Source organism: Pteronotus mesoamericanus, unplaced genomic scaffold (assembly GCF_021234165.1).
Source record: "Pteronotus mesoamericanus isolate MK-2021 breed Mesoamerican mustached bat unplaced genomic scaffold, CSHL_Meso_final scaffold_167, whole genome shotgun sequence".
Lineage (NCBI taxonomy): Eukaryota > Metazoa > Chordata > Mammalia > Chiroptera > Mormoopidae > Pteronotus > Pteronotus mesoamericanus.
Window position 1 is genome coordinate 7,292,459 of NW_026555308.1, and position 144,179 is coordinate 7,436,637.

At 43.2% G+C, this 144,179-nt stretch overlaps 4 non-coding genes and 1 pseudogene across 4 annotated transcripts; 2 read left to right on the forward strand and 3 right to left on the reverse strand.

Moving 5' to 3' along the window:
- Positions 1-6,459: 6,459 nt before the first annotated feature.
- Positions 6,460-6,933, reverse strand: LOC129083392 (U1 small nuclear ribonucleoprotein C-like; annotated as a pseudogene).
- A 15,111-nt stretch (positions 6,934-22,044) lies between these two features.
- LOC129083996 (small nucleolar RNA SNORA57) lies at positions 22,045-22,194 on the forward strand. Its single transcript, XR_008530559.1, has one exon. It is a non-coding gene; the product is annotated as a small nucleolar RNA SNORA57 (small nucleolar RNA).
- Positions 22,195-40,172: 17,978 nt separating this feature from the next.
- LOC129083954 (small Cajal body-specific RNA 2) lies at positions 40,173-40,587 on the reverse strand. The gene has a single exon (XR_008530525.1). It is a non-coding gene; the product is annotated as a small Cajal body-specific RNA 2 (non-coding RNA).
- Positions 40,588-88,907: 48,320 nt separating this feature from the next.
- Positions 88,908-89,069, reverse strand: LOC129083958 (U1 spliceosomal RNA). Its single transcript, XR_008530529.1, has one exon. It is a non-coding gene; the product is annotated as a U1 spliceosomal RNA (small nuclear RNA).
- A 48,900-nt stretch (positions 89,070-137,969) lies between these two features.
- Positions 137,970-138,076, forward strand: LOC129083976 (U6 spliceosomal RNA). The gene has a single exon (XR_008530541.1). It is a non-coding gene; the product is annotated as a U6 spliceosomal RNA (small nuclear RNA).
- The last annotated feature ends 6,103 nt before the right edge of the window (positions 138,077-144,179 follow it).

The window sequence follows — 144,179 nt, forward strand, 5'->3', positions numbered from 1 at the left end:
GGTACCTGCTGGTTCCTGAGGATGAAAGGCATGCCCTGTGGTCTGTGCAGCCCTGTAGCGTGAAGCGCAGCTGCCCAGCCCCAGAGGGGTGCCAGTCACTTAGTGTTATGTGACTCTTGAAATGGCTTGTTTTGCACCGATAGCTGACAGATACAGACCTTCTTTTCTGTGCTCTCATCACCCATCTGTATTTACCCACAACCACATTTACTAAGAAAGATAATAATGACCTGTTTACTTCTCTAAAATCTTCACCAGGCTGTATGTTCAGAGTAGGCATAAATTATAATTATCATGTGTGCTTCACCTAAATTCTACCTGAAACCTGGCAGGAGCTCATCAAGAACTGATTGCATGATAGGTGAATGAATAAAAGAAACAATCAATTAGCGTGCATTGCCCCAGTTCCTTGGTTGCCCTTGGATCTCCTGAATGACATTTTCTTTCTTTCTTTTTGAAAAATTACTCTCATTTTAGCCAAAGTCAATTTTTATTATCTGTCAAGAATCAAATGTGTGAAAAACTCAAATCCTAATGAATACATACAAGTTCAGTGCTTTGTTTACTAAGCCCTTCTCCTCACCTTTAGTTTATTTCATATTTGCAACAATCTTGTGATGCATCATCTCTTTCCCTTTATCATGAGGACCTGAGGATCAGAAAGGACAAAGACTTGTTGTTGCCTTCTCAGCTAGCGGGTGGCCTGAAGGAGACTTGGATCTGTGTCTCCAGCTCCTGACTCAGGGTCCTCCTTGAGCCGCCTCCCTTCCCCTGAGTACTGTCCCTCACTGCGATGAGCTGGGGTCCTTTTTAGTGAAGGCATGTGTAGAGTTTGAGTCTGATCCACTCTCCAAGAATGTGTCTTTGTCCCCCGGGGTGCAGGAGAATGGAGTGTTACTTTTTTTTTTTTTTTACAACCAGGAAAACATTAATGAAAAATGAACCATCAGTGAAATTGATTTTAAAGATTTATGCATTCTCTGTGACTAACAAGACTGCACCTGTTCATTTGATGCCCTTTAACAGCTCCCCTCTCACCCCTCCCATCTTTTTAAAATTCTCCTCCTTCCCTAAAGGCACCTGGTTGGTGCATTGAGCAGTTAAATAAATGTACAGTGGGATAGAGACACAGCTTGTTATTTAAAAATGCTGTGATGCCACTTCACAGTTATGAAGAGATGAGCCAGGCTGAGTAAAAAGAGTTACTGTCGAGGAGACACTGGTTGGATTTTCAGGTGCCATATAGAGCGGCCGGGTGTCATGGGACAGCTCCTTCTGCCTGTTGTCCTCTTCTGTCCTCTCATCCCTCAGCCTCAGGATGGACATCCTTGCTGGATAAGTGCACTGTGAGAGGGTCACCTTTCCTCCTGCCTTCTTCCCCCATCAACCCATTGTCATTGGCTCTAGCACATTTCTCTCCACATCACTCACCCCAAATCTTGTCATTATTTCCTTGTGCACTTTAAGGGATGGATGTCTCCAAGGATTGACTCGGTGGGCCTTTCCTGGTTGGCAGCTCTCAGAGCTTGGAAGCTTGCCCATTGGACTTTGTAAAAAGCTACAGAGAAATCCAGAATTTGGATCTTTGAAGACTGGGTTTCTTTGGACATGACCCCCATTTACTGACCAGCCTCATGTCTGCATGCTTCACCCTCTGTCACCTTCTTTCAGCCACAAGAAAGTATTTCTAGATCTGAAAATGTACTAGACTGTTTCTCATCTTCTGCTCTTTGTATTAACCTTTTAGCCTGAGGCATATGACCCATACCCCCTCTTTAAAAAAAAACTTAAAAAAATTGAAGCATACACTGTATACGCATGGCATGTATGTTATGCTTCAATTTTTTTAAGTAGCTTGATGGATGTTAACTATGTATACACCTGTGTAACCACCACTGAATAAAGGATGTGGACAATTTCCAGTTACCCCAGAAAATTCTCTCAAGTTCCTTCTCAGCTAATACCCCCTACCCCGGAAAGAACCACTATTCCAACTTCTATCACCATCGATTAGTTTTTCTTGTTTTTGACCTTCGTAGAAATGAAAGCATACAACATGACTTCAGCTTTGCTCATCATTACATCTGTGAAATTAATCCATGCCATCTATGTTTGTTTTATTGCTATGTGGTGTTCCAGTGTAAGACTCGACCACATTTACTTATCATTTTCCTGTTGGTGGATATTTACAGTTTTTCCATTTTGGGGCTAAAACCAGTAAAGCTGCTGTAAACATTCTTGTGTATGTCTTTTGTGGGATTAAATAGATGCATTTCTATAGGACGTTAACGTAGGAGTGGCTTTTACAGGTGTGGGGTAAGTCTGTGTTTAATCTTGTAAGAAACGTATAGACAGTTTTCTGAAGTGCCTGTATCAATTTAAACTCCCACCAGCTGTGTATGAGAATTCCAGTTGCTCCACATTTTTGTTAACACTTGGAATTGTTAGTCTTTTTAATTCTAGCCATTCTGCTGGGAGGATAGTAGTCCTTCCTCCTTTTACTGGCTTATATATTATTCACCTTTCAGATGTCAGCTCAGAAGTTTTCTGTATTAGTCAGCTTGGGTTGCTATAACAAAATACCATAGACTGGGTGGTTCAGACAACAGACACTTATTTTCTTGGACTTCTGGAAGCTGAAATTCTGAGATCAGAGCCAGCATGGTCTGAGCCCTCTTCTTAGCTTGCAGATGGCCACCTTCTTGCTGTGTGCTCACATGGCCTTTCCTTGGAGCATGGGGGTGGAGAGAGATTCTCTACCTCCTTCCCCCTTATAAAGACATTAATCCTGTTACAGGACCCTTATGACCTCATTTAAACCTAATTGCTTCCCAAAGGCTCCACCTCCAAATACCATCACATTGAGGGTAATGCTTCAACATAGGAATTTTGGCAGGGACACAGAATTTCAGTGAATAACAACTTCCTTGACCCCTTAGCCTGTGTAGTTCCCCATTACCCACACCATCCCGTCTCTGAATGTACTGAAATATTACTGCTTATGGAAATCCTAAAAGGCAGGGGCTGTGTTTTTTTCATTAGTATACAGCCTGGCATGGGATGGGTGTTCGGTAGCCTAGTGACACTTGTGTCCATATTCTCTGCTTCCTAGTCTATGACAACGAGAGACATGTCCATACTCCTCTCTAAGGTTTTGGATCCTAGATTTCATCCTTTCTTGTCCTCTCAGAGAATTTTTCCTATAGCTATTCCTGTCATCCTACATTGATGAATTTCTCTTCTCTCCCAGATCGTTTTCATCAGCATCATGCTGTAATACGGCTCACCTAAAAGAACATAAATAGTGCTACCCCTACTCTAATGTCTATGATTCCACATCCACTTTCAGCTGGAATCCCATTTCTTCTTTTTTTCCCCAGCACATCTTCTCAAAAGAAATGCATATATTCATAGTCTCTACTTCCTCACCCTTTTCCCCTCTTTCTGTAACCCACTCGAGTCAAGCTTTGACCTTCCTGAAATGGGCCTTCACCTTGCCTTCACCTTGTTTTTAGTCTTGCTAAAGACTAAAGACAGTGGTCAATTTCCTGTCCTCATCTTACCAGGACAGCAGCAAGTGACACTTTGATCACCCTCCTATTCTAGACACTGCTTTTTCTCTAGGGCTCCAAGACATCACATTCTCCTGGTTTTCTGCCTTCAGTTTGGCCATTTTCCTCAATCTCTTTTTTGCTGACTCTTCTCTCCTATCAGATCTCTCAGCCTGTCCCGTGGCTTTAAATCTCATCTGCATACCCATGACTCCTAAATTTGCTTCCCATTCGAATTCAATTGCTTCCTGCACTTCAGAGTCTAATCGGCATCTCAAACTCAAAATGGCGCAAACAGGATTTTATTTATTTTACTTTTCTGAAAATACTTTATTTATTCAGAGGGGGGAAAGGATGGAGAAGAGAGGGAGAGAAACATCAATATGTGGTTGCCTCTTGCATGTCCCCTATGGGGAATCTGGCCCACAACCCAGGCATGTGCCCTAGACTGGGAATTGAACTGGTAACCCTTTGGTTTGCAGGCCGGCACTCAATCCACTGAACCACACCAGCCAGGGCCCAAACAGGATTTTAGATTCTCCATCTTGTCCTACTCTCTTGCCTTACAAGCCATGCCTGTATCTGAAAAAGATGCTACTCATGAAGCTGCATAGATCCCAAACCTAGAAGTCATCCTTGATTTCCCTCTTTTCTCATCCAAAGACAATCCATTAACAAATCCTTTTGGGTCTTCCTATAACAAAATATACCTGAGTTGTCACTACCTCATGGCACTGCCTTTACTGCTACCACAAGGAGGCCAGGTGATGATGGAGGTGGAGATCGAAATGATGCAGCTACAGGCCAAGGAATGCCAAGGGTTGCTGGTGATCACCACGGACTAGGAGAAGGCAAAGAATTCTTCCTGAGAGTCGTCAGAGGGAAGATGGACCTGCTAACACTTTGATGTTGGACTTCTAGTCTTCAGGTGAGACAATAAATTTCTGTTATTTTAAGCTACTCAGTTTGCACAATTTCCAATTCTAGCTCCACCACAGATTAGCTGTGCCACGGGAAAGGTACCCAATTTCTTTTTGCCTTATATTCTTCATCTGTAAAATAGGATGATGATGATAACAGGACCTGTCTCACAGGGTGGTTGTGGGGCTAAATAAGCTAACATGTGCCTGGCACATAGTAAGATTGCGTACATTTCTGCTACTGCTATTTCACTTTGGAACAACACAGACACACTGTCAATCCCAGGCCCAAAATTTATTAACTGTATGACTTCGGACAAGTCCCAGAGCTTCAGTTTCCTCTTCTGAAAAGAGGGAATAATCATATTAGCTTATAGGATTACAGTAACAATGAAAACAGATAATCATAATTAAGAAGGCATGGTGGGTACTCAAGAAATATTACTCCTTTCCAAACACATGAGTGGGCTGAATTCTAAAAATATATGTGAAATCACATGTTTGGAACTAGAGATTCCTTTTCCAATAGAAGCCAGGCTCAAGTGGACTGGTACTGCCCCAAGATAGCCCATTACATTCTGTTTTAAGGTTGAGAATATTTTCATTGTGAAATATTTCAAAATTTCAGAAAAGTACAGGAAATAATATGACACCCATGCACCCACCCTCTGAAGTTAACAGATGTTAACATTTTGTCACATTTGCTTCCTTTACAAGAGGAAGGAAATATTATAGTTACAGCTAAGACAAAGCTATTTAATCAAGAATGTAGTTGAATTCTGGCTCTGATGAGTGGTCCTGTGCCACTGGGGGTACTGGGGACACTGACATGAATAAGAAAGTTCTTGCCTTTCATGGGCTCATAGACCACTGGGGAGGCATCCTCATGAAGAAATAATTGTCCCACACTGGGACAAGTGCCATAGCAGTAGACAGCACAAGGGCAGTGACAGTGAGGAGCATGGGCAGTCAGAGAAGGTTTCCTGAAGGAAGTGACATCTTACTTGCACTTTGAAAAATTAAGTAGAATTTTGTTGGGTGGACTAAGGGACAAATAGGCGTTCCAGGTGGAGGGAACAGCTTATGTGAAGGCAGGGAGGCAGGAAAAGGTACTTGAACTGGGGTTATGATGTTCAGATTCTGATGTGCACCTTCTGCCTGACATTTTGAACTGTGAGATGTTGTTATCTGGCTATGGCTTCCGTAACAATTTACCACAAACCCAGTAGTTTAAAACGGCAGAAAGGTATTGTCTTGCAGTCCTGGAGGCTAGAAGTCAAAGTCAAGGTGTCAGAAGGGACATCCCCTTTTTGCAATCTGGAGGGGGAATCCTTCTTTGCTTTTTCCTAGCTTCTGAAGGTGGCCAGCAATCCTTGGGTTCCTGCTTGTAGGTGCATCATTCCAACCTCTGCCTCTACCATCACCAGGCTACATTTCCCCTGGGTGTCCTTGTATCTCTTCTTTTCTTCTGATGAGGACACTAGTCACAACAGATTAAGAGCCCACCACACTCCCGTATGACCTCATCTTACTTTAATTAATTACATATGCAACGACTCTAGGAGGTCAAGCATTTTTTTTCTCAAATTGTCCCTCTCCACCCTTGGGTACACAGAAACACTTGTATATGCACATGTATATACAGGTATGTAAATGTGTATTTTATAAGTTTGGCCTCTGCTCTGCTCTAAATGACACCATTCTAGTTTGTAGGCACAGTAAGACATCTGTTGTCATCCTAAGCTTCAAGAGTATGAATTCTTTTTTTTTTAAACAGAGTTTACAATTTTATTTTCACATTTCACACTATAATTTTTTTTTTCCTATGACTTCCTTCCAAAACTTTTCTCTCTTTGATAGGAAGAGGAAGCGAGTCTTCCTTGTCGTGCTGTTAGAAAACACTCAGAGTCACAGCACTGCAATCTCCTGGTGAGGTAGTACAAGTAATATAAAATTGATACAAAGAGGCTCCCTCTCTCCTTATCTGTTTGGTCAAGTCATTCTTGGCCAAATTGTCGCCATCATGGGATGGGCAGGTGGTCTCATCATTGGGGGCCCAGATATCATTGGCATGTGCCCTCCCATAGGTGGCCTCATCCCAGGAGCAGGTCCCACTGGCATCATCCCAGGAGGAGGAGAACCCATCCTTGGCATCACGGGTGACCCCCCCCCCCCATATGGCCTGCTGGCATCATACCAGAGCGAGGAGGACCCGGAAGACTGGGGGGAGGTGGAATCATTGTCCCTGCAGGAGGAGCAGAGAATGGAATAAGAGGTATCTTTCCTTGCTGAAATGCTGCAGTCGTTTCATCGGTCAGGTTCTGAGCCTGCTCTCTCCCATCCATTTCTGATAGTAGTCTTTCACATTCTCTTTGCTTCCTACCATGGCAGAGTGTCTTTCTCCCAGATGGAGAGTGATGGGTGAGGTATGCATTGCAATAGTCACAATAAAATTTGGGCATGTTGTTCTGCAGGCTGTTGGCCCCTTAGTTAAGAGTATAAATTCTTGCTTTGGTTTTGCATTGATTTTTTTAAAAAGAAATTCCCTCTGTGGGTTTTGCAAAGCCATGCTAAGGAATCTAATGGACTATTGGCTGTTTTGGGGAGTCAGACCAGTTAATCCAGTATTTCCTGGGCATCTGCTGGGTGCCACAGGATTAAGCTGTGGCTGATTCCTTTGTGCCATTTTTAGGTGGCTGTTTGGTGAGTATTCCAGTGTCAGGAAGACCTAATTCATAAAAACGGGCTTGAGATATGACCTGAAATTAAATGAGGGCTGAATGTGGGCAGTTGTCTTCTGAGCATGTATGGGTCTGGAAAAGTGCATAAAGGTAGGTGAATTTTGGGGTGTTGGATCAAGCATCCAGAACTGCCAGAACTTGAGTATCACCTGGGGAAAGCAGAGCAAGGCACTCACTACCCTCTCATTTGTACAGCACTTTGCAGTTGACAGAGACATTGATTTTGCATGTGTTACTCCCTTGAGCCCTGCAGCATCTCTGTGATATTAGCAGCGGCATAACTCTGTGGTTCACTTCAGGGACAAGAACACCAGGACCAAGCGAAGCTGGTTACCTTGTAGAATGTTAGGACTTCTCTAAGTGATTATAGCAGGTGTTTGTCCCAGAGCCAAGATTAAGCCCAGAGCGCCTCCTCCCCATGCCCTGACTGTGGGCCCTGGGGCTCCTTCTTCCTGTCTGGGAGGGGGTGTTGGCTGTGGTTCTCAGGCAGGGCTCACAGGGAGAACCCCTCCTTGTCACTGAAGCAAGGCTCCACAAGCAGGCAGGATGGGCAAAGGTCACTTCTCTGGGGTGGCTTCACCTCTCAGATGCCGCTTTTCTGCCAGTCGGTGCTCCTGTCTATGAGGCCATTCATTTCTTTCTCACTACCTTCATTTTTTTCTCCCATACCTCCTCACACCCCTTACTGCCACTGTTCCTTAGTGGGACTCTGGGGAATTACCAACCCCAACCACACCACTTTATATTCATTTTACCACATGGCCAACGGGAGGAGACCATTACTTCTCTTCTGAAGATGGGGAGATGGAGGCTTCTAACAAGCATCGTTGTTAGAAGATGCTTGTCCAAAGTCACTGACCTGGATTAGAACTAGTTTTGGGGAGGCAGTGTAAGCAGACTTAGGAGTGGCTAGTTGGAATAATTTCAGCGGACTCTGGGGCACCAGGGCTGCCTCTGGTTGCCCAGTACCTGGCCCTGGGGAGATTCGGGCAAGGGGATGGTGGCTGGAGGGAGTGCAGGAGCTTGATAAAGGAGGTGCTAAAGGGGTGGGCTCCAGATTGGTTGGTTTGCAGAGGAAATGTGTGCTCTGAGGTAAGCCATCTGCCACCCTCTGAAATCAGTTAACCCTGGGAGGGGCAGTCCCTACTTGGTTAGCAAGGCTCCTAGGTTTTAAAGCATCAAAAACATAGAATAAAAAAAAAAACCCAATATAGACACAATATAGAACCCAATTCTTTTGAGTACAAAACCATGTTTTTCCTACTGTACCCATCCATCCTTGTCAGAGACCAGGAGATACTTCTTTGAGACCCAGAAGAAGCACCACTATTTTTTTGTCTATGAAAAATTATTTCCTCTTTCTGGAGTGTGTGTACCTTTCTCTTTCTGCATCATTCTCTTGCAGTTGCCTTCTATATGTTATCCAACATGTTAACTCTCTGCTGGGCCAAGCCTGGGTAAATGTCAAGTCTCTGATTAAAAAACATAATACGCTGGCCAAATGCACCATAACAGTAGTAATGAACAGACAGAGGATATTAAAACCCTTGAGTTCTTTGCTGCATCTCTCTTTTCTAGGGCTGGAGCTGAGGCTGGAAATACTGCAATATTAACTCTTTCAGTTCTGCAGTCAGCAGGACTCTAGAAATCAGATCAGGGGACTTTCTTTTCCAGGGGCTTACAGGTGAACCCCAGAGACTCTATCTGTCCTGCTGTGAGTCCTGGGGGACTTTTTCATTCCCACCCAGGTTTGGCTGAGCAGCAGAGAAAGGGCAAAGAGATCTATGATGGAAACGACAGCCTGTGTTAGGAGCATCAGCACTTTTACATTAATTCTGTTCTATGTCTACGAGTTGGGTAGTAATAATGAGAATAATAGCTTACATTTATGGAGCTCTTATTACGTGCCAGGCTCTGTGCTAAGCACTTTCTGTGCATCGTTTATTTAATTCTCACAGTGATGCTATATAGTAGGCATGATTATTGTCTCTGTTGTATAGAGGTGGAAACCATGGTGTAGCGAGACCAAGGACACCCAAGTAGCTGTTGGTGGAGGCATGATTCAAATCCAGGCAGGCTGACTATGGGACCTGAGCTCTGAACATCATCTAACAGATGAAGAACCAAGACTAACAGATTAAGTGATTTATTTTCTTAAAGCTGTGGTTCTTAGCCAGGGGTGCTTTTGACCTGAGGAGGGACATTTGGCAATGTCAGGAGAAATTTTGGTTGTCACAATTGGGCAGAGGGTGGTGGATGCTGCTGACATCCTGTGTGTGAAGGCCAGGGATGAGTTAGGATCCTACAGGGTACAGGATAGTCTCCATCATACAGAATTATCTGACCCCAAATGTTGGCAAACCCTGCGTTAAAGCCGTGTGCCTAGAGCCAAGCCAGGACCTGAGTTCTGAGCTCCAGATGCCTGGCACAGTGCTCATCCCATCACTCCAAGCAAAGGTGGTCAGTTGTTAGCCTGTTTGTGCCAATGCAGGTTATTGACTCTCCATGAAACAGTGTTTCCTGTGCCTCTCCTGGTGATGATGATGATGATGGTGACAGTAGTGATGATGAAGTTGGTGGTTATGATGATGATGGCAACAGTCATATGATGATTCTTTCTGGAGGTTAGGGAGGGGAGGGCGTAAAATGCAGAGGACTCGACCGAGAAAAAGCATACCCTTTGGCTGTGGCTGATGAGCTTTCCCCAAGTGTGATCTGGGTCCTCCTCTCTGTGATCTTCCTCACCCAAACGCAGACACCACCTTTTCCTCTGGCTCAGGGCTTTGTAATATGTTTTAAGCCAGTGGCACCTGGTAGTCAGTGAGTTTCTTGCACATGTGCTCCTGTGCAAGCAGCATGGGGTTATGGGCTGGAAAGTGACATGTGCTTGCCTGGTTAAATTTTCACCCACATTTATATTACTAGTAGACAGTGGTCTCTGAGTGCAGTTGTGGTGGAGGTACCCAAGGAACAAAGTTTGATCACAGTTCAGAGAGTTGGGGTGGGTAAGGATCTTGGAGGGGGCTCTACTTTCTCACTCCAAGCTTAAATTTAATCCTCTATAAAAATGAAGGATTTGAATCAGTAATTCTGAAGATACTCTCCTGTTCTCTGCCTGTTCTGTACTGATATTTTATATCAGTCTGCTGCCCCCACCTCTATCATCCAGGTCTTGGGATGAGTAATCATTAGAATGTATCTTGGCCCTTTCTAGTGACAGGGAACTCACTATATCACAGCATACGTGTTCTCTTGTTGCACAGCTGTGAGCTTTCCTGTAGTTGATGATGGTGTTAGTCAGTACCTTTTATGGGAGGCTGAGCACTTTGTGAGTGTTCTTGGCTCCTGGCTACACAGCAGCACATTGCGGGACCTATTTGGGTCCCATTTAACAGATGATGGAGATGAGGCTGAGAAAGGTCCCAAAACCTACCCATGATTGCCCTATAAGGAAATAACAGAGCCAGGACCTTACCCCCAGCTTGTTCGACTAAAGCTCTGGTGTTTATTTAAGTGAATTAACTACAGGACACAGGTACTCAGGTGGGTAACTGATGGAGGATAAGGTAGGTCCCAGCATCCTTGTAGAATGACATTGTCTTTGGTGGGTGACAGCGGGAGGGTGGAGAAGGCAGGGTCTTGCTTCAAAAACTACTGAGTATCTCTGATTGAGCACCTGCTGGGTACCAGGCACCATGCTAAGCACTATGTGGGCTTAAATTTTATTTAATTTCCTCAACCTCACCATGAGGCAGCTACCATTGCTTGTATCCTTGTCAGCTTCCTATGGCTGTGGTGAACAAAAGCCACAAACTCAGTGGGTTAAAACAGGACAAACTTATTTTATAGTTCTGGAGGTCAGAATTCTGAAATGGTCTCACTTGGCTAAAATCAAGGTGTTGACAGGCCTGTGTTCCTCCTGGAGGCTCTAAGGGAGGATCTGTTCTTGGCCTTTGTAGCTCCCAGAGGCTGCCTGCATTTCTTGGCTCATGGCCCCGCCTCCATCCTCAAAGCCAGCCATGTAGCATCTTCAAATCTCTCTCCTCTCTGACCTCTGCTTCTTTCTCCTCTGACTTTGACCCTCCAGCCTCCCCCTTATAAGGACCCTTGTGATTCACCAGGCCATATAGATAATCCAGAATAATTTCTTCATCTCAAGATCCTTGAATTATTCACATTTGCAAAGTCTCTTTTGCTAGGTAAGGTAATATATCTTTGGGGGACATTATTCTGTCTACCACATCCATTTTACAGGCGAGGAGACTCAGGCCCAGAGCAGTTAGGTGACTTGCTCAGAGCTGCACAGATTGTAGGTGGGGATTGCAGGGTTCAGATCCCGTCAGTCTCATAACCACTATTTGTGTCACCTGGCTCCCAGGAAAGCTGTGTTCACAGAGCAATACTTTCACTTAATCTGCCAGTTGGGTGGGGACAAAGTGGGTACTTCTGATGGACACTCTCATACTTGGATAAAATCGTGGGACCCAAGGGCCAGTCATTCAATTCATTCAGAATGTATTCACTGAGGCTACGGCCCTGCGTGACAGATGGAGATGTCGGTAAGCAAAACAGACAAAGATCCCTGCCGCTGTGGAGTTTACAGTCTAGAGGGGACACCAGCCATTAACCAAATAAATAAGCAGATCATCGAATAAGGCAGAAGGCGATGGGTTCTGGGGTGAGTGCTTGGGGAATGGGGTGAACTCACCCGACTGGTGGGCTTTTGTAGAAGCCTGGGGTGGGCTATGCCTTCAGAAGTCGTCCAGCTGCCTGGCAGAGAATGGGAGCCATTGCCACATCTTGGCTGTCATGAGCCAGGTGGCTCTAGAGGGAGCAGGTGACTCTGAAAGGGTCCAAGACAGACACACCCATCTGTTTGGGGAGAGCTGGAAGCTGCCGGGGTGAATAGCTGTCAACCCTGCCGCTGCACAGAGCAGCTTCGCTGAGGCCACCCTTTCCCAGAAAAGGAGAAAAATGGTGACACTTCCAATAGCTGCCTCTCTGCCTTCATAGAGGCGAGGGCTGGATACCCAGAAACGACTAGAAGAGCTGGCACTTTACAACTTTGACTTTGCAAATGATGAGAGAGATAGGTACAAAGATATACTCTCTTGCTTGCAGGTGCTTTGGGTCTGACCTCATACAAAAATGTCTTGCCTTTTTTAAATGGACCCTTTGGAAAATTTTGGGCTTTGGAGTCAGGGAGATCTGAGTTTGAATCCTGACTCTGCCGTGGGTGCTGAGCAGCCTCCTTGCCCTCTCTGAGCCTCAGTCTCCTCATTTACAGTGCAGGGAAGAGATTGCTCCACTTTACAGGGTGCCTGGAGAGCTAGGTGGGGTGGTGGCCTCGGGAACTCTCTGAAGTGGTGGTTCTTAAGCTGAGTCTGTAGGAAGAGGAGTAGCCGGCCAGGGGAAACCTGAGGAGGAGTGGGGTATTTTATAGTGAAAAATCTCACCAGCAAGAACCACTCAGGGTGTTCTAGAAGGAGCAGAGAGGCCAGACTCGGGGAGTGGAGTGAGCAAGAGGGAGAGTAGAGATCGGTGGGGCCTTGTGGGCCAAGGCGAGGAATTCAGTTTACAGTATAAGTGCAAGGAGAAGATTTTGAGTCTGGAGAGTTTTAGGCAGAGGAGTGTTGTTGGCTGCCTTAGGAATTACAAGGTCACTCTAGGGGTGTGGTGTGAGAATGGAGGATTCCCATGAGGAGCTCTGGCAGGTGCCCAGGGGCACCCTAGAAGGTGAGGTTGGAGCTGGGAGGGGGAGTTTGGTCTTCGGGCAGTAGCGGGAACCCCACTGCAGCTTCCAGGAGGTACGAAGGCATCACCCGCTGACTCCAGAGCTGCTGGGAGGGCGAAGATTTCCCACCTGCAGGGAGTCAGAAGCTGAGGTTCAGACCCAGCCCAGGCACCTGGAGAGGACACCCGGGACCTCCCAGCAGCAAAGTCACATGGTCTCACCCACCATGGATACGTCCGCCTGCTGGAACCTTCCTCACTAATTCTATTTTTGCTCTTCTTGGCAGCCCTGTGGAAATTAAAAGGCTATTTGCAGTGACTAATGTTGCTAATTCTAATCAAACAATTTAAAATTCATCCTTCGCCATATCGGAGACTCGCTAGGGAACAGAATTAACACATCATTTGTGGCAATTTCTATGAGAGTTGGTGGAAAACAAAAAAAGACATTAAAATTGGTCTCAATTCAAATTGCTGCTCATTAAACTGCCTCTTTAAAATAGCCCATCTGATCTATACAGTAGGTCTCTGTCTTTTCCAGCTCATGAACCCAGAGGAAGAACCTGACAAACTGGCTGCTGCCTGCAAGGTGCTGGGAACCTGGGAGTAATCAGGAAGCGCATCCAACTGCCCTCTGCTGCCCCTGCACCTCTTCAAGCTCCAACCCCAGACCTAGCTGCCTTTGAGCCGTCCTGCCCCAAGAGCGGGGATGTGGTCCCATTTCAAAAAGTTACAGTTCAGGAGGCCAAATGTTAAAAAAAAGAATCAAGCTTCCCAGTGTTACCCAAACTTGAGTCATTCACCTATCCCTGTGTATTTTTGCCATATCCATAGTCATATTCTGTTATTTACTTACTATAAAGCCAGCTAACTTTATAACTTTGTAACATATATACTCTATATTAATTAAGTTAGTACTAATTATAATGGGAAACTTTATAACACATATATTAATATCACATACTATATTAACATACTATACAATATATTATATTAACATAATAAATAATATATTAATATATGTAATTCATACATTATATATTATATATAACATATTTGCATATTATATTATATATAATATAGGTAAAGTTTATAACATATAATATATTAATATATTATTAATACATATTATATAACATATTTATATGTTATATATTAATTAAATTAGTGTTTAGTTTTAAACAGGAAACTTTATAACACTATTGTAAGTGGAAAGCCAAAATCACAAACAATAAATAAATGCTAAGTGTAAAAGGATGATTTAAAAGCATTTGACAGAAACTAATACAAAATAAAATTGAATGTGAACTGTAATTGAAAATTAAAATTAAAGGACAAAACAAAACAGCAACAAAAAACCCATTTTCACCCCTTGGGCTTTGTTCTACATAAGGGTCTGTCTGTGTGTGCATGGTAAAATGCATGTGAAAAATGGGCAAACAATTAAAAGCAATTACTGTAGATACATATTTGTAAGCATTTGACCATTAGATAGATGTGAACAAATTAAAAAGTGACTTGCCAGTGGAAAAACAACAGCTTACATGTAACAACAACAAAAACAAAATAAATATAATGGAAAAGAAAACAACAGATCATATTCTAACTGGATACATTTGTGGGTTTAGCCAACTTATGGAGGCAGAGGGGCAGAACACGGCTTCCTCCAGAGGACCAGGGAAGGCTTCCCAGAGCGGGTGACATACCATCCCAGTGGCTGACTCCTGGGGTCCCAAGAGAGGCCTTTCAGCCAGCAGAACCTTAAAGAGTTTAGTTGAGTTTTTTGATTTCATACCCCCCAGTCCCTGCAGTACTGCCTGCCAGGTGCAAGGCCGTGTGTGTGTGTGTGTGTGTGTGTGTGTGTGTGTGTGTTTGAGAGAGAGAGAGAGAGAGAGAGAGAGAGCGCACGCGCAAGGGAGAGCACTTTGATGTAGATTGTATAAGCTCCATTATGATAACATCTCTAGTCTTCTCTTAAATCTACCCTTTCCATCACCATGGAAACTCACATGGAAACAAAAAGGGCAGAAGGAAAGGTTTTTGATCTTATCTTGCCTGGGGCTTTGTCACATCCTTTGATATTCCCTGAGACCCAGCATCTTAGTGAAATTCAGCATTCTGTGTTTGTGTGGAATATCTTGGGTTACCTGGCATTTATTCCATGTAGTATTGGTTTTTATCAGAGAGGTGTGGGAAATAACTAGAAATTCTAAAGCAATTACTGGAAATCCCAAGAAAACCATTATGCAAATTGTGGCAGATATTTTTCCAAGATGGCTGCTTGGATGGCTGCTCTTGTCCCTTATACTGTGCTAGACCCTTACCAGCCCCATCAAAAGTTGTAGTCTCTGTCCCTTCCTGGTAAACCTGGATGGGCTTTGGTGCCTGTCTTGACCAACTGAGTATGGCAGAAGTTATGGGATAAGATTTCTGAGGTCAGGTCTTAAAGATGCTATGCAATCCTCCTTGTGCTCACTTGGAAACCAGTCACCATGCAGTGAGGAAGCCCAAGCCTCCTGTGGAGAGGCCCAGGTGAAGAACAGAAGAAGTCCTGACCTCACAGTACTGGCTGAGGTCCCAGCTGGTAGTCAACTCCAACTTGCCAGTCATAGGACTCACGCCCAGCCCTCAATCTATTGTAGCTCCCCCAGTGGGTGCTGTATGGGGCAGAGAGGAGCTGTTCCCTCTGGGCTCTACCCAAGTTAAATACTTGTGATTGAGACAAATAATTGGTGTTGTTTTAAGTCGCTAAGTTTTGGAGTGGTTTGTTACTTAGCAATACATAACCCAAACAAATGATTGTCTCAATAAGATGATTTTTGCTTCGTGGAAGGAGCATGCCTACCAATTTTCTACTTCTTCATGTGCACTTCCAATTCTGTTTTAAAATTAGACCTCCTATGATCCTTAATAGCTTGCAACACTGACATCTAAGCAGAGACTTGAGAAATGAGTTCAGATGAAGAGAGGTGGGGGAGGCATTGAAGAGACAAGAGCTGCCTGGACAAGGCATTTAGTGGGCACAGGGAACAAGAGGCAGTTAGGTGCTTCTGAACTGTAAGGGGATGGAATAGAGAAGTAGGGGATGAGGAGGGACAGGTCAGTAGGGGCCACATCCTGGACAGCCTGTTGGGATTGGTGACTTGTTCCTAATCATATAGTAAACCCACGTGGGACTGGTTTTTACTTCTGGGCTCCCAGAATCTTATTCCCTGTTTCTAGTTGCAGTGTAAACTGCCCTTGCTGGCAGTTCTCTTTTAAGACCCTGAAGATTCTGAGTGAGATAAGTAGGGCCATCATACAGTGTAATAATTAAGACCACAAGCTCTAAAGTTCAAATGCCAGCGTCATGCTCGGTTGACCAGATGACATACAGCTTCTCTGGATCTCTGTTTTTCTCATTTCAAAAACAAGGGTGGTAAGAATAGTACGTACATTGTGAGACTGTTTTTCAGATTCAATAAATTAATTAACATAAAACATTTAGCATGTGGTAGTTGCCCAATAAACGTAGCTCTTACATTTGGAAATGGAAGGGGTTGAAGAAGTTAAGGAGGGTGGACACAGTGAATCCAATGAAGCTTATAGAAAACTGTGAATTGAGAAAGAGAATGGTTTTCTGATCTCACCTAGAAGATGTCTTTCCAGATTATCAGACATTTCTCAGGTGAGACGAGGTGAACAATAGACTAACAAGTAAGAAATACAGTATCACACTCCTTAGAAAAAGACTGCCCTGAGGAAGGAAGCTGGTGGAAGAATGTGCTTGATTATTTAGTTGAGGTTAGACGTGCTACCTGAGGCTAAAACATCCCTCCAGACCCCTGGGTTTCCCCAGGAGAGTGACCCCTGGGGAAATCTGTGTTTTTAGGTCACTCCTTCAAAGGCTCCTTATTGAACTGTTTAATGGGCTTCCATTGTTTGGAAAGTGGATGGAGTCTTTCTGCATAAAAGTGGAGGTGTGATGTCTAGTTCACACCCTGCACAGAAAGGGATGTCTGTTCCAGTGATAAGAATAGAAACAGGGACAGGAGACTTTCTTTAACCCTTCCATGGGTTCTGTAATCACTGAAGAAATGGGGGGAGGGATGAATGTGCGAGGGAATGAATGAATGAATGAATGAATGAATGAGTGGTCAGGTGAGCTAACGAATAGATGAGTTCGCGTGTGAGTGAGCAAGTAAACACCAGTGAACCCCTATTGTCACTCCACTTCAAGTCCTCCTTGGTATTCCCTGTTCTACCACAGCAGCCTGACTCTGTTTGGATATTTTCCAGAGTGAGGCTTGATCAGGTGTAGATTACAGAATAGAGGTATGGCACAGGTAGATTATTTGGGAAGTGATCCCAGGAAGCAGCAGTGAGGGCACTGGGAGAGTGAGATAGGGAAGGGAGAAAAGACTGCAAAGTGGGTAAGTGTTTTGAACTGGTCAAATGCTATGAGCATTAAAGCTGTGCCTTGCTGGGAGTTCTTGGAGGAACTGTGTAGCACGCACCTTAGAACTGACTCACCAAAGAATGGGAGGCAAGGGCGATCGCCCATCAATTCCCATCTCCCATTAGCTGAGGGTTGTCCCAGGTGCATTGACTCCACCTCACCTCCAGGATGCATGGCTCCCCTTGGGCAATAAGCAGAGTGACATCTCCATGCATCCTGAGGTGTGATGTTTACCTCTCACACCTTGGCTGAAATCAGGTGGGCCCACAGAAGGTGGTACAGTACAAGGCTCCATCAGCTCCTGCTTTCACTTCTCTATTGATTCCTCTCTTATCTACGCTCCAGGTAACTGGGTTCATTCCCAGCCCAGCAGCTCGATATTTGATCATGTAAATATCCACCCCAGTCCCTGATTTTGAATGTTTCAGTGGACTCCCTTTTCTCTTGGGATAAAGACAGAATTACTTAAAAGGACCTGCATGGTCCTTTGTGGTCCAGCACCTGTCCACTTCTCCAGCCTCATGTTGTACCCAACACCCTCCTTGCTCTCTGCACTCCAGCTATACTGGCCTTTTTTTAAAAAAAATCTGTTTATTTATTTTTAGAGAGGGGAAAGGAGGGAGAGAAACATTGATTGGTTGCCTCTCAACTGGGGACCTGGCCCGCAACCCAGGCATATGCCCTTATTGGGAAAAAAGTCAATGAGCTTTTAGTTCACAGAGTCCACTCAGTCCACAAAGCCACACCAGCCAGGGGTACACTGGCCTTTTTGCAAATCCTCACCCTTACCATGTGCTCATCCTGCTTCAGGACCTTTGCTTATGCCCCAGTCTTTGCACATGTCCCAATCTCTGGCCCAGTTAACTCCTCCTTGTCTTTGAGGTCTCATCTCAATGGTCACTTCCTCCAGGAAGCCTTCCTGTACCTTTTGCAATGGTTGCGATTTTAGGTTCATCTGTGACATCTTTTGATTAATGTGCATCCTCCACTGGGCCATAAGCTCCAGGAAGGTAGGGACTGTGTCTATTTCTGCTTATTCCTATTTCCCTAGTACAAATTTTACAAATCCTAGTGCCTGCCATACAATGGGTAGTCAATAAATCTTTGTTCAATGACTGTGTGAGGCCCTTCCTGACTTCTCCAGGTTTCCATCCTCCCCACCATCGCCTGCAGGGCTCAGATTTAGCCTTGCTGCTGGCCTTCCTTAGAGAGTCTCAATGGCAAGGCATGCTTCTTAAACTCCAAATTTGCTGTTAGTGCAACACAAGCTGCCTAGGTTATATAGGTACACAAACTTAAGTCCCAGTTTTGTCTTTCAGTGGCTGAGTGACATTGGCAGGGGCCCGCCCCTTTGCACACGGCTTCTTCAGCTATGAGACAGAGGTGGAACTCTGCTCCGGGGCTGTGTAAAGGCTCCGGAGGCCCATGGCTTCCACCCACTGCATGCCACTTCCCTTCCAGCCTCTTGCTCCATCTTCTGTGCCTAGGACTTCAGCTGCAGAGAGAAACACAGAGGGGTGGTAGGGCTTGGGGGATGTGCTTGGTGGTCCGAAGAGGCTGGGTTTTCACCATGCTCTCTTTTCATGCCCTCTCCATGGCTATTGATTGCTGCAAAAACCTGCAATTTTTGGCTTCTAAAAAAAAGTCAATACTCTATTAGCTTACACCTTTTGTCGGCCATCTAACACAGGCCACTGTGGGGGATGCTCGCTGGGGCCGTGGGACCAGAACCAAGCCTGGCTCTTGCGGAAGCTGCCAGTCCCTGGGTCATGACAGCTGATGAGTGCTGAGTCCTGAGATGCTTGTGAAGTTTTGTCTGGCTCCCCCTGGCCAAGAACTCTAGCCAACAACGAAGCGATAGCTATGGAAGGAAACCTTTGAAGGAATTTGGTTCATTCAACAAATACCGATAGATTTTCTACCCAGAAGGGGAGTGGCTTTGGTGTGAGACAAGTGCAGATTTGGATCCTGGATCATATCTGCTCTGCTGGGTACCTTTGTGTTCCTGCTCTGGGCCTGGCATGCACTAAGTAGGTGCCTGCTGAATACATGATGAAGATGGAATGTATTTTGCAGTGATTGGCAAGGAACATTGTTTCTCAACTTCAGCTCTTCATTTCAGAGATGGGCATAATAATAGCCTGTTTCCATGGGGTTATGAGGAGATGCTGCAAATACCACGCAGAGCTGGCGCACCACAGATCTTCTATAAGCGGTGGCTCTGCCGATGACAGGGATTTGAAAGCTGCCCTGCCTGGCAGCCGAAAAACTATTTCCATATGGAATTGTCTTATACCTGCACCTCACCCCTTCTGCAGCCAGTAATCCAAATCGTTATTTCTCTTCCCTAATTATATTCATTTGCTTTTCTTTTCTTTTTTTTTTTTTGTTACATAAGCTGAGATATTATTGTTGGCTTTGAAGGTTGAATTCTCTTCTAATTATAAGACAAATGCCTCTTTCTTTCTTCCATTAGTCCTAATGGAAATAAGCTGCATAAATCTCCCAGCCTTGGGGTAAATCCCTAGGCCTCCAGTGGCATTGCTGCATGCAGGCTTTGAAAGCAAGTGGGTGGGCGGCCCTCACTGGGTGGAGGTCAGTGTTGCGGTTTTGGAGATGGGGAGACCTGATTTTTTGAAAAAAATTTTATCGTCCAGTTACAGTTGTCCCCATTTCTCCCCCATTACTCTCCCCTGCCCTGCCCACCCCCTCTCCCACATTTGGGGAGACCTGATTTTGAATCCAATAATGAGCTGTATGACCTGGGGCAGCCACCTCACTTCCTGGTGTTAGTTTCTTCATCTGCAAAATGGGTCTAGTGATATTTACCTGGTGGTGTTAGCGTGTGGTTTCACACTGTTCTAAGATTATGGGTCATGAAGATGTATTCTCTTGATAGGACGGCACCTTCCCTTCTTAGCCCACCTGTCACAGGCTGCTTTCCTGTGATGTCACACACCTGGAGAGGGTGGCTCTTCTGGATGTTCAGTTGTGTCCTGTGCAGTCTGCTATTAGGACTGCGAGGAGGAGACAAACAATTGTATGACACTATTTTCCTAGATCCCCTTCCCCCAAGGTGTTTGGATGGATAGATACGGGTGGTGATTTCTGGATTGACTCGGATCTGTAGGCTTTCTCTATCACTTTCCCTAGGTGTCTCGCCAAGGACATCTTTTTTATGCCATAACAATTGTTCCAGAAGAGAAGCCAGCCCTTCAAAGACACAACTGAGAAATGGCTGCATGGGACCAAGAGCTCATTCCTCATCTTTGTCCTCCCAACAAAGCACAGAAAGGAGAGAAGGCTCAGCTCTGCAGCAGAGCAGAAGGAGAAGGAGGGGCGGTGGGCATGGCCGGCATGGTGGGCGTGGAGGAAGAGAGTGATCTGGTAATTCCTACCTTCTACAAGTTAACTGTAAGACCACAGGGGTGCTGAGTAATTTCTCCACACATAAGTTTTTCATCTGCAGCCCTCTGGAAGATATCAGGCCCTGACCACATCTCCAGATCTTGAAAGAGAGGCAGGGGGAGTGAGGAGATCTCAATCACCAGGCAGAGCCCAGGGGAGTTTTGACATCTTGGCTCTGTGGCCCCTCACCTGCAATGCCATGCCACAGTCTCTGTGGAGGGAATACTGGCTATTGCAGGATTCCAGCCACTGCCTTCTGAGTGTGACCTGCAAGTCCTCTCCATCATCCAGGCCTCCAGAATAGCCAGAGGACAGAGGTGGGCAGGAATGGGCAGAGGGGACTGGGGAGGAGGGTGCTTATCCCTCCAAAGTCTTGTCCTTAGTGCTTTACAGAGGTGCCCTCAGGGATGGAGGAGGCTGATGCCTCTGGAGGCCCACGGTGACCTGCTCCAGGCTCAGGCTCTAAGGTGTGCGCCTGCCATAGTCTCCACTTTGCAGCTCGATGTCCTGGTTGGTGCCTTATCCTGGGGTATGAAGATAGTGTGTGTATAAACAAAAAGGAGAGAGAGGAGGGAGAGAATGATCTACAGAGGTGTCAAGAGAGAATAAAGAACTCAATTAAAAGGTGAGCAGAAGATCAGAATAGATGCTTCTCCAAGGACATACAGGTGGCCAATAGACAAATGAAAAAATGCTCAAGGTCACTAATCATCAGAGAAATGCAAATCAAAATCACAATGAGATATAATCTCCCACCTGTCAGAATGCCTGTCATCAATAAATCAACCAAGAACTAGTGCTGGCGAGGATGTGGAGAAACGGGAACCCTGTGCACTGTTGGTGGGAATGTAGACTGGAGACACTACCGTGGAAAACAGTATGGAGGTACCTCAAAAAACTAAAAATGGAACTTCTTATGATCCAGTAATTTCACTTCTGGGAATATATCCAAAGAAGCCCAAAACACTAATTGAAAAGACTATATACGCCCCTGTGTTCCTTGCAGCATTATTTACAATAGCCAAGAGAGGGAAGCAATCCAAGTGCCCATCAATAGATGAGTGGATAGAAAAGCTGTGGTACATATACACAGTGGAATACTACTGGGCCATAAAAAAATAAATCTTATCTTTTGTGACAGCATGAATGGACCTAGAGGGTATTATGCTAAGTGAACTAAGCCAGATGGAGAAAGACAAATAACATATGATTTCACTTATGAGTATATGTGGAATCTTAATAAAATAAACAATCCTTCTTTTCCTGGGGGAGGCTGGGCATGAGGTACCGGTACCAGGAATGTACAGAGGCAGAAAGAAAGGGCTCCTGAGCCTCTCAGTATCATGTCTTTGGTGCTAATGGTTTCTAGTTCACCAGTTCTATTCCCAAACACTCAAAGAAAAAAAAAAGAACAAAATAAACAAACAAAATAGAATAGACTCATAGATACAGAGAACGGATGGAGAGTTGACAGAGGGGACGTGGTTAGGGGGCTGGGTGAAAAAGGTGAAGGGATTAAGCAGTATAAATTGGTAGTTACATAATAGTCACAGGGATGTAAACTACAGCATAAGGAATATAGTCAGTAATATCGTAATAACTATGTGTTGTGCCAGGTAGATATTAAAATTATTAGAGGGACCATTCTGTCAAGTACACGATTATCTAATCACTATACTGTACACTTGAAACTGTACAGTTACAGAATAATATTGAATGTAAACTATAATTGAAAAATAGTAATTTATAAAAAGAAAAAAAGAGTAGGAGTGAAGAAATGAGGAGAAAATGATAAAAGGAGGAAGGTGAAGGAAGGGAACTGAGAAAATAGAGAAAAAACATTCCTTTCTTTGCTGTGTTTCTCCCCTGCCTCTTACCAAAAAAGAGGAACCTTCACTGTGTCCCACACTCTGGACTATTTGTCGGCTACACACCTGGCCTTTCAGCTTGCACTGGAGGGAGTGTGGGTGATGGAACCTGGTCATTGCTCTTCTGTTCAGAAAGCTGGACACTGCAGGCTCATGTGGAAATGAATCCGCTGGGCTCAAAGCCATGCAATGAGCAGCCCAGCAACCTGGGCTAGGACGCTGGCTTAGGACCACAGCAGCCTCCTGGGCTTAGTTTTTGGGTCATAGAGCCAGGGGAGGAAAAGGCAGGGCTGAACAGCGGGCATCATTCTCAGTGGCTGCACCATTCAAGCCCCGCTGACCTTTCCTGCAGCCCCTGGGAGAGGAAGTAAAAATCTAATGATGCCAGAGTCTTGTTGGGGTTTGGGATATGAACCTTCCATATCCTGTTCCCGGGCTGCAGAAGCCTGTGCCAGATCAGAACATGGCCTTTAACTGGCCTGGTATGGAAGCCAGCAGCCCTGGAAGAAATACAGCTGCCTTCACCTCGAGCAGGCTTCGAGGCCGGGAGCCAGTCCAGTGCTGAGGGAAGAGCAGGATCTAGAGTCAGGCACAGTGGCGGCACTTTGTAGCTCTGTGTGTCCATTAACCTCTCCAAGTCCCTGTTTCCTCATTTGTCAGATGGATCATAGTAAAACTGCATTTGCCAACACTTATGGAGTACTTACTGTTCCAAATGCATTAGGGTGTAATCTCTAATTTATCCTCATAACAGAATATTCTGGTTTTCCATTTCTGGGAAACTTGGTGGTTTAAAAAGCCAATTGATCATTATCCCTCCCACTTCTGTGGCTTGGTTGGGCTCAGCTGGGCACTTCCGGCTTGGCATCGCCCATGCAGTGGTGGTTCAGGTGCAGAGGGGCTGGAATCATCCAAAGGCCAGACGGACTCCTCGGTGCTCCTGGCCTCTGTGGGGTCTCAGCCTTCAGGACCCCCTCCCCATGACTTGGGCTTCTCATAGTGTGTGGAGGTGTATTCGTTTTTGTTGTTGCTGTAAAAATGACAGCAAATTTAGCAGCTTAAAAAGTATCCTTTAATTATGTGGCAGTTCAGAAGGCCAGAAGTCCAGGTGTGGTGTGACTCAATGAGTATTTTGCTTAGAGTCTCACAAGGCCAAAATCGGATGTTCTCGGAGGAATGAATGAATGAGTGAGTGAATACATGAGTATTTAGTTCCAACTGCCTGCTGAGAATGGCTGTTCCTTGGCAAATAGGAGCATTAATTTGATGGCTATTTTGACCCCACGTGTCTTTGGTTTAGTTACCTAGGTTGCTGATTTATTAGCAGAGATCCACAATGTCTAATCTTTTTTTTTTTCCTACTTTGAACTAGCCTGGTGCTTTGAAACAACTTTGGCAGTATTTCTTTTTATATGTATTTTGGTTCCTTGGATACATTTTCCAAAATGTTGGTTGTTTCATTAATGTCTCAGTGGAGTAATCGTAATCATAAAGACAGATATCATTTATGGAGGTTCTGCTGTGTGCTAAGTGCTTCAGATTGATCATCTCATTTAATTTCTTTAACAGTCCTGTGCGGGAGCATAAGGATCCCAATAGTAATAATAATAATAATGACAACAACAATATTGGCAGTAACAACAATAGCTAATATTTATTGAGGGTAAGTGCTGGCTACTGTGCCCTATGCTGTATGCACTATGATTATCCTCTGCCTGCATACCTTTAAGGGTGTTTGGGTTGAATCCCTGAAACTTCTCAGTGCTCTTGCCCTCCCAAAGGGAAGGGCGGTGTTTTGCGGAAAGAGAGCAGGCCCATCCTCCTTTCCTTTTCCCGGAGGGCTGGAGAAGGCCCGTCGCCCCTGTGCCTGAGACTGAAAGGTGAAAAGAAGGCCCAGCCAGTCCTGGAGGGCAGCCCCTGGGTAGTGCCCACGCTGATCAGAGGTTGCCCAGGCTCAGGAGTAGATTGCTCAGAATTTCTAATACAAGCCAAATGGTCTTGACACAGTGATTATTGTGCTCTCCTGTCTTAGGACTGGAGGCAATGTGGGGGCTTTTGGGAAAGATGCTTTTTTTGGTTTCCTTCATTCACAGATCCTGCCATGCCCTGCCCCCAGTTCTGCTGTCCCCCAAGAAAACAGCAGGTCGAAGACTGCCTTCTACCCCTTCCAATCCTAAGGTGATACTTGGGCATAGTTTTGGGGTGGGGGAAGGGTTATTTCCTCCCTCCTTTCCCCATTCCATTCCATTTAACGACAAAGTACTCTTGCTTCAACACTAACTTTTGAACAATAAAAGACAGAGAGAAACTGCTAATGTCTCTATCCTATGATGATTTTTACGATTATTCTTTCTATTTCTCTGCCTTACCTCCCAATCTTAGCTCAGGTAATAAGAAAACCCAACTTGTGTTGAGCACATCCTGTTTACCCCCAGAAAGGCAGACAGATCCTGGAGCCTGGCTGAGTGTGGATCCTGGCTCTGTTGCTTAGTAGCTGTGGGACTCTTGGCAAGTTACTGGTCCTTTCTGTGCCTCAGTTTCCTCATAAGTAATGCGAAGTAACAACATCACCAACCTAATGGTTGTTATGAAGATGAAATGAGATGAGAAAGCAAAGCTTGAGCCTGGCAGCTGGGAGGGAGCCAATGTTCATGGATGGTGGCTCATGGTACTTGGTAGCTCTTGTCCTCTCACTTAAGCCTCTCCTCACTTCCACAGGGTTGCCCTGCCCCACTGAGTCAGCTCCACCTTGTCCTTCGACTCTCACTTCAAAGAGGACTTCTCGTGGAAGCCCTCCCTGTCCCTCTAGTCTCGGCTGCCCTCTTTGTTAGGGCCCCTCATTCATCTTCTCTCTCTTCTGCACATGCCATTTTGCAAGGTTACACTCTTTGGTGCAACTATCTAATTAATACCTGTCTTCTCTTTTGGACTGTAAGCTTCAGGAGCAGGGCTTGTATCCTCTTTTGTTCCCACTGTAGCCTCAGAGCCTAGCTCAGCCTCTACCTGGAGTTGTGTCCCTCCTTGAACTTCCATGAGCATGGTGGCCATGAACTCTTAATGAACCCACTGGTTCTTTCTGAGCTTAGAGAATTATCACTGGGTGTATCTGCTGTCTCTGAAAACAGTGACTCCCCTAACCCACCTCTCACTGCTGGTTCTATTTCCTCTGGGTAAGGGATCTCCCCAGGTAGGAGGGGATGCTGACTTTGCTGGGACTGCATTGGATGGCAATCAGGCTTCATTGTCTGGGCTTCTGCAGCATGCACATCTGGGAAGATGGGTTGAAGTTGATGACTTGTTGCAGCTGACTGCAGAGGGTATGAAGTGAGCCTGCTCTCCATTCTGAGATGGGGAGCATAATCTCAGGCCCAGTTAGAGACCAAAGGCAGAATCTCAGATACTTGGGGAAAAGAGAGGGAGAAGAGATGCATTTCCCTTGCTACTGATGCCAGCTTCTTGTCAATTGCAGGACAGAGTCTCAAATGATGAAAGACTCCTGGGTGGGCTTACTCCTTTCCTCCAGTCCTGGGAGATTGGGATAATTGGCGAAGGTTCCGTAGATTCTATGATACCCCTGAGACAGACTTGCCAGGGATCATCTCTGCTTAATGACTGACAATAAAGATGTCAGTTGGAACCAAATGTATATTACCCCTTTGGTCAATTTCATTTGCAAGATCTAGTTCTGCAGTCCCCTTGGTATCACAACACTTCAGTCTTTTAAGGCATTATTAGCTAAATTTTGCAAACTTGGCCTTGGCTGGAGCTCAACAAACCAGAGCTATCCAGGTTTCAGGGGACACATTCATCTTGGCTCCTTTTGGCTAGCCTGAGAGAGAGTCAAGGACCAAGGGTGTGGCCTTGGGAAGAAGACAACTGGGTTTGAATCTTGGCTCTTCCATTTCCGAGCTATGTGGCCTTGGACAGTTGATGTCATCTCTCTGAGCCTCATCTTGCTCACTTGTAAAATGGGGACAATAACATTAAAAGGAGGGGGAAGTGTGGCCAACTGCAACTCTTGATTGAAGGTCACAACTCCTGTCTGACAGCCCTTTTCTTGAAATTCTGTCTCTGGATTCTGGTAATTGCTTCCTCCTTCTCACTCCAGGATTATCTTTCAACAAACTAAGTTCATCTTTACCATCCTCTTGCCCTCCTTGTCCCTTAAGCTCTGGTTTTCTCCTACCTCCCTAACTCTCCTTCAACTTATTGGTATTTTTCTCTGCAGGGCCTCAATTATTGCCATGGTGAGACAATCTCTTTCTCTCAACTCATTGCCCAAGTTATCAGGTGGTAACAGATTTAAATTTGTTCTTTCTCTGTATCCAAGAGTTGTGTAGGATTTTGCATCTGTCTGCATTTTTCTAAGAAAAGGATCCATAGCCTTCTTCCCCCCTCCAACTTCCTCAAACCAAAATATTAAGAATTAGTTAATATTAGATCTCCGTCACTTCCCCCAGAATCTTCTGATCTTACAGATGACTTTTGAATGGCCAAAAGAATGAATCTCTAATGGTGGAATTATTAAAGGGGACTGTACAGACAACCGGGCCTAGAGCAGCCTGTAGCTTGCTCAAATAGCCATATACACACTATGCTTGCCTGACAGCTGTGCTAATGCAGCTTAATGTATAGCAACTGATTTTATTACCCCAAAGTGGGAAAACAAAGCTGAGAGATTCATGTAGGATTATAAAGAGGCTAGATTTACTCTTCTCTAAAACTTTTTCAGAACAAAGGAGAAAGAAAACACTAAAAAAAAACAAACAAAAACCAAAAAAAGACATGCTAAATTACATGGACCAAAGAACAGATAACAAAATAAATCTCGTAACCAAGAAGTTTGGCTGACTGATGTAGGCTGGGGAATAAATGGATAAAGGAAAAGAAAAGGGACATTTCCTCCTTTTTTCTCAGGGTGATCTCATCACTATCTTTAGGAATTGGAGAGCAGAGTGTGCCTGCCTTGTTTCTTAGCAACATCAGGTGGTCCAACATCTGGGGTAGAGTACTTTTTGGGCATGGAATTCTTCCTTTTCCCCTTTTTCTTTCTACCTTTCCCTTCGATTTTATCAACATCATCTCAGATTTACCACTATCCAGCTATGTGACCTTGGGCAAGTGACATAGCCTGCTGACATTTTTTTTCTTTTCTTTTCTTGTTGTTCTATTATATTTGTCTCAATTTTCCCCCCTTTGTTCTCTGCCCAGCCCACTCCCCTTGTCCCGCTCCCACAGTCAATCCTTACCCTGTTGTCCATGTCCATGTGTCATTCATGTATGTTTCTTGACTAGCCCCTTCCCCTCTTTCCACCCTTATCCCCCTCCATCGTCCCCTCTGTTCACTGTCAGTCTGTTCCTTGTTTCTGTGCCTCTAGTTCTATTTTGCTCATGTTTGTTTTGTTCATTAGATTCTTCTTATAGATGAGATCATATGGTATTTGTCTTTCACTGCCTGGGTTATTTCACTTAGCATAATATTCTCCAGTTCCATTCATTCTGTTTCATAGTATTCCACTGTGTAAATGTACCAGTTTTATTATCCACTCATTTACTGATGGGCACTTAGGCTGTTTACAGCCACTTGACTATTGTAAATAGTGCTGCTATGAATATAGGAGTGCATAGGTTCTTTTGAATTGGTGTTTCAGGATTCTTAGGGTATAATTCCACCAGTGGGATCATTGGGTCAAAAGGTAGTTCCACTTTTAGTTTTTTGAGGAAATTCCATACAGTTTTGCACAGTGGCTGCACCAGTCTGCATTCCCACAAACAGTATACTAGGGTTCTCTTTTCTCCACATCCTGGCCAGCACTTGTTTGTTGATTTGTTAATAATGGCCATTCTGACTGGTGTGAGGTGGTATCTCATTGTTGTTTTAATATGCATCTCTCTGATGGCTAGTGATATTGAACATCTTCTCATATGTCTAGGAGTGATCTGTATGTCTTCCTTGGAGAAGGCTCTTTCAGGTCCTTGGCCCATTTTATAACTGGGTTGTTTGTCTTCCTGGTGTTGGGTTGTATGAGTTCTTTATATATTTTGGAGATCAAACCTTTGCCCAATGTATCATTGGCAAATATGTTTTCCCATACAGTTGGTTCCCTTTTCATTTTGATTATGGTTTCTTTAGCTGTACAGAAGCTTTTCAGTTTGATGTAGTCCCATTTGTTTATTTTTTCACTTTATTTCCCCTGCCCTCGGAGATATATCAGCAAAAATGTTGCTATATAAGATATCTGAAATTTTACTGCCTATGTTTTCCTCTAAGACTTTTATGATTTCATAACTTATATTCAAGTCTTTTATCCATCTTGAGTTTCTTCTGGTATATGGTATAAGTTGGTGGTCTAGTTTCATTTTTTTGCATGTACCAGTCTAGATCTCCCAACACCATTTATTGAAGAGGCTATTTTTACTCCATTCTATGCTCCTGCCCCCTTTGTCAAATACTACATGGTTTTACTTCTGGGCTCTCTATTCTGTTCCATTGATCTATGTGTCTGTTATTATACCAGTATGACTGTTTTGATTACAGTGGCCTTGTAGTATAGTTTGATATCAGGTCTTCTGATTGTTCTACTTTGTTCTTCTTTCTCAAGATTGCTGCAGCTCTTTGGGGTCATTTCTAGTTTCATATAAATTTTTGAAATATTTATTCAAGCTCTGTGAAATATGTCATTGGTAGTTTAATAGGAAATGCATTGAATGTATAGATTGCTTTGGGTAGTATGGGCATTTTGATGATGTTAATTTTTCCAGTCCAAGAACACAATATATGCTTCCATTTGTTTGTTTCTTCCTTAATGTCTTTATTCAGTGTTCTGTAGTTTTCCCAAGTACAGGTTAAGTTTATTCCTAAGTACTTTATTTTTCTTGTTGCTATAGTAAATGGGATTTTTTCCTAGTTTCTGATATTACATTGATGGTGTACAAAAATGCCTTCAATATCTGAATTTTGACTTTGTATCCTGCTATTTTGCCAAATGTACTTATTAGGTGAATGGTTTTTTGATGGTGTTTTTAGGGCTTTCTATGTGCACTATCATGTCATCCGCAATTAATGACAAATTTACTTCCTCCTTTCCAATTTGGACGTCTTTTATTTCTTTTTTCTTGTCTGACTGCTGTGGCTAGAGATGTCAATACTATATTGAATAAAAGTGTGAAAATGGACATCCTTGTTTTATTCCTGCTCTTAAGGGGAAAGCTTTTAGTTTTTTTCTCATTGAGTATGATGTTGGCTATAGGTTTATCTATATGGCCTTTATTATGTTGAGGTATGCTCCCTCTATTCCCACTTTGCTGAGTGTTTTTATTATAAATGGGTGCTGGACTTTATCAAATACTTTTCCAGTATCTATTGACATGATCATGTGATTTTTGTCTTTTATTTTGTTTATTTGGTGTAAACCATTTATTGATTTGCAAATATTGTACCTTCCTTGCATCCTTGGGATGAATCCCACTTGATCATGGTGTATGATCTTTTTAATATATTGCTGGATCCAGATTGCTAATATTTCATTGAGGATTTTAGCATCTATGTTCATCAGTGATGTTGATCTGTAGTTTTCTTTCTTTGTTGTGTCTTTACTTGGTTTTGGAATGAGGATAATACTGGCCTTAGAAAGAGCTTGGGAGTCTTGCTACTTCTTGAATTTTTTTCAGACTAGTTTAGGAAGGATAGGAGTTAGTTCTTCTTTAAATATTTGGTAAAATTTGCCTGTGAAGGCATCTGGTCCAGGTTTTTTGTATGCCCGGAGTTTTTTTTATTTTTGCTTCAGCCTCACTAGTTGTGATCAGTCTGTTCAGGTGTGCTGCTTTTTCTTGATTCAATTTTGGAAGATTTATATTTCTAGGAATTTATCCATTTCACCCAGGTTGTCCAATTTCTTGGCATATAGTTGTTCATAGTAATTTCTTATAATCCTTTGTATTTCTGTGGTATTGGTTGTTTCTTTTCCTCTTTCACTTGTGATTTTATTTATTTGGGTCCTCTCTCTATTTGTCTTGATGAGTCTGTTTAAAGGCTTGTCAATTTTGTTTGTCTTTTCAGAGAACCAGCTCCTGAATTTATTGATCCTTTTAAGTTTTTTTTTTAGTCTCTATGTCATTTAATTTTGCTCTAATCTTGATTATTTCCTTCCTTCTACTCACTCTGTGCTTTGTTTGTTGTTGCTTTTCTAGTTCTTATAGATGTAGAGTTAGATTGTTTATTTGAGATTTTTCTATCTTTTTTAGGTAGGCCTGTATTGCTATGAACTTCTATCTCAGGAATGCCTTTGCTGTGTCCCATAGGTTTTGGGCTGTTTTGTGTTCATTTTCATTTGTTTCCAGATTTTTAAAATTTATTCCTTGATCTCACTGTCAACCAATTCATTATTTAACAACATGTTATTCAATCTTCATGTATTTGAATGTTTTTAAGTTTTTTTCTTGAGGTCTGTTAATAGTATCAAGCCATTGTGATCCAAGAAGATGCCTGTATGATTTAAATTTTCCTGGATTTGTTGAGGCTTGTTTTGTGTCCTATCATGTGGTCTATCTTTGAAAATGTTCCACGTGCATTTGAAAAGAATATATATTTTGCTTCTTTGGGGTGGAAGGTTCTGTATATTAATTAAGTCCATTTAATCTAAAATGCTGTTCAATGCCACAATATCTTTGTTGATTTTTTGCTTGGAAGATCTGTCCATTGTTGACAATGCTGTGTTAAAATTCCCTATGATGAGTGTATCGCTGTCAATATCTTTCTTGAAGTCCTCCAAGATTTCCCTTATATATTTAGGTGCTCCTATGTTGGGTGCATATATGTTTACAAGGGTTATATCTTCTTGATGAACCATTCCCTTAAGTATTATATAGTGACCTCCTTTGTCTCTTTATGGCCTTTGTTTTGAAGTCTATTTTGTCTGATATAAGTATTTCTACCCCTGCTTTATTTCATGTCCGTTTTCTTGGAATATTATTTTCCTTCCCTTCACTTTTAGTCTGTGTAGATCGTTTGCTCTGAGGTGGGTCTCTTGGAGGCAGCATATGTGCAGGCCATGTTTTCTTACCTATTGAGCTACTTTACATCATTTGATTGGACATTTAATCCATTAACATTTAAAGTTATTGTTAGGTACTTATTCTTTGTTATTTTCCCTCTTTGTATGTGTTTTCCTCTCTCTCACTCTATTTTTCTTTTTTTAATCTTCCTAAAGCTGTCCTCTTAGCATCTCTTGTAATGCTGATTTGGAGGAAATATATTCTGTTAGCCTTTTTTTCTTTTTCCTTTTTTTCTGTTTAGGAAACTCTTTATTTTGCCTTTCATTTTAAATGAGAGCCTTGTTGAGTAGAGTAGTCTTGGTTGGATGCCTTTACTTTTCATTACTTGGAATATTTCTTGCCATTTTTTTCTGGCATGTAGTGTTTCTGTTGAGAAATCAGCTCATAGCCTTATTGGCGCTCCCTTGCATGTTACTAATCTTCTTTGCTGCCTTTAAGATTCTTTCTTTGTCTCTAAATTTTGCCATTTTAACTATGATTTGCCTTGGAGTGGGTCTCTTTGGGTTCACCTTGATTGAGACCCTTTGTGTTTCCTGGACTGTGTGACTTTTTCCCTCATCAAGTTAGGGAAGTTTTCTGTTATTACTTTTTCAAACAGGTTTTCTATCTGCTGTTCCTCTTGTTTTCCCTCTGGTATCCCTATGATATGAATATTATTATGTTTTTTATTGTCCTGTTGCTCCCTTAAATCCTTTGTTCTTTTTTGGTCTTTTTCATTTTGTTGCTCTGTCTGGGAGTTTTTTCTACCTTGTCTGCCAACTCTCTGTTTTTTTGAGATTTTTCTATCTTTTTTTTAGGTAGACGTGTATTGCTATGAACTTCCATCTCAGGAATGCCTTTGCTGTGTCCCATAAGTTTTGGGCTGCTTTGTGTTCATTTTCATTAGTTTCCAGATACTTCTTGATTTCTTCCTTGATATGAAGATCTTTTGCTTCATCTAGCCTGCTTTTAATTCCTTCTAGTGTATTCTTCATTTCAGATATTGTATCCTTCATTTCCTCCTGGCTCTTATTGATCATTTCTGTGTCCTGTTTCACACTGTGTAGGCTGGCAAGAAATATTCAAAGTCATGAATAGCAAGGACCTACATCCAAGATTCCTCTATCCAGCAAAGCTATCATTTAGAATGGAAGGGCAGATAAAGTGCTTCCTGGGTAATGTCAGATTAAAGGAGTTCATCATCACCAAGCCCTTATTATATAAAACATTAAAGGGACTCATCAAAGAAAAAGAAAAAGAAGACCAAAAGCTATGAACAGTAAAATGATAACAAACTCACAACTATCAACAACTGAACCTAAGAAAACCAAAAACAAATACAAAGTAAGCAAACAACCGGAACAGGAACAGAATCACAGAAATGGAGATTAGAGGGGGAGAGGGAGGAGGAAGAATGGGGGAAAAGGCACAGAGAGTAAGAAGCATAAATGGTAGATACAAAATAGACAGGGGGGATGTTAAGAATAGTATAGGAAATGGAGAAGCCAAAGAACTTCTATGTATGACCCATGGGCATGAACTAGTTTGGGGGGGATGCTGATGGGACATGGGTGCAGGGCAGAAGGGAACAAAGGGGAGAAAAAAATGGGACAACTGTAATAACAATCCATAAAATATATTAAAAATAAAGTAAAAAAAGGAAAGGGCAGGAGGAAGGCAAAATGGAGAAAGAGAGGGGAATGGTAAAATTCGAGATTTGAAATACAAAAATAGTGAAGATCTAGGAATTAAATTGAAGAAATGCAATAACAACCATCATACCAACAACCAACAAGCAAAGACTCATAGAAGTGGAGGGAGAATAAGGGTATTTTAAGAACAGGAAGAAGAATGTGAGATGACTAATGACAAGAAAAATGGTTTTGAGAAGCTGGAAGGGGGAGAAATAGTAAAAGAGCAGAATAGAAATAAGTTGTAGTCAGAAATAAAATAAAATTTAAAACAAAAATAAGAGGAAAGAAGAAGGTAAAATGGAATAAGAGAAGGGAGGAGCAAAATATGATATTTTAAATAAACTAAAATAAAAAACTATTGAAATAATAGGCACAAACCTGAAGGAAAAGACATAAATGTTAACAAGCTATGCAGGACAGAAAATTATACAAATCATGAAGAAGACCGTGGTGGAATTTGTCTCAGTAGAATCCACTGTATACCATTGTCTTCTTTCTGGATCTGTCCCAGGTAAGGTCAGATGGTCTCCTAGCCTGGACCTAGGCAGCCTGTTTGAGACTACAAGCAATCCACTGTCTGTGGCTGTCTCCTTCTGATTTGGCTGGCCCCCACTGTTCTGCCCTGCTGGCTTCCCATCAGCCCAGGGCCCAGGAATGGTTCACTTAATGACCTGAAAAGACATCTAGTACCTTCTCCCCCTGCCTCCAGAGGGGGCCTCTGGTGTGATAGAAGCGGGGGCTGGGAACCCTGGGTCACCCCTGCGGGGGCGGGCGCTGTTCAGTTTACAGGGAAGATGCTGGGAGTGTTTCTCTGCCCCCTTCTGCATGACTTGGTCTGTCCCAGAATCTTTCCAACAACATATGGTTTCTGGTGAATTAGCTGTCTGTTTCCTGTGAGGGGGCAATCTGTGTAAAAGGAGAGCTCTTTCTTACTTGCACAGACAGCAGCTCAATCTTGGTGCAGAGGCTGGGCGGGGCGCTGAACATCCCTTGTGCCTGTCTCTAATCTCTCTGCTCTGCTGGTTTCAGTGGATCAGGGCCTGAGGAATAGTAGCTGGTGATGCCTGGTAGAAAGGGCCTTTTCAGAACTTTTAGCTTTCTCCTGTGGATATGCTCTCAGCAGGGAACTCCTGAGCCTGGCCTCACTGATCTGCAGAGCCTTTAATCATGCAGGTTGAGGTTGGGCCTGCCTGCCTGCCTGCCTGTGAGGGGACCTGCCTGGCTGCAGAAAATGTCAGGCATTTAGTTCCTGGCCATCCAGTCCCCAGCTTGCCACTCTCGCTGGAGACCTGGGCCTGAGGTCCCCACTCTGCACAACCCCCTGCTCACCAGCCATGCTGGGTAGGGTCCCACAGTCCCTTCAGCATGACTCTGTCCCTCTCAGTTCTTTGTTGGAAGAGCTGCTGCATGCATGTGCAAATGCACACAAGCACAGGGTCCCTGCTGAGTCTGGAATCTCACCTCAGCTCCTCTTTTAAAAGAGTTTCTGTGTGGCTCCCTCACTGCAGCACTGAGCCCTGGGGAGCTTGCTCTCCAAGCGTTTTCCCTCCCCAAAAGGCATGAAGGCTCTCTCGATCAGGGCTGGCCACAGCCTGCCAGAGCCTCTGACAGATTTAGATGAAGTTTCTCTCTAGAACGCTCCTGGATGGCATTGGGAAGGGTGCAGCAGCGATACTGTAACACAGGGTGGTGGCAGTGTGCTCTTGTAGCCCCCTCCAGTGATTCTCAGCCTTGCGTGGGCTTGCTCCTACCACGCTGCTTCTGCAGCCAGAACCACTCTGGCCATCTTGTTACAGAAACTTCCCCCCATCCCGGGGCGGGGGCGTCTTTCTGTTTTATGGTTCTTTGCATGCTGTCGGTAGGAACTGTGGCTTTTAATGCCAGAATTTGGTAAAAAGGAAAGGAATTATTTAATGAAAAGTTATACAGCCCTAGCTGGTGTGGCCCAGTGGATTGAATGCTGGCCTGCAAACCAAAGAGTTGCTGGTTCGATTCCCTGTGTAGGGTATGTGCCTGGGTTGCAGGCCAGGTCTCCAGCAGGGGGCATGCGAGATGCAACCACACACTGATGTTTCTCTCCTTCTCTTTCCCCCTTCCTTCCCCTCTCTAAAAATAAATAAATAAAATCTTTAAAAAAAAAGGAAAAAAGTTATACAGGTTTAGAGTAATGGTGGAGTGTCGCCATTAAATCCCAAAGTCCCTTTAAAACAGCCACAAATACACATACACAGTCCTGCCTCCTTCTGCCAAACCAGGCCAGTCATGGGTACCATATTTCACGAAAAGAAAATAGAAATCCATAGCTCGGCTAGGCTCCCGTTCGTAATCCAAAACTGCATCTTCATGGTGGGCTGGGGAATTCTTTTGCATCTTTTCAAACAGCCTGGCCAAGAGAGAGAGCTCCGCCTGGCCCCTACATCCTGCTTTCCTGCTTTCTAAGCCATGTGGTCAAAAGAGTTCCCTCTCTGCTCCCAATACTGCATGGTTAAGCCCCAGCATGGCTGCTGCATCTGGGTTTAAATCCTGGCATGGATCTTCTTCCATAACCCCATTTCTGACTGCTCCCACATCGGGTTACACCTGCCAGTAGTTTGTTTTCTGCTGCTTTTCTCGGCTGCCATTGTTAATCTGGGCAAGCATGGCCCCAGGATGCAGGAGCCGCCTACAAGCTGCTCTCGTGGGCGTAGGAAGCCCCTTTGCTACATTACATCATGGATTAGAGTCACGTCCATCTCCCTAACTCCTAGCACAGGCACAGCTTTTTAACGTTATTAAAACACTGGCCAAGTTCTTCAGATACACAAAGTAGCTCTCAATGGCCCCGCTTTGCTTCCCTCATCCCCCAAGTAATAGCTATGGGAGTTTCCTCCATTTTGGGGGCACCTTCAGCTCAACATCCTGTTACAACCTCTCTTTGCCCCCAGAGCCTGTGGCCCTTGAGCTGAACCACAGCCTCCTCAGTCTCATTATGCCCTGTTTGTGGTTCCTGTGGCACCCGGGATCAGGGAGGCAACAGTCCCTTCCCCAGTAAGTATTGTAGTCCCTGGGTCCTGGCTCCTGGCCATGTGAGTGCGCAGCCTTGCTGGGGGGAGGACACAGAGACACATCTGGGTGCTGAGGTGTGGGCCCTCCGGAGGCTTCTTCCCAGGGATATTTGGGGCTCCCACCCCAAATCTGTGCAGCCAGAAGTGCCACAATGGGCAGCGGTGATGGCAGCTGCTCCACTAGGAGAGCCTGGGCCGTCTGCTCCCAAGTGCCCTGCAGGTGGGCATGCACCCCTCACACTTGTCCACGTACGAAATCACTCACACATGCTCTCACTCATTCTCAGCTTAATTTTTGAGTTGATAGGTCTGTGGTTTAGCTACAAAACCAGTCCAGATCTGGGAGGAAGCGGACAGAGCTTCTGCAGCCATCTGCTGACATTTAATTTCCTTGTTCCTGGAGCGGTTGTGGGGCTTGCATGAACTGATAAAGCCATTAATGCAGTGTCTAGTTCTCCTACTTTCCCCTTGCAACAAAATTAGCCAGCCCCTAATGCATCTAATTAATAAATGTGCATTTTAAAGATACTGACAAGGAGCTGCGGCTCCTTTTATTGCCTACGGGAGGGAACCTGGACGCAAAGTGGCTGACATAGCCTGTTGTTAAGTGTTAATACGGGATCCTCATCCTTGTTTTAAGGTGTGGAGGAGGCAGGGGTAGTTTTGAAATGCAAATGTGCATTGTGTTGCCATGACAAAGATGTTGCAAGGAAATAGAAAAATCATAGAATTTCAGAGCTGAAAAGATTTTCAAACAAAATAACTCCATTTTCTAAGCACAAATTGGGACAGAAGGTCAGAAGGGTACAAGTGCTCTTATGGAGACAGCAGAGCAAAGCCATAGTATCTAGAGTTTAAAATGTTTTCTTTTAAACCTCTTAGCATATCTGAAATTAGTATTTTTGTGCATTTAATGTACTTTTTGTTTTAAGTTGGGAAAAGCTGTTATTATAACCAACGTGCATCTTACAGACAATGGTATCTTAAAATCAAGCAAATGTTGTTTTGAAATCAGAGCTGACACTGCCTGAATCAATGATCTGTCCAACAGGAGACTTCCTGGTTCTCTTCTGCACTATGAAGCGGTAGACCAGTTTCCACTAAGTGTCCTGGCGCTGCTATGGCAGCAGATGATGGCGCCCTGCAGATCCCGCGGCATCTACTTCCATGTGCCTCCATCGTCTTGTGCTTCTGTTGTTACTGAACAGAGCCTGCTGCCCCATGTGCATAGGAGCCAAAATGATGACGCTGGCCTTTGAGCAAAGAAAGAGCTTTCTATTTAATGCTGAGTATATTTGCAGAAGACAGGAGGCACTGTTGACGGGACAGACCTGATTCTTCTTGCTGACACATGTGAAGAATTACATGTCAGCAAATTGTCCTTCAGAAGAAAACAGAAGTCCGGAGCTTGCCTAGACAGGCCTCTTGTGGTTCCCGGCACCATCAGCTGTGTTGCTGCAATTTCCAGTTCTTAATCCAAAACCACATGGCACCTTCTCATGGCCCACTAACAAGAGTCCGTTCTCCCCTTTCCTTCCCGCATGGTCTTCGCATTGTTCCCCCATGGAATGGAGCAAACCATCTCCAAGCTCTCATGCACATGCGCTGTAACCGGGGGAGCTGCCTGCATGGCTGCTACATCTTGTTTTCCTGCGTCACAAAACTGCGTGGTCAAAAGCCTCTAGCGTGGTTGCCGTGCTTGAGTCCCAACCCCAGCACAAATCCCACTCCCCACCAACCTCATCTCCAACTCCTTTGACCCAGGGGAGCTGCTTGCCCAGTTACATCCTCGGTTAAACTTATGCAAACCTTCCTTGTTAGCCTTCTGATATGCAAAATAACCATCCTTGCATATGATGAATGAAGCTATCCTCCTGTTATTGACATGCAAAGTAACTTTCAAGGGCCCTGCACCCTGTCTCCCATTCCCCATGGCAGCCAGCTTGGGCAGGGGAGAGAATATCCTATATTTTTCTTGGACGCCCCAATTTCTGTACCTCATTACAAATCCCCTTTGGGGGGCCCTGACTGTACCCTGTTACAGCACTGCTTGAATCTGTCTCTCTGGTCTGGGGTCTGGGCAAGTTTTAAGGGTTAAGGAAAACAGGGTGCATGAAGTAGTGCTGGTGGGGCCAGTTTTGACTAGAGGGTTTCAGAACTTGGCCAGTTATGGTATAGAGTCAAGAGAAAGCACACAGCAATTCCAATCTGGCAGAGTTGGATTGGTCACTTCTATGTTTGTCCATATTTGCTCCAGGCACCAGATCGTCCTTATTGAAGGACTGCTTGCTTCATAAAGGGCTCCAGTGGCCACACTTCTGTTTCTTGAGTTTCACAGATTGAAGATTCTTGGTTCTGGGGTCATCTTGAAGATGGCACATGTGCAGTGCTGTCTCTGTAAAATAACCCAAAGATTGCATTAATCATCAATCTGCTTTAAGGGAGCAGAATCTATGTTAAGCTGGTCACTGTGATATGGGTGCTGCTTTACTATCCTGAGGTCACTTTGGGCTAACAGCAAAATCTACCTGAGTGTGGGGGAAGGCTGGAAGGTTGGGGAGTGAACAACTCTAAAAGAAGTCCATCAGCCAACAAAACCTGGGAGTTGCTGGGAAATAAGGCTGATTTGTCACCGCTTAGAAGGGAAACTCTGAGGGGCGTTCTGCACTGTCTGCCCAGAGTTTCCCAATGGTATTGTGTCCTAGTTTGCACATGCAGCATCAGGCTTGATAAACCATCCTTGGCTGCCTGCCCTCTCCCTCCTTGTCTCACTTGCCTGCTCCCCCTGCTGATGCATCTGGGATTCCCCTTGCAAATACAGCACTTGCACTAGAATCCTTGTGTGATGGTTCATTTCAGGTGTCAACTTGCCTGGGACTGACTTCTAAGCTGGAACATTGCTGTACTCCTGCCCTCACTGCTCCTGGGTCTTAGGCCTTCATACCCAGACTGGAATCTACACCACGAGCTCTCTGGTTCTCAGGCCTTTGAGTTACGCCACTGGCTTTCTTGAGTTTCCTGCTTGTAGATGGCAGACTGCAGGACTTCTCAGTCTCGGTAATTGTGAGAACCAATACCTTAGAATGAATATGTGTATATCCCATTGGTTCTATGCTCCGGAGAACCCTGACTAAAATACCTTGTCTCAGGGTCTGCTCCTGGGGAACCCAGCCTGAGGCAGCTGGCCACCTATGACTACAATGACATCTCTACTGCAGGGACAGCACTGTGAAAGCCTTTCTCTAGGGGATCTTGTCAATATTGAAATAGCTGGGCAGCTGTGGAGCAGTAGAGGAGGAACTGCCTTTAAAACTAGAGGACTCTGTTCAAATTCTAGCATTACTTTTTGCCTCCTGTATGAGTTGGGGCACTATCTAATCCTGCCAAGCCTCAGTTTCCTCATCTGTTCATTGAAAGAAGGTTTGTTTGTTTTTTCCTCACAAGGCTAGTGTGAGGCTCAAACAACACAACACAACACAACACAACACAAAACAAAACAAAACAATGTCTTTGTATGTGAAAGAACTTTGTGAATTGATGGAGCATGCACAGCATTATTTTATAACTGAGAGGCAGTGTGACCCAGGAGAATAACAGGACTTTGGGGTCAAGCACAGCTTGATTTAGATCCCTGATTTACTGCATCTCATTTGCCTGTTCTTCATCAACTTACATGACCACTTTGTGGCCCATCCCCTCATCCACCAGATGGGTGGAATTTTTTATTTTTATTTTTATTTTTTCAGGTCAGAATCACCTTCATAATTTGGGCCCGGGACAAGCCCGTCCTTGTCTATTTGATCGATTCATTGCATCTGAGGGCCAGGCTTCATAGGACTGGCTCTGAGGCCATGGCTCTGTGGCCTCCCTAGGGGCCTTGCTACATGGCTCCCCGAGGAGGGGGCTTTGCAGGAGAGGAGCTTTTCATTTCTGGTCGGCTGGGCAGGGCTGGGGTCACAGCCCAATCAAGTAAGATCAACATGTGGGGGCAGCAGGGAGAACCACAGGGGGCATGCACTTGCCTTGCACATCCCATACGCGATCACATTCACTCATGCACTCACATACTTGGCTCACACATGCCATCCACGTGACACCATAGCACCCAGGCACAGAAAACAACCACTTCGCCCTCGGCCGCTCTCCCTCCCAAGATGGGTGGAACTTTTTAGGGTACTATGAATATATTAGTTAGGGTACAAAGCTGTAACAAATAGGCACCAAAATACAGTGATTTTAAGTATGTAGAAGTTTATTTTCTCTCGCACAAGAGTCTTAAGGTGAGTGCTTCAAGGCTGGAATCTTTACGAACTCACTTAAAAATACAGGTTTCTTCTACTTTGTCAACATCAGCATGGCAAAAGTGGGCTCCCCAGCAACAGATCCATGGAATGAGGACTAGCAATTCCCTTTAAAGAGGTGACATGGAGGCTTCACATATAACCTCTGTTTATTTCCCATTGACTAGATTTAGTCACATTGTGAAGTCTAGTTGCAAGAGAGTCTGGGAAATGTCATTTCTATCTTTATCCATCTTGCCAAACTTAGGAGGGGGCTCTATTACTAAAAGGAGAAGAAAAGAGACTGAGAAACAACCAGTAATTTCTGCAATAGGAGTAATTTCCACTTCACTGTGTTGTGGTGAAGCTTAAATGAGCTCCTGTCTGCCAAGAGCCAGCTCATGACACATCCTTACTGATTTTGACACTAATTTGTCTTTATTGTTATAGCAACAGACGGAGGCTCAGGATCCTGAGGATAAGATGAGATGGGGGCATCGGTATGGGTGATGATCCCCTCAGAGGGCCCCTTTGCAGAGCCAGAGCCTCCTCACTTCCCTGGTCTAAAGGTGCTCACCCGCCCTGTGCTCCACTCCTGCGAACATCCCAGCGCTGGCTCCCCGAAGCCCACCTTAGTGAATGAATCTATTTTCAAATCTTGATGGACTATTACCAGAGAAATTCTACCTTGGCTGGGCCTACTACGGAGAGAACACGTAGAATTCATTAAACCTAGGCTCACCTTGTAAGACTGCTGGTGGGCTCGCTAGTCACCAGCTTCAGTAAACTTCCACCAGGGGGGTGGCTGAGTGAGGGAGAAAAGAAGAAACCCAGAAAGAAGAGGGCTATGTTGGATAAGCAATGAGCCCAGGTACAAGTTCTGATTTCCACTCCTTCCTTTGCCTTGGATGTGCTGTGTAAATTTAAGCATCCTTTGTGCCTCTCTGGTCTTCCCTTTCTCATCTTACTCTGGTTTTCTGAGTCTAAGGCAGACCAACCAATAGGTGTCCATTCACCTCGCCTGGCCCAGCTTTTCCTGGGTTTATTTCAGAGGGAAAAGTCATATTTGGGCTCAGTTTAGCTTGGACTTAGGAAAGAGGCCCAGTAATTATTCATTCTGGTGGTGTTTATTGAGCACCTACTGGGTACTAGGCCCTGCCATCCCGGGCTCAAAGAGCTCACAGAGAGTAGTGGCCAAACAAATAGTCATTCAAGCAGAAAATGACAGTGCAGTCCAGCCAAAGATGGAGGGTGGACTGAGGATGTCAGTACCAACTATGCCCAGAGACTTCAGGATATGGGCAGCAGTTTGTATTAGTAATAACAATAAAACTGATGTTTACTGATGTGCTGGACTCTGTGCTGAGGGATTTGTAAGCAGTATCTCATTAGTTCTCTCTTTAGCCCCAGGAGGTAGGTTCTACTAGTCATACCAGTTTATAGATACAAAAGTCTAGGACCATTGAGGTTAAGTAACTTGCATCAAGTCACCGAGCGAGTAAGAAGCACAGTTGGGATGTGAAGCCAGGCTTTTTGTCAGCCAACTATAGTCCCATAAACCAAATGCTGGCCCATGGCCTGTTGTATTTTTAATAGAGATGGTATTCATGCAAAGCTGAAAATAATTACTATCTTGTTCTTTACAGAAAAAGAATGCTGAATCTTTCTTTATTAGGTTGTCATTAATTCTCACAGCAACCTGAATTGTTACCTCCCCTTATACCAGGTGGGGAGACTGAGGCAAAGGGAGTTAAAGTTGCTTGTCCAAGGTCACACAGTAGAGCTGCGATTAATGCTCTGGCCACAGTGTTCCGAGTTTGTGCTCTAACCACTGTGGCCCATCGTCCTTCCTGTTCTACCAGCAAGGTCTGCTCCTTACATTTAATTTTCACATTCTGTTTAGCGCGAAAAAGAGAAAAAGGTACTTGTTAGAACTGGCTATGAGTAGATGTCAAAATATTTTCTGTGGCACCAGAAGTGTGTGTTGAGAAGAAAAATCGCGAGGACCAGAACTTTCAATATTTGTCTTTGTGGTGACCACATAACGAGAGCTTTGGCAGCTCGCCCAAAATGGTCCATCCGCTGGAGGCTGGGGACAGGCTGGAAAAGCTGTCTGTGGTAGTACCAAGCTCACTGGGTTGCTGCAAGGATCATACGACAGGATGTATGTAAAGTGCCCAGGCCTGTGCCTGGCAGCTAGTGAGGTCCAGGTAGGCATTTGCTATTTTGTGTCCTAAAGAGCTATTCCCAAGGAATGTTTGTACTTCATGACAATATCTGATTTGCTCATTAACTTCTCTCTCAGGTCTAGGTCATTGCACAGGCTATTCTCCCTGCCTGGATTCTTTCCCCTATAAGCAAGAAGGGTGTATCTGCCCAGATCTCCTTGGAGCTGCGGACTCCAATCTGGGGCCAGGGTTGGCAGGGCTGCTGCCTGACCCCTCCACCCTGTAGATAGCCATGCATGCTCTCTCTCTGTTACAGCTATAGTCCTCCTCTGCTTTATTGACTATGCACAGGCCTATCAAGAGTAATTCTGACTTTTGTTGATTTCTTCCTTGCTCATTGACTTGGAATTTACCTGGTATCCTGCCATAGAACAACACAGGTGTACAGACCATGTCCCTGTCACCATAATTCCTGGGTTCAAACCCCAGCCTGCTCTTTACTAAACCATAACTCCAGGCAAAGTATTTATCCTCACTGAGCGTCAGCTCCCCCATCTGTGAAATGGGGAGTGATTTAGTACCTACCATCAGGGTTGTTGTAGGACTGAACTGAGTGAGCATGTAAAGTGCTTGTAAGAGTGCTCAATAAAGAAATGCTAGCATTTATTGTTGCTGTTGTTATTATTTTATTTTTTAAATCATCCTGAGGATATATTTATTGATTTTAGAGACAGAGAAGAAGGGGGGAGGAGAGGAAGAGAGAGAGAGACAGAGAAACGTTGATGTAAGAGAGAAACATCGATCAGTTGCCTCCTGTTTGTGCCCTGACTGGGGGCTGAACCTACATCCTAGGTATGTACCCTGACCAGGAATTGAACCCACAACTTTTTAGTGCATGGGATGATGCTCCCTCCAATCAACTGAGCCACCCAGCCGGGGTGCTGTTATTATTTAACTATGCTTATTTCCACTTGGCACCAAGTGTTGTTGAAAAGCTTGTACATTTAAAAAAATTTTGTTTGCATCCCTCCAACCCCTTTCCCCCAAACTTCACACCCAGAATCATTAAAAGAGTTGTAAAAAAAAAGCAAACCAGAGTTTGTTTGACTTCTGAAAGCTTGTCCCCATGAGAGTGAAAGCCTTGGAAAAGATAAAAGAGATGTCTTTTGGCCTTGGCTGGTGTGGTTCAGCGGATTGAGCAATAGACTGAGAACCCAAGGGTCACTGGTCTTATTCCCAGTCAGGGCACATGCCTGGGTTGCAGGCCAGGTCCCAGTAGGGGTTGCACGAGAGGCAACCACACATTGATGTTTCTTTCCCTCTCTCCCTCCCTTCCCCTCTCTAAAAAATAAATAAATAAAATATTAAAAAAGAAAAGAGATGCCTTCTGTGAAGCAGCACTATTACTTACATGCTGTAAGTGATCACATTATGGATCATTAAAAGAGAATGGATGGCGGAGGAGGAAGGGTGGTTGCTTACTTCCCCTTTCAGATGGCACTACTTATTAATTCACATGTCATAATTCTGCAGGCACTTAGGGCCTGGGGAAATGATGGCCACACTTTTGTATGCTGAGATGGAACAAATTGCAAGTGGAATAAATGAGCTAATGAGTGGAAATCACTTTGCACAGAGTCTGGCACATGATAAATGCTTTGTAAATGTTGGGCTGTTATACGTCATGTAGAATGAAAGCTGCTGCTGCTGGGGGTCATTGGTTGGATAACTGTAGTGGACAACTGTGTGGAATGGCAGCTCCCCAGCAGATATGTCTACCCAGAACAAGGGAATGTGACCTTGAGAATGTGATCTTGTGTTTAGATCATTGTGGATTATCCATGTGGCACCCAATTCAATAATGAGTAGGTTTAAGAGAGGAGATGACCCAGAAGGGCACACCATGTAACAATGAGAGAGGCTGAAGTGATACAAGCCAATGAACACCAAAGGTTGTAGCCACTATGAGATGCTAGGACATTGGTTTCATTTACAACAAAAGGAATATCTTGGGATACCAGGACTACCGTAACAAAATACCATAGACTGGGTGGCTGAAACAACAGAAATTCATTTTCTCACAGTTCTGGAGGCTGGAAGTTCAAGATCAAGGTGCTGGCCAGTTTGGTTCCTGGTGAGAGCCCTCTTCCTATTATGGTAAGAGGCTGCCCCTTTCCCTATAATTTCCTCTGTTCCTGAGCGGAGAGAAAAAGAGATCCTTCCTTCTTTCTTATAGAGACACTAATATCATCATGAGGGCCCCACCCTCATGACCTAGTCACCTTCAAAGACCCCCATCTCCAAATACTATCACATTGGGGGATAGGGCTTTCACATATAAAATATGAGGTAGAGGGGCACAAACATTTAGAGAGGAAGCTGATTTTTGAAGGGAAGTGTAGGTGGCAGTTTAGACTCAGTTTCTTCACCTAAAAATAGTGTGTAAGGAGTGCATTAACTAGACCAGAGGTTGGCAATTTTTTTATGTAAAGGACCAGATAGTAAATATTTTAGGCTTTGTGTTTTGTGTCGTCTCTGTTGAACTGCTCAAATCTGTAGTTGTGAGAAAGCAGTGACAGACGGTACATAAATGAATCAATGAGGCTGTGTTCTGATAAAACTTTATTAACAAAAATAGCTGTTAGTGAAAACAAGCCAAATGTCTATCAACAAACAAATGGATAAACAAAATGTGATTTAAACACACAATGGAATAGTATGCAGCCTTAAAAAGGAATGAAGCATTGATTTATGCTCTGATAGGGATGAATCTCTAAATTACTATGTTCGGTGGAAGAAACCAGACACAAGAGGCCAGATATTGTAGGATTCCGTTTATATGAAATATTCAGAATAAGCAAATCCATAGAGACAGAAAATAGATTAGTGGTTGCCAAATGCTGGAGAGCGGGGAGAAAGACGAGTGCTGCTTCGTGGGTGCTGGGTTTCCATTTGGGGTGATGAAAATATTTTGAAATTAGGCAGAGGTGATGCTTGCACAGGAACGTGAATGTGCTTATGGATTATAACTTTAAAATGGAGAATTTTATGTGATATGGATTTCACCTCAATAACAAGAAAATGCAGTGAGTAAGACTGGGCTCTGTGCTATAGGTTGCTGACTTTTGAACTAGATAATCTTTAAGGTGTTGTGCAGACTTAAAATTTTTTCATGCAAGGCTGGAGTGGACATTTTAAGGTATTTTCTAGTTCTCTCTTTTTTCATCCCTGTGTGCTCGGACTTGGAGATTGTGCTGCTGTTTCAGAGAGAAACAACTGGCTTTAGGACTCTAAAAAGGCCCTATCTGGAAGAATTAGAACACTAACTGCGAAGGCAACTTGCATGAGCAATGTGCCATTTTCTAGTAGGTACATTAAAAAAGTAAAGAAACAGGTGAGATAAATTTTTTCCATTTTTAATGTTTATTCATTTTTTTAGCCACAATGAAACATACCAACATATTTTGTTTACTTTCCATTTTTATTCCAAAATCTTTCAGACTTGATTTCCCTTGTCGTTTGAATAGTCTCTCCAAGATTTTCATTGTGGTTGTACTTATACAGAAAACAAAACATATATAGAAAAAAAAATTAAAAACTGTTCCATATCAGTGTTTTAAGACTTTGGGTATATTGTTTGTAACCTGACATCTACTTTTATGTTGAGAAAACTGAGTTGAATCCTATTCTTTTTCTTCCTATATCTTAAGATATATTGAGGTGAGGACAATTTTAAGAACATACTTTCTTTAACACAATATGTACAAAATGTTGTCATTTTGATATGAAACCAATATAAAAGTTATTAACAAGATATTCTGCATCCTTTTTTTGGGGGTATGAAGTCTTTGAAGTCTGTTGCCTATTTAACACTCACTGCACATATTAATTCAAACCAGCCCCATTTCAAGTGTTTGAAAGCCACACGTGTCTTCCATATCAAATCACATAAGGTGTAATGTTTCAGATCTGCTATAATCTGATCTCCCCAGTCTAAGGGATTACCCATTAGATATTCAGGGAGTCTTTGCTTGAAGGTACCCAGTGATTTATTCTGTTGTAAAAAACAGTAGACTGGATTTCTGGAAATCCTTGTTATTAGAAAGTGTTTCTTTATATAGATTGTAAGTTGTTTCCCTCTAAGCTCCATGCAGTGGTCCTTGCCCTATCTTCTGGACTGAACAAGTTTTCAACCTTTTCTCTCTGACAGCTCTGCAGGGGCTTCAAGATAGTGATTTATAATCCCCCCTCCCTGCTAGAATCAATGGCTCAGCTCAGCAAACATTTATCAATTGGTGCTGAGCTCACTGCCTGAAGGAAGGATATACCAAGACGGAGATGTGGGTGGCAGCTTTCTCTTCTAAGACCCAAAGGAGTATCCCTGTTACTTAAGTTTTTTTCAGAGAAACATTGTCTAGACGTTGGCCTATGATGCAGGTGGCCTCTGCAATTCCAGGGTGACCGTCTCTGTGGCTCTCATTCATTTTCTTCCTTCTTGTAGACAAATCTGGGGTCAAAATCCCTTGTCTTGGGAAGGTCGCTCAAAGGATATTGATGCAATATTAGAGTAAAAAGAAGAAAGTTCAACAATGTCAACAGTAACAATAACAGTGACAACAAAACATTCATCATGTGCTCTTCAAATTCTCCTAACATCCCTTAGAATAGGTGTTATTTTCTTCTTATGAATGGCAGAATTGCAGCCACGAGGGGTGAAGTCGCTTACCCAAGTCACATTGGGCTTGGGAAGGAGGAGCTGGCAACGAAACACTCACCTGTCTGAATCCTAAACCCATACTTCCTTCCCGTCGATATCCAAATAAGTCACAACAGAGATTAAATTCTGCATTTAGGTTCTCTTTCCTCTTTCCCTCCACAGTCCCTCCCCGCTCCTCCGTATCTGAGACATTTATTCATGTCAGGCAGTGAGGATACCAAGCCAGCGCAACCTCCAACTGTGAGAAATAATCAGTCCAGTGAGAAGGGCTTACAGCCACAGGAAGACAGGCATGATTAACTTCAGATGTCCATTCCTTGTTTAACATGATATTTACAGTGATAACCTGGGGAGGCAACAGAGGTTGCAATATAAAGGAAGGACCTGGGATCAGCCTCTGCGATTTCAGCCCTGGGGGATCCGCTGACCCCCTGCTTGGCCTTGGGGCCATCTCCTCTCTTTGAGGAGTTTTCTCATCTGTATAAGGGGTACTAAAAGAAAGGAAGAAAGGAAGACAGAAATAAAGCTGTGTCCAAGTTTGCCGTTGGGACAAAGGGAGGTAATGTTGTGGAGGCACTTGGAAATGATAAAGACCATAGGTGATGACTGTGGGGATTTTGTTATTAGGCTAGATTATATAAAATTGCAAATATTAGACCATTTCCAATCTGCAAAAATGGCGATTTCAGTATAGTTCAACCTTGGTTCCTGCTGAAGGTTTTACTAGCTAACCATCCATCTGACATGATGATAATTAAGTTTTCCAAATAAACACTCAGAATTGAACTTTGGATAGAATATTAAAAAGCAAACACACACCAAACCACCCCAAACAGGAAGACTAACTCCAGTGTGTCTCAAAGTATAGAGTGTGTGCCCTTTTGTAGGTATGAAAGATCATTCTAGGTGTCACCAGACTTGCATGAAATAACTTCAGATTTTATAGTGAAAATCAATCCTCTTTCAATTTCCTCTCATTCTTCTGATTGCTTAAAGCTGAACGTCTCAGGGTGGCTTCATCAGTCTTTAACTCTTGCTGACATTCCATTTAGACAAGACAGAAAATGCCTCAGACTCAGACCTTCAGCAGCCCGTAATATCTAGGTTTTCATTTTATTTATTTTTATAGCTGATTATGGAAAAGAATACCAGTTTTCCATTAATAGTAATAAAAAGTTCTTACTGGACAAAAGGCCTTACTCTAGGTAAGAAAAGCAATTTGGTTTAAGCAAAATATTAAGTAATTACAAATATTGCCCCAAATAATGAAGAATCATATTCCCCCAAATATGAATCTTCTTTTTCTTTTTTTAATTAATTTATTTTTCCAAATACATTTGTCTCTGCCTTCCTCCCACCACTTGCCCCTGTCCCCACCCCCCCCACCTTTCCCTCAATCCTTCCACACTTTGGCTTTGTCCATGAGTCCTTGCTATATGTTCCTTGACTTGCCCCTTCCCTTCCTTTTCCCCTGCCCACCCCTCCCTCTTTTCCTCTTGTCTCTGTTGGTTTCTTTTCCTTTCAGTGTTGCTGGTCTTATTTTCCTTGCATCTTTGTATTGTTGGTTAGGCTCTGCTTATAGGTGGGATCATATGGTATTTGTCTTTCACCCCCTGGCTTATTTTGCTTAGCATAATGCTCTCTAGTTCCATCCATGCTGTCACGAAGTGTAGTAGTTCTTTTTTTCTTTCTGTTGCATAGTATTCCATTGTGTAAATGTACCATAATTTTTTAATCCAATCATCTCCTGACGGGCATTTAGGTTGCTTCCAACACTTGGCTATTGTAAACTGTGCTGCTATGAACATTGGGGTGCATAGGTTCTTTTGAATTGGCGTTTTGGGATTCTTAGGGTATAGCTCCAGCAGGGGAATCACTGGATCAAAAGGCAGTTCCATTTTCAGCTTTTTGAGGAAATTATGTTAGGAGATATTGCCCTAATTAAAGGTATGAGAGTGTGTCTGTGTGTGTAGATCACACAGCTTACAAGTTTACTTTTTTTTTTTAACATTTTTTTATTGTTTATGCGATTACTGTTGTCCTATTTCCCCCACTTCATCCACCTCCATCCAATCTGCACCCCACTTCCATAATCAGTCCCCTCACAGTTGTACATGTTCATAGGTGCTTCATATATGTTCTTTACTAATCCCTTCAATCAGTCCCCACCTCCGCCCTCTGACTTACAGCTATGAGTCTGTTCTGTGATTCTATGCTGCTTCTTCTATTTTGCTCATTAGTTTACTTTGTTCCTTAGATTCCTCTTATAAGTGAGATCATATGGTATTTGTTTTTCATTGACTGACTTATTTCACTTAGCATAATAATTTCCAGTTCCATTCATGCTGTCGCAAAAGGTAGGGATTCCTTCTTTTTTCTGCTTTAGTATACCATTGTGTAGATGTACCACACTTTTTTTTATCCACTCATCTACTGATGGGCACTTAAGTTGTTTTCGGATCTTAGCTATTATAAATTGCACTGCCATGACCACTGGGGTGTATACATTCTTTTGAGTTGGTGTTTTGGGATTCTTCAGGTATATTCCCAGCTGTGAAGTCACTAGGTCAAAAGGCAGTTCCATTTTTAGTTTTTTGAGGAAATTCTGTACTGTGTTCCACAGTGGCTGCACTAGTCTGCATTCCCACTAATAGTGCACTAGTGTTCCCCTTTTTCCACATCCTTGCCAGTACTTGCTGTTTGTTGATTAATTAATGATAGCCATTTTGGCAGGTTTGAAGTGATATCCCACTGTTGTTCTAATTTGCATTTCTCTGATGGCCAGTGATGTTGAGCATTTTTAATATGCCTATGGGCCACCTGTATGTCCTCCTTGGGGAAGTGTCTATTCAGGTCATTTGCCCATTTTTTAATTGGATTATTTGTCTTCATGGTGTTGAGTTGTACAAGTTCTTTTATATTTTGGAGATTAAATTCTTGTCCAATGTGTTGTTGGCAAATATGTTCTCCCATACAGTTGGTTCCCTTTTTATTTTGATGATGGTCTTTAGCTGCGCAGAGCTCTTTAATTTGATTGAGTTCTGTTTGTTTATATTTTCCTTTTTTCCCTTGCCCTAGGATATATATCAGCAAAAATATTGCTATTGTGGGATTCTGAAATTTTACTGCCTATGTTTTTCTCTAGATTTCTATCTTATCATGACTTATATTTAAGTCTTTTATCCATTTTGAGTTTATTCTGGTGTATGGTGTAAGATGGTGGTCTAGTTTCATTTTTTTTGCATGTACCAATTCAGTTCTCTCAACACTGTTTATTGAAGAGACTGTTTTTACTCCATTGTGTGCTTTCGCCTCCTTTGTCAAATATTAATTGACCATAAAGACATGGATTTATTTCTGGGCTCTGTATTCTGTTCCATTGATCTATGTGTCTCTTCTTATACCAGTACCAGACTGTTTCGATTACAGTGGCTTTGCAGTATAGTTTGATATCAGGTATTGTGATCCCTCCAACTTTGTTCTTCTTACTCAAGATTGCTGAGGTTAGTTGGGATCTTTTTTGGTCCCATATAAATTTTTGGAATATTTGATCTAGATGTGTGAAATATGCTATTGGTATCTTAATAGGGATTGCATTGAATCTATAGATTGCTTTGGGTAGTATGGACATTTTAATGATGTTAATTCTTCTAATCCATGAGCATGGAATATGCTTCCACTTGTTTGCACCTTCCTCAATTTCTTTCTTCAGTGTACTCTACTTTTCCGAGTACAGGTCCTTTACCACCTTGGTTAAATTTACTCTTAGGCTCTCTCTCTCTCTCTCTCTTTCTTTCTTTCCCTTCCTTCCTTCCTTCCTTCCTTCCTTCCTTCCTTCCTTCCTTCCTTCCTTCCTTCCTTCCTTCCTTCCTTCCTTCCTTCCTTCCTTCCTTTTTGTTGCAATAGTAAATGGGATTGTTTTCTTAGTTTCTCTTTCTGATAGTTCATTATTAGTATATACAAATGCCACTGATTTCTGAATATTGAGTTTGTATCCCACTATTTTGCCAGATTCATTTATTAGGTTGAGTAGTTTTTTGGAGGAGTCTATAGGGTTTTCTATGTACAATATCATGTCATCTGAAAATAGTGACAGTTTTTCTGTTTTCCAATTTGGAGACCTTTTATTTCTTCTTCTTGTCTGATCTCTGTGGCTAAGACTTCCAGAACTATGTTAAATAAGAGTGGTGAAAGTGGACACCTCTGTCTTTTTCCTTATCTTAAGGAAAATGCTTTTAGTTTTTTCCCCATTGAATATGACTTCGGCAGTAGGTTTTTCATATATGGGCTTTATTGTGTTGAGGTATGCTCCCTCTACACTTTGGTGAGTGTTTTTTTAATCATAGATGAGTGCTGGATTTTTCAAATGTTTTTTCAGCATCTATTGATGTGATCATGTGATTTTTATCTTTTATTTTGTTCATGTGATGTATCACATTTTTTGATTTGCTGATATTGTATCATCTTTGCATCCCTGGAATCAGTCCCACTTGATCATAATGTATGACCTTTATAATGTATTGCTCGGTCAAGTTTGCTGATATTTTGTTGAGGATTTTAACATTTATGTTTATTAGAGGTATTGATCTGTAATTTTCTTTCTTTTTTGTGTCTTCATTTGTTTTTAGAATAGGATAATACTGACTGTGTAGAAAGATTTTGGAAGTCTTCCTTCTTTTGAATTTTTTTGAATAGTTTAAGAAAGATAGGTGTTAGTTCTTCTTTGAGTGTTTGGTAAAATTCACTTGTGAAGCCATCTGGTCCAAGGCTTTTGTGTGCTAGGAGTTTTTTGATTACTGCTTCAATTTTACTAGTTGTTATCAGTCTATTCAGGTCTTCTGCTTCTTCCTGATTCAGTTTTGGAAGATTGTATGTTTCTAAGGATTTATCCATTTCACCCAGGTTGTCCAATTTTTTGGCATATAGTGGTTTATAGTAATTTCTTACAATCCTTTGTATTTCTGTGGTATTTGTTGTTACTTCTATGCTTTCATTTTTAATTTTATTTATTTGGGCCTTTTCTTCTTCTTTTTTTTTTATGAGTCTGTTAAAAGTTTGTCAATTTTATTTATCTTTTCAAAGAACCAGCTTCTGAATGCATTGATCTTTTGAATTGTTTTTGTAGTCTCTATGCCATTTATTCTGTTCTGATCTTGATTATTTCCTTCCTTCTACTTGCTCAGGTCTTTGTTGTTGTTTTTTAGTTCTTTTACATATAAGGTTAGGTTGTTTATTTGAGATTTTTCTATTTTTTTTTTTTTTTAGGAAAGCTTGTAATGCTATGAACTTCCCACTCAGGACTGCTTTCTCTGTGTCTCATAGGTTTTGGGTTGTTGTGAGTTCATCTTCATTTATTTCTGGTACTTTCTGATTTCTTCCTTGATCTCATTGTTAACCCATTATTATTTAATAACATGCTATTTAGCCTCCGTGTATGTGAATGTTTCTGAGTTTTTTTCTTGGAGTCGATTTAGTTTCAAGCCATTGTGATCTGTGAAAATGCTTGATATGAATTCGATTTTCTTGATTTTGTTATGGTTTCTTTTGTGTCCTACCATGTGGTCTGTCTTTGAGAATGTTCTGTGTGCCTTTAAGGTGAATGTATATTTTGTTTCTTTGGGATGAAATATTCTGTAAATATCTATTAAATCCATTTGATCTGGTGTGTTGTTTAATGCTGCTATATCCTTGTTGATATTTTATCTGGAAGATCTGTTCATTATTGACAGTGAGGTGTTAAAATCTCCAACAATGACTGTATTGCTGTTGATCTCTTTCTTAATGTCCTCCAAGATTTTCTTATATATTTAGATGATCCTATATAGGGTGCATATATGTTTACTAGGGTTATATCCTCTTATTGGACTGACCTCTTGAGTATTATGTAATGATCTTTTCTGTCTCTTCTTAAGGCCCTTGTTTTGAAGTCTATTTTGTCAGGTAGAAGTATTGCTACCCTGGCTTTCCTTTCACCTCCATTTGCATGGGATAATTTGTTCCATACTTTCACTTTCAGCCTGTGTAAATCTTTTGTTCTGAGGTGAGTCACTTGTAGGCCGCATATATGTGGGTCAAGTTTTTGTATCAGTTCACCTATGCTATATCTTTTGATTAGAGCACTTAATCCATTTATATCTAAGGTTATTATTGATAGGTACTAATTTGTTTTCATTGTTCTCCTTTGTACCTGTTCCTTTCTCTATTTCTTCTTTTTAAAAAATATTTTTATTTATTTATTTTTAGAGAGGGGAAGGGAGGGAGAAAGAGAGGGAGAGAAACATCAATGTGTGGTTGCATCTCATGTGCACCCTGCTGGGGACTTGGCCTGCAACCCAGGCATGTACCCTACACTGTGAACCAAACCGGTGACCCTTTGGCGCAAAGGCCAGTGCTCGATCCACTGGGCCACACCAGCCAGGGCCTTTCTTCTTAAAGCAGTCCCTTTATCATCTTTTGCAATGCTGGTTTGGTGAATATGTACTCCTTTAGCCTTTTTTCTTTTCTTTTTTTTTTGTCTGGGAAGTTCTTTATTTCATCTTTCATTTTATATGAGAGCTTTGCTGGATAGAGTGGCCTTGGTTGCAGTTCCTTGTTTTTCATTACTTGTAATATTTCATGCCAGTCTCTTCTGGCTTGTAGTGTTTCTGTTGAGAAATCAACTGACGGTCTTAAAAGAGCTCCCTGGTAGATAACTTACTGTTTCTCTCTTGCTGCCTTTAAGATTCTCTCTTTGTCTTTAAACTTTGCCATTTTAATTGTCATGTGTCTTGGTGTAGGTCTCTTTGGTTTATCTTGATTGAGAATCTCTGTGCTTCCTGAACCTGTGTGACTCTCTCCCTTACCAAATTAGGGAACTTTTCTGTCATTATTTCTTCAGACAGGCTTTCTATCTAGTGTTCCCTTTCCTCTTTTTCTGGTATCCTTATGATGCAAATATTGTTATGTTTCATGTTGTCCCCAAACTCTCTTAGACTATCCTCATTCTTTTTGAGTCTTTTTTCATTTTGTTGTTCTGACCGAGTATTTTTTTCCATCTTGTTTTCTAAATTGCTGATTCAGTCCTCTGTTTGGTCTACCCTGCTTTTAATTCTTTCTATTGTATTCTTCATTTCAGATATTGCATTCTTAATATCCAGCTGGTTCTTATTCATAGCTTCTATGTCCTTTTTCATGCTGGTGTAGTTCTCATTAAGTTCATTCGGTATCCTTATTACTATTAACTTTGAATTCTATATCTGATAATTTGCTTGCATCAGTTTCGCTTAACTCTTTTTCTAGGGATGCCTCCTTTTCTTCTATTTGCAGGTTGTTTCTTTGTCTCCTCCTTTTAGCTGTCTCTTTTTGTTTGTATCTATATATTAGAAATATCTGCTTTGATTCTTTGTATTGTGGGGTGGGCTTATGTGGTAGGAGTCCTGTGGGACCCAATTGTTCAGTCTCCTTAATCTTCTGATTTGGATGCTCTAGCAATGCCCTTTGTGTTGGCTATGTGAGCTCTCCTACTGAATTTGGGTCCCAGATGTTGTTGGCTTGTTCATTTTTAGGGTCTCCCCTTTCGCTGGATGACTGAGAGGCTCAACTCCCACCACATCTTGTACGCTGTTGTATGGGTGCTGGTAGAAAAAAGCAAAACAACATAAAAAATGAGACAAAAGCAAGCAAACTGCTCTCAAAAACAAGAGCAATTTCAATGACAACAGATCAGACAATAATAGAAGTGAAAAGAGAAATGGAATATTGGGGAAATAGGAAAATAAAAAAAAGGAATAAGAGAAGACCAAAAGACAGCAAAGTGATTATGGGAGAAGAAAGGGGAGAGAACTAATACAAATAATGAATTGAGAAAGAAAGACAGGAAAAAGGGACAAAAAAAGAGAAAGAATAACCAAAATAAGATAGGGAAATAAGAAGGGAACAACGGGGTAATCAATGGTAAGAGTAAAATAAAAGATATGAAAGAAAAAATAGAGTGATAAAAATAGAATTGAAAGAAAAAAATAGAATAATAAAGAGGCTATGAAAAAGAAAAAATAACAAAAATAGTGAAAAGGAACAAGGTGGATTTCCTCTCAGCAGGATTTAGTGCTTGCCTGCTGGGTTCTCCCTTTACGTATAGCTCTGACGTTGTCTGAGTCTGGTGTAATCCACTGTCAGGTGTGGTGCACATCTAGCCCTTGGCAGCCTGTTCGAAGCTACAAGCGATCCACAGTTTGTGGCTGATTCCTCCAGGGTTGGCTGCGGCCAGGATGGACCCAGCTGCTCTGCAAAGCTGAGTTTTATCAGCACTGGGCCCTGGGGTTTTTCAGCAAATGTCCCAGGTCACCGCAAGATCCATCTCTTCCTGTCTCTGCCTGCAAACTTGCTATGAGTCTTAGAGTAGTTGCACATCTGACTGTTTCTGAAAGGTCGTCTGGCAGACTCAAGGTGGGGTGGGACTCCCATGGGGCTCTCCCCTTGGACATGGTTCTTATGCTCTCTGAGGCTGGTGTAAGCCAGTGTCAGGTGCTGACCAAGTCTAGCTCTTAGCAGCCTGTTTGAAGCTACAAGCGATCCACAGTTTGTGGTTGATTCTTCTGGGTTTGGCTGCCAAGCTGGGTTTTATCAGCACTGAGTCCTGGAGTGTTCCAGCAAGTGATCCAGTACATTGCAGGATCTACTTCTGTCTGTCTCTGCCTGCTGGCTTGCTGTCAGTTTTAAACTAGTTGCAGACCTGACTGTTTCTGAGAGGGCTTCTGGAGGAACTGAGGGGTGGGATTGGGACTCTTGGATCTCTGTGGCAGGTGCCTTTCAGACTTCAGGGAAGACGGTGTTCCCCTGCCCCCAAGCCCCCGGTCTGAGTCTGGGATTTTCCCCCCCTATACTCGGCAGGGCAGGGTCCCTAGTAGGCTAATGGGTGGAATCTCCAGAGCCTATGTTTTGGGTCTCCTGGAAACTGGGAGGGTGTTTCTATGGCTCTCCCGTGAGGGGGAAGTGTCAATCTGTTTCCTGGGAAAGTGTATGGAATGGCTGCCCTACAGCCTGACTCTGACATGCCTTGAGTCTGTGTATGTTGCTGTTTCTTCAGCAGGGCTTAAAGCGCAGCATGGGAGAAAAAAAAAGAAGGAAAGAAAAAAAGAACAGACAAAACAAGAAAAAACACAGAACTAAACAAAAAAGATGCAGGGTGGGGCGAGCAGGATTGCAGAGGTAGGGGGAAATGTTATCCCACTGGGTAAGGTAATTGCTTTTCCCTTGGAAGGGCTTGCTTTTCTCAAGAAAGATGGCTGCTGTGGAATCCAGGTATATCGCAGCACATAAAACCCCGTGGCTGCTCCCCCAGATCTCTCCCCAGTGACTCCCGCTCCAGGCTCTCCTCACTCAATTCCAGCCTATGCCACCCTCCCTTTGCTTGGGCCCAAGGTGAGTGGTTGAGAATGCAAAACCTGTGCTTTGGCTCCTTTAAGAATTAAGAAAGAAAAAAAAATAGTGGCTTTCTGTCTGGTGGGTCTTGTCTCTCCTCAGCAGAGACAAACCCCAGGGCTTTCACTGCTGGGTGCTACATGGTCTGCTGATCCCAGCACTGGGGCTCTGTGCTTGGGAGCATGGTTTGTGGTCCTAGCTTCTCTGCTCTCAAGGGGAAGTTCCCTCAGCCATGCCGCTTGCTGCCTTATCCTGCCTCCCTTATGAACAGGACAGCCCCTTTAATGACTTCACCCTTCCCACTGGCTGTGGTGTATTTATTTCCCCGTCATTGGTTAAAAGTCTCTTTTTTTGGGTAGTCTTCAGTTTATTTCGGTGTCTAGTCATCCTTTAGTTTTACTTCCAATTTGGTTCTGGGAGGAGGTACGTGATATATCCTCCTACCCTGCCGCCATCTTGTGTCACCCTTACAAGTTTATTTTTCTAACCATAGAGGAAGTCTTTGTGATTTAAGTGTTTATGAACCAAAGTAAATAATTTTGAACAGCAAACAGCAGTGGATAATTAAAGTCCTTTAACAATTAAAGGGCAAAGCTGTCAGTTGTTATGAAACATCCACTGGAGTTAATAAGGCAGCGAGAAGGTTATTTTAGGAAGCCATCAAAACTGTCAATGGTTCCAAATCTAAGTGAATTTCTCTCTTTTGTGAGTAGGTAGTAGCCAGCCAGGTGACCTTAACATGACTTCAGACTAAACTAGTGGGGTTTGCCTTGCAGTTGGCAACCACATTTAATGAGGAAAATGTGTAGAGAAGAGATAGGTGCCTCTAATCCATTCTTAACTCAAGACTCAGAATTAAATCAGCCATGCATAGGATGCCTCCTGAAACCTCATAATCTCAGACAGAAGGGTGAGGAAGAGTCTTTTATATTACAGAGAAATCAAAATGGTAAGGCCCTTTTGAAGAGTTTTTTTCCTTTCAAAATGATGGGTTCCTTCTACAAGGCATCTGTCTGGATTCTGAAAAAGCATCAATGACCTGAGAGTTAAAACAAAACAGTGGGGAAGTTCTAGGTTAAAGGGGATTAAAGAGATATGACAACTAAGTCAAATACAGGACCCTTGACTGGATTTTGGATTTAAAAAATATCCGGAAAGAGCATGCTGGGATTGTTGGGAAGGTGTTAATATGGGCTGCACATAGGTACTATTAATGTATTACTGTTAAATCTCTTGGGTAAGATCATGGTGTTACGGCACAATGGTCTATGTTGGCAAATGTATTTGTTCTTAGGAAATATATGCTAAAATATATAGGGATGACATGTCATGATGCTGAAAGTTATTTTCAAGTAGTTCAGCAAAAAACAAAACAAAACAAAACAAAACAGAGAACTAAGCAGATATAGTAAAGTGTTAATGATGGGTAAATCTAGATGAATCAGGAAGTCCATTATTGTATTATTTTAACTTTTCTATAGGATGAGACATTTTCAAAAGAAAGAGTTGTGAAAAATTTCCCAACTGCATTAAAGGGCTGTAGGGAGGTGGAGTCAGCCTCCTTGCTTTGTAGTTTTCCTTGCTTCCATGGAAATGAGAATTTAGCCACTTAAGTATATCAGTAGAGCTCCTTAGAGGTTCAGTGTTAGTGAATGATTTCTTTTAAGCACATCCTCTGTGTGAACAAGGCTTATAGCAAAAATGATTCCTCTCTCTGGCTTCAAAAGCATTAAGACGATGGAAGCTCCAGTTGTATTATGGACTTTTCCCTCTACTGAACCATTCTCTCCCTTCCTCCTAGGTGTCTCGGGCTTATGCCACCTCCCTCTCATACCAGGTAATGATTCTGAGTGTCTAAGCAAGGTTGGCAAATAAATAGCACAGTCTGATGCTCCTAGTCCTGTATCCATGGAAGACATCACTAATTGATTTCAGCACAATGATCCAGCCAGCCACCACTTATAAATTGCAGAGAAATGGTCACTTGACATCCTGAATCCACCCCTACCCCCTTGCCCCAGCTTTCAAGCAAAGTAAGTATAAATCGGAGTTACTCTAAACCTGACACAAATGGCTGCCTGGTTGTCATTGTAACACATCCCTCTCTAATACCTACTTCCGCCAACATAATACAACAAAACTTTTCCTTGCTTAAAATCCCTTTTAAGCATTTGGTTGGACACCAGGGTGCTCCTGTGTGTTCACCAGGAAGTTGGCTTCCACACGTGAGGAAGCTGCTGCTCCCGTGGGAACTGCCACCAAGCCTATGGGGGCTGCGTTCTCTCTGCTAAGGATGCCCCTTGTCCAGTCTCCTGACGCTGGAATTTCTTCCAGCCGATCCACTGGGGCCCTTGATGCCAACACTTTAAAAAAACAACTTTATTGAGGAATATTTTACATATTGTATAATTAATTCAATGCAAGTGTACCTTTTTAGTTAACTTACCAGGTTGTGCAGCTATGCCACTGCCTTGATGAGATCCCTCATGCTCATTGACTGAGGCCTTTTGGATGGGACTTACACCATTGCCTGACTCCTAAGCCTTTGTTTTTGGATCGGAACTACATTACTGTCTTTCTTCGACCTCCAACTTGCAGATAGCAGATTGTGGGACTTCTTAGGCTCCATAATCATGTGAGCAATCCCTCATACTAAATATTTCTATATATTTACATATATCCTATTGGTCTGTTTCTCTGGAGAACCCTGATTAATACAGAGGTCATACTGGAGAACTGGTCATTTTCCCATTCTCTCTCTGTGAGTGAAGAGGAAAAGAAAGCACAGATGTACTCTGGGCTTGCTACACAACTATCCCATGGATGGTGTCTGCAAAGGGTGTGGCGCTCAGTGTATAGCCGGTGGTTTCAATAAAAGACTCCTTTTTGCTTCTTTTTCTGTGGCTAATCCTGGCAGCAGAAATGCAGGAGATGTCCTGGCAGATGGAGTGGAGGTGATGATAATGGAGAAAAATACCTGGAGAAATGCTCCATGGAGGGGAATCAGAATCCCTTATCCAAAGCAAACACCATGGAATTATAAGATCTTGCAGCTGGAGGAGATGTGAGGCATAGTTAGGAAAGTTCTACACATTAAGCCCCTTTTGGCCAGGCCATATTGTTTTCCTGCTCTGGGAGGGCCCATACTCACAGAGTCCTGTTTCAATATCCAAGGCTGGACCACTTCTATAATATCCCTGAAGGATGATCTCCCTTCCTTACCTTGATCACCTTCAGAGATGGGTGCTCATTACCTCACCTGGGTCAGGGGAGCCAAGATAATGCTCTCCTGTTTAAATATTACCACATGCAGAAATGAGCCTGCATTTTGATTAGGAGCAAAAGGAAAGGTATGCATCTTTTTCACTACCATTTTTTAAATGCCAGGTACCCATTAAAGGTGAGTATGCAGATGGCAGGATTTGGATGTTTATTCTGGCTGTTTTATTTTTTTCTTTCATCAGAAGAAGTTTCTGGAACAGTCATTTAACTTTTGCTAGTGTACTTTGGGTTCTCTTCTCACTACTCCTACCAGTCTTCTGCCACTCCATGGAGAACCACAGTTGCCAAGGCCACTGGTGGTTCCAGATCGCCATATCCAATGGTCAGCATTGCTTATTTTTTTTTTTAAATTCAGCAGCATTCAAAGCAGTAAATCACTTTACCTTTTTAGAACATCTCTTCTTCTTCTTCTTCTTCTTTTTTTAAAAAAAATTTTTCTCATAGGTAAATTTGGTTTACGTTAGGAGTTAGAATAAAGCTTTTCTATCATCACTGCTTAGTTGAACTTATGCAAGGGGAGTTTTTTAAAAAAGATTTTATTTATTTTTAGACAGAGGGGAAGGGAGGGAGAAAGAGAGGGAGAGAAACATCTGTGTGGGGTTGCCTCTCGCGCGCCCCCTGCTGAGGACCTGGCCTGCAACCCAGGCATGCGCCGTGACTGGGAATCAAATAAACCACCTTTTGGTTTGCAGGCCGGCGCTCAATCCACTGAGCCGCACCAACCAGGTCAGAATATCCCTTCCTCTTGGCTTTGGTGTCCACTCATTCTTTTGGTTTTCCTCCTATTCATCGGCAGCTATTTTCAGATTTCCTTTTCTCTCTTTTTCTCCTCTGATTCTTTGCTATCTTCTACCCCAGATGTGGACCAGCCATTTCTCCATTGATTCTTGGTTTCTCCTGGTTGAGAATGGTGTTTAGAGCCTACAATCTGGGTGGTAGCCGTGATCGCTCTTCCTGGGTTGAACATTGTATCTAGTCCTTTTATTGGTTAGAGCCAGTGAAGATATATTACATCTTGAGTTTATATAGAGACTTACAATTCAGACTCAGGACTAGTAAGTTTTTGCATAACCTCTTCATTCTTATCTCAGTGTCTTCTTTCTTCCATTCCCAAGCTCCTGATTCCCAAAGAAACCAACATAATTATTCATTTGCTTTATCCCATAACACACAGGAAGTGGCCTGAGGAAAACAATAGCAACACCATTAATGATTTGATTATGAACATGGTTTAAGATTTATTTGTGTTCCTTTTTCTGTTCTTCATGTATCTCTTACTAGACCTTTACTAACCAATGATTTAAAGTACCGCTTCAGTCATTCTTTATTACCTCATCCTATTTTTTTCTGGTACTGATTTTTTTTGCATTGAGTGGTTAATTGATATTAAGCTACGTGAGATCAGAGTCTTTCCCTGCCTTCTCATCTTGGGATCCCCAGTGCCTGGCACATAGTATGTGCTTGACACACATGGTTCAATTGGTTAATGAATAAATCCCAAATATTTCACTTGGGAAATGTTCCTCAGTCTTGTTCTCAGTCTCCCTCAGTAGAGGGCACTCCTTGAGGACAGGACCATCACTGATTCATCTCTGTACCTGTAGTGTCTCTTTGCCTGGCACGTAATAGGAGATCACAAAGGGCAAATCTAGGTGTTGTGGATCCTGAAGATTATAAAATTTGGGGGCCTTTTTAAGTATAAGAATGCAGAATTACATCAAATTAGGTAGAAGGCCTTGCAAGGGACCCATCTATGAGAGGGCCTCTGAAGCTAAATACTTAATCATTTCAGGGAAAAGCCATCTCTACGGCTCATTAAATTGTCCGTTGAATGAGTGGGTGAGTCAAAAGTAGATTTGAAATGGCTGAAAATTTTACTGGTTTCACTTCCAGTGGGTAGAAACACAAAGAAAGTGTAGCAATAGGACAGAATGACCTGCCCCATTTTATTCTTGCACATAATTAGGATGTATCTTTTTTATCTTTCCAACTTAAGGCAGTTTCAACCTCAGGTGTGTTCCCAATGGGAAAGGAAATAATTAGGTATTATGGCATTTCACTGAGGCCACTCTATCAGGCAGCTGCTGTTTTGGCCTTTCTGCTCTCCGTTCTCCTTTTTTTTGCTGACAGCACAGCCATTTTGTTTCAGAGAATTATCCTCTGCCTCACAGAGAGGGGTATGAACCCCAGGTCTGTCAAGTTAGCACATTTCGACCCCAGCTCTAGTAACTAAATTAACAGTCACTTCCACACCCTGTGCATTAGTCACTAGTCTAAGCATTTAAAAAATGTATATTAATTTATTTTGTCTTCACCACGAGGCTCTGAGGTATAAGAATTTTTTTTCCTATTTTACAGCTGGAAAATGAAAGCACAGAGGGGTTAAGGTTACTGTCCAAGGTCCCCAACAGGCAAGTGGTGGAGCAGAAATTTGAACCTCAGTGGTTTGGCTTTTGATCACCACATTAAGCTGTATCTTAATTAGTTCAGGTAACAGAGAAGACAGCCAAGCCTGTCCCAAGTGTCTTAATCCCAAGCCTTGGAAATAGGGGAGGATTTCTCTTTCTGTAGAAACTGTCAGCCGTTCAGTTGATGAAAGCTCAAAGCTTCTATGGCTACTGCGTAGAGGTGGAGAAGGTTACTGCCACCTGGAGGAGAGGTGGGGACCTTCTGGTGGAGACCCTGATGATGCTGTTGGCGCCCCATCTCAGCCCCTACATGAAGCTCTACCTCTGGGCTTCTCATACACACGAACCCAGATAGATGGTCCCTTTAGTGCTCCAGGGGATTTGAGTTGGGTTTCGTTTTTTGCATCTCAAGACTTCTCATAGAAGGACTTGAGGAAGAATCCCCCTCGGGGTCCTGGAGAGGAAGGATGTCCCCAGACTCTCAGGTACCATTTTCTTGCCAGCACTATGGTATAGGAAGAGCATGGACAGCAGAGGCTGATGGAGTGGATTTGATTCCCAGTTGGGTGATGCTGGGCAAGTCTGAAACCTGGGGAAATGGAGAAAACTGCTTTTATGGGTGGCAGGCGTGGCTTTAATGCGATAACACAGGCAAGAGCTCCTGGCACTTAGTATGTGCTTCATGCATATGAGTCCTCTTGTCCTCTCCACCTTCTGTCTGTCTTTCCTTGCTCTATTAATCAGTCGGAGTCTTCCAAAGAAACAGAACCAATAGTGTGTGTGTGTAAAGCTTTTTATGTATATGAAGTTAAATAAATATATTTAAATATATATTAAAGTTTCTTTAAGGAATTGGCTCACAAAAAGGTGGGAGCTGGCAAGTCCAAAATCTGTAGGGCAGGCCAGCAGGCTGGAAACTCAGGTAGAGTTTTTGATGTTGCAGTCATGAGGCAGAATTCCTTCTTCTCCAAGAAACTTCAGTTTTGCCCTTAAGTCTTCAACTGATTAGATGAGGTCCACCTGCATTATGGAGGGTAATTTCCTTTGTATGATGTCAACCTATTGTAGATGTTAGTCATATCTACACAATACCTCCACAGCAACATGCAGACTAGTGTTTGACCTAGACAACCAGGCCCCAGAGCCTGACCAAGCTGACATAAAATTAACTACTACATCTGCTGATGCCGTTTCTGTGGGCCTGTTTCCCCCTCTGTTAATTGGAGAACAGGCCTTGCTTTGATCTTCAAGCTTCTGTTCTATAAATGAGGCAAATGGACAGGAGTATGCAGAGAGGTAAGCGAGGGTGAGCCTGGGAGCAGCATGAAGATGATTCTGGACAGAGACTCCTCACTGTCATGAGACGGAAGATCCTGCAAGTTGAGCCCTCTTGTTCCCTGAATCCCTGAGTCATCTCAGGGGAGGAGAGTGTCACATCAGAGCTTGAAGGTGGCTGTTGGCATGTACCAGAGCTATTTATATGACTTTCTAGCTCTTCTGCAAAGACAATTTCAGCCCCAGAAGTGAGAAAGAACAACCCTCCTGGGTAGAAGCTCTGAACATATAGACAGGCAGATTCTCTCATAATCCTGTGGAGAGGCTCCCTTGTTTGCCTTGGAGGCCCATTCTGGAGGGACGGGGGAGGCAGGAGACAAGGAGGATGATGACGAGGAATTGCGTGACACAGATGACTACCTATTTTTTGGGAAAGAACACACACAGTCATACACATTTTCCAAGTGGAGAGCAGGGTTTACATCCCCGTTCTGGTATTTCCTCACTCTTCTGGCTTCAGCAGGTAAATCAAGGGACCTCTCTGACCCCCTGTCTCTTTATCTGTGAATGGGAGTCATGGTAACACTACCAGGTGTGCAGGGGTGTGGGCAGGATGACACCAGATATAATACGCACAGGGCCTTTCCATTTCCTGCTGTCTCTGCATGGTCCGGTGTAGGGGCTCCTGAGTTAAGCTGTATCTGGTCACGCTCACTGCATGTCTCATGGGTCCCACCCGGTGCTGTCGCCATGACCCCTGGGAGGTGCAGTTCTGCCTCAATCATCCTGGGTCTTGGTGTTTATGTTTATTTTTAGCAGGGAGATGTTAGGTTAAGAAGGGAAGAACTATGAACAAAAATGTTCAATAATGGGAGATAATAAGCAGATTCCCTAATTGTATTATAAGCCTGTCACTTGAAGTTTATACTCTGATTAAAACTCAATGTTTAAAGTATTTTTAAGTGGCAGCCCAGGTTTCCAAGTACAGGAAAATAAAAAACAATTGCCTAGTAGTGGTAAAATTAACATTCCTTCATTCTTGGCCTCTTAAGAGCTTTCTGATTATGTATCCTTCACGGTTCATCCAGGCAAGTAAGTCTAGGAGAATGTCATTTCCACCCAAGTCACGAAACACTTCTACAAAACAATTCTTGGTATTTGAAAAGGCCAGAGGGTGAGCATGAATATTTTGAATGGTTTCAAAAGTCACAGCGTGTGTTTACCTTTATCCCTTCTTAGTTACCTTAGTAGTGACCTTAGTAACCCTAAGGGGCAGGCATTAAGATGCCTTTTTTTTTTTTTTTTTTTTTTTACAATTGGTGTCACTGAGACTCAGAGAGGTGATGTGGCTTGTCCTAAGGGGCAGAGCTTGTGCAGGGAGTGAGATCAGAGCAGAGGCATTTAGACACTGCTTTGTGATGGCCAGGCCATGGAAATTCGTGCCTTCTAATGGCTCTATTTAATGGTCCTAGGACACTAGGGCACTGGTGTGATGTGGTATTGCAGTCCACAGATCAGTCACAAATCAGTCCTGAGCCCTGATTCCACCCCATCTTGTCCCTCTCAGTCTGAGCCTGTTTCCATTTGTGAAGAACAGCTAGGTTTCCCAAGGGTCAACCTACTTGTAAATGAGACCTGAGATGCTTCTACTTATGCATTTATATTTATTTACGGTTACCTGCTTTTTATGGCTAACAGTTTTGGCTTTCTACTTAAGGTAGTGATGTACAATTTCATTTTACCATAAATGCACTTAAGCTTTTCAAGATTGTGTAGATATAAAAATATTTAAACAGATAATAGAGGTGGTAGCAGATATGATAATAACAGTGCTTGCAAAGGTTTATTGAGTGCTTATGGTGGGCCAGGCATGATTCTAAGCACTTTCTACTTAGCTCATTTAATCCTACAGCCATTGAGGTTGGTTAATATTAATCCCACAGTACAATGGAGCAGACAGAGGTACAGAGACTTGCATGTCTTGTCAAAGCTGTGGGACCAGTAAGTGGTGGAGCTGGGATTTGAACGCCAACTCTGGACTGCAGAGTCCATACTCCTAAGTAGTTACGCATGCGAGAAACGAATGAGTGGTATTTGGGGAACACTGGCCAGAATTGTGCTCAGGGTGACCAGCTTGCTCCAGTTTCCTGGGATTTTCTCATTGTTAAGTCTGAAAGTCCTGTGTTCCCGGAAACCCTTGTCACTTTAGTTGCCTCAGCCTTTCCCAGTCTCTTCTGAGATCGCATCACTGTATAGCCAGTGACACGAGCCAAGCATATGTTACCAACCAAAACATGCCAGGTCTGTATGGGTTGTGAGGAGTAAACACACACCTCTTCTAACTACATAAGTCACACCCAGAAACCCTTGCCAAAATAACAGAATGAAGTGCCCAACTGCTGGGTATGTAACCAGCAGTGACACTTGCTTGATGTGTCATTATAAACAACAGAGGGAAAATATGCCATAGTACTGTCTACAGCAGAGTAACAAGTGTCATATTGGGATATATAGAAATACTGATTCTTGGCACACTGGCATATATCATGCAGGATAAAGTGTTCTTATTGGCACATCTGAAATAACAGACATAATAATGATGATGATGATAATGGTAGTCGTTATGTTTTTAGCATTCATTCTGTTCCAGTGTAGCACTAAGCACTGTAATATGTGCATTACCTTAACTAACACACACAGTCCCTGTGGGATAATGCTATTATTATCATTTCCTTTTTCCAGATGAAGAAACAGAGGCACAGAAAACCTTTAAAAATTGCCAGGCTCCCACAGCTAGGAAGCAACGAAGCAGAGACTCTAACTCAGGCAGACTTTTTCCAGGGCAGATGCTCTTAACTTTGGGGAAAGACACAGCCCTTTTATAGGTTTTGTGGGTGAGAATGTGCCCATTCTTTTTTTGTGGCTGTGGAGTATTCCATGGCATGGCTGTATTGTAGCTTATGGAACTAGTTTCTCCCTGATGGATGTGCATGTGTTTCCATGTTTTTCTGTAATAAATAATTCTGCAACATACATGCATGTATCTGTCTCCTAGGGTACATTGTTGAGTGTTTCTCTAGGATGGTGTGGTGACACAGGATCCTAAAGATATCCCCAAGATTCCAGTCTCCAGGTTACTCTAATGTAGGTATTCCCAGGAAGGGATGTTGCCGAAGTTATTAAAGTCCCAAGCCAGTTAACTTCTGGTATGAAGATACATCCAGGGGATTATAATCTGATCACATGAGGCCTTTAAAAATAGAGTTTTCTATGTCTGGGAGTAGAAGAAGAAGCCAGAAAGATCTGAGGCCTACAAAGGTACGATATGCTGCTATTGGCTTGAAGGTGGAGAATCTACGTGAAGAGGAATTCCAGTGACTTTCACCAGCTGAGAGTGCCTTTTGATTGACAGCCAGCCAGCAAGGAATTGGAGATTTCAGTCCTGAACTGCAAGGAGCTGAATCCAGCCAGTATCAGGAATAAGCATAGAAGAGGATTCTGAGCTCCAGATAAGAACACAGTGGCTGACACCATGATTTCAGTCTGAGCAGGGATTCCACACTAGGCTGAACTTCTGACCTAAGGAACTGTAAGATAACAAGTGGGAGTTAAGTTGCTAATTTGCTGCACAGCAATAGAAAACAAATACAGATGGTTTTTTAAAGGGAGAATCAAAAGGTATCTTCACTTAAAGTCTGGTTAATTCAGTGAATATGTGTTACCCACCTGGGCCAGGTCCACTCCAGGCTTTGGAGACACAGCAGGGAAAAATTAAATCGCAAATTCTGTACTCTCTTGAAGCTGACATTCTGTGGGGGTCTCTTTTGAGGGGAGGCAGACAATAGAAGAAATATGTACATTATATGTATCTCTAGTGATTTGTAGGTGCTGTGGAAAAAGAGAAGGCAGGGTGGAAGGACAAAGTGAGAGCAGGAGCGAGAGCGAGAGAGAGAATGTGCGTGTGTGTGTGGAAATTAATATGTGGCTAGGAACACATGTGACATGTGACTGAAGGCTTAAAAGAAGTGAACTATAGAGAAAAACATTCCAGGGTAAAGGACATAGCAAGTGTAAAGACCCTGAGGCAGGAACATACCTGCTGAGTTCAAGGAAATTTTAGGGCAGAGTGAGGAGAGGGAGAGTAATAGGAATTGAGATCAGAAGGCAGTAGGAATTGAGGCATCTCAGAGCCTGCAAAGCCCCTAAAATTGTTGTGTCAATTATTACTCTTCTCCACCAAGTTTACAGAGCCCCTCTGTCCGCCCTCCCATCCTGGCCAATACCTGTTAGACTCAAATGCAACACGTTTTATCTATTGGATGGATGAATAATGTTGTATCCTTTTCCTACCTTGCGTTTCTGGATCATAGGTGATGACGGGAATCTTTCCTAATCTCCACTGGCCATGCCTACCTCCTTTCCTCCCCCAGGACCTACCCCCCATATGTGTATCTGTGTCTGTCACAAAGAAGAAAGCTTGATATTTCTGTATGGACTTCATAGGACATGGAGTACAGAGTGGCTGTCCAGGGTTTTTTTTTTTTTTAATTTTAATTTATTTATTTGTTTTTAGAGAGAGGGGAGTGGAGGAAGAGAGGGAGAGAAACATCCATGTGTGGTTGCCTCTCAAGCGCCCCCTACTGGGGACCTGGCTTGCAACCCAGGCATGTGCCCTGACTGGGAATCAAACTGGCAACCCTTTGTTTTGCAGGCTGGCACTCAATCCACGGAGCCACACAGGCCAGGGCTGGCCCAGGCTTTTTATTCCATCATGTGTGGACACATTTATGCTCTAGCTATAAATTCCCTCCTTTCCTCTCCCATTAAAGAACCCTAATCAGAATGCAGTGAGTGAAGCTGATGTTGCATAGGAATAACCTTGAATCTACTTGAACATATATTTGCAACATTTAGCACTTTTAAAGATTAGCAATAGATGACTTGGTGATACTATAACAGAATGCAGAGAGGGGGTCCCCCAACATAGCAAAGCATATTTCCCACATGCCTGTATTGGGGGGAAGGAGGAGTGGATGGTACAGCAGTTAAGATCCTTTTCATAACAATGGCAAGTTAATAGCTATGTCCTTCCTGAAGGGAAGTGGACTGCCACCCAGGGTGAGAGAAGTACGTGACTTTTAGAGCATACAATGGCTCATGCCATAGCAAGGGAACATGAATGCCTTTTCCAGATGTCCCTGTGTCATGGGGAACTTTTGCCCTGACTAAAGATGGCAGCCAAAAGAAGGTAAAAGATACATGGGAACAGGCAAAAGTAGCACATTGCAGAGGAGCTGAATATGAGGTCACATAGGAAGTTCTAGGCTGAGCATTTTAAATAAGGGCAGGCTGAAAGAGCAGGGGATTTGGCCATGAGGTCTGAGAGAGGAAGCAGCATGCAGCTTTGTAGCTTGTAGTCATGGTTCCTCCATGAGGGCTGGTGTGTAAGGCAGAAGCCATGCAGCCTGTTGTAGTAAGGAAGAAGCCATGTGGTCTTAGTGAGGAAGAAGCTGGAGCAAGAAACAGGAGACTTGCTGGGAAGCTAGCCTGAAGAAGATGCCAGCAAAGCTGATGGAGCTATGTGGGAACCTGCTGAACCAAGCACGGATTCGTGGAAAATACCTGTAATGCTGAATTGTGACCAGGGAATGCTGACTTCTGTTTCGCTGAAGGATGTACGGAGAAGCCACTTTTTTAAAATGTGTGCCTCCCTGGACTCCACCATGATCCAGTGTAACACAGCACATGTTTTCCTGAACCACCGCATGGAAGCCGAGGACAACGTACCCCAGGTCCTGAAGGAGAGAGCTGCTGCGAGAGGACAGCCGCTGTGAAACCCACAAGACCACGTTCCAGAGGGGATGAAGGACTGTTTGCACAGCCAACTTAAAAACAGAGAAGGAGATGGGGAACTTTGGGGCATGTTCTTGGCTTATAGTCTGGTGGGGAGCAAAGGAAGCGCTGGGTCTTGTGGGAGAACTGGGCTCCGAGCAGGAGCGCTCCGGGCCCCGCTAAGATTGGCATCCTTTAAATAAAAACCTGTTTCTTTCAACACTAATTGTTGGGTTGTGTATCAAGGCAATGTGTGGATGAGCCCTGATTTGCTCGGTTACAATAGAGCTCACAATTGCTTGCATCATACCGTATCTTAGCTGAGAATTGCTGGCAGAGCATGGGCAGTGGAAGAGAGTGAGAGACAGAGCATGAGGTAGGGGTGGGGGGAAAGAGTGTGTGTTGAGAGAGAGAGAGAGAGAAAGAAAGAGCGTGCATGTGCGCGAGCAAGCAGACTTTCATTGCCCGTCTCCCTCAGAGCCATGAGTTTATTTCTCACGTGACAGCTTTTTCAATCCACCTCATGACGCCCCTTCAGGAGACTCTGTAGACTTGGAAATTGACCCTCCAAAAGTCTAGTTTAGGTTTCCTTGGGGCTTTCCCTTTCCTGTCAGCTGGGCCTCCTTCCTGGGAGGTCTTCCCAGTGGGCTTTCTTGGACTGTGGCCCCAGCAAACCCTTTGCTAGCTGCTTTGTACCTTGGGAGCCTGGTCATGGCCACGTGAAGACAGAAGCAGAAATTGGGGTGATGCTTCTATGAGTTAAGGAAAACCAAGATTGCCAGCAAACCACGAGATGACAAGAGACAGGCATAAAACAGATTTCTCCTTAGAGTCCTTAGAAGGAACCAACCCTGCTGACACCTTGATCTTAGACTTCTGGCCTCCAGAACAGTGAGACAATAAATTTCTCTTGTTCAAACTATCCAGTTGGTGGTGCTTTGTTATGGTAGTCCTGGGATACTAGTATGCAGACAAATGCAAGTGGTTTGGAAGAGCAGAACATAGTGTTTGGGGTAGGGGCATCTTGCGGACATGAATAAAGAGGTAAGGGTCCTGCATTAGGCTTAAAACTTCAACTTCCCAGTCATAGAAAGGGAGAGTTACGGAGTGTGAGCTTTGGGGTCAGACTTGGGTTGAAGACCTGGCTCTCCTGTGTGATCTTACGCTATTTACTTTACTTCTCTGATCCTCAGAGCACCCGTGTTTCCTAAAAAGCACCAGGTTGTCCATGAAGAGTTTATTCCTAAGGCCCATTGTATAATATAAAATCCTAGAAGTGATCAGGAACATAAAATAGAACTCCATTATGTTTTTACAGACATTTGTTGAGAGTGTAAAGCGAGGCACTTATTATAGATAGTACAAGGTGATTGTCTCCTTTGGGGCATCTTTTCTTCTTCCATGGGCAGGCCTGCCCAAGGCACTGCAAAATAGGGAGCATGGGCTGACAGTGCTGCTTTCTTTTCCTGGTGACTCACCCTGTGGCCTGCAAAGTCATTCTGCTTTCTAGCCTCAAGGTGTCCTTGGAACTGCATTCAAAAGTAGGGTCACCTGGCTGGAAAGTACCAAGGCCATTTTGAATTCTTTTTTTTTTTCCTTTTGTTATGATGAAGTGAATTTTTACATTCCTTTACTTGAAGTTACTGAGTATCTTTATTGAATTAATTGGGTGACATGTGTTACTGAAATTATACAGGTTTCAAGTTTGAATTCTTGAATCCTACAGAAGTTTTTGCATGGCAAGGTCTGGGGGGGGTAGCACAGTTTCCATGGTGATGTGAAAGGCCAGTGCCAGCACTGAAGGTGCTAGAAGGTGGGTTGTAAACATGCAGTTGGACTGAAAGGAAAAGAAATCAACAGAGACAAGAGGGAAGGGGGGACAGGGAAAGGGAAGGGAAGGGGAAAGTCAAGGAACATATAGCAAGGACTCATGGACAAAACCAAAGGGGAAGAGCTGAGGGAGGAATGGAGGGAGGGGGCAAGGGAAAGAGGTGGGGGGGAGGCAGAGACAAATGTTTTTAAAAAGTAAATAAAAAAAATACAAAAAACCCCCCAAAAACAAAACAACAAAAACATGCAGTTGGTTTTTAAACTTGGGGTCTTATTTGAAGGGAGAATGGACCTAAAGCTGTGCAGGAGGAGAATGGACCCAAAAGTGTTTGGGGTCATCATCCCTTGTGCTCTGAGTTCTCCACAGCAGCTTATGTAATGAGTCCTCATGTATATGCATGTATGTGTACATGTGTTTGTGTGTCTCTGTGTGTATATGTGTTCCTACATGTCTGAGTGTGCGGATGTATGTCTTTGTATAGGTATTTGCATGTGTGTATCTGTATGTATGTGTTTATGTGTATGGTTTCTATGTGTGCAGGTATGTGTATATCTCCACATGTATGCATGTGTATATCTCCACATGTATGCATGTGTACCATATTATGTGCTTAAAATTGTGTATATACATATATGTATGTGCCAATGTATCTGTGTGTATCTCTCTCTGCATGTATGTTATGGGTGCCTGCATGTGAGTCTTTGAGTGTTTATTTATGTGTCTGTTTATCTTGCATGTTTTATGTGTGCATGTTTTAGGTGTGCATGTTATATGTGTATGTGAAAGAGGCCATATGTTGAAGATGTTACATGTGTATGCCTAAGAGGTCACATGTAAAATGTATATGCCCACAAGGGTCTGTATGTCTCTCTGTGTATATAGGTGTTTATATATGTGATTATATACGTGGTATAAAAATATGTGTATTTGTATATGTCTATATATCTCTGTGTTTGCACAAACGTGTCTCTGTGTGTGTGCTGCTATTCCCAACTCCCACACCTAAGACGGACATTACTAGTCAATCACAGCAAGATCAAACTGCTCCTCTGCAGGGCTTCTCCCCACTGCTAACCATGAACTGGGGTTGGCCATAAGAGGAAACCTGGATGCCTTTCTAGTTGTCCAGGGCCAAAGTCAAGCTGCTCAGACTGACATTTGATGCTTTTCAGAGCCTGTCTTTTTATTTTCTGCGAGAAGCTTTCTGCCTCAGTCAGTTCCCTAAGCTCTTGCATGCTCGTTCCTCACCAGGCTTTTGAATGGGTTTCTTCTCAGCCAGCAGGGAATCATTACACATATGGTTTCTGGAATTAGCCTCCATGGGTTCAATTCCTGCTTTGCCACCTCTGATTTGGGCAGCTTTGAGTAAATCATTTAACAACATAGTCTCACTTTCCTTATCTGCAGTTTGCAGATGATAATAATAATATCTATTTCACAGGGTTGATGTGAGGGCAAAACAAAATCATTCATGTAAGGTCTCTAGCACATAGTAAGCCCTAAGTGAGTTACGTGTGCTAAAGTAGTATTGCAACATCTGGTTGGTATCTGTTTCTCTATTAAACATCTGTGCATTGTTTCCATTATCAACCCACTTCCCGTCTGTCCTGGTGCCCCCCCTCCCATTTCCTTTAAGACACAGACAAGGCTCCTACTCCCACTGACCTGTCCTTTCCTGTCTTTTAGCATTTCACACGGCTGCCACATTGGTCCACCTCAGAGAGGCAGCTTTCACCTGCTTTTCTGGAGCTATGCTTTTGGGGGCATCACCACAAAACACAAGTGAGAGGGGTCTCTCAGAGTTGTGCCACAGATGGTTCTGTTCCTGTGGCCCTCCAGTTGCATACAGCAACCAAACATTGCCTTATCCAGGAGGCCAAATGCTCCCGAAGGCCAAGGTTGTATCCAGCAACCTGCACAGTGCCTGGCACACACTAGGTGCTCAATTAACGTGGGTGGAATAAATGGGAAACAGGGAAGGGCTGAGAAGCCACCTGATCTTTCTCTCACAGGGATGAGGTCAGAGGTGGGGTAAAATATTGAAAATCACATGGAGGATTCATGTGGCCAGATAGAAATGCACAGTTGGACAGAAAACTTCAATCCTAATCCTGTCCCCTCAGCCGCTGTCCACTAAGGCTCTGAATACCTCAGTTGCCACTTAATAGCTTCCCTGAGTGCCATTGTGGCCAGCCAACAACAGGATATGTTTTCTAGCCTTGGCAGTACTGATGTTTTGGATTGAGGGCTGTTCTGTGTATTCAGGGTGTTTAGCAGTATCCCTGGCTTCTACCCACTAAATGCCAGTAGCAACCTGTCCCCCCAACCAAGTTGTGACAACCCAAAAGGTCTCTAGACATTGTCAAATAATCCCAGGAATACAACATATCCCAGCTAAGATCTACTGGGTCAAACTCCACTGAACAGCTGTGCCCTCAGGTCCTGGCTGGGTGATATCCACTGGTGAACAAGCAAAAGCTGGGAAAAGTGAGCCTGTCATTCCATTTATATATTAAATCAATATATTGGCATGGGGCTGCAGGGATTCTTCCAATGACCTTTCCAAAATCTTAAAACATGAACTTGGATCTTGGAGGGCAAAAGCTGGAAGCTCTTGGCTCATGTAGTATTTTCCCTTTGTGTTATCAGGTGAATAGTGATTGGGTTGTGTTTGAAGGGGGAAGGAACGGGGGAAGACTTGGCAGATTTCTGGGACTTTGGAGATTGGAAAATGTGGTAAACCTCCCTCTTTTGGGTCAGGTAAGTAGGGCATTGCCTTGTCACGTGGTCAGCAAGACCTCCCAGAGCTTCCCTTCTCCCTTTCCCTTACCTGATTAACTTGCTTTTGTGGGCCCCACTTGAGTCAGACCCTCCAGGAAGGCTTCTTTCAAACCCATCCTCTCAAGCTGGGTTAGGGTCCTTCCAAACCCCTCCACCCCTCTGTTTACCCTATCACAGTCCTTGATGTATTGAGTTCTGCTGGGTGCCTTGTCAGTCTTTGTCTGCCATGTGGCCATGACCTCTGATGCCTTGTCAGTCTTTGTACTCCCAGTGCCTAGCATAGGACCTGCCACAGAGTAGGTGGTCATCTCTTCACTCGGTGCATTTTGCTGATCACCTACCAGAGACAGTGGTGATCAAACAAGATGCAGGCCTGGCTCATGATGCCTTGTCTCCTTGGGAAGCCAGACACAAAGTTGTATCATTTCCAGGCACAGAAAAGGCCATGAAAGGTATCTGAGCACACGGGGAGTGGGGACATCTAGTCTAGTGGTCTGGGTTGAGCTTTGTGTCCTGTAGGGAGAACAGTCATGTCAGTTCACCCAGAATGGAGGGGTTTCTTGGGATGGAGGACATTCAGGAAAGCCAGGTAAATTCTGGGCAAACTGGGACAGGTTGATTATTTTAGAGCTGGCAGCAGCCTAGGAGACTTACAGTATATTACACAATTCAACCCTCAGAACAACCCTATAAAGTTAGTACCAGTATTGTACCCCATTTAACGGGTGAGGACCAGGCCCTAAGGGTATAAGGGTGAGTAAGGGGCAGGGCTGGGATGGGGACCCTAAAACTTGGGGGCCTGACTGATTTGCTGTATTGATTCCCAGGGTCTAAAAGAAGGCAATGGCCATTTTATGGGACAATGAGCCATCAGGCTCTTTCCCACTGTGCGGGCCCTGAGCCCAGATCCATCCATCTCCTGGAATCTGTGGGAGAATCTGGGTGTCTGAGAGACTCCCAGGCCAGGCAATGGAACCTCCAGGTTGAAGGATATCAGATTTTTGTTTGGGTCCTTACTCAACCTTGTGAAGTAGAAGCTATGATCAGCATACCTGTTTTACCATAGTGAAAACTGAGATGCAGAGAGGTTGAGTGACGTGCCCAAGGCCACACAGTGAGTTGGCAGCAGTGTGTGATGAACTCAGGACTTTCAGCTCTTAATCTGTTGCTTTCTTTGGGTTCTGGGTTAATACACAGACTCTAACATCCACATCATGGCTCTGCTGGTTACCAACTCTATGACCTTGGCAAAATCATTAGCTTTTCCAAGCCTCAAATTCCTCATCTGTAGAGCAGATGTAATTCTAGGCATCCTCTTAAGGTTATTTAGAGGCATCAGTGAGGTGGTCCATGCAATATATGGTAAAGCTCCTGGGGCACAGAAGCTGCTGCCTCTAACCCCCTCCCCCAAATTTATATTTCTTTTCAGGGCTTATTGCAGAAGCTGGAACCCAAGGGATCTATGATCTCATACCCTCATGGCCAGAACCAGCTTCCAGGTTCTAAAGGTTCTAAGGAGATGCCCAACTTCTGGGAACCACATATCCCCCCTCCCTATTGAGAGACCAAATTCCAAGAAGTACAGCTAAAATTGGCCCTTGAACAGATTTTGCAGAGCACGTCGCAGCTTTTTTTGGGTCTACAGAGCTGGTTTCCATTATGAAAGTAGCGCAGAAGGAGAGACCCAGCTAAAAACAGCCACCGCCCAGACTGGTGTTAACAGGATGCAGCCTCCCCTGTCGTTTCGGGACTGTGGACGCTTCGACTTCCGCATCAGCTTTCCCCCGTCACCGCTAGGTGGCAGCATCGCAACGCGAGGCGGGAACAGCGCCCCGGACCGTAACAAGTAGCTGCTTCTGAAAATGATGCCCATAAAATACGCACCAGGCACAAAATTCTCCGCTATACTATTTCCCTCTTATTTGGGGCATTTATTTGCATTGCAGGGGCTCTGCGGAATTATCTCTTCTCAGGCCTGTCTTAGTGCCTCAGAAGCAAAGCTGAAGAATTGTCTGAGCGTGGTGTTGTCCCCGCAGCGGGCATGTTCACCGACCGGATCGGACTTGGGGGGGATTTTATACTTTGGGTTGAAAGTCATAGTTGAAGTTTTCAATTTTCCAGGAGAGGTAGCCTAGATTGGGTGGAAATGCACCAATTTGAGACACATGGTCCTGCTGTAGGTGGCTCGTTGCTTCCCTCTCTGGGCCTCAGGGATGGAGTTTTGACTGTGGAATGTGGCTGCCTTGTTTTCCGGGCACTAAATCATCCGGCGACCAGGGCACTCATGGAACCCACCTCCTGGGCCGCAGTGAGGAACAGATGAGTCACAGATGTGAATTTCTTATAACAGCCCCTGCCACATAACAAGGACTCCAAAGTCAGTTTCATCCTTAGCATCTCTGTGGTCTGGTATATAGTAGTAGCCACCAAACAGCTAGCAACTTATCGGGCCTTGCTGTCCTTGGTTGGGAGATGCCAAGGGTTAGCAGGAATGATCTTCAAGGCTGAGCTTCTCACAGGGCCAGCAGCATCAGTAACACCAGGTGCTTGTTAGAGACTAGAATCTTCCTTTAAAGCATCTCCAAGGATTTCGTGGCACATTGAAGTTTGAGGAGTGCAGTTCTGAGGCACCTTTCAGCCCTGGACACCTGGGATTCTACCCATGGCTCCATCTCCCAGATTCGTGTCTGCCAGAAGTGTAGCCCTCAGGCAGGCCCTGCATTTTAACCTTTTCTCCAGGTCTTCTCCAGTGGCCCGGGCGCTCAGGTGTGATGGGAATAGGGTCGGTCGGGGGGGCATGCTGCAGTGGGTCCCACTACACACCGCATACTTTCTTGAGCTCCCACATGTGTCCCTGGCCACAGTATCCTCCTCATCACCCCAGTGTGCAGAAAGGAAATTTGTCTGCAACTTTCCCTGGCCCGTCTACTCTAAGCCTGGTGGATCTGGCCACCAAAATGGCTCTCACATGCCATGCCTCCTCTGCAATCCTCATTCTGGTTCTGTCATCCAGTTCCCTTGGGAACGATCCCCACATCTCCTAACTGTCTCCCTGTCCCCATCTCCTGATTTTCCCCCCGCTGGCCTCTGACTATGTTTCACTCTGCTGTCCAAAATCCTGCACTTGTCCCCACTGTTGATTCCAGGCCCCCTTTCCTTTGCTTGGTGGTCAAGGCCCCCTTTGACCTTCCAACCACATCCAAGTCACCTTTGTGGCTCCATCTCAGCTTCCTTCCTCTTTCTCTAGATCAGCAACCTCACACCATGCCAAATCCAGTTTATAGCCTGTTGTAGATAAAATCTGATTGGCACACAGCATGCTTGCTTGATGATGTGTTGTCTATGGTGCTTTCAAGTTCCAAGGGCAGGGTTGAGTAGCTGGGACAGAGACCCTACGGCCCACAAAGCCTACGATATTTACCATCCAGCCATTTTCAGGTTGTTGTCATCTCTGTCCTAGATCTAGCGTAACGGCACAATGTGCTAGTCCCTCACACCCACACACTCCAGATCTTTGTGTCTCCTGGTCCCTTGCCCACATTTGCCTGGAGTTATCCTGTCCACCGTGGGGGCCCAGCTCCAAGCATTCCTTCAGCACTCGGCATTCCTTCAGCAAGTATTCATGGCATGGGCCTGGTGTGCTATATGCCGGGATGATGTCCTTGCTCCCAGTGAGCTCATGAGTTGCTGACTCAGCTGCTGATTAGGAGGAGGCTTTAAAGTAAAAGCCTCTCATGTTATTATTGTAGTGTCCTCTTGGCCAGAGGCCAGGGTTCTGTAGTACTTAGTGCCCAGCACACAGTGTAGGTCAATATAGTCCATTTGAATAAATGAATGAATTTCTTTCCCCCTGGGTCCATTTCTGGGTCATCACCCTGGGGACCAGTCTCCACCTCCCCCAGACTTCCAGCTGCTTCTGATATCCCATTTCAGGCCAGATGCTGCTTTTATTGGTATTTCCCAAACTTTCATGTGTTTAGGACTTGTCCAAAGATCTTGTTAGAATGCAGATGTCAAGTGTAGGATGTAGGTCTGGGATGGAGCCCAAAGTTCTGAACTTCTAACAAGTTCCTGGATAAGATTGATACTGCTGGTCCACGGACCACACTTTGAGTAGTGAGGATTGGCTCTCGCCTCTGAATTCACCCTAGAATCACTTGGGGCTTTGGAATACTCACGTCTAAGCTTTACCCAGACCAACTGAAATGATGTAGGAGGGTGAGGTGCGGCCCAGTCACTCCGGGAGATTGAAATGTGCAGCCAGCATTAAACCTAACCTAGAACCACCAGCCTAGAACTGCGAAGCTTCTTGCCAAATAGCCTCCCCCTCATTTCCAGCATCCCTACCACCTACAGCAGGGGTCTTCAAAGTGAGGTCCCCAGACCTGCCGCACCAGTGTCTCCTGGGAACTTGCTACAATGCAGGTTCTCAAGTTCTACTTCAGCGCTACTAAATCAGAAATACTGGGAGTGGGGTCTAGCAGCCTGTTAGAACAAGCACTGCAGGGGATTCTGAGGCACGCTCAGGTTTGAGAACCACCATCCTACAAATGTAGGGTCCACTGTCCACTCCCAACTAGTCTTCCTGCCTGTGCCCACACCCCATCCAGTCTGTTGTATATTCTGAAGTGATTTTCCAGAAATGTCAATCTGACTAGAGTAGTCATCTGCTTACAACATTCCAAGGCTCCCCATTGCCTTCAAACCTATAGCAGAGCTTAAAGGCCAAACCTTCCCAGGTGGCCGCAGTGTCTGGAAAGACAAAAGTCAAAGAGGGGGAATTCTTCTCTCTCAGGCACTGTTAGCAGGGACTGAAATCAAGTCTTTTTAATGATCTGGAAAGAGTTTTCCGACTTTCTCTGTGCTAGCTAGAAAGTCCAGGTCTCTGGAACTCTCTTGTTATTGGAAAGTATTTTGGAAAAAACTCTGACTCCTTTACCTCTTGTTCATATTACCCTTCAAGCTGCTAGCAGAAGTTTCGGGGTACAAGGGTAGGGAAAACCCATGCACACGATTTTGCATCCTCTGGCTTTCTCTTCTCTCCCACCCATCAGCTCCCTTGGTTCCCTACATTGTCTGCTTACTGGAATCACCTGGGAGCTTACAAAGATATTGACATCGGGGTCCCTATCCAGGGATTGTTTTCTTTGTTGGGGCAGCCTGTGCACTAGGGTTTTAAAAAGCACTCTGTCCTCACCCCTGATGAATCCTATGGCAGCCAAGTTGAGAACTTCTGCATTTGGCCTGAGATCTGTTCTTTGAGTCCAGAAAGCCTGTTTGACAAGAGATGGAGGAACTGTTTTCTTTGCGTGAGGAATAGGGTGTCTTTGGGTCCTGCTGTCTGAGCCCCACTGCTGATGCCAGTCAGACACAAGGCTGAGGGATCTGGATCTTGGAGGCATCCAGTCAAGCCCCGCCCCCCAAAGGGGCAGGGGTGGGATCTAACAGTAACTGCAGTCCATGCACATTCACTCTTTTTATCTTTCAGGATACCTGGCCAGGTGAGTGTTATTATCTTGACATTAGCCTGTGATGACAGGCTAATAAACTGGGGTTTGGTGAGCTTTTTAAAAGCTTAGCTTTCATGAAGAACTTTAACTTGTGCTAAGTGCTTTACATCCATTTCCTTGTTGAATGATAGCATGAGATACAGATTCTCAGATGAAAACACAGAGGGCTCAGAGAAGCAAAGTTATATGACTAATATCACACAGTTCTTGGAGGCACATTAAACTGGATTTGAGGTCCTACATCCCTTTTAAAAAGAACTGTAAACCTTAGCTTCCCGGCCCTCTTTATCCTTCATCTCTTACATTAAGCAAACATTAAAAAACAAAATTGTTAAGTCAGATGCAAGGAATCTATAACTTAGCACTGTATGCAAATTTTCCCTTATCGGTTTCAGCTATTGCAGGGAAGCTTCTAATTGTCATTTGAGGACACGTTGGAAATTGTGTTAGTAAAAATTACTTTATGTAATGAACTCTTAGATCAATTCTTGTTGAAACGAGCTGGAATTAGATTTTTGCTCTTCCCATATGTAATGCCTTCAATTCAGTGATGAATCACCAGAGTCAGCAGTTATCTGACATTTCAATGCCGTGCACAGCATGGTACTGCGTTCTTGTTTGCTGGCCTGACGTAGAGGGAAAGCAGACTTACCCGGGTGCACTTTTAAATCCAGCGGAGCTATTAGATAGAGGTTTTTCTCTTTATTCAGGGAGAATCTGCCATTTTAACATTTAGATTCATTTGTTTTTAAAATGTCTCTTGGGCCATCATGTGAATATTAATGACTATATGCACACACAGGTATATTTGTGTGACTTAGGGCACGCCACATTGCCTCCCTATGTGCTCTATTTCCTGGTCTTTAGATGAAAGGATTAGATGGGGTAGGTTACTGTTTGCCAAAATTCTGTATATGGTACTAGGTGTTAAGAAAAAAATTAGAGAAATCTTAGCTTCAGCATCATCAGGACTTCTGCCTTTACAATGGTCTTTTCTTCTTTTCTGTTTCCGCCCCAGCCCACAAGGTAAGAACTTATCCTAATGGACTTCCTCCCGAGGGAGTATGGAAGCAGCTTTGAGCCTAAGCTTCTGTAACTGGACAGATGAGGATGGCTTGTCATTCTTTGGACCATTTTCACAGCCTGGGGATACAGCATCGTCCAAACGCTGACCCAAACGCCCACAGTTATTTCTTATTGTCCTTGTCAGGACCCACGGCCAGCTGAGATCCTTCAGCAGAAAGCAGAGGAGGAAACTGCAGTATAGATTGTAAAGCTATTCAATTAGGTGCCTATACTCTCGCCATTTTATGTTCCTTGTGAAGTGAATGTCTTCCCATTCTGTGGTGACCCTCTCTCCCTAATTATTATTTTTTGACTTAAAGACCATCTTTTTTTGGTACTAATATAGTCACATCACCTTTATTTGACTATTATTTTCCAGATGTATCTTTGTCCATCTCTTTCAATTCTATGTTTTTATATTTTAACTTTTTTTTTTAAAAAAAGAGAATGTAGGTGGATTTCCCCCCACTGTAATCTGATGGTCTCCTTAATCGGGATGTGGAGAGAGAGAGAGAGAGAGGGAGAGGAAGAAGGACAGGGGAGAGAGAGATTCTTTTTTCTGGTCTGTAAAAAGTAAGATTTTTTTCTTATTTTATTCTCTCTCAGGATAAAAGTTATAGACTCTGTTTTTACTATGCATGTGACACTTCATAATCTTAATGTGAATCTCTTGACTGTTAACCACCTCCCTGCCCTGCCTGAACCAACAAGGACCCTGGAATATTTTAACCAGAATTGTGTCCCTGCTAATGTATATACTCTCATTGCCCAGGATTTTAGTTCTGCCTTTTCATTAAATCTAGTTACTAGATGATTATTGTTATGTTATGAATGCAATGATTATCTAGATTTATCTGCATGTGTATCTTTCCGCCCCACTTTGCCATTCCTTCTTGCATATCAGGCCTAACTATCTAGAATCATTTTTATTCTTCCTGAGCTATATTCTTTAGAAGTTCTTTTAGTTGAGTTAACCTGTGGTTAAAGCTTTGAGTTTCTGTTAGTCTGCAATGCCTTTATTTGGCTTCTATCTCGAGGTATAGTTTTGTTAAATGTGCTGCTGTAGACTGAATGTCTTGGTCCACCCAGAAAATTCTCATTTTGAAATCTAAGCCCTAGTGTGATGGGGTTAGGAGGTGGGAACTTTGGGAGGTCAATAGGTCATGAGGGTGGAGCTCTCAGGAATGGGATTACTGTCCTTATACCAGAGACATTAGAGAGCGTCTTCGCCCTGTCTGCCATGTGAGGACATAGCAAGAAGATGACCCTCTATGAATGGGGAAGCTGTATTTTTATTTCTAGGTTATCTTCTATTTACACTGGACAATAGTTAAGAAATCCCTGCTAGCTTTCGCGAGATAGTAACTTATGGTTAAAATACTGACCATAACAAGAGTGAATGTGCCCTGACTCTTGTGGCTCACTTGGTTGGGCGTCGTCCTGGGAAGTGAAAGTTTGCTGGTTCAATTCCTGGTCAGGACACATGCCTGGGTTGTGGGTTCAGTCCCCGGTTGTGGGGTGTGAGAGAAGCAATAGAGGTTTCTCTCACACATCGATGTTTCTCCCCTTCTCTTTTTCCCTACACTCCCCTCTCTCTAAAATAAATAAATAAATAAATAAATAAATAAATAAATAAATAAAATCTTTGGGGAAAAAAAAAAACAAGGGCAAATGTGTGAGGAAATATGATGTGGTGGACGCTCTGGATGACTGTACCTCTGGGAGTGTGGAAGAGGGAGCAGCTGTGGGGAGGGCAAAGGCCAGGAGTTCCCTCTGCTACTTTTGGAGAGCATTCACAGGTGTGCTACCCTGAAGTGCATTGGGGAGTCCTGTTTTCAAGCAGCCTCAGGACTTCATCAGGCATCTGGGGATGCGGAGAGAGGATGCTGTTCTACACACAGCAGAGGGGATGATGAATAGAGCCAAGTCCCTTCTCTCTCGGAGGTGACATTGTAGTGGAGGAGACAGACAATTTCAAGCCAGTAAAGAAATAAAAACAGATAATTTGTGATCACAGCAGGCTATATGAAGTAGAGTGAGGCCTGGATAGTGAGGAAGGAGTGGCTAGGTAGAATGGGAAAGAAAGGCATCTCTCATAAGCTTTTCTGAGCTGGAACCTGAAGGCCGAGAGTGTTGCCTCTGAACAAAGCTAAAGAAAGTACCCTAGCAGACGTCAGTGGTGGGGTATAATAAAAGCGAGGGCTGTGAGGTGGGAAGGAATACTCACAAACAAGTGAAAGAAAGGAGATCTGTGTGTTTGGCACTGTGTTAGTTACCTGTTGCTTCTTAACAAATTACAATAATCACGACAGCTCAAAACACACTTATGATCTTGTAGAGGGCCAGAGGATGAAGGCTTCACTGGGTCCTCTGCTCAGGGCTGCAGTCAGGGTATCAGCCGGATGGCATTTTCACCTCAAGGCTCCACTGGGGAAGGGCCTTTTTGCAACCTCATTCAGACTGTTGGCAGAATCTGTTTCTCTGTGGATGCATGACTGAGGGCCCTGGCAGTTTGCTGGTTGTTGGCTGGAGGCAGCTCTCAGGTCCTAGGCTCTGAAGTTCCTAGAGTCCCCCTGCAACCCTCTGCCATAGGGGCTTCCTCCACATGACTGCCTATTTCATCAAGCTAGCAAGGAGGGTCTCTCAGCTGAGGGAGACCACAGGCCTCCTTCAGAGAGCCTTCACCTGATTATGTCAGATCTGCCCAGGGTGATGAACTCAAAATCAACTGATTTGGGACCTTGATTATATTTGCATAATCTCTTCACTGTTGTCATATTCTATTGGCTAAGGCAGGTCCCACCTATACTCACAGGGAAGAGATTTACAGCCTAGGAGCATCCAGGGCAGAGATCATGGGGCTTGTCTTAGAATTCTGCCACCCACAGGTACATTGTGAATGAGACTGGGAACCGTATGCCCGGTGCTACTCAATATTTACCCTCCTTTTCTTCCTTATTGATAAAACCCTGATTTCATTCAGGAGGCAAAGTACCAATCTCAGAAGACTTGGCTTCCCAGGCTGCTGGCCAATGATTTGTAAGTAGCAATCTAAAGAAAAGGTATCCCTTTCCTGGTAAAAAGGGACAGATCCAACTGGCACGTGCCCTTTCTCCTTGCTTCTTTCCCTTTTCTTGACTGGTGCTTTGACACAAAGGCTGGGTTTGGAGCAGCCGTATTGTGGTCATGGGGCTTCCTATTTTCTGAGGATGGCAGAACAGGAAGATAGAAGGACATCGGTCTTCAAGGGTGTTTTGGAGTTTCTCTGGACCACTTCTGTACTTCTTGTCATACGAGAAAAATAATCGCTATTTAGATGTGCAAATATACTCGTTTCTGTTACATGTAGCCAAATGCAGTCCCAACATACAATCATAAAAAGCAAAGTCAGGTCATGGAGTTCCTTGTTGAGCACATTATGTATGGAGTATGGGTTTTATTCAAAGTTAAACAGGAATATGTTGAGGCTTTTAATCAGAGAGGTGCCTCGACTGAGTTATGTTTTGGAATACTCTCCTGGCTATTTGGCAAAGAGTGAACTGTGGCACGGGGCATTGTGCAGGCTGCAAGTGAAGGCTCAGGGAAGGTGAGTCACCCGAAGTACTTCAGCCAGAGAGGGGTAGGAATGGGATCCAAAGTGCAAGTTTGTTTGACTCAACAATCCTGGCTTTGGCTGATGTCTCTGTTTTAATCGAGATCTTTGTCTACCTGCCATTGCTGGAGGAGCCCTGAAGCTACTGAGTCACTTGATTTATCTCTAGAGTCCCATTCTCTGAAAAATCTCAGGATCTCCACAATCATAAAAAAAGAAATTCATCCAGGGTATGGAAATTTTTCCACATCAATCTGGGTCAACCTAATTAAAGCTAATGAAAGAAAGATGTGAGTGTGGGCACATGGGTGTGGTGTGTGTAGGAAGAACTTTCCTTTCTGTTACTTTGCTTACAATTTCTTTTATGCCCCTATTGACTAATGTCCACCTGATACTGAATTACAAAAGCCTGGATATAAACATGATTTCAGCATTCTAATAAGAACTCTAATCAGGTCCAACCGATGCTGAATGCTAAATGAACTTGAAATGGGGCACCTCTTTTAGACATGGTGTTGACTTTCATCCAGGGGCATCCACAGGAGTTGGGAGTTTGTGAAGTGAAGTTTGGAGTTTGACATGTGAAGGTGATGTAGTAGTAACAAGTATTAGACTGTGAATGAGGAGCTCTTGGCTCTAGCTCCCAGCTCCTACTGATTTACAGGGCGACCCCAGGGTAGCCACTTCCCCTCCCTGGTCCACGGTCTTCCTTTCTTCTGAGTGGTGCTCTCTAGCCAGAGCAAAGGTTTTTAATCTGTGTTCCCCAGAGTCCTGGGATGTCAGGGGTTACTCCGGAGAAAGGGGGGCTGCCTCTTTGGGTAGTTGAGTTTAGATTTCAAAGATGATTAGAGGACAAGGGAGGAACTTTAGCGTTAGACACCTGCAACCTTGTCCCAGAGAAAGCTCACTTTCCATCGTGGCTCTACTGTTTTGCTCCAGTGGAGGGTTGGGAGAGAAGCAAGCTTTGTAGGTCACCGAGAAAAGCATCTGCTCTAATTAGACCCATCATGGGTAAGCAGGTGGCCTCCCTCCAGTCCTCCTCGGGGGCTGGAAGCTAGCCATCTGCTTGCTTCCCATGAACAAAGTCCCCTTTGCCCTGTCGGATTCTTGGGCAAAGGTGACTTGGTGAGCCAGGGAGATATGGGGCAGCTTCTAGAGAAGAAGAATGAGGAAATAATGGAGATGAAGTGAAAGGGCCAGGAAGAAACACTCTGGGCTTGGAACCATTAGAGCTGGGGGAGAGAAGCCTGAAGTGTAGGGGTGGGGTAGATGTGTGGATAGTCCTCTGTAGGATACCTCCTACTGAGAGTGCTGAGGGTGTCATTCACTTTCTTTATAACTTCAACTGGTCACTTCAACCCAACCCAACTCAATCAAATCTTTCTGTCCATTCATCCATTCTTCCATCCATCCACCTACCTATTTGTTCATTTTCATGTATTCACATACCCACTAGTCCACTCATTTTGTTCATCCACTGTCTCTTTCCCTTTCTGCCTTATTCATTTATTCTTTTGACCATTTCATAAGCATTTGTTGAGCACCTACTATGTACCTGAGAATGTAGAGGAGAAGGAATGTTCAGGAAGCTCAAAGTCCCAATGCTGTGAACAGATATGTAAGCAATTCTGAGAAGTGATTGTACTATAGGGAGGGGCAAAATGCTATTTGAGTTTGGAAGTGGAGAGATTGTTTAAGGAGGTGGATCAGAGAAGACTTCAAGGAGGCAATGACATATGGACTGGACCCAGGAAGAGGAGTTTTAGCGTATTGGCTGGATGAGTGGGATGAGGGTTTATTTTTGGGGGTGCTGTCAATTTGAGGCCATGCTTATTCTTTAAAGATAATACAAGCTCTACTCCCTTTCCCCTTCCTTCCAGGCATCAAAAAAAAAAAAAAAAAAAAGTCTGAATTATTCAACTCAAATTTCTAGACTGATGAAATTCAGGTTTAATTCAATACTGATTGTTCTTATTCAAAACATTGGAGGAAAAAAAAAACCATTCAGGAAAAAAATCATAGAAGCTCATAGCAGGAAGTTACCTTAATCAAACCTATCTCTGTGTGGCATCTACAAGTGAGAACTAGCTATCAGTTACTCATTTGTTGAGAGGCCAGGGTTGTGTGCCTGTTTCTAAGCTGATTTTGTTTCAGATTGTTTCTTAGAGTTTGGAACTTCCATGCCAAAGGTGTCTCTTTTGTGCTAGCTTTGTCAAATTGTCACTTGAACTTGACACTTAAATGTATTCAACATTTACCCATTCATCCATTCATCAAATATGCATTAAGCTTTCTCTTTCTTCCAAGCTTGGCACTAGATACTGAAGGCAATACACTGATGAAGAAGACAAGGTTCTTGCCCTTAGAGAGCTCACAGTCTAGTGCAATGGTCAGCAATCTTTTCCTGCAAAGGACCGCACAATAAATACTTTAGGTTTTGCAGACCATATGGTCTCTGTGGCCGCTATTCAGTTCTGCTGTTGTAGGGCCAAAGCAGTCTTAGAAATATGTAAAAGAGTGGGTGTGGCCACGTCCCATATAATTTTATTTACCAAAACCAGGTTGGCCCAGCTGCCATTCGCTGACCCCTTTTCTAGTGGAGGAGACACACAAATAACTAGGCAGTGATAAAACAGTGTGGTAAGTGCTGCCGTGAGGGTAAACACAGTGTTCTCTAGGAGCACAGAGCAGAGTTCCAGCCTTGCTTGAGCAGTGGGGAAGACAGCCTGGAGGAGGTGATGTATAACCTTGGGCCTGACAGGTTGGTGGAGGGGGATAGGAGAAGAGGCTGGGGGCAGCGGGAGGGGCTGGAGGGGGCTAGGCACAGCAAATATGCAAAGCCTGAAGTTCCTCCTTCAGGAGATATAGTACATCAGGAAAACTCAAGACCTAGAAGAGGGATGGGTGGTTTCAGGAGGGGCTGGGTAGGTGATGGGGGACAAGATTGTGAAGGACTTTGCAGGAGCAGGGCGCGGAGCCCCATGGACAGGTTTTCGATCTTGTTTTAAAAGACACAACATTCCTGTCTTGCTGGTCTCTGGGTAGTGGCATCTTGCCATAGGGCCTCAGGGCCACTTTTGGAGTGGGACACAGAGCTTTTCATGGGGTGGCTTAGTCTTCTTCTTCCAGTGACCTGTGGGGGCCCCCCAGGCAGCCCTTGGGCTGGTCCAAGAGGCAGGTCCCTTCTGTAAGACGTTTTAACAGCAGAATAGAAGTGTAGTTTAAGAAGCAGCAGAAACAAAAATAAAACAGGCATTAACATGGAGCTGGCATAATTAATAGTTATTAAGGTCAAAGCTCTGAGTGCACAGTATCATGGAGAGGATCGAATGCTATTATAATGTGTATGAATATGTGCCTTTTAAATGAGTAAGTGTCATAAAAGCTAAGACATTTTAATGCTCCTTTCTGCAACTGTGCTCTGTTTGGCTCCTCTCCTCTCCCTTCCCACTCCCTCTGCTGATGCTGGCCTTGTAAACCAGGACTAAGGGGTGTTCTTTTTTTTCTAGGACCTTTGGAAGAAAATTGTATAGAGTACTGTTAAATTTGTGGGCTTTGAAGAGAAACAAACCCTGGTTTGAATCCTGGCTGTGGTATTTACTAATAAGTTACTTAACTTTTATAAAAAGCAGGTTTCTCCTCTTTAAATGGGGATAAAATTTATACTTTTCTCTTGGTTTATTGAGATAATTCATGTCAAATGCTTAGTAGTACCATGCCTGGCATGAGTGTGATTGTTTTTAGTTTTAAATTTCAGGACCTGGTATGTGGTAGGCACTTAGCAAATGTTTGTGGAATGACTGTATGGTTGCTTATACAGTGTGCTAAACATCGTAGTTTCATTTATTTATTTATTTATTTATTTATTTATTTATTTATCTTAACCTGAGGACATGCTTATTGATTTTAGAGAGAGAGAGGAAAGAGGGAGAGAGGGAAGGGGGAAAGCGAGAGAGAGAGAGAGAGAGAGAGAGGGAGGGAGGGAGAGAGAGAGAAAGAAACATCACTGTGAGAGAAACATCAATCGGTTGCCTTCCACATGTGCCCCAGGAGGGGATCGAACCTGCAACCCAGGCATGTTCTCTGACCAGGAATTGTACTTGTGATCTTTTGTTTAAGGAACAATGCTCCAACCGAGCCACACCAGCCAGAGCTAAATATTCTATTTTTAGATAATATAAACACAAACTTCAGTTTGCTAGCTTGCATATGCTTATAGGACAGCTCTCCTTGGGTATATAATCATGGTGGTTGTTTAAGTCCTCATCCTCTTTTCTCCAATTCTGTGCATTCTGTTATTGAATCCCTCTAGTCAAAGTTTCTCTTTTTGTTTTTTGAGGGGGGGCTTGAACACAGTCCCCCAATACTACAAATTATGCATTCGAGTTTCCCACATTTGGGGAAATCGCAGGGGTCAGCACATCCAGAGTGCAATGGATAAGGCTCACCCTGGGAAAACCACTTTTGTGATTATAGTATCTCCCCTTTCAGGTTCCTTTTACTTCCTAAAAAAAGGAAGTAAAGTTCCCTTTTTATTCCTGCTGCAACGACTTTGGTTCATCACACCTTGTCTGAACCAGCCAGCAGGAGTCATTTTCCTGTCCTAAGTCTCCCTATGCTCCATCCATCCACCGAATTATGGATTGATCATCCTAAAATATAAAAACGATCTCTATACTTGGCTTAATAAACAACGTTCATGACACTGTGATATCTAAACTTACAGCGGGACCTTCAAGTCCTTCCCCAGTCTTGTCTGTTAATGTTTCTAGTTCAGTGGTTCTCAGTGGAGGGTAATTTTGTCTCCCAGGGGATATTTGGTGATGTCTGGAAACATTTTTGATGGCTACAGCGGGAGTGTGTATGTGTGCTTATGCTGTTGGCATCCAGTGGATGGAGGCTCGGATGCTGAAAATCTTACAATACACAAGATAGCACCCCAAGCAGAGAATTTTAGAGCCCCAAATATCAGTAGCGTTGACAGTAAGAAACTGCTCTAGTCCCTACCTTCCACTGTTCATCGCGCATCTCGACTCATTGATTTCTGAATGTGTCTTCCTGTTTTTGCATCTCTGATTCCCTTCGCTGGATTGCTCTTTCTCTCTCTCTTTGCCCTGACACCCCTGTAAAAACCCTCAGGATGCATTTCAGGTGCTTCTACTTCATGTAAAACTTGCAGGGTACCACTATATGGCAATTAATTGCTTCCTTTGCAGCCCACAGCCTTTACAACATTATAGTGTTGTAAATATTATTATTCTAGGATATAAGTCATCCTCTACCATTTCTGAGCTGCTTTGGTATGGAAGCTGTGTCTTGCTTATGTCCTTTCCCAATATAATAAATGTTTGTTGAATGAATAAATTATTCATAATAATAAGTGTTCAAAATATTCACTGTTGGGTTTTGGGCTCTTTTGAAATAAATACTCTGGACCAATACATGAACACACATATTTTTCCATTTTTTCCTCGTCTTACCCATCTTTGAGGTAAATTTTATGGAGACAACTTTCAAACTTTTCTGAAACTCAGAAATGATTTGTGTTTGTGATTCAATTTCCTGTCTTCAGCACTTTCACAGTCAGTAACATTTTCTTTTTTGCAATAAATCTATGGATGTTGTTTGGACACAAATTTCTTCTGCTCTACCCTATGACACATTTACCGCCACCAACCAAGGGTCTTCTTTTATGGGAATGGAAGTGATGCTTCTCGTGTGTCGGCCAATGTCTTATTCACATTCAAACTATGGTAGTATCTTGCTGGAACTGCAATGTCTGCCATTGTGGGCATGTCTATTAATAATAGGACAAGACCCTGGCATGGATTGTTCCATGGAAATGATCAGATACTGAGGCCCATTTAGGTGACTATACAATCACTACTAGAGTTAGAGACTTTACTAGGCTCCCCTGCAGGGTACTGTTTTTTACCTCAGGATTCTGGCCATTGGGGTCTCAGTCATACAGGTCCAAAACCCAATGTGCCTAACAGAGCTCAAACCGGTTTATGACATGGGTTTCCTTCAGTATGTGGTACAGGATCCTGAATGTTGAAGACAGTAGAAACCTAGAGAAATCCTAATTCATCACCCTTAATATACAAAGAAGCCTGAGGCTCATAGAGGTTAAGTAACTTGCCCCAGGTCACACAGGGCATTGGTAGCAAAGCCCTAAGTTGATCTAGGATGTCCCAGCTTCCAAACCCTTGTTCCTTTTTCTATGCGGAGGGGTCAGTGATCTCCATTTAGTGCTTTAGCAGCCAAAGCAGAAATACTATTTGAGTTAAATCTGTAGAGACCCACACAGCACTCCTGCTGCATTAAATTTCTGATTCAGCTGTTTGAGGCCTGACAGCTCTCATGAGAATGGGATGAGCATGAAAAGCACTTTCTGAAGAGGTTTCTCAGAGCAATGCTCCTGAAAAGCAGCTCAGGCTGTCTTGAATGTCTTTGTGCTGCAAGACTGGCTTCTCAAACACAAGCCTTTCCCTGCAGGAGAACACCAGCTCCTGCAATGGACAACCCCTGCCTCCGCCCAGGGCCCTTGGTCCTCCTTGGCCACATCCCCAGTCCTTATCTGAGAAGAAGAGCTCTTTATACTGAAGGTCTGTTCTTGGCAGGCTGATGCATCTTGAGAGGCACTTAAGAGAGAAAAAGTCTTGGGGGCCCTCCAGGTTCAAAGTCTGGCTCCTTGTAGCTGGGAGATCACAGGTGCATCACTGGATCTTTCTGTATCTTAATTTCCTCATCTGTAAAATGGAAGCACTCCTCCCAGGGTTGTTGTTAGGATTAAGTGAGTTAAAGACAAACAGTGCTTACAACAGTGTTTAGCACATAGTAAGTGCTCAATAAACATCACTTCATGTTAGTAAATGCAGGTGCTAGATTCCACCTTGGCTCATAACCCAGCTTTGCTTCTTATTGCCTGTGTGACTTGGGGTGAGTTACTTTACTGCTAAACTACAATATCCTATCAGACAAATGAACGTAAGAATAATGCTGATACTTCTGGTTTTCACATATCTGTCTCTGGGACAAACTATTTTGGGGCAGTTACACTGAAGCCTGCGCATGGCTTCTTCTATGTGACACCGGAATTTTGTACACCAGCTGATGCAGGGTCATCTTAACATCTGCATGATGATGCCTCGTGGCAAACAGCTCCTCTCCAGGAGGGTCCCCTCTCACTCTGTGCAGCAGTGTTTGTGCCAAGGACTTTAATATTTTATTGCAGTATTGTGATTACTGTATAAAACCAAGCAGAAAGAAGTGCTGATCCTACTTCTAAAGGAGCACAACCTCATAAACCAAATAAAATTGAGCCAAAGAGAGAAAAGAAGATAAAATTATAAAAGCTACCCAGCACAGATCTTTAACTTGAGCTGGAAGATCTTTGGCCTTAGTTGACTGCCTGTTGCTTGACTGTTAAAGGAAAGAAAAAAATGGAAGAACAAGCATGAAAATGCCACAAATATATGGCTGAAGATAGTTCTTGAAAAAATAGTGTTTAATTAAAGATTGTATACAAAAGTTATCTTACCCCGCCATACAAATGGATTATTAAATTTTTGTACACATTTGTAGTTGTGCCTCATATACATAAGGAGGAATGATGATTGCTCTGTATGCAAAGGGCCCACCACAGGCCATGGGACACACAGGTGCCTCATAAGTGATGGCTATTTTCACTACCATCAGCATCACCACCACCATCATCATCATCATCATTATTATCACCATTATCATTACCATCATCATCATCGTCATCATTATCTTTATCCTTAAGATTGTCTCTGAAGATTTAGAGTCAATTAACTATAGACTAAAATCATTAGAACATCAGCCATCATTCTGGTAATTCAGATATTGACTATGAGGCCTTCCAGCCAAGATGGGGGCATAGGTAGAGACACTTTGCCTCCTCGCACAGCCAAAAGGACAACAAGTTTAAAAACAAAAAGCAACCATAACTGCCAGAAAATCAAACTGTATGGAAGTCTGACAACCAAGGAATTAAAGAAGAAACAGTCAATTAGCTAGGGTGGAGAGGACGAGCGGCAAGGCAGAGGCTGGAGAAACAGGTGAGGCAGCAGCTGGCAGACTGGGCGGTCCTACATATGCATGTGGATAACTGGGAAGAACAACTGGGGAGCAAGGCAGACCACACAACCCAAGGTTCCAGCATGGGAAAAGAAAGCCTCAAAACCTCTCGCTGTGAAAATCTGTGGGGGTTGCAGAGGCAGAAGAAACTCCCAGCCTCGCAGGAGAGTTTATGAGAGAGACCTATGAAGTCCTAGGACGTACATAAACCCAGCCACCTGGGAATCAGCCCATAAGGGCCCAATTTGCTTGTGGGTAGAGGGGGAAGCGACTGGAAGCCAGCCAAGAGCCAAGCAAGTGGCATTACTCCCATTCCGAACCCTCCTTGACATATAGCACTACAACACAGTGACCTGGGCTGCCTGGCCCTGGCAAATACCTAAGGCTCCCGCTCCTTAAAACATGACAGGAGAACCAAGACAAAGAAATATGGCCCAAATGAAAGAACAGATCAAACTCCAGAAAAAATACAACTAAACAATGAAGAAATAGCCTACCTATCAGATGCAGAGTTCAAAACTCTGGTAATCAGGATGCTCACAGAAATGGCTGAGTAGGGTCACAAAACAGAGGAAAATGTGAAGGCTATTCAAAGTGAAATAAAGAAAAATATGCAGAGAACCAACAGTGAAGGGAAGGAAACTGGGACTCAAATCAACGATTTGGAGCAGAAGGAAGAATTAAGCATTCAACTGGAACAGAATGAAGAAAGAAGAATTCAAAAAAAATGAAGAGAGGCTTAGGAACCTCTGGGACAACTTTAAACATTCCAACATCAGAATCACAGGGGTGCCAGAAGGAGACAAGGAAGAACAAGAAATGGAAAACTTATTTGAAAAAATAATGGAGTACTTACCCAATCTGGCAAAAGAAATAGACTTCCAAGAGATCCAGGAATCTGAGAGAGTCCCAAAGAAATTGGACCCAAGGAAACACACAGCAAGGCACATCATAATTACATTACCCAGGATTAAAGATAAGGAGAGCATCTTAAAAGCGGCAAGAGAAAAGGAGACAGTTACCTACAAAGGAGTACGCATAAGACTATCGGCTCAGTTCTCAAAAGAAACCTTACAGGCAAGAGGGGCTGGAAAGAAGTATTCAAAGTCATGAAAGGCAAGGAGCTACAACCAAGATTCCTCTATCCAGCAAAGCTATCACTTAGAATGGAAGGTCAGATAAAATGCTTCTCAGATAAGGTAAAGTTAAAGGAGTCCATCATCACCAAGCCCTTATTGTATGATATGTTAAAGGGACTTACCTAAAAAAAAAAAAAAGAATAAGATTAAAACTATGAGCAGTAAAATGACAACACACTCACAGCTATCAACAACTGAACCTAAAAAACAAAATGAAAATGAAAACAAACTAAGCAAACAACTAGAACAGAGACAGAATCACAGAAATGGAGATCACATGGAGGGCTATTAGTGGGGAGGGGGAGGTGGGTGAAGGGGAGAAAAGTACAGGGAATAAGAGGCATAAATAGTAGGTACAGTATAGACAGGGGGAGGTTAAGAATAGTATAGGAAATCGAGAAGCCAAAAACCTTATATATACGACCCATGGACATGAACTAAGTTGGGGGAATGCTGGTGGGGGGAGTCGCAGGGCAGAGGAGAATAAAGAGGAGAAAGAAATGGGACAACAGTAATAGCATCATCAATAAAATATACTTTAAAAAATAAAGCAACGATTCTTGAAAAAAAAAAAAAGAAATTAACTATGAATTCTCTGACAAGTGTCGCTTATGCTTGGACACCCCCATTCTCTGGGAGCTCATCGACTTCAGTGGCAGCCCACCTTGTTTTAAATGTGGCAGAATGTACCTACTACACGTCAGTGTATTTCCTGGGAGACTAGCTACTCGTGGGTTACATGCTCTGTATGGAACCACAGAATTAGTGAAATCTCTCTTTCACACAGAAGGGTCTTCCATTAGGCTACCCATCCTTTAAGAAATCATTCATACACTCATCCATCTGGGCTGGGCCTTGGAGGAGTTCCAAGACCTATGGGGGTGAGAGAAGATTACAATCTGGAATTGTAATTACAATCTGCAGTGACAATCTGAACAGATAAAAGGAGCACTGTGGAAGACCCAACGAGGTGCCCAGCTCAGCTGGGGAGGGTGGTGGTCATGGGGGGCTTCCTAGAGGAGGTGACATACCTGAGCTGAGTTTCAGAGGTTGGATGAAAGATGGGGATGGGGAAAAGGAAGACATTTCAGATGGAATGGAGAGTATGTACAGACATAGAGCTCGAAAGACTGGTGGGTATTGAGTACAAATGCAGATCTACTGTGTGTGTATGCGGAGGGGTGGTTACCTAGGGGAAGGTCAGGAAGGTTGAAGGGTCCAGGAGAGCCTTCACACCAAGCTGGAGTTTAGACCTTATTCAGGGCACATGCAGCTCCCGTGGCAGCCCTTTTGGTTGCTCTGACCCTGGGGTGGGGGCTCTCTCCTCTGGGCTAGAGCTCTCCAAGTTGGGTGCAGCTGAGAATTTTCTTAGCTTTTGTGTGACAGCTAGTTCTGTTGTTCCCACTTCCTGGGCATGGCGAATCACACGGCTTGTTCATCCCTCCATTTCTCCCTTTAAAGATCCAGTGGTAAGAACTTAGCTTTGGAGCCAAAGAGACAAGGGCTAAGCCCCAAATCTGTTGCTACCAACTTCTGACCCTCAGCCAGGCTCCTTAACCCCCAACAACCTCAGTCTCCTTGCTTGTTAATGGGGATGATAATAAAAGTAGCAAACATTTACAGGCACTGTTCCATGCACTTTACAAAGATTACTCACTGAATTATTTTAACAGCTCTAGGAGGTTGGTACTATTATTATCCCTATGGTACAGAAGAGAAATCAGAGGCACAGGGGAGCTGAGAGTGCCAGCTGGTAAGTGGCAGGACCAGGATGCCAGGAGAACTTTTCTTGAGTTGACATGAGGATCAGAAGGGCTCAGACATGCAGAGTCCCTGAGGCACTGTCAGCACATAGTAGATACCAGTAAACAGCGGCTATCATAGCTACAGACACTCTGAAAAACATACAGAGCAACGTACCAAGGTGACAGCAGTCCCTAGAGTTCAGCAAATCCCCTTTATCCACGTGAGCCCTTGGGAGGCCTGATTCTAATGGATTCATTAACTCTACACAATAGAAAATGACAGATGCAGTCTTTGATGAAAGAGAATGGAGCAGCCATTGATTAGAAGACAGACTTGTTTCTTTCTTCCCCAACTGATTGACTGACTTCTGAGGGCTCTTCCTTCTGTGTAATTAAAGAGCTAACTGAACTGTTCAGCATGTCTCCTTTATCCATCACCATTTTAAGGGTGAGCGGGAGGATATCACATAAACCATAGATTTCCTCCTGCCCAGTCCCACAGCTAAAAATCCAGCAAAGTATTGGAGTTTCCAACCTGCCACTCTTGAACCTCTGAAGCCACATGTCACTCTCTCTTTTACGACCCAGCTAAAGTGTTGGCGATTGGAACCAGTGATTGCACAAGAAAAGAGGACAGCTGCAAAAATCATTAGATGCGTAACTTGGCTGTAGTTGGCTGGAGAAGGAAATGGGATGGTGGAGAGGGGCAGTGAGCAGAGTGCCACCTGGTTGTGCATGGGAGTCAGCAGACCTGGTTTGGATGCAGGCTGGCTACCTCCTAGCCCTGTAACTTGGGGCATGGCTATAGAAGTTAATCCTTTGTTGTTTCTGCCCCAATTAAGTCCAGGATTTGGCCCAGGCATTGAAGAACCTTCTTCAAAATCGATGCTGCACGGTGGGTGGGAAGAGGTTTTGATCTGGAGTCAGACCTGAGTTCACATCCACTGAGCCTCACACACACTGTGTGATGGTGGGGACTGTCTCCCTCTTGGGACCTCTGTTTCAGGCTGAAGATTGGGGATTAATAGTAAGGAGTTTGTGTCATGTTGCAATTAGAGGAGCCGGCTCTGGAATCAGGCTGCCTGGCTTCAAATTTATGCTCTACCTCACTGGTTCCCCACCAGGGTGATTCTGTGCCCCCCTCCCCTACTCTCTCAGGTGACATTTGGCCACTTGGGAGATGTTTTTGATTGTCACAACTTGAGGGTGATGCTGCTGGCATCTGGTGGGTGATGGCCAGGGTTGCTGCTCTACATTCTACAACGCACAGGACAGCGCCCACCACAGAGAAATACCTGGCCCTAATACGAGGGGGAGACCCCCAAACCCCGAGAGTTTATTTATAAAAAATCATACATTTATTCTTACATGTTTAAACTTCACTCACCCTCAAAGTACTCTCCATTTGATGCCATACAGCTATCCAGACTTTTTCCCCACCACTCAAAACAGGTTTTGAATTTGTCTATCTTGATGCCTTTTAGTGCTTTTGCCATGTTTTTGTTTGATCTTTTTCTCAGCAGCAAAATGTTTCCCTTTGAGGACTTTTTTCATCTGGGGGGAAAAGAAAGTTGCTCTAGGCAAGATTGGGGAATAAGGAGGGTGGGGCACAGGGGACTTGCTGTTTTTGGTCAAAAACTGCCAAACATACAGCGTGGTGTGGGCAGGTGTGTTTATAAATCACCCATCATGAAATGGACAAAGACATTGAAAGAGTTTTCCAAAAAAATTCACTGAAGCCAAACGTGCAGCCGGACGTGAAGCTGAACGCAGCCTCACGCAAGGATACCAGCTGGTACATGGATACAGATGGGTTCCCGGAACACTCACCCAGTGGGGGAGGCCTGTGCTGCAAAGGGCCCACCCTCGAGAAGATAATTCCAGTTTTGGTTGGGTCCCCCCTTGTAGTCAAAGGTGCTGAGGTCAAGAAATCCTGCTCAGTTGCCTACTAGCTTGTTAAGTCCTTTAACCTGGTCAAGATTCTGTTCCCTCACTAGGGTAAGGCAGGTAATAACAGTGGGTGATTATTTTAAAAACAGAGGCAATGTAGCACCTAGCCCAGTATTAGGTATCTTGCAAACCCCCAGTAAGTATAAGCTCACTTTTTTGTGGAATTGAGAGGCAATAGTGCATAGTAACTGCTCAGATGTAGGTAGGTCCTGTGTAAGTGGTGGTCAAGATACGATGAGGATGGTAATGTGTGCTATTTTCACAGGATCTTTGCAGTGCTCTGAGATCCTTCCTCAAGCCTGAACTTCACCGTTGATCCCTGTGCTACCCACACCTTTGCCTCAATGTGATGTTCAAAGCCATTGTTAAAATTTAAAAAGCAAGGCTTGTCCCTGGCGAGACTGATGCTGGATGTGCGGTGTGCCAGCCAAAAATCATTAAAGGCAGCTGCCTCCCCCTGGATTCTCCTCTGCATTTGTTTTCTGAAGGCTTTTTCCAACTTGAACAGTTCTTGAATTTGGGACTCACTTTCCTGGACCATGGACTCTTTTATCCTCTTCTCGCACATTTTTGTCTGAGCCTGTTATGGACAATGTTTGTGTCCCCCAACAATCTGTATTTTCAAGCCTAAACTTGCAATGCGATAGTATTTGGAGTTGGGGCTTTTGGAAAGTCATTTGGTTTAGATGAGGTCAGAAGGGTGGGAACCCATGATGGAATTAGTGTCCTTATAAGAAGAGAGACCAGGTGTTCCCCTCCCCCAAGACTTCTCCTCTCCTCCCCTGCATGCATTTTGATCTTGGACTTCAGCCTCCAGACTGTGAGAAATAAATGTCTGTTGTTACTCTTCCTAGTCTGTGGCATCTAGTTATAGCAGCCAAGCTGACTAAGACAGGACCCAAGACCTTTAAAATACAATTTTTGCCAATGCCTTACTTTCTCAGGGAGATCTCCCCTCCCTCTTCATTCTTTACTCACTCTTCTCTATGAGAAAAAGAGTGGCTTTTTCCATTTCTAGAGCTTGACTTCCATGGTCCGTTGGCAGTGCATGTCCCCTCCAGTTGGGGGATAAGAAACAAAGCGTGAAGCTGGTTTTTAAACAGAAATACAGATAAAACAAAGTGATGTAGTGATAGGCTGATGGAAATGCTGTGACCAGAGGCTCTCAGGAACCCAACCCTGCACTTCCTCTATAAGCAAAGGTCAATTTCAATAATTCAGAGTTTGTGGTGATTTTATAGAACATAACTATGTCTGAGCAGTTACTATGCATTGTATTTTAATGTTCTTTTATTTCCTTGGGTGTATTACTTGCTGGTTAGAAGGGGGGTGTGATTGGTAACCCCCAAATCCTACTGCGTTGGATTTCTCTACACCAGGGCCACAAGCAATGCTCGTCCTTCTCAGCTTTTGCAATGATTTTGCCAATAGGAAGACAGTGTTGAATTTTCTATGAGATGGAATCTTTACTGTCAGGCTAGCGTTCCTCCTAGGAACCTGTCAGAGCAGAATCTGTTAGAGCAGAGGACCTGGATTCAAATCCCACCCTGCCACTTACCCCTTGTTTAATAACAGGCAACTCATTTACCCCTTTGACTTTAAGTTTTCTCATTTTACGACGAAACAAACTCCCACATCCCAGCACTGGTGTAAGAAAAAAAATGGGGTCACTCAGTCCCAAAATAGGCACCTAAGATACTCATTTTTTATTTCATTTCCCCATAAGGGTTGCAACAACATCAGAAAATGTGTTTCATTGAAAAAAAAAAAAAGCAAGAACCAAGATGTCCACAAGCCCTGTGTTCCTGAACTTACCAAACATAGCTTCCTCTCTCTGGTCCTGATTCAGAGAGATCTGATCAGATCACTGGGGAGGAAAGGGCTTAGGAGGAGGTCGCTCAAGGCAATGGTAAACAGTCAGGTGGGATTGGGTGAGACACTGAAAGCCTACAGAGTGCACAGAATTATGGGTAAGAAACTTATAAAATAAAAAAAAGGGCAGAGACTGGGTGTCTGGTTCTTGGGCTCTTTTCCTCAAGGACTCCTGGATGATCGTGCTTCAGTTGCTTGCGTTCCCCAAAGGATGGTAATTTGGATGGATTTTGGACGGGGAGGAACTCTGGGTGTAGCCTAGGATTGGGCTGGCCTGGCAGAGGGTGGCAGGGTTATTCTTCTTTGGATGTTCTAGATGGGATGAGCTATGAGGCAGAAGCCTGCCATTCTTCCAAAATTGTGTAGTTTTTAGATCTTATGTTGTTTTAGTTTGTAAATGAACCCTATAGAAATAAGATACTATATTTTGCCATGTATAATGCACACCCATATTTTGTGCACACTATACACAGGATTATGTGATCATTATACTTATGTATAATGTGAATCCTTATTTTCCCCCTCAAAATTTGGGCAAAAAAATGCATTACACATGGCAAAATGTGGTAATTAAAAACAGAGAATTATAGGAGAACTCAGGTGTTAAAGAGTTTAGCCTTAACTGATAGGCTTAATTGACTAAAGTGGTAACTAAGTTAAAGAGTTTAGCATTAATTGATAGGCTTAAGTGACTAATGCACGTGGAAAGCTGTTATTCCAAAATTGTATTTCACCTGCTCCCTGCTGGGGACCTGGCCTGCAACCCAGGCATGTGTCCTACATTGGTAATTGAACCAGCAACCCTTTGGTTCACAGGCCAGTGCTCAATCTACTGAGCCACACCAGCTAGGGCTTGTTATTTCAAAATTGTGTAGCTTTTGAATAAAGACTCCTTTCCTTTATCACCAAAACTGTGCCTCAAGAATTTTGCCTAGAGGGTGGCGGTGGGCAGCTGGACCGTACTTGCTGTTCAGTCACAGTCCCTGACACAGTTTTGCAAGTACTGCCCACGGTATGTGCTAAGCTTGCCTAAGTTTCTGGATGTTAATAGGGAAACATCAGGGATGAGAGCAGGAAATCCTTCCGTTTTCTGTGTCATTGTGGCTCCCTCCTGCAGTCCACTGTTAACCTTTGTTGACAAGCACATTTCTACTAACTGACCATGATGGCTCTTGTTCTGTATCAGTCTGGCTAGGCTCTGGTAACCAGTTATTTAATCAAACAATAATCTCGGTGTTGCTGTGTAGGTATCTGTTAACATCTGTGGTTAACATCTACGATCAATTGACTTTAAGGGAACTACTCTTGATAATGAGGGAAGCCTCATCCAATTAGCTGAAGGCCTTAAGATCCAAAAACTGACATTTCCTGGAGAAGAAGAAATTCTGCCTCAAGACTGTGACGTAGAAATTCTGCCTGAGTTTTCAGCCTGCCCTACCAATTCTGGACTTGCCAGCTCATACAATTATATGAGCTAATTCCTTGAAATCTCTGTCTTGCTCTTTCTGTCTCTGTCTCTGTCTCTCTGTCTATCTATCTATCTATCTATCTATCTATCTATCTACCTATCATCATATTCTATTGGTTCTTGTTTTAGTTTATTTGGGCTGCTATAACAAAATATCATAGCCTGAGTGGCTTATAAATAATGTAAATTCATTTCTCACAGTTCAGGAGCCTGGAAGATCAAGATCATGGCTGTGGCAGATTTGGTGGCTGGTGAGGGCCTCTTTTCTGGTTCCTAGCCAGCCATGTCCTCATATGGAGGAAGGGACAAAGAGTTCTCTGGGGTTTCTTTATAAGGGCACTAATCCCATTCATGAAGGTTTCACTGCCCAAAGGCCCCACCACCTATTACCATCACACTGGGTGTTAGGTTTCCCTATGTGAATTTTTGTTTCTCTGGAGAACCCTAACCCCTATCCTGACCCCTGGGCAAACACATCTACACCCATGGCTTCATTCGCCATCTCTGTTAGTGTTTCTTATCTCTTCTCTAGCACAGATCCATTAGAGAGAGTGACACAGGACTTGGATCTTCTTTATGCATGAAAAATGAACATGCTTATGTAACATTGCATGCAAGCTTAGGGTCCCAGAGACCCCAGGTTAAGATCCTGATCAGGATGCCGGTGGATCCTAAACTCTACCTGTCTCAACCACTCTCCTGAGCTGCAAACCTACTCTGCATCTTATCTTGGCTGTTTTTCAGGAGCCTCAAACCCAATGGGTCCAAACTAAACTCTTCATTTTCCTGCCCTACTTGTTTCTCTTTTCATGCTCCACTTGCCAGAGAATGGCACAGTCACCCACCCAGGAGAGAAATTTTGGGTCATCTTTGCATTTTCCCTCCCCCTCTCCACCCACATGCAAACAATCACCAAGACCTGTCAATTTCATCCCCTCTGCCAGGGGCAATTTCAGGCCACCATTGCCTTCCTCCTAATTGGGATCCTTGCTTTCAGCCCTTGTCACGTTCAACCTGTTCTTCACTCAGAAATCAGAGTTGGATTTAAAAATGAACATTTTATTTTATTTTTTCCAGCTTTATTGAGATATAGTGTATGAGTTTAAGGTATACGATGCGTTGATTTGATATACTTACATATTGCAAAATGATTATCATCATAGCATTGGCTAACACCTTCATCATGTCACATAACTAAAAATACGTACTTAAAGAATTTATTTCTGACTTATGTCTCTTTCCTAACTAAGATCTTTGGTGGTTCCACTGTGCCCTCCAGGTATTGCAAAGTCCAGTGTGGGTTACAGGACTATCTGGCCCTGTTTCTGTCATTCTATCACTCACTCAATCCACAAATATTTATTGAGGGCCTCTGTGTGCCAGGCTCTGTGTTGGGTGCTGGGAATACGGTGGTCTTCATCTTCAGGTTGCATATGGCTCCTGTCTTGTGTTCTGCAGCCACACCCGTTTCCTTATCCTAATGTGCTACATGGCGTTTTACCTGGCGCCTTCACATCTGTGAACCAGGCTCATTGCCCTTTCTTCCCCTTCACCATCCGGTGAGCTCCTTTTCATTCTTCAAAATTCAAGTCAGATTGCTCTCCATGGATATTTCTGTACCTTTGTTGAGACTCATTCAACTGTGTATAACATGAGAAAAAAAAATAAATTTATTGGAAGACTATGGGGTAGAAAACCTGGAAGAAGAGAGCTAGCGTGGCTCTGGGGAACCTAACGAGGGAGATGAGTCTCTTCCAGCTGCAAACTATTTATTGCTTCTCCATCACTTTGCCTAATCACTTTGTTTAATATTTCCAGGCATGAAAGACTGATGGGTTAGACTTAAATGCCCACTCCTGGGGAATGCGACCAGATTAACAGCTCAGAAAGACTGCATTTAATTGGGAAGGGAGAATTCTCCAAAGGAAATGGGGATTCTGATACAAATGAAGAGAGGAGGTGATTTTGGGCAAGTAAAGATAACATGCCTCCCCCACCTTCTTGACCTCTCTGCTGCAGAATTAATTATGTTTTCCTCTGGTCTTTCCCTTGCACATTGAAAAAAATTAATACCATGCAAATAATTTCTCTAGCCACGCTGAATTATGATTATTTATGTACTTTGCTATTGCACTTGACTCTATCTTTGTAAACTGGGTTCCCATCATGATGCCTAGCACGAAGTAGGTGCTCAGAAATGTTTGTGGTGTTGAATGAATAAGTATTGCAATGAAAACTCAAAAAAGGTGGATTTAAAGATCCACCTTTCACATACCAGTTTCTCTTAAGAGTAGTGTCTTGTTCTGACTTTGAGATGGCAGCTTTTTAATTCTTTTTTTTTCTTTTAAGGAGAATTTGGGTCTTGAAACATTACCAATAAAGAGAATTTGGGTTTAACAAAATCGATTTGCTGAATGGTTTTAATGATCATAACTAGATATATGGTCCTCAGAAAAGATGATGCCCAAGGACAAAGGAGGAAATTAGCTTTTGTTTATACCAGAGACATTTACATGGAGAATTAAAAAAAAAAAAGGATCAATTAGATAAAACATATAATACTGATGCATAAAGAGTTATAGACTGTAAATGCGAAGTAGCCTGGTTTTATGTTATACTTGGAAGAAGAAGAAATAAAAAACTAAGTCTTTCAATGGAGGATCACATGATCTTAGAAACATCCTCTCCCTCTGCCAGCAATTACTGACACCTACTCTGTGCCAGGTACTGAATCAAGCACTAACACACTGTTAGTCCTTACAAATCCCTGTTGGGTAGGAATCACTGTCCCCATTTTACAATTGAGAACACTGATGTTTAGCACAGTATGTAACAGGCCCCAAGTTCAAGTAGCTAGGAGGTAGCAGAGGCAGGATTTGAACCATGGTCTTCCTGGTCAAAACTGCTGTTTTTCCTCTCCTTTCAGCTCACAGAGGGGTCACAGGCAAAATTTCCCAAAGGCAAGGCTGAAGTGCCAGCTTCATGAGTAGTCCCAGCAGTTGGCTCAGGGCTCTGTAAATTCATTCTTTCTGAGGTCAGGACCGGCCCTATGGTCCACAGGGAGCTGAGCTTTCTTGTTGAAGTCAAAGAATCAGCTGGAAGATTCTTCCCTGGCAGTATTTGCAGATAAAATGCTCTTATTCGGAGGGCAAATCCTGGAAGGCAAAACTCACTCCCAGTAGGAGGAGGATTTCCTCTGCTTATCTGGGGTTGATGAGCGTAAGCGCGTGTGCGAGCATGCAGAAGTGAACATGTTTGCATGTGTAGGTGAACCCATGTGCGTGTGTATGCACACATAGTCTGTGACAGCATGTGTCAGTGAGACCATGCATGTTCTGTCTGTGTAGCAGAGACAGGTGGATCTCTGTGTGTGTTTATCTGTGTTATACCTGTCTGTATAGTCATCCGTATTCCTGTGTTTATATACGTGTGTGTGTGAGTGTGTGCACAATGACTTACAACAATGAGGAGATGTGCATACAGACACCCCTGACTTCCTGCCAACCTGCTTAACAAGCTTCAGGGAGTGTCTATTTATCTCTTATTGGAGCTGCTCTGCTATGCTCTGCAATTTCATTTCCATTTGATTAAATGGGTTAAAAAATTTTTTTTACGAGTTTGGAAGCTTCCCTGTGGGACGTTACTGCTCAGAATTCTTTAGTCTGTGGTTGCTGTGAGAGAAGTGAAAAGCCAGCCCTGACTTTCTCTTGCTCTGTTTAAAATAAACCAAGGAAGTAAAGCCCCCCTGAGCAGGAATGTCTATGGAGTCTTTATCTTTTCCCAAATAAACCCCTGCTCATAACTTTCTCTTGCCCATCAGATAAAGGATTATCTGCTGCAAATGGATTTTGTTTATCTTCCATAAATCTCACTTTGGCAACGCCAGCTCTGCTCATTGTCCTGAACACTGCAGTGTCTTTTATGAAGTTTAATATTCTGCCCCAGATCTCAAGTGACTCTGATTTCCTATTGGGCTGTGATCCTGTTTGGTTGGCCTGGATGCTGAGGAGTCTGGTTGGTAGCTGATATCCAGACCTGTCTTATTAGCTCTCCTGAAATAATAGAGACAATTTCAGATATTGGCAGATTTGGCATCATCTTAGGTAGCCTGGTGTGAGGCCTCTAAAAGATGGGGCTTGAATTAAATGGAGCTAGTTTCACTCTGGCTCTGGGACTTAGCAGATGAGTGACCACAGCAAGGTCTTCTTTGTTTTCCTTCTGCATGAAGCCTCCTATAACAAAAGGAATTATAAGTTCTTAATTGCAAGGATAAAAGCAATTTATTAAAAATATTGGCTACTTTGGAAGCATATAGGATAGCTATGGCTGTGTAACAAATTATCTCAAAACTTAGTGGCTTAAAAACTATAAATGTTTGTTTTTGCTCATGAGTCTGTGTGTTGGCAGTTTAGGGGCGTTCTGCTCGTCAGTTCTTCTATTCCTGGCTGGGTGGAGGTCATTCCCTCATCTGTCTGTGGTCAGCTGAGGATCAGCGTGGTGGTTTTTTCTGGAGGTTGGCTTGCTGTTGGCTGAGGTCTCTTGGTTCCCTTCCACGTGCTCTCTCAGTCTCCAGAGGCCAGCCTTGGCTCACTCTTCTGGTGGAGGCAAAGGCCCCAGAGAGACAGCTGAAACCTGCAAGGTTTTCACTTACGGCCTCACCTTAGAACTGGAACACTAATGAATATTAATTAGTGGTACACAATGTAACTTGTTGTGGAGGAAAGAAAAATGATTTTCCCTCCACCCTTCTAGGTTCTTGGCTGAGACCCCCTGTAACAAAAGGAAGATTAACAGGAGAAACACAAACAGAAGTTTAATAACATGCATACTTCCTGTATGCTTGGAAGATACCTGTAAAAAAAACAAACAACTCCCTGAAGTGGCCCAAGCCATCAACCACCATCTCCAGCTAGAAACGAAAAAAGACGTTGAGAGGTGGGGGGAGGGCGGTTGTGGAAGGTTACCAAAAAAGGCCCCGCAATCAAGGGTGAGGTTGTTTTGCAGATTTAAGTGATTTTATCTCCATTGTTAAAACTTTCCAGACATTTAGTCACCTTTCACTCCCTGATGCAGAGAGGGAGACACCTTTATGAACGGCAATTTCCTTTATAAATGTAAATTTCTCTTACAAAAGGGTTAACTTCTCCTTGGTTTTCAGAGCTTCTCCACTGTCTGTTGTTTCTTAAAAATAATCAGCCTAAAATAATCTTTATGCCAAAGAAATATATTTTGGGGTGGAAAATTCTGCTCCTCTTCACCTCTATGAGGTCCAGTCTCAGCACAGGTTTGTTTTCACTTATGGCCTTTGGATTTTCCTGTCTCTCATTGTCCTGTTGCCTCCCCATAGAAACGCTTGATTCTTACCTTCTAGCGTGGGAGGCATTCAGAACGCATACTGGCAGCTTACTTCTTCAGAATGATGAGAACAAATACATACCAAACGCTTACTCTGCTCTAGGCCCTACGCTATACACTTTGCATGCATTATTAATTTTTATCTTACTATAGCTGGGGAGAAAAAAAATTTCCCACTATCTTTCTAAGTTCTTCTGGCTGGTCTAAGAATTAACAGATTAACAGGAGAAAATAGAATTTAATTACATAGATATGGGGAAATCCTCATAAGCATGAAAGATTCTAAACATACTCAGGTAAAATGAGGCTTATATGCCCTTTTGGTTCTCCTTTTGAGCTAAGGAGAAGGGGGTAGTGTTCTGGGACCTCAAAGGAAAGGAAGGCAGTTCAAAGGAAGATGAAAAGAGCAAATGTTTCATAAACAAATGTTTGCCATGCCATATGAGAAAACAGGACACAGAAAGGAATTTTAACAAATAGACTTTGCTAGGTTCCTCCCTATCACACCCTAGTTCATATTATATGATAGATAATTATCTATGATAATTGCCTCTCCTTTCTGGAACAGGTCCTCTATCTAAATTCTTTTTTTAAAGTATATTTTATTGATTATGCTATTACAGCTGTCCCATTTTTTCCTTCCCTTTATCCCCCTCCACCCTACACACCCCTCCCACCAGTTCGTGTCCATGGGCCATACATGTAAGTTCTTTGGCTTCTCCATTTCCTACACTGTTCTTAACCTCCCTCTGTCTATTTTGTACCTACCATTTAAGTTTCTTATTCTCTGTACATTTTCTCCCATTCTCACCCCTCTCCTTCCCTGGAGACATCCCTCCCTCTGATCTCCATTTCTGTGATTCTGTTCCTGTTCTAGTTGTTTGCTTAATTTGTTTTCATTTTATTTTGTTTTTTTTTAGGTTCAATTGTTGATAGTTATGAGTTTGTTTTCATTTTACCGTTCATAGCTTTGATCTTATTCTTGTTCTTATATAAATCTCTTTAACATTTCATATAATATGGGCTTGGTAATGATGAACTCCTTTTACTTTACCTTGTCTGGGAAGCATTTTATCTGACCTTCCATTCTAAATGAGAGCTTTGCTGGATAGAGGAATCTTGGTTGTAGCTCCTTGCCTTTCATGACTTTGAACACTTCTTTCCAGCTCCTTCTTGCCTGCAAGGTTTCTTTTGAGAAATCAGCTGCTAGCCTTATGGGAACTCCTTTCTAGGTAACTCTTTTTCTCTTGCTGCTTTTAAGATGCTCTCCTTATCTTTATTCTTGGGTAATGTAATTATGATGTGCCTTGGTGTGTGCTTCCTTGGGTCCAACTTCTTTGGGACTCTCTGAGCTCCCTGGACTTGCATGTCTAGTTTCTTTACCAGATTGGGGAAGTTTTCCTTCATTATCTTTACAAATATGTTTTCCATTTCTTGGTATTCCTCTTCTCCTTCTGGCACCCTTATGATTTGGATGTTGGAACATTTAAAGTTGTTCCAGAGGTTCCTAAGCCTCTCCTCCTTTTTTTGATTTCTTGTTTCTTTTTTCTGTTCTCGTTGAATGTTTATTTTTATTTTTTTTCCAAATAGTCAATGTGGGTCCCGATTTCCTTCCGATTACTGTTGGTTCCCTGTATATTTTGCTTTATTTCACTTTGTATAGCCTTCGTTTCTTCCTTTATTTTGTGGTCATACTCAATCATTTTTGTGAGCATCCTGATTACCAGCATTTAGAACTCTGCATCTGATAGGTTGACTATCTCCTCATCGTTTAGTTCTTTTACTGGAGTTTTGATCTGTTCTTTCATTTGGGCCATATTTCTTTGTCTCAGCACACCTGTTACATTGTAAGGAGTGGAGGCTTAGGTTATCGGTAGGTGGGGCAGTCCACTTCAGTGCTGGTTGTAGCGCCGCATGTGGGGGAGGGGTCAGAGAGGGAACAACGCTGCTTGCTAGCTTGCTTGGCTCTCATCCCACTTTCTGTTACTTATCTCACTTCCCACAAGCAGATTGTGCCCTTTCAGGTTCTGATTCCTGGGTAGGTGGGTTTACGTACGTTCTAGCACATCATGGGCTCCTCCAACAGACTTTCTTGTGAGGCTGGGAATTTCTCCCACTGCCATAATCCCCACAGGTTTTTACAGCCAAAGGTTTTCAAGCTTTAGTTTCCCACACTGGAAGCCTGAATTGTGTGGTCTGCCTCGCTCCCCAGTTGTTCCTCCAGGCTTCTCTGCATGCTGGCTCTGCCGCCCTGGTCTGCCAGCCTCCACCTTGTTGTGCATCCTTGCTGCCCTAGGTTTTCATCTCTGTCCCTCCTACCAGTGTGGATGAATGTTTCTTCTTTAACTGCTTGGTTGTTGGACTTCCATACAGTTCTATTTTCTGGTAGTTCTGGTTGTTTTTTGTTTTTAAATTGGTTGTTATCCTTCTTTTGGTTGTGTGAGGAAGTGAAGCATATCTACCTACACCTCCATCTTGGCTAGAATCTATCTAAATTCTTTTAGGCAGTTAGAGTGAAGGTCAAAGGTTCTTTCTGATTCTTTTTTTTTCTAAAAATAATCAGTCTAACATAGTCCTCTTGCTAAACAGACACATCTTGGGTTGGCAAATTTTGCTCCCCTATACTACAGCCCTCTGAGGGGCTGGCCATGTTTCAGAAAAGGGGAGGTGAGGCCACCTTGCCAAGGTCACTTAGCTTGCACAGGCGTGATTCAAACCCATTCTGTCTGACTTTAAAGTCCATGCTTTAGCAACTATTTTAAAATGTCTCCCCTACCTCGGATGGCCAACTCAACCCTGTTTTCTGGGAGTTCTGGTTTTAAAACTAAAAATATGGCATCCTATGAAATCATCCCATCCAGGCAAAGTGGGATGGTTTGTCATTCGACCCCAACCTGCGGGTCTGGCATCAGGCTCAGCTCGGCATCTCTGATACCTCCCGCTTCCCTAGTTCCGATTAGAGAAGGGGGTGTTTCCATGTCTTGCTTCCTTTCCAATTCCTGACACCTGTCTTATTGCTTCTTTCTTGCCTGTGCAGTCTTGCGTGCCATCAACATCTGGTATGTTCCACTTCGGAAATTCACACAGCACTACAGGCTGCTACTGGTGCTAGAATTCTCTGCCTCTGCCCCAGCAGCTGAGACCTCCTTGAGGTCCCTGGGGGATGGTTTGCAGACTCTTACAAAACTCACTGCTTCCCAGTAGCATGGGTGGGGTGGGGCAGGGTAGGCAATGCCTTCTCCTTACTGTGGCATCTTTGCTAAATCCCTCCCATCACTCTGATAAACACGACCCTCAAGATAAGCAGTGTGGTATTGACAGGAAAGAGGAGAGAAGCTAATATCCATGGGGTTCCCCCCTCCCTCCAAATCAAACATGTTTGCTCTTAAGGAGCTTATCTTGTTTATATACATTTTTGGATTCTTAAAATAGAGTGCCTTTGACAATTGTCATTTAAAAACCTCCACTCAAATCAAAGAACTGGAACCATCTATGCACCAGAGATGCTGCTCAGAACTATATAGGTTCTCTTCAATGAGCAGCATAGGTGGCTGCCTAGTAAATATGGAGTATGCTGGAAAAGATAAAAAAGCATGCCAGATGTCCCCAAGTGTTGACTAAACCAGCACAAAAGCACAAATATTTCAGAAATGCTGACCTAGACAGATTTGCTATAGAACCAGAGAGGTCATTGAGTGTCCTGGGTTCCAGATGAGCAGCTCCCCCTGGAAGGTTCTCCAAGCTTGACCTCCAAGAGATTCTGAAGATACCCAGGAGAGCACAGGGAAAGTTGTCCTGCATTGCTGAACAGCCACAGTGATGACTTTTCTATATACGACATTCTTAACTAAGACATCTGGGGGAGCAACAGGTTAAGTGACCAAAAAAAAAAAAAAAAAAAAAAATTTGTGCAAGTGTTGCAGTTGCTCAAAGTTGAATATTAAACAAAAACCCTCAGTGACCCATATTGCTGGAGGTTGGTGTGCATTTGTAAAACACAACAGGAGTCAAATCAATATTCATCCAGAGAAACAAATTAGGAATGAGCAGTTCATACTTAGCCAAGCGTGCCAAGCTCTCCAAGGACGTAGAAATGAAAGATCTCTGCAGTACTCTGTGCATGCCCCAGAGAACATCTAAAAGCTCCCCAAGGTTAACTCCAGAATAAAAAAGACCTTTGGCAATTGTGATATTGTGAGAATTTCCATTAGATAAAGTTAATGGAATTTTTAAAGTGCTTCTTGGTTGCTGTTAGGTCCATGCTGGGAAAATAATGGAAAAAAATCCAGTAAAAATGCTTTTCAAAATTAATGGGAAATAATATTGGGAAGGAAAATAATCCCCCACCAATGAGAACAATCTAATTTCTGGAAATGGCCACTGTGTTGGGTAGATTTTCCATAATGTCAATTACAAGTAAGGTTAATATTGACAATAACTGGTACTGGCAAAAGAAACAAAGAGACATCTAGTCACAGAGCTCAGGGAGTGGGAGACTGCTGGTAAATTGCTTTTGCTTTTTCAGTGTCTCAGCTTATTTCCTTATCTCACTCACTTGGCAGATTCTGTGAGTTGAGGGATAGGATGGTGGTATTGTGTGCCTCCTGTCGCAGGCAGAGATTCGGAGTAAAGATTTCCAGTTGTGTGGGGAACTAGAGGTTGAAAATCCCGTTTGTTTCCCAACCTGGCTGCCCATTAGAATTCCTTGGAAAATTAAAAAAAATAGATTATTGGAAATACCTTTAGACCTACTGAATCAATGTCTTTTGAAGCTGCGGTCCAGAAATCAGTATATTATAAAAAGTTTTGTGACAAAATAGCAATTATCTGGTGTGTGTGTATCTCATATATATTGTATGTTATATTTCAATTTAAATAGACATTCCAGGTGATTCTATAACAGGAGCAGGTCTTTGGAAAACTGGGGCTGTTCTCTTTTATAAATTAGAAAGCTGAGTTCCAAAGACACAAGGGATTTCCTTAATATTGCCCAACACAAAGTCATGACTAGAGGCTTGTATCAAAACTCAAAGTGTAGAACCTTCTGTTCTAGGTCAGGCTCATGAAATTGTTCTGGAAACTTCTGGGAAGCTTTTACACCACTCCTCACAAAGCCCAAAAGACACTCATGGAAGAACCGCTTATTTGGAGGAATGTGATGGTGTTACCAACTTTGAGAGCTCTTTTACTAGGTCATTATCCAGAAGCCCCCAAATGCAGAAGTATCATCCCCTCCCACTGAGTGGTCTCCACTGGCAACTGGATAGAATGTCATTTTGCACCAACTTCTGGCTTACAATCTAACATTTATTGAGCATTTACTATGTGGCAGGCACTTTTTTGTCCCCTTGAACTTCACATCTACACCCCAAGGACTAGGAATTATTATTACCATTTTCCAAACAAAGAGGCTCATTTTACAAAAATTTTACAAAACTGAGGCTCAGAGAGAGGAAGAAACTCAACCAAGATCACAAAGCTCCAAATTACCAAAGCATTATCAAATCAGTATGTTGTGTACCTGAAATTAATATACTTCAGTTACATCTCAAAAAAAGAATCTAAAAAAGGTACCATAGATTCAAGCCCATGTCTTTATGGCTTCAAGGGTCAGTTCTTTGCTTCTATGGCACCCCCTTACAATAACTCAAACACCATATCCAAAGAATTTCAGTGACTCTTACCTAGTTTAGAAACCAACCCATTCTCTGGGATAAAAGAAAAATCTATGAGTATCTTGTTCAGATAAAAGTAGCTCCAGCGATATTATTGAATACTTTATGAAACTTGCAAAAATATCAAGGTGGAAAGCAGAAAAACCATGCAGTGAACTCTTTCCAGTAGGTCTCAACTTTGAAATCAGAGGATTCTCAATTGTGAGCAGGCCTTGATGAGATCGGCATTCCTGTTAATGAAGTCTTTCATGTTCAACGACACTTTTCCGAGTATGAAGGTCAAGTTCGGGCATTTGTAATCAGTTGATAAAAGACATGTGTGTGTAACCACATGGGAAATCTATGAATATTATAAAATAATGATGTAGAATATAATTAAGGTTGAGCTATTAAGCTCTAATTAATTAAGCTGTCAGATTTTAATCAAGGAATTGATTGTTTCTGTATAGAACTCTGATGGTTCCGCATCTTTGCAAAGCTCTGGAACCCTGATTTGCAAAGATTAACAAATTAAAGGGCCACACTCCAGCCCAAAGAGGCAGTGAGCTTTTCTGCTTCCCAGAGTGTGCAGACCCAACAAATTTCTCTTTCTTATAGAAAGCAAACATGGCAAGTGTGCCTTCTTAGGAAGAACCAGACCCAAAGATTGTACTTAAAATTTAGTTCTTTGGTGGTCATTATTCAGATTCAAAAACATTGCTCCAGTATCTACTCTGTTTCTGAAAATATGTCATCTCACTGTATCCTCAAAGCAACCCACTTTACAGAAGAGGAGGCAGGGCAAGAGAGGGGTGGGATCCACCCAAGGTCCTGTAACTGAAGCCAAAATTCCCCGGGGGAGGAGAGGTGTTGTTGAGTGTCTGCTCCCTGAGGCCGAGTGAACTGAACTGTACTCTCTTTGGTTCTTGAGGATACAGCTGCAGCTTCTCACGCATTTTTACATCCTCACCGCCCTTTTTCTCCAATTTCTCTTCCCACTGCACAGAGATCCTTTGCCTGGTGGGAAACACACCTGTTTTTGAAATCACATAGATCAGGGTTGAAATGTGGCTCTCCTTAACCGGCTGTGAGAACCTGAACAAGTTATTTTCTTTCCTCTGAGCCTCAGCTTTCTCATTTGCTGCACCAGAGCAGGGCCAACACCTTGCAGAGGTTTGAATGATATTATGGCTGCACTGTGGTGAGTACTTCCTGTCTGCCAGGGATGATGCTAAGCACAATATGTTCATCAGTTCACTCATCCTCGCCATAACCCTCTGAGATTGTGCTGCCCAGCAGAACGTCCTGCAAGGATGAGGATACTCTTTATCTGTGCTGTCCAAGACGGTAGTCACTAGCCACACATAGCCATCGAGCACTTACAATGTAGCTGGTGCACCTGAGGGAGAGAATTTTAAATTTTCTTTATTTGTAATGAAATTAAATAGCGACATTTGACTGGTAGCTACTGTATAAGCACAGCTCTAACAAAATATTCATTTTATTTTGATTTGGCAGATGAAGGCCCAGAGAAACCATGTGACTTGCCTGTAGTCTTACAGCTTGTTAAGTGGCAGAGCTGGGATATGAACACAGGTGAGGTGACTCCCGACTGCTGCACTTTACCAAATGGGAACTTGAGGTCAGGTCCTATCAAAGGAGGGGTCAAAGGTCACATTTTCACCCTGTGTTGATGTGTAGGCAGAGGAGCCCAGCAGAAGCCAGGCCATCTTACTGTGTACCGGTGCTGTTTCCACCAACCTCCTCTGCCCTGGCGAATCATCTTTCTACAGGCAGGAGGTGGAACGGCCTTGCCAAGGGGGAGATTCATACCCAGGCTGTGCTGGCTTCTGAGCCAGGGTGGTCCCATGCTTTGCTTTGGTTTTCGATTAGTTGAGGAAGGGAGCTGGTGTCTAGCGAATGCTGGTTGCGTGCCAGCTGCCACGTAGGCTCTTTACACAGATGCTCACATTTCACACCATCAGTTAGGTGCTGCCACCGCCGTTCTGGGGATGAGATAACCGAATCCTCAGTAGGCTCAGTGGCTTGGCCAAGGTTGCACAATGTGGAAGCACCAATGCAGGGGTTCCAAAGCAGGGATTTGGCTTTGTTATATTTTGATGATTCACTTGCTTCATCCTTTTTCACTGAACTTTTTTTACTATGGCTGTTTCTCCTTATTAGCCTGTTCAGATCCTATCATGCTGGGACAGATTTTTGGGCTCTACCTCTGTAGACAGGAAAGCAACATCTGGAAAATGGGGCTTTGCTGCATTTGGCTGAGGCAGCTGTGGGCAGTGTGAGAGAAGGGAGTGGGGAGCTGACGAGGACTATGAATGATAGAGAACGACACCAAAGAAAGCCATTATTGTAACAACAATGATTATTACGCTGATTCTCCATGCCCTCTCCCTGGGATCCCTGTGACTTCCCCATGCCCTGCAACAATGGCCTGGTACCTGTCATCCCCCAAGGACTGGTTGTAATGGATTGCTGTCATATCTGGAGACAATGGAAACAAAACTGTCAACATTTATTGAAATGTGTCTGCCTTTAATACTTAGTTTCTTTTATGGAGCAATAAGAATGCCAAGATTTACACATTCGGGATTCCTAATTGAATCATGTAAGTGGCAAATGCGAGCTCTGGGAATCTTTGGAAAAGCAGGTGGTGGTTTGTCAACGTCAAGTGTCTGTGCTTGCTTCCTTCTCGGACAGCTTGGTGGCTGTGCTGGTGATTCTGGGTGTGTCTTCCGCACTGGGGCATGTTGATCTCCTGCAGGGAAACTCTGGAAAAACAAAACAAAAACTTTTGGTCCTGGAAACTGGTGCCACCAGCCATCTGTGTCACCACATTTGATTTCCAGGGGTGTTTTTCTGAGATTTTAAGGTGGTGTATGAGGAGTCAAGGTCGTGGGACTCTGCTATGTCCCAGCTGTGTGACCTAGCCAAGTGATGAAACCTTTGTGAGACTCCATCCATACCTGGCTCTGTACATGGGAGAGCATTGATTATAAGGGTTGTTACAAATTAAATCACTGCCCCCCCAAATGTTGAAGTCCTGACCCCCGATACCTATGAATGTCACCTTTTTGGGGAATAGGTCTTTGTAGATGTAATGAACATAAGATGAGGTCATATACTGGAGTAGGTGGGCCTTTAATACAATATGACAGGTGTCATTATAAAAGAAGACATACAGAGACATGAGGGGAAACAGCCATGTGAAGACAGAGGCAGAGACTGGAATGATGATGTCACAAGCCAAGGAATGCCTGGGGCCACCAGAAGCAGGAAGAGGCGGGAAGGGTCGTCCACTCGAAGCTTCAGAGGGAGCGTGGTCCTGCTGACACCTTGACTTCTGACTTCTAATCTCCAGAATTATGGGTGAATAGATCTCTATAGTTTTACACCTCCCAATTTAGGACACTTTGTTATGCAGCCCTAGGAAACTAATACAAGGGGGCATGATTTGGAGGTGCTAAAGGACTTATGTCAGTGCCTGACAAGAGCAGATACCAGGAAACGTATGTTTTTCTCCTTTCTTCACAGTTTTTGGGTCCTGCAATAGCCAGGAAGGGAGGCAAGGTGACGCAGTAATGTGATTCACACTCTCTAGAGCCAGGCTGCCTTGACGTGTATCCTCACTCCATTATTTAACCAGCTCCGTGATTTTGAACAAATTGCTTGATCTTTTTTGTCTCTGTTTTGAGAAAGAGAAAACAGCCCCTGATAACCAGGATTGCTTTTCCTGGTGCTGTGAGCACAGGCTTGGTGTGGTTAGAAGCTGACCCAGCGCTCACACCTGGACACGGTGTGCTCCCGTGAGCATAAACGATTTCTCGGGACATCAACATCAGGGAAGGCGGACGGTAGTAACGTGGTTACAGGGGGCTGCGGGGCAGGGGGAACTGGGGACATGTGGTTTAAGGTACAAGCTTGCAACTAGTAGATAAACAAGTCCTGGAGATTTAATGCACAGTATAGTGATGATAGTCAGCAAAACTGTATTATAGACTTCAAAGTTGCTCATAGACTAGATCTTAACTATTTCCACCACAAAAAGAAATGATAATTATATGACACAGTAGAGGTGTTAGCTAACACCATGGTGGAAATCATATTGCAACAAATAAATGTATCAAATCAACATGTTGTACACCTTTAATTTATACAATGTTATACGCCAAGTATATTTCAATAAACTACATAAATACATTTTAAAAAAGGAAAGAAAAAGCTTCTCTGTAACTATGATGGGTCAAGACCAAAACAAGACTGTTCTGTAATTGTGTGTAAACACAGACCCTACAACAGGGAATTATCTGACCCCAAATGTCAATAGTGCCAGGGGTGAGAAACCAGGCACAAGGGGAAAAGGAATATATCATCTTATGTTGTCACTTTTGCTCCATGGTAGAAGGTTTAAGACATCACTTTATATTATATCAAATACAAATATATTATGGAGGAGAAAGCAACATTTGCATGACTTTTTAACAAAAACCTGATATTCCCAAAAAAACCTCAGGAGAGGGCTGCTTTGGGCTCTGCTCCTGTGTTTCTCCGCACCTCCCTCCCACCCCCGTCCCCCATTGTGACTCAGTGCCGTGAAAGCTACTGTCCTAGGGATGAATTCCATTCTCTGATCCCTTTACATCAAACAGTAATGGTAAGTAACATGTTTACTATGGGCCAGGCACCAGCTAAAGCATTTTCTATACATTCTCTCCTTTATCCAAAATACCTATTAAATGTCCAAAAACAGACATTCACTTTTCTGCCTTTGAGCTCAAAAGTTCTTCATGTTCTCTTTCTCTGTCAAACTCCTACTCATCCCTCAAAACCAAGTTCAGGCAAACCCTCCTCTATCAAGTGGTTAAGCACATGGGCCCTGAAGCCAGCTGCCTAAATTTACATCTTCCTCTCACTCTTACTTGTTACATTCTCTTGGGCAGATTGCTTTACCTCTCTGTGCATGTTTCCCTTCTAAATAATTAGGTGATGATAATAGTATTTCCCTTGCAGTGATTAAGTAAGTATACAAATGCTTGGGATAGTAGGTGGCACATAATGGTTACCTAGTAAATGCTTAGCTATTATTATTAGGTTTTCTTTGATGCTTCCCCTACCACCAGTTCACCATACCCTGCTAGAACCTGGGTCTCAAAGGGCCTCCCTGGAGTTATTTGTAGGTGTTCATAAGTGTTTGTGGAAAGAAAGAATGTGATATAGAGATGATATGCAGTAGCTACATTTTGTAGGAGTGGGTGCTAAAATCTGAACAAAAATCCCAACCTTAAATAAACTTCTGAGTCCTGAATAAGCAGATTGGCTGCCATGGAGAAAGTCCTGTTACAGAGCTGGGAAAAGAGAAGCACAATCTGCTCTCGTGAGCAGCTATGAGCTGGCTCCAGCACATCTGGTTAAGTCTCTTACACTAACACTCCTTTATTAGTCAGCAGCTTCCTGTAGCATGGTGTTAAGAAAGGTGCTGAGGCTGTGTCTGGGGACAGAGTAAAGAGTAGCTTAAATGCTTATGATTATCTGTCATGGTTGACGGAGGGGAGATGATACACATGTGCAGGTACTTATTATATCTGGATTTATGACACCATAGGCAAAGGTCCTTTCAGGATCTGGCACCCAATAGACATTCCATAGATGGTACGCATTGCAACTGGCAAGGACACAAAACCTGCCTCTTGCTCTTGTGCTAAAACTTGAAGAACACTCATGGAACAATTAAGTGTACCAAAAGTCAATAAATGCTACCAAAGCACAAGGCAGAGGGATTCGAAGAAAAACGTTTGGGCCTTTGAGTCAAGCTGACCTGGTATTCCAACCTGTTAGTTGTGTGACTTTGTAAAAATGGTGTATCCTCGGCGATCCTTGGTTTTTCCTCTGAAAAAACAAGGACATTACTGGGAGGATTGGTTGCATACATGAAAGTAATAAAGTGTGTGGCTCATTGCTGCTGTTTTGTAAGGGGCAGTTTCCTTTCTCTTACTCAGTTTGAAGCTGCAAATTCATTGCTTGACCCACAGCCAAGTCAGCATCATAAATCCGGAAAATCCTGTGACTGATTTCCAAGCAGCAATGAAAGTCAAAATCACTCACAAGTCTTCTTGCTCCATTTAAAATTTTCTCCAAGTTGTTATTTTCCTTTTGAAAATAGGAGAAGACTAAAACGGGGAAAAAAAGCTACTTACCATACTCTGTAGATAAACACCCAGAAGTAGTTCAACCACAGCACAGCCTTCGGCGAAGGACAGGGAGGGCTTGTTTTTGCCCCATGCTGGTTCATTATAAAGCCCGGAGAAAGCGGCTTCCCAGAGCAACGCTGACACAGCCCATCTCAGTGTTGCTATGATACATACAGCCACATTACATAAAATCAGAGCCTGAAATACGGAACTCGAGACTTCAATGGCTGAACCCCTGTCTCTTGCTGGGTAGCCTCGGTCACTATTTCCTGCTAAGTACCACCATTTGTTTTATTTCCTCTATGACTTAATGAGACTAATTGATCATGCCCCACAATGTTGCTGCTTTCTTTTGCTTGGAAGGTGTGAGCCGGCTCAAGCCGATAAGCCAGTTTCCCAGTGAAATGGACACTCAAGAGGACAGCCAGGGTGGTGAGGGGCCGCTTGCTGTTTCTCTGTGTGTCTTTAGACAAGTCACTTAAGGACTCTGCTTACAGTGACGACTTTCTTCCCAGCTGACTGGAGTCAAGGGTTCCAAGCCATGCCTCTTGAACTCTAAGGTGTTTGTATATCACAAAGGGGTCTTGTTACAAGGCAGATTCTAGTGAGTGGGTCTGGGGTGGGGCCTGAGACTCTGCATTTTTATCTAACAAGTACCTGGCAATGTCACTGCTATTTGCTCCTGGTTGCTAATTTGAGTAACCAGCTTTGAAGACGCATGGAAGTTCTTTGGAAACTGAAAATTATTATATCATTGTGAGGCATTTTATATGGGAAACACAGACATATTTCATCAGCTGCTCAGCTAGGTAATGCTTACTAAGTGCCATGGAGGTACTTGGCAGCGCACTAGATGCACAGGCAGTGACCTGGATTGTAACTCACTAACTCCTCCAGCATGATGATGGGGTGGGGGTGGGATGGGGGAGAGAGAGCACGAGAGAGAGGTGTTGGCCCCAGACAGACCTGCGTTCTGGGTTTGAATCCTGTTTCTGCTCTTCCATGATGATGATCACAAATAAGTCAGCTCACCTGTCTTGGCCTCAGTTTCCCCATCTGTTACATGAGGATGACATCACCATCACAGGATGGACGGAAAGGCTTAAGTGAGACGATGGATGCAAAGTGCCTGGCCCAGTGCCTGGCATCTGGTAGACACTCCTTCTGCACTTGCCATGGGCACACATCTGGGTGAGAACTGGTCCTTTGTGAGCCTAGCTTCCTCCGGTCAGGGCTCAGAGGGAAGAGGCAATCTTCAGCTCTCGCCACCTTGGCCTGGGGAGGGGCGACCTGTCTCTCCAAGGACTCAGAGGCCATTCCTCTCAAGTCAGCAGAAAGGGCTGCAGTGAGTCAAAGCCCCGGTCTGTCTCCAAGGTGAGTTATCTGGACCCACGAGCCTGCCAGCAGTCAGCAGGCTGCGCTCCGTGAGGACCAACAGCGCTCACACCTAGGGCAGCAGCCTCTGAGAGGGGACAACACAGGTCTTTTCTGTCTGACAGACCTGGGCTCAAGCCTCATCCAAGGAGCCTCACACCTCTCATCTGTGGAACAGGATTACTCCTGCCTGTTACTCTTGTAGAATCATGTGAGGATCAGAGAGAACACTGACGACAGCCTTGGCTATCAGCTGGAGCATCGTCTCGTACACGAAAATTTTGCAGGGTCAATCCCTAGTCAGGACACCTAGTTAGGCTGTGAGTTTGATCCCCTTTCAGGGTGTGAATGGGAGGCAACTGATCAGTGTTTCTCTCTCTCTCTCTCTCTCTTTCGGATCAATAAGCATAGCCTTGGGTGAGGATTTAAAACAAATGATGATATTCAGAGCAGCTCACACCTTACATACACAGTACTGGGCTCAGTGCTTTGCATGAGGCATCTGAGTCCTCACAACCCCCATGGTCACTGGTCTCATTAAGTTGCCCCATTTACAAGTGAGGAACTGAGGCTCAGAGAGGTTAAGTAACATGCCTGAGGTCACACAGCTGGCAAGAGGCCAAATCAAGATTTGACCTCCAGAAGCCTAATTCTAGACTTTCAAGTCTAGCCACTAGACTCAACTGCCACTTTCTTAGTTTTCTCCAGAATCTAAGGTGGGATGGGGGTAGGCAGCAGGCAAGGCTGTGCTGTGGGGGAGCCAGTACTGCTGCTTAATGGGAGAACAAATACATGCAAAAGAATCTTTCTTTGATGACTTTCTGTCTGAGCCTTCCAGGCTTCTTGTATGATTTCTCTAACAACTTTTCAGCAAATATGGTTGCGTGATCATAAGAAAGTCACCTCACCTGGCTTGGCCTCAGTTTCTCCATCAGTCAAATGGGAGATGTGACTCCAATAAATGATGCAAAGGATGTCACCATCCTAGGATGAGCCAAGGGCATTGGACAACACAACAGATGCAAAGTGCCTGACCCATCATGTCAAGGTATTACTTTAACAGCTGAAGATACAGTCCCTGGATGCCAGTGTTCCCTTAATCTCCCCTCCCCTGGACCCCAGGCCTTGAAACTTTGAAACTACTTGTTTCTTCCTTATGTGTGTTTAGAATAGAGTCTCAGGCATAGTTAGGAATTCAATATTTGGAAATTGTCATATTATCCGAGCAGTGAGACCTATACCCAGGGTGTCCCCAGTCCTGATTGTATCCTGTGTTGTCAGGGGTAACAGCTTCTGGGGTCCTGTTGATCTTCCTAGAAAAGAAGAGAAAAAGCCTTGAGATGGCAAAGTTGTGGGCAAGGCAGTCAAGATGCTAGTCTCTGCGGAAACCAGCTCGCTCTGCAGCAAGACCGCAAGGCAATGGCTACAGCTTCCCACAGCTAAGGAGGTCCTGCTTCTCCGAGCGCTGCTGCGCATTGCAGCAAGTCATGACTAATAAAGCTGTCAGAGGATGGGCTCCTTCCCCCAACACAGAAGCCTCATCAGTTCCAGGCTGGCCACTATCTGCGTGCCTTAGTCCATGTATCTGGCCTCTGACTCACACCCAGACAGAGAATAAATATCACCCTTACCTCTGGGAGTTGGTTCGGGGTGCCTTAGTCCAGTATGCGGAGCAGCGGAGGTGCAGGGAAGAGAACAGTAGACTTGGAGACTGACTCCAAGTGACTTAACTGCTATCTTGTCTCTTTCTCATCTGAAAAGTGTACCAAAAGCCTTGATTTAGAGAGGCAGGGCAGTAGAGGGCAGGTGCTCAGCAAGCCTGGATTTTGATCTTGGCTCAGCCACTTGCAAGCTGTGCCTTCCTGGGAAAATGACTTCATCTCTTTGATTCTCAGAATGCTTTCCTGTAAGCAAGGGGGATAATGATGATACCTTGACCAGAGTTACAGTGCAGATTAAAACAAAATAGTGGGTAACAAGCAGAGTCTGTTACATGGCAAACTATGAATGTTTGCTCTTCTCATTAATGGAGTTGTTCATTTCTTCCTTCCAGATAATGTGTTGGAGCTGAAGACACACAAGCTAAAAGACCAATGAGAGATGAACAGACATTTGAGAATTGGTCGGAGAATTAGGTAAGATATGCATGTGGAGGAGCCAGCCCCTGGCTCAGGAAGCCCTCAGTGTCCATGTTCCCGTCTCCTTACCCAGTCCCACCTGCTGACATTACTAACAGTCATAAGGAAGAGCTAACCCTGCTTAGCTCACACTATGTGTCATTGTTCTTAATTCATTTAAATTAAGCACTTTATAAATCTTAATTCATCTAATTTTATGATATATGAGGTATATATCATTAGTGTCCCCATTTTATTGATAAGCTGAGCCACAGGGAAGTTAAATATGCAACTTGCCAAGGTTATGCAGCTGTTGAATGGTGGAGCCAGGATTATAAATTTGATAGTCTGGTGACCAGCTCCTTGCTCTGAACTACTTTACCTGAGACAGCCTCTCAGGATGGCAGGTTGGGGCTCCTGACCTTGATTTTTATGTCTACCTTCCTGTCTACTGGTTACAAGACCATGCTTCCCACAAGAGTGCAGCCCTCAACTCAGTTCAACTCAACTCAACTCAGTTCAACTCAACTCAACTCAACTCCCCGGCTCAGCTCAATTCAACTTAGCTCAACTCAGGCAGAACCTGTGCCCAGGGATCTTAGGCCAGATGTGACTCCAATAAATGATGCAAAATTTGGAGGTGATCTTTCCTGTTTGTTCCATTCCCATTGGTCTGATGGGAATCTTTTCTCCCCCCTTTACATGAAATAATATCAAAGCATTATGTACACATAAGCCTATACAGTTTATGAATCTTTTTTACATATGTAGCTTATATATAACATATGTTTTCTAAGCTGAGCCAGTTTGGATGTAAAGAAGAAAAAGAGATTATACAGAGAATAATTATAATAGTATGTGCTATGAATTGGGCAGCTACTATGTTCCAGGCATGGTGCTTACATGTTTAGCAAACAGCATTTCACTCATTTAACCTGGCAGCTTGGAGAATGAGATTATTCTGGGCATTTTACAGGTGAGATAAGGGAGGAATGGATAGGTAACTTTTCCAAGTCACAAGCTGGTAGGGTAATTTCCGGAGCTCCACCCTGCCTCCTGGGCTGGCTACCATCCAGGGAATCCAGCCTATGTTTTCCCCAGAAATCGGGGCTCAGGGGAGCAAGGGATGGCTAGAGGTGTATCCTTCCATTCCCCGTAAACCCAGAGGAAAAGGAGCTGTAACCTCTGTGTCTGCTGAAGGCAGGTTTCTTGCCACAGGGAAGAGCAAGGACTGTGGAAGAGTGAATTCTGTCTTATGAACCCAGTATAATTTCATTCCTTATCCAAACAAAATTCCTGCTGAGCTGACATGGCCCCTGCAAACCTTCATTCTTGCAAGATGGATGCCTTAAGACTTTGGGTTGAAGACCATCTCCCTCAACATCTTGCTTTCAGATGTACAGACTGTGGTCACAAGAAACAAATCCTCAAAGCCAGTAGATGAGAGACCAGAGCTCAGGCCTCCACACATTTGCTGGGGTTAATGAAATCAAAATCTTTAGAAAGAAGGATTGACATTTGGCTTTAAAAAATGAACATCAATCATATTATTGATCTTTTCTTCTTCTCCCCCTCTCCCCCCATTTGACTTTAGGGTCCCTGGACTGTGCTTGCTGTGGGCTTCAAATATGATAAAAATCATGTTACTCCAAACGCTAACTTAGATTGAACAGGAGACCTTGCTGTGGGAAAGGTGGGTGGAACCCATTGAGTGGGCCCAGAAATGGTGCACTGCTGATTTTGGACCCCTCCAATATAAAAGGGTTCTGCTGAGAATGGATACTCAATGGCCCACTCATTTTTTCCCTTTTGTCTGGATTCCAGTTCTCATTTTTCACTTGCTTTGAGATGTTAACTCTGGGAAGTGGCATGGCTCAGTGAAATAGCCACTTCAATGTCAGGTTACAATCACCTGCTCACCACTCTCTGTGTGCTCTTTTTTTTAAAAAAAAAAAAAAAAGATTTTATTAATTTATTTTTAGAGCAGGGAAGGGTGGTAGAAAGAGAGGGAGAAAAACATCAATGAGTGGTTGCCTCTTGAGCGCCCCCTTCTGGGGACTTGGCCCACAACCCAGGCATGTGCCCTGACTGGGAAGCCAACCAGCGACCCTTTGGTTCTCAGGCCGGCACTCAACGCACTGAGTCACACCAGCCAGGACTCTGTTTGCTCTTGATCATGGTTCTTAACTGCACTGAGACTCATTTTCCTCATTCATTAAATTAGGATAATACTACCCAACATGCTGGATTTCAGAAGGATGGAAAGAACATTGGAAGGGCCTATGTTACTCAACAGGTAATTTATTATTATTTTGGAGGACATCTTAATAGCTATAGAACAACTTGATATCTACAGAACATGCTTTTCTGTTGTAGAACATTGATTAATTACCTCTCAGCTCTCAACTGATGATACATCCTTTCCCCACTGGGCCTCCAAACGCCCTTCCAGATCTCTCAGTGCCTGTACAGGAGTTGTATTTATCAGTGAGCAGGACAGAATGCTGAAGACAGTCTCCCACTGTGCACCTCTATTTTTACAGTGGCCACTTTGTAGCCTAGAAGTGAAAACTCTGCTCCCCGCTGTTTTGAGGGGTTCCTTTGGCCTTTGGCTCATGGGTGATAAGTGTTTCTCTCTCTGGCCAACCAGCAATCTTTTCCTTGTCTCTCTCTTGCACACAGCTCTTCTGCTCATGCACAGAGGTTAGAGATCTAGAGAGAAACATGTGGCCAGGAGAATCAACTCTGGAATTAGGAAGAACTGAGTTTGCCTCCTAGCTCTCCAGCCCTACCTGTGTACTCTCAGTTACTATGTAGTCTCTCAGAACCTGTTTTCTCAGCATTGAAAAGAGTTGGCATAGTCCTACCTTTGCCATAGTAATGTCATAAGGAATAAATAAAATGCATGTCAGATAAGTGCTTAGCTTAAGGCCTCCATGTTAGCTGTTATTATGCCTTTTTTTTTTTTTTACAAGAAACCCTATTTTTCCATCTTGCTAAAGTCTTCTGAGATGGAACACAAACAGATCACTAAAAGGATATTTAAAATAAAATGCACCACTCTCCATTTCCCTTGGGAGCCAAAAGGCACAAAGGACCTCACTCTGCCATCTTCCTCATTGAAGAAAGGAGATTCAAGTGGTCCATTGCTTTCAGATGGGATTGCAGGTGTCATTAATATAAGGAATCAGCAAAGACAGATGTCAAATTCTTTGGTTTGGTGTTTGAGACCTTTCATGAGCTGGTCCTCACCTGCCTTTGGATCTCTTCTCTGTTCCTGCTCATGCACATACAGGACAGGAAAGGGGGCGGGTGGAAATAGCAAAAGGGGGCTCCTCAGTGGTGTCAACATCTGTTGGAGAGCCTTCCTGGAAGTCTTTCTGTTTGCATATCTGTTTGCATCTCATTGGTCAAAATGTGGTCATGTGGCCACACCTGGCAAGAGAGTCTGGAAAATGTAGTTTTTTAGCTGAGTGATGACTCTAGGTTCCAATATTAGCAAATAAGGGGAAATCAAATAGACACTAGTATCTCTGCCACTGTCCTCATGAGTTTACGTACCACACAGACAGCCAGGGTGGTGGTGAAGTTTGGGGAGAGTTTAAAATAATTTGAGAACAAAGTGCTAAACCTTAGGGGCTGATCCAGTCCTCTTGGGAGTCTGGAAATCAGCATGGTCTGGGGAAAACACTCTAGAGTGGATGTTTTGACCTGGATTATTGTCTTTACTTGCAAGACTTTGGGTACAATAATAGATGGGGATGGAATGGTGGCCTCTCAGCTTCCTTCCATCTCTCTGTGTTACTAATGGAAGCATTCTTGCCTATACTGGTTCCAAGGTATGCACGTTTTTGTTGTTCTTAAAGTTCTCATCACTGTCTTCGCCTCCCATTTATAAATGTTTAAAAATATTCACTTGATGCACAGGGAGATTATAGATTCTCATTTCTAGGATGAAAAGCAGCTCATGCATTATTCAAGCAAAATATTGTATTATTGAACAAAGGATGGGTACATTCAACACTTATTACTCATTCCAGTCTTTGTTACCTTATTAGTAGATGTGTTCTGTGAGGATTTTAATGATGGGGTTTGTAAACAAAGGTGAGATCAAACACTGGTGTGTTTAGATGGCAAGATTAAAAGACTATCATAAATTCATCAGACTGCATGGCTGGCAGGTCATCTGTCTAGTCCACCCAGTGCCCGGGCTCCCTTTACCTATTCCTACTAAGTAAAAGTTCAACCTTGAATTCTTCCAATGATGGGGCACTCACTACCTGAATTTTACCTTCATAGAGTATGTGAGAAAACTCATCTCATACTGAGCTGAAATCTTTCTCCCCGTGGCCTCTTCCCACTGGACTTAATTTTTACATGGAACTATTCTGTGTCATATTCTCCATGACAGACCTTTAGTTATGTGGAGATGGTGATTGTCATAGCCCACCTGGGTCATTTCTTTGAAAGGTTAAGTATCCTCTTATTCTTCAGCCAATTGCCCATAGGAAGAAGGAGAATGAATTGGACATAATAAGCATTTATCAAAGAGCCTCCTCTTTATATTCTAGGCACTTTGATAAGTGTGTTCATGGTTTATTATACTTTGTAATTCAGTGGAGAATTTGTTTTCAACTAGCAGCGTTCAAAATTCATGTCCACTTTGTACCTCACCAACTATGTGTCCCACTACTCTCCCTCTCACTCTCCTTCTTTAGCCTCCCTGCCATTCTAACCCAACACACCAAGCTCCTCCCTGCCTCAGGGCCTTTGCATATACCATCCTTACTCTCTGGGATGCTTTCCCAATATCTTATATTGGCTGCCCACTTCTTGCCATGCAGCTGTTAACTGAAAGACCACCTACTCAAAGAAGCCTTCTTTGATTTCCATCTAAACCAGGCTCTAAAGCCCACTTCTACCCTATCATTCTCCATCCCATTAACCTGCTTAATTTTTTTTGTAGCACTTTGCATTAAATTAGTCAATTCAACAAGTATTTGCTGAGCATCTACTATGTGCCAGTGATTGTTCTTGGAATTTGGGTTACACTGGTGAACAAAACGATATATCTTGCCTTGATGGAGCTTACATTCTCACAGGAGAGACAGACAATGTACAGTACACATATGGACATGGATAAGTTATCTGGTATGTTAGAAGGAGTTATGAGCTATGGGAAAGAAAGGAGAGGATGCAAAGGGCTGGCGAGGCAGGGATATACGTTGAGGAGGGCAGCTGGCGTAGGCCTCTTTCAGAGGTGAGATCTGAGCACAGGCAACTTCAATATATGAACTGATCTTGTTTATTTGTTTATATATTTATTGTTTGTCTCTTTCCTCTAGAACATAAGATCTGTGAGGGCAGGGTCTTGTCTGCTTGTTTCTATCTGTACTCAGTCCCTGGCGTGTTGTAGGCGTGCCATAGATTTAAAAAAAAAATGACTCAAATGCCTAAATGACAAGATAAGAGGGCATGATAGAAATTTTTCTTCAAGGTATAGAGGAAAACTTACCCATTTGTCACCTGTATCCTCTACTTCCTCCTGTGAATTTTATTTTAGGGCTTGCATCCCTCTGTCCTTTCCCTTAGAATGTCAAGAAGAAAGAGTTATACTCACTTCCAGCTGACACATCCCATGATGTGGCCAAGCAAAGCAACGCTAACATTCTCATTCTGCAGATGAAGGAACTGAGGCTCTGACAGGTTGAAGGTCATGCAGGTGTAGTGACAGACTAAGGACCTTAACCAGAGTCCTTTCCCCCAACAGGAGGACCAGTCGCTAGCCCACTCCCACCGGCCTTTCTGCGCCACCCTCAGACCTGAGCTTCTCTGAGCAGCACAGGCAATGGGACCCTCCCCAGGGGATCCCCAGGGGAGTGGACTCTTCATCGCTTCCTCTGACTCTTGTACTAAGACGGAGTTTTCCAGAGAGTGAACCTGCACTTCACAACTCTCTCTGAATCAATCCAGTTAGGGTAAATCCTGCTTGGTCTGGTGGGTCCTCTTAAGCAGAAAAACAATTAAGCAGAAAGCTCTGAATAATTGGCTTTTTCTTCATATAGCCTGTAGTTATCAAAATGCATCCTTTCTTCTGCCTCTTTTATTATATTTAACTAAATTATCTTTTGGTCTCCAGAGAAAGATGAACTCTTTTACTTCCAGATGTTTTCAGGACAATAGCCATACTTCCTTACCTTCTTGTAGAATTTGAGGGTTGACAAGGTACTTTCTTATAAATCATATGATTTCAGTTCAGACATTGCAAACTATACTGTGATCTTTAAAACACATCTTTAAAATATTTTATTTTATTTTTAACTAGAATCTTGGCATCAACCCATAGATGGATGTATTCATTTTTAAGTAACAAAAAACTCAACTCCAGTGGACATACAAATAAAGGGAACTTATTGACATAGAATTGAAATATCCAGAGGAAATATGTACCAGTTTTGGATGTAGTGTGATCATTGCTATGGCTTAATTTCTCTGTAATTTTTTTCCAGTTACTTTGCAAGTCCAGTTCATTCTCTAGCTGGTTTCTTTCATGATTGCAATATGGTTACAGCCAGCAACGCTTCATGCTTTGTCATTGACATCCATGGGTCAGAAAGAGCACTTGTGTTTCTACATTTCATGCAGGATTCTCAAGATTCGCCTCAGTTGCACCTTCCTAGGTCACAGGCCCACTCCTGAACTGGAGACTGTGGCCGGGAGACTAAAAGATGTGGATTGGCTTCAGCCACTCAGAGCTTACTCTTGTTTTGGGGCTTGAAGTCAATTTACGCTAAGGCATATTGATACTGTTAAGGAGAGGGAAGGGGGCACAGATGCTATCCAGGCAGCTGACATGTTTTTATGACATTACAGTTGGAAAAACTGAGGATTGAGAGATTTATAAAAGGGCATTTGGTTACATGGTAGTTGAGCAGAGTCTGGAACAAAGACTCTTACCTTTGTATTCAGAGCTCTTTCCAAACATCAGATTCTCCTCATTCTTTGCCAGTGCTGAATCTGTCATGTTCCTTTTGTTGGAGGCTGGGCAGCTATCAGCAGAGTAAGATTTTAGAGGTGAGGGAAGGCCTCCTTAGTTTCTTGCTGATACCAAAAATTCCATGTAATTTCCTCCCTTTAGGTTATAGCATTGCTCATTCATTCATCAACAAATTTTCTTTGGGAACATTTGCTGGCCTGGACCATCTGGAAACTTCTCTTTTAATCAAGAGTCTTTCAGATGCAAGTAATCGAAACCCAATCAAGCTAGTTTGAGCAGATAAAAAAAGAGAGGGTTTATTCTAAGAGTACAGAATTCTCCATCTCGTCCCCTATTCTCCCACAAATGACAACATAATCTTATATGATGACATGTTTAATAAATACACACACTGCTTATTGAAAATATTGATTGACCCTTGAGGCCTCTGCAGCCCATTTGATGGCTCCCATTTGTCTTATATCTGGGTTGAGGGAACTTCAAATGAAATCTAACCCCATCTGCATGCTCCTCCCGCTAGCTGAATTTAGGCTTAATTAGATGGATGTGTTCAGGAAAAGGGAAGGGACTGAGAAGTTTCTCAGGAAGAAAAGAAAAGGGATGAATCAGAAATCTGGATGGTGAAGTCTGCTCACCTCATTATCTGGTTTACGTATTCAGTAGCTGTAACCTCACCAGTGTGCACATTTGGGACTGAGCTTGCATTCTGATTCTAGTCTCACAGGTGCAAGCAAGAGACCACTGCAGGCTGCTGGGAGGCGTGTTGGTTTCAATAAGTTTCCTCTGCTTACTCCCATGCAAGAACTGGGACCGTGGAAAAATTTCTTAGCCATTCAAGTATTCAGGTACTGCCCAGAGAGGGCAAGGTGTCCTCTCCCTCTTCATGTCTTCGTGAAGACACTGGACATTCCTCTTTTGGCGATGGTAAGAGAGATGCCTTCCTATACATCTGGATTAAATCAACTTGAATACACTTTCCAGTTTATGGATTCCATAATTCCCTCCTCCTTCCAGAAGGAGGGGAGGCCAACACTGAGACAACTTGATGAGTAAGCAAGTATTTTCCCCCAAGAATGAACTAATTCCTTCTTTGCTTCCTCAACTAGTTCTGTAGGGTTTCTCTGCTCAAACTGTGAAGCATTAGAACCAGCCAAAAGCTTGCTGGAACTATACAATCATGAGCGCATCGCAGACCCTGAGTCAGAATCTGTATTTTAGTAATATTTTTTGGTCTTCAGATGCACACTAATGTTTGAGAAGCACTGCTATAGAATCTACTTCTATAGCACCCTCAGTCCTTTGTTGCATTCATTTGATTGCTTATCTGTGTCCAGGAGAAGGGCCAAGGTCAGGTCTACTCACCAGGGTGTCTCTGTCTCCTACATGGGGCCTGGTAATAGGGGATATTCAACAGCTACATGGAGAAAAGAAGTTCTACTGTCTGTCAGGGAGGCTACCTGTCCCAGTCGAAAAATGCTGGAGTCAGAAGGAAAGGGAAAGGTCACTGAGCAGTGCTCTTGTCATCAGTATTTCTTGAGCTTTGTGTGAGGTGGTTTACCTACACTATACAATTCACTCCACATAAAACATGACTAGGCAGGTATTGATATTATCATTTCACGGCCAACCAACTGGTGTAGTTACAGCTTGAACCTGGAACGATGTCTTTCTTTCCTGCTGTACTGCCCTTCAGTATTTGCATGAGTTTGCGTTTGCTACCTGACCCTCCGGCCTCTACTTTCCGCATCTGTGGTGGAGGTTTTGGTTTTCTGCTCATCTTCACCCTAGCACTTCACTGTTCCTGCCAACAGCTTTATTCTGCAAGGAGCCTGCTACTCTGCCTGAGGGCTTTCCCCCGGTCTCAGGAGCATGCTCATCCAGTGTGCAAGGTGAACACTATGAGGTAGCTACTACTACACTCTCCAGATGAGGAAAATGAAGCTCAGACAGGCAAAGTGATGTGCTAATGGTCCCCCAGGTGGTAATTAATAGAGCCAAGGTTTGGACCTATTTGTGTTTGATGTCAAACCTCATGGTCCTTAAATACTTGCCTCCCAAAGTTATTTGGATTTTTATCTGAGATCATGGATGTGAAGATGCTTTGCAAAGATTAGAAGTTTCAGTTGTTGTTACTATGTTTCTAGAATAGGCTGACTTTTTCAAAATCTTTTTCCCTTCAAGGGGATTCAGACAAGTCAACCAGGGTTTGATTTGCAAGGGTTGATAAATACTTGGAGAGTCTTAATGTTAGGGTTCAAAGGGACTAGAGAAAAATGGGTTAAGTGCCAAGTCAAAGAACAGGGGAGATCTTGCCAATAGGATAGGATGAGGCTGGATGGATTCAAGGATAAGCTGGGGAAAAGCAGGAATTATCTGAGTCCTATTGACAGTCCTTGTATGGCACATGGTATTGAGGCATAGCCTAGGACTGTGACAGACAAGTATGGAAGTAGGAAGAAGGATTATATGTCATTCTTAGCAGTGAAATTTGAGCACCTGGTATTCACATAAAACATTTCTAGATGGCATCATGGCAGCAGCTTTGATCTTAGATGCCAACTCTCACTGACTGACAGGGGCTTCCTGGAGCCCCGGGTAGAGGGCACATCTGAGGCTGCTTCCCATCTCAGAATGAGAGTCATGATTATCAGCGAGGTCTGCTCGGCGCACAGAAGTGGAGGGTGTTGGCACATGTGCCACATGGAGGAACAGACTAAATTCCCATATGAGTCAGAAGAATTCTTAAGTTAGGACTGAAGCAACATTTACATTTCAAGTAGGCTTCTAGTTATGAAAGGGATGGCTCCACCGTGAAGAGAGTTTATGTTTAATTTGAATATATGTGGCTAAACCTAGGCAATATGCGAATGACAGTTTGATCAGAACTCCCTAGGGGCAAGGAAGAGAAAAATCAGAACAAAATTTACTGAATAGAACACACATGGCAGAGGAGTCACTTCTGTTTCTTCTCTATGTGTTGAGGCACCCTCGATGTCGAGTGGGCTTTGATGAAGCTGAGTCTTATCACAATCTTTTTCGAGCCTGTGATCTCCACCTCCAGAAACACTGGCTTCCTGATCTCATCTAAGCCGCAGTGACAAGCCCTGATTGCTGGAGTTTTGTTTTCTTAACTTACTGCACTTGGGAGAGGAGGCAGGGAGCCCCTATGCAGGTCACTGTGAACTGTGCATCCACCTGTGAGGAATGCTGAACACGAACTATAAATAATGCAGCCACTTCTGCCCTTGAGTTTGGAGCTTGTGTAGAATTTGCCGCATCACGTAACTTACTGATGCTCAATGCAGACCTGTGTGGTAGGGAGTCAGACTCACCCATAATGTTAGTTTAACCCCTAATTTGTACCCTGGATTTCAAAGTGCCCTTAGAAATCATCTTATACTTCCCAAAATGTTTTGGAATTCTCAGATTTTCAAAGGAAATTCAAACATTTAGGTGAAGTCACATGGAATAGACTTGTTGTGAATTCACACTGGGACAAATCCTGTTCATATTTAATTAATGATGGTTAGGTTAAATGGTTTAACAGTGTATTCCACACTGAGAATTTTTAGTAGGAAGTGACTTTTCTGAAATGAATTCACATTCAGCAGATTAACAGGGAGAGGTTTGATGTCTTTCTTCCAGTGCAAAAGATTGGTTTGGAAACTCAGATGGAGTTTTACTATAGAAAAAGAGATGGAAATATGGTTCGCTTGGGTTGGTACTGGATGTATGGAACTTAACTAAATAGAGAAGATCAGGGTGGAGGTTAGGATCAGTGAGAGGAAATGCCAAGATTGGTTAGAAATGTCTGCCGTGGGCAACGCTGGGGAAGAACCGCACACTCATATGTGCCACCCTTCTCTAAGAAGAAGTTGTCTGGAGAAAAAATGGGGCAGGTGGAACAGACACTGACTGTCTTGGAAGTAAAGAAGAATTGGGCAAGGTTCATCCTGACAGGCTATTACTGGAGAAAAAAATTTCACCTAGACATTGTCAGGCTCCAGACAAAGCTAGACTCCCCATCCTCCACTGTTTCCTGAAAGGATGAGCCAAAGGCATTATTGAAGATCTCAGGCAAATAAGGTTTTCAGGCAGGGAAGAGACAAGAGAGGAACAAGAAAATGCCTTCTTTTGACACTGGGCAATGACTAGCAGAACTGTAAAAGAAACTGCTTTCTGATCCACATCAAGAACAGTGCTGTGACTTTGTCTGGAATTTCCATCTCTTCTAGAGCGGTGTAGTAGAAAGAGTTCATTCATCTTTGAATATAGATTCAAATGCTGATTTTATTATACATTACCCAAGTAACCTTGGACAGGTCATTTGAATTTTCAGAGCTGAATTTTCTTCATATGTAAATTTGGACTAAAAATATAAAACCTTCTTAACTTACAAGGTTTTGCCAAAAGTGGAATATGAATACCTCTGAAATGGCATCACCATGTGTGGATGCAACCAGCACAGTGTCGGGCCCATAGCGTGTGTTCAAAAATGTGAACTCAGAAAGGAAAAATGCATTTAGGGACAGACTGCCCTGGGTTTTTGCTCCTGTCCTTACGGTCCTGGAATGCTGCTTCTCAGAGGTCATGCCTGCCAGAATGTCTGTAGAAAAAAGGAAAGACAACTCCAGATCCCGGTAGCTTTGGTCGCATTATCACCTCTGTGAACTGAAGAGACTGTGCGGGGAAAAGCATTGTGGTGATTTAAGCTGATCCCAAAGGCCCTGATTTACCCAGGCTGTCTGGATCATCGAATTCCTGTCTGTATGAAATGTTCTGGATGTTGAGTTTTAGCGTTCTGATTTTGTGCAGGTGGGAGATGGCGTCAGAGACTGCCTCCTACACAGGTCTTTATGACACCCCAAGGTGAGGATCGCTGCCAGATACGCCACCACCATCTCGTTCAGCATCTCAGTTTTAAGGTTTGGAAGTTGTGCATCTCTCTCACACCCAAGGAGAATGGGGTTGCTGGCAGAGCCATAAAAGACCTCAGGCCGAAAGGACCTGGGGGGACTTGTAGGGCCACCCTTACCCAGGTGGCTCCATTACCAGAACAATGTCTGGACCTACAACTCTTTCAGCCTAAGCTGATTCATCAATTGCTAGCAACAATGGATGCAGAATTCAAGCGTGCTTCTTCATTTTTTCACCATTCTTCATTCTGGTCGAATATAATTGAGCTCCAGTGATAGAAATACATGTAAATCGTACATTTTTCTGCTAATGCCGAGCCCAAGACCAACCCAGCATCGCTCCACCCTTGGCCTTAGCTCCGCGGACACCAGGTCTACCAACGTCCTTCCTCACTTTGGAGTTTAAACCACAGTGATTTTTTTTTTTTCCTGCTTGGCCATTGAGAAAGGACCAAGACTGGCACCCAACAACTGACTCCTGCTTTACCCCTTACAAACTGAGAGGACCTGGAATTCTGTGTCCAGGATCAGGCATCTGCTAGACTTCGGTGCTGGATGTATTTGAACATCTTGCCCATGGAGAAGAAAGGCCCTGTTCTCGGGTCTCTGAGAGCATTGACATGTGAAGTCAGGAGGCACCACCCCATGGGCAATCAAGGGAGAAACGGAAGCCGATTATTCTTTCTTTTCTTTCTGGCAGCAGCTTTTGCTTTCTTTTCCCCTCTGGGGAAATTAGTTCTGGCTCAGGAGAGAGGGAAAATAAACAAGTCTAACCTGAAATATGCATTAGAATTTAGCTATTTTTGGAGGTTCCAAGATTGAAAATGACTGAAGGCTAACCAGTTCCCATCTGCCCTGATTAACTTTCAGAGGCTTTATCAGGAGAGTGAGGGGGCCCATGCACATCAGAACACTGAGCTAAGATTGGCAGAGATCTGTGGATCTGGCCAAAAGAACTGTGTCCCTAACATGTCCATTCTTCTTACTGCCTGGCTCAGAAGAGAGGCAGAGAGGGAAACTGTGTCAGATGGAAAAATGGATTTGGAAATAGGGAGCCTGGGCTCTCCCATCCACAACACTGTGTTTCCCCCGAGTGACAGATGAGAAACGTAGGGCTTGCTTTTTACCTACTCTCTGCATCGGAAGGGTGGGAGGTCATGCTCATCTGCATTAAGCAGGGAGTTTGCCAAGGACAGGGGTTGCTTATGGTGGGGCCTGAGTGCTTGCGTCCCCCTCCCCAGCCTCCTTATAATAAGAGGAAGAGACCTAGCTCTTGCTTTCTCTACCACGTGAGGACAAGTGAGAAGAAAGCTGCATGTCAATAAGGAAGAGTCCCTCACAAGACACAGGATCTGCTGGCAACCTAGGTCTTAGACTTCCCAGTTTCCAAAACTGTGAGAAGCAAATGTTTCTTGATTAAGCCACCCAGTCTGTGGTATTTTGTTATAGCAGCCCAGAAGAACTCTAATCTCTCTCTACAAGACAACCTTTAATCTCTCTCTGCATCCACAGCCCCTAGTAAAATGTCTCACACATAATAAGTGTTCAATAATCTTTGCTAATTGTGAAGTCAAATTTGCTGTTGTTGTTGCTGCTGAAGATATTACAGGCACAGGTTTGTGGAACAGGTAACTTTTGGAGTGGGACTGGTGTAAGAGGAGAAGGAGAATTCCCAGGCATCTTTGAATCACCCAGCCCCATGGGATTCAGCCTCTTTTAGCTCCAAGGACAGTTCCCTCCCCAGCAGCACACTTATTCTCAGCACAGTTAATACCTAAAATCACACACACAACATTAAGCATGTAAAACTATTCAGACTTAAATGGGTTCAATTCTATTTAAACACTTGTATCAAGGACCTATTGTGTGCCAGGCGATGGTGAAGATGAGAGAGTAACCCCATTTTAAGTGGTCAGTAGACACATGTGGCTAATGGTTACAACATCGAACAGTTCAGATGTACAAGAGAACATTCCCATTGTTCCAGAAAGTTCTGTTAGACAACACATATCTAGACCTTTTGTCCAACCTCAAGTTCTTAATGAGTTCAAGCCCAACTTCCTGTCTATTCTTTATGGAGATGATAACCATCATGTAATCACTTCTCTCACTTACAGAGATGTCTATGGAGTCACCCATGATCTTTTCAGAGTTCCCTACTTTTTTCTCTATAGCACTTGTCATTATCTGTTTAGCTTTCTATGGCTGGTGTAACTAATTATCATAAACTTAGTGGAGAAAAACAAAAATTTATTACCATGCAGCTCTGAGAGTCAGAAGTTTGAGATCTCAGTGGGCTAAAATCAAGGCTTTAGCAGGGCTGCTTTCCTTCTGGAGGCTCTAGGGGAGAATTTTTTTTTTGTCTTTTCCGCCATCTAGGGGTCATCTGCATTCCTCTGCTGTGGCTCCTTCCTCCATCTTCAAATCCGGCAATGGGCATTCATGTCTTTCTCATGTCACATCACCCTGACCTCCTCTTCTACATCTTTGTCCACTTTAAGAGCCCTTGAAGTTATATTTGGCTGACCTTGATAGTTCAGAATAACCCCCCTAATTTAGCAATCTTAATTCCGTCTGTATTCCTCTTTGCCATGTAACAGAACATATTGAGAGTCTAGGGATTAGGATGTGGAGATATTGGGAGGTCATTATTCATTCTACCGCACTATCTTTTGTTCTAGAAGAAAGCACAGAAAAAAAAAAATTTTCATGTGCGTGGAGCATGAGTGGCAGGTGAGAGGCAAAACTTTGTGATTTGAAATGCAGTGCAGGGTGGGCAGAGGAGAGGCATTCTGGAGTCGGACTGCCTGGCCTTAACTCTCCCATTGTGACCTTGGACAAACTTTCGAGAGCCTCAGTTTCCTTACCCGTGAATGGAAAAAATGACAGGAGCCACCTCACATAGTCATCGTGAGGAACAGAAGAGAAAATGCATGTAAAGACTTGGCAAATAGTAAACCCTCAAATGTCAGTTACCATTTGGAAGCTAAAAATGCATGATTTAAATGTGTTCTAGGTTTGAAAATAGCTCCAAATTCCATTTATGTTAAGAACCACATTCTGTTCTTCATTCCTGTGTGTGTGATGGTCCCTGGGAATCGGGTGGTCACCTAGTGCTGTGTGGAAAGAAGTCCTGCCTGTTCCAAAGGCCATGACAGGAGGCTGGGTGACCCAAAGAGACACCCTTCTGTCATATGCCAATAGACTTGGGACTTGGAGGTCAAATGCATGTCATACGTCTACAAATCTAATAGAAATACTTTTGTAATCTTGAATGCAATGAAATGTACTAGTGCTGATGTATGTTAGAAAATTCCTAGAATTCCTGAGTTATAAGAGAATCTATTTGAACCATTCTAATGATGCTTGAGATGTTCTCTATAATAGTCTGCTGAAATAGTCATCCCTGTTTAAATGACCCAGAAATGGCAGTTGCACTACATTTTAAATTAAAATGGAATAGGTAATACGTGCACATGGTATAGCATTTAAAAGGGTCTACAGCTTCAGCAATGCAGTTTCTCTGTCTAGAGTGAACTATTAGTGTTGGTTTCCTGTATGTCCTTTCAGATATATTCTATGCATTTACACTCTATCTGTTCCTCTTGTGGCATCCTGCAGTAATACGAGCTTACTATAGTTACCATTTTATACCTACCCCCAACTCCCTGGTCAGTTTTAAAAATATGTCCTGGAGACTATTTTATATAGCTATGAAAGCAGTCCATTTTAAGGATGTCCCATAACCTATCTTAGTAATCATTTATTTATAAGGTTATCTGCACTGCCTTCACTATTGCAAGCAATACTGAAAATAATCTTTATATTTACAACATTTTACACAAATCCAAGTATGACTGTAGGATAAATTTTTCCAGTGGAATTGCTGGATCACATATGATATGCAGATTAAATTTTAAAAATTTGTGTCACTGTTGGTGAGAAAGTAAATTGGTATAGTCACTATGCAAAACAGTATGGAGGGGCTTCAAAAAATTACAAGTAGAACTACAATGCAATCCAGCAATCTCATTTCTGGGTAGACAGCTGAAGGAAATAAAATCACTACATTGAAGAAATACCTGAATTTGCATGTTCATTGCAGCATTATTTACAACAGCCAAGACATGGAAACAAACTAAGTGTCTATTGGTAAATGGATGAGTAAAGAAAATGTGATATACATATATATCACACATTTATATGTGATATATGTACATACACACATACATATAATGGAATATTATTCAACCACAAAAGAAAGAAATCTTGCCATTTGTGACAATATGGATGGAACTTAAGGGTATTATGCTAAGTGAAGTAAGTCAGACAGAAGAAGATAAATACCATAGGATCTCACTTATATGTGGAATTAAGGAAGAGGCCATATTTACAGAAACAGAGAGTAGAATAGTGGTTTCCAGAGGCTGGGAGAGGGTTGGGGGAATTGAGGAAATGTTGGTCAAATGGTACACACTTCCAGTTTTAAGAAGAACAAGTTCTCTGCTCACTTCAGCAGCACATGTATTAAAATTGGAACGATACAGAGAAGATTAGCATGACCCCTGTTCAAGGGTGACATGCAAATTTGGGAAGCGTTCCATATTTAAAAAAAGAAGATGAACAAATTCTTGGGATCTAATGTACAGCATGGTGACTATAATGAACAGTAATGTATTATATACTTTGAAGCTGTGAATAGAGTAGATATATCTTAAATGTTTTCACCACGCACACACAAAATGGTAATTATGTGAAGTGATGGATGTGGTAATTAACCTTATTGTGGTAATCATTTTGCAATATTACATGTATCAATTTTAAAAAGTTTGTGTCAAATTGGTCTTCATAGTTCATCAATTTATCTTCCCAGCAATTATGAGAGATGTTTATTCAACCAAATCGGACTGTTTCCCTACCATCTCAATTATTATCAAACATTTTGATTTTGGTCAAACAGAAATTAAAAATATGGTATTATGGTTTTAGTTTACATGTATCTTATAAATAATGTAGGTGAGCATATTATATGTTATGTTTAAGAGCCATTCACATTTTCTTTATAAATGAAGAACACTTGGTCCATTTTCCTATTGAATTGTTAGTCTTTTTCTTATTGATTTATAGGATTTCTTTATTTTAAGGAAATGACCTTTTCCTTAGGTTTGCACAAATATTTTCCTCAGTGTGCTGTATCTTTTTAACTTGTGGTTTTTAAAGACAGAAATTGCTTATTTTATTTGTTTAAATATACCTTTGTTTAATATAGGGATTCTGAATTTTAGGTAGTCCTAATGCTTTCTCTTCATCAAGATTTTATAATAAAATTTCCTACTTTTTTTTTTTATTTTAATGGTTCCATTATTTTACGTTTAAATCTTGGGTCCATCTGGAATTTGTTTGAGTGCAAGGTGTGAAATAAGGATTCGACTTTCTGTCTCTCCAGATGGTGTCCCAGTTGTTAACATTTATGGAGCAATCTGTCTTTCTCCCACTGATATGCATGCAATGCCATCATATATTAACATCATGTATGTGTTTGGGTCTATTTCTGGATTTTGTTTTCTGTAATTCTCTACCTTTTGGACTATATATTTGGTCTTTGCAGCTCTCCAATGTTCTTTGTCCCAAGTTCCCCAAAACACAAGAAGGGAAGTACCTGCTAAGTTGACAAGATTCTAGACTTTTGTGATGGTTCTTTTTGGGACTAAACGCACGCTTGAGATGGTGACATTAGAAAGAAAGGCATAAAGATTAGGAAATTCCTCCCTACTATTAGGTGCATTCACATTTTCCCAGGATTCAGTGGTTTCAAATTGCCACATTGGAAAGATAAAATAAAAAATGGGTTCACTTCCTCTTTTGTGGAGAACCACGTGATGATGATAATGGAGATAGCGATGATTATAAGTAGCTTTCTGGTGATGCTTGGCAATTTAAATAGGTTATTTCATTGATCCTCCTACAACTGATAAATTGGCATTTTTATCCCCATATTACATTAGAAGGAAGTGAATGGAAATGGAACTTATGAGACAACACACACACACACACACAAATATCAGGTGTAACTGATTACAAAGCTAGGACTCATATATTCTGTAATGCAGGATCTCTGGCACAATATAGCCAATGAAATCCCACTTTTTTCACTTATTCACTCCTTCATTAATTCATTCTATAATTCCTTTTGAGCACTTGGTCACTATTAACAGAAGTCAAGGGACAAGCAGGTGGCATAAATGAATGAAGTTGTCCATTTGGTATACAATAAGAAGTGATGCAAGCACATGCCATATCTGAGGTTGGCAGATGTCCCTCAGGCCAGACCATTGTTGGAAGGTGAGCCCAGTGTTGCCCAATCTTCAGATTCTCAGAAGGAACCAGAAATTCAGATTTTTACATGAAACCTCCCAATTTTTAGATGTCAACCAATCATAAAAAAATCAACATATGTCCTTTAAAACTCAATGCGTAATTCTAAAAGTTTCCTTGTAGATAGTAAATTAAACAAACAGAGATATTTATTCAACAAAATATAACTCAGCAATGGAAGGGAATGAATTCTTGATCCATGAACACGAAAATAAACCTCAGAAGCTCTGTGCTGAGCAGAACAAGCCAGATATGAAAAAGCACACATGGCATACATCCATTTATTTGAAATTATAGAACAAGCAAAATTAACCCACAATGAGGGCGGCTTTTGACTGGGAAGGGAATGAGGACAATTTCAGGCATGGTAATAATATTCTACATCTTCATGGGGGGTTGAATTATAGTGATGCATGCATTTGTCAAAAACTAGTGAATGTATACTTAAAAAGTATGTATTTCAATGTATGTGAACTCTATATAAAAAATCTATGAATAAATATTGAACTCTAGTTAATGGCAATCATGTTGAAATATTTAGAAAGAAGTATGCTGATGTCTGCAGTTGACTTTGAGATAAACTAAAAATAAGATGGATTGCTGGCTGGATGGATAAGGAATGGATGGAGAAGGTATATATAATACATCAAGTTGAGTAAAATGTTAATGAATCAATGTTGGTGTGCATTTTTAAACTTTTACAATAAAACATTGGGAAAAATTAGCAAAACAAAAACAATAAAAAACTATGTATGAGCTTAACACACACAGACACATACACACTATACCATCATGCTTCCCCACCATCCCATTACGTGGTGTTGTCTCAGCAAGTTTATTATAAGGGCATTGTACCTGCAGTTCTTCCATTCACCTTCCATGGGGCTTGATTGATCTGGCACTGTTCAGTGAATGAAGGTATGAGAAAATCCATCACCTGTTGACACCATTAACATTTCTCCAACATGACCTGTCTGAGATGAAAGTGAGCCTGGCCTCCTTTTCATTAATCATGGGGAAGGAAGGAAACCATTTTGGTGACACAGCTCTTCAGTTCCTTCTGCTAATCCATCTTGCCACATCAGTAGTCTCTCTCCATGTGGTGGTTAAATTCAGAGGGGACAAAGATTAGCCCAGAGCAGCCCCTTCACTAGAGAACAGGGTTTAGGAAGTGTTTGCTGCCTTGGTGTTCCCTGTATTGGTCGAGCAGACAGAGTCTCCATTTATCAGTAGCATTTCAGCGAAAGTGGCTCTGTCTGGGCTGGATACCCACCATGTGTCCTTGCCTGTTGTTGGAATAATGGAGCATATAACCAAGGAGTGTGTGAGTCTTGAGGGCACCAGTTGAACTGCAAGAGGAAGGGAACAGGGGAGAGTAGGTTCTTCATGAAACACACTCTCTAAACTGGCACCGTTTCAATTATTTTATTTTATTTTATTTTTAAAAAAGGTTTTATTTATTTTTAGATAGAGCAGAAGGGAGGGAGAAAGAAAGGGAGAGAAACACCAATGTGTGGTTGTCTCTTGCGTGTCCCCTACTGGGGACCTGGTCCACAACCCAGGCATGTGCCCTGACTGGGAATCGAACCAGCGACCCTTTGGTTCGCAGGCCGGTGCTCAGTCCACTGAGCTACACCAGCCAGGGCATAATTTTAAAAGATAATTTGTCAATCATAACAGTTGTTGAGATTCTGATGCATACAAATGAAAGGGAACAAGGGTCAGTCTTGTAAATATGTGATTGATGCATCAGAGGTCAAACCTGCAGACATTTAGAGATTGTAGTCAAAAGGCAGCGCCTTTCTATGGACTCTTCCCCTTGCTGGCTGAATTATTTACTGGAATGTCCACTCCCCTTCCCTGAAGGAAAATGCTCTTCCTCCCTCAATGACATCATTATTTTGACTTAATTTGGCCAATGAAATGTGAGCAGAAGTGACACGAGTCATTTGCAAGCAGAAGATTTAAGAACCATGTTCTCTGCCCTCTGTCAAAGCAATGTCCCAGATTGTGGCTGCTCCAGCAGCACAGGCCCCAGACAGAACAGACATGGAACACAGCCATACCGGCCCTGAAGGACATGTTAGATGAGAGAGACACGAAGATTTGTTATTGTCAAGTCACTGAGCTTTTGGCATCATTTGTTGCTGCAGTATAACCTAGCTCATCTTAAATGATTCATTCACCAACCAGCAAAAGAGTCTCCTTGCTCAAGTCCCATAGACAGATGCTTTTGGCTTAAGACTTCTTCGTAAAACTACTGCCTAGTTTTGAAACAATAACTACATAGTACAAACTATCCTGGATAAAAATAAACATAAGACAATTTAGGTGTGATTACATATTGGAAGGGCGGCTGCTAAGGGGCTAAGGGAAGAGACCATGTGGGCTTGTGGAGATGAGCACTGCTGTTAGGGGGAAGCAGGGATGGGGCAGTGTAGACCAGTGGCCTAGGATTCAACAGACTGGGCTTGAGCCCTGGACCTACTCTTCACTAGCTGTGTGGCTTTGGACAAAACCCTTGGCCTCTCTAATCCTCTACCTACTAGATGGGGTTGTTGTGAAATAAGTCATATGAAAGAGCAGGGTCAATGACAAGACTTTATCATTAGGGTTTGTGTTCCTTTCCTTCCCTTCCTCCTTCCCCTCCTCCACTTCTCTTTCTTCTCCCCATTGACCTGAATAATAATATGAAAGAAGGGTGGAGGATTGTACATGTAGCATGGAAAGTACAGGCTGTGCCTGGAGATTGAGGGGACTCCAGCCTGCCCTGGGGAGGGGCCATGTGTTCGAAGTTTCTGCCAGACACCGTTGGATGGCAGCTTTGCCACTTCCAGGTTCTCTTAATGTTTTTCAGTGAGCAGGCCAAAGCGAAATTGGGTAAAGATATAGATCTCTCCTTAGAAAAATTTTTAAATGCATAAAACAAAATAATTAGAATTATAAAGAAACTGATTTTATTGTTGGCAAGATATTAAAAATAGAAGTTTGTAATACAATAATATGCATTTTTATTAGTGCACTAAATCACCAGGTCTGTTGGCACAGCTAATAGTACCCATATTTCAGGGTTGGGCTGAACACAAATAATATTTTGTGGTGTCTATAACAATCATGATATGATGGGAAAATATCCTCCAGTGACAAAGTTACAATAAAGTAAGGAAGGAGATGGAAACTTTCAGCTAGAGGTTAATACAGTTGTTTTATAATTATTTCACATTGAAGTACATGGACTCTAAACCTATCAGGACACCACGAGGGTCTGTGGACCCCAGGTTAAGAGCCCCTGCACTACCTGGATTTTCCTGAGGAAGTCACATTGCTTCTCTGATCCTCAACGTCCTCATCTGCAAGAAGGGTCTCTTGACCTTGATGTCCTTTCTAAGCATGGGGCTTGGTTATCCAAAGGTGAGCAGCTCATGTGGGGGCCTAGATTCCCTGGGCGAAGGATTTTAAGAGATAACACCAAGGTAGAGGACTAGGAAACAGAGTGGCTCAATGAACCAGAATCCTTGAGGAATTCCTGACAATTCAAAACCAGATCATGTATTTGGAAAAACAGTATTGGAATTCACCACCTAAAATGTATGGAAAAGGATGTCTAATTTTAAGGGGTCCTTACTTTATATTTGTATTATTTACTCTAATTTTCATAATAACCCTGTAGGGTGATGTAGGTTCTGTTACTCTCCCTGTTTTACGGATGGAGGAACTGAGGCTCAGCTGGTTCAGGTGCTCTGCTCAAGATCACACAGCCAGAGGGTGACAGGGCCAAGACACCTGGCTGTTTTGCTTCAAAGCCCACAATCTTGTCTGTCACAATCCCCAGGCAGCTAATCATTGCATTCAATTCATATGGAAGAAGAAGCCTTTATTTATTTATTTTTGTCCTGCTGGAATCTGCAGGCTTAAGAAACCAAGATGAAAACTGTTCTGGCACCACTTCTGGGTTTGGGAAAAGCTTAAGCGGCAGCAGTTAACTTTAAGAACAGCAGTGCAGGCAGCAGCTGCCTGGCTCCGGGGGCTGTCAGGGGAACCCAAGCTAATCTATTTGAGAATATCTGAGTTTCAACGCAATTACCTCACTATTTCTCTTCATCTCTTTCCTGAATACCATTTGCCCTAAAAACACTCTTTGACATTATGCACAAACATTGAAGAGACATTTATTTGGCCCTGACCTTTGTAAGGTTCCTGCTAAAAGAGAGTCAGTGACACACAAGGGGCTGAATTATTTATAGGCCCAAGGGGAAATAAAAGTTGCTTTTATTTCTATTGAAAGTGTATTAGAAGGCCAAAGAGCACGAAATTAGCTTTGGCCGCTCACAAAGGGAC